The sequence below is a fragment of the Manis pentadactyla genome, chromosome 2 (genome assembly GCF_030020395.1).
Source record: "Manis pentadactyla isolate mManPen7 chromosome 2, mManPen7.hap1, whole genome shotgun sequence".
Classification (NCBI taxonomy): Eukaryota; Metazoa; Chordata; class Mammalia; order Pholidota; family Manidae; genus Manis; species Manis pentadactyla.
In genome coordinates this window covers 186,064,909-186,209,087 of record NC_080020.1, presented here as the reverse complement: position 1 = coordinate 186,209,087, position 144,179 = coordinate 186,064,909, and positions in this window count along the sequence as shown.

The following is a 144,179-nucleotide window of genomic DNA, read 5'->3' as shown; positions in this document are numbered from 1 at the left end:
CTGTCCATTTTCTCAGGTTCTGTAAGAAAAAAGGAAAGAAGAAAAAAAAACCTCTTGAACTTATGTTGCTATTGATGTGTAATATACAATAAAAAAACAGTTAAATTTCAATTACCCACAGGTAATTATAATTTTATTGTTTGACTATACTACAGGGATTTTTGTAATTCCCAAGACTAATAATTTTCTATAATTTTACAGGTTGTCAAATAAACTATTAAAGATTATCTTTGAAAAGGCGTCTGCAATTGTGAGGACATATCATACTGTTCATGTGCTGTATTAGTAATTAGAGATCCCTGGATAGTGAAATATCTGTGCTGGGAGCTAACCACCGGGTAGCACATTTCCTCACAGCCACGTCTAATCTCCCACAAATGCTTTCAAACTTCTCAGGTATTCTCTTCACTGCTCTAGGATGCCCGCTTACATTTTATTAATATTCCCTCACCAATTCCAAATGGTTTATCAAGATAAATATCTACTTTCTAGTGGAAAGATGTTAAACTCAGAAAGATGGGCCCCACCTATTATTAAAGGAAAAATCTCAGGACCAAATGCAAACCGAGAGAAGAAATCTGGAGGGGAGCACGTGGAGAGAGCTGGAGGGAGTGGTGGAGGGTGTGTGTGTGTGTGTGTGTGTGTGTGTGTGTGTGTGTGTGTGCGCGCGTGCGTGCTGGGTAGACCAGAAAAGTCCGGGGATAAACCTTACAGACGCATTTCTACAATAACTATCATAATCAGTGATAATAAATTAGCCCAATAGCAAGATTCTTTTTGAAATTTTCTCTCCTAAGGCAATTTCTTTCTGTCATTTCCATATACATGTTGTGGAGTCTATGAGATAAACCCTGCCTTTTTTGACTGGGGATCAAAGCTCTTCTCTTACAAAACAGACACAAATGACAGGTCAGGGAAGTGCAGACATGACTTCCTCTTGGCACCTTTATTCTTCTCCAAACATACCACACTTGGCATACCTCCTTGCTTTTATGCACACTGAACCCTCAGTCTAAATGCTTTGCTCTTTCCCCCTTAATAAACTCCAACTTACTCTTTCAGACCAGAGCAAATATGCCTCCTTGATGAAGAAGTTACTAACTCCTCTATTTTTTTCTAGTAAATATTTTCTCTTCTCAGTTCTCTGAGAATTTTTAGAAATGTTTATTAGCACAAGAGACACCATGTCCGGTAAACCAAAATGAAACGATGGACTAAAGAAGCAGCCAGAGAATACCTTTAGCTACCTGAGGGGTATAGGAAGAGCTAGGATGACTTTCAAGTCTAAAGCAGAGGTCAGGACCCTGGCTTCTGTGTTGAAGGAGATATCAGAACAATGGTAGGGACTTGACAGCAAGGACAAGAAATTCAAAGGCAGAGGAGAAAGATGACTTAGTGGGAGACAAAGGTAGGAGACACAGATGCTGCATAGTCTGACTAGAGTATTGTGGACAGTTAGTATCTGAAAAGGACTGGAAAACATTTTGGGGTCTACTGGCTTGTGCCAAATACCATCTTACCCAGCCCAGCCTAGACCTAGTCATACAAACATTGCATTGTCCTATAAATCTATGCTTCCATCTCTCTTCTCCATCAGCCTGTGAATTCCTTAAAGTACAGACACTGTGATATTCAATTCTGTGCCCCCAACACTTTGCTAGTAGGTAGTCATCCAATAAATGTTTGCTGTCCGTAGTATGAAATACGCAGAAGATTTGAGCTTTCTTCCTGGCCCTTTCACAATCTGTCTCTACGATCTGTAAAAGATTGAACCTCAGGTTTCCATACTGTGTGTACACCCCCATTTCATTTTAAATGTCCAGAGAGAGTATAAATCTTTCTTTACTAGCACCCTAAAACATTTTCCACTTACTTCTTGAGTTCCTATAACAGGAGAGTAAAGTCTTAACTATGGAACCAGAAATAGGTGTACATGCAACAAAGGACAGTAGCCGGTTAGCTCTTTCTCACTATGGGGTAAATTGATGATTGGAAATCTTGAGTGAGAACAAGTTTGATGAGAGTCAGTTTATTGATGTGACAGTCTCTTGTGGATGTGACTCAATCAGAGGAAGTAGGTTATGGAAGAGAAAAAAGAACCAGAAAGAAGGTATTGAGAGCTACAGAGACATATTTTGTCATCTTTACATTTTGCCTAGAGTTTTACTTGGTAGGAAGAATTCATCATAGTGTGATTTTTAGATAAAAAGTAAGACAAAGATGTGTCAAATTAAGAAGACAATAGACTTCAAAGAAGATGGAGACATGGAGAGCTTGAACTCACATCCCCCCACTTTCACACTGAATGTACACCTACACATAGAACAATTCACCTTGAGGAAGCACTGAGGCCTGAGTGAGCACCTTGTGTGCAGTGAGGGATAAAAAGATCATGTAAAAATGGCAGGAGAGATGGAGACCTGGTAACAGAGGGAAGCTCACCCCCAGCATACCACCTGCAGAGGGAGGAATGCTGCTGAGGGATCTGGACACACATTTTTTGCCCTGGGGCATAGAAAAAGGCTACAACTTTAAAGTGATTCTATTCTATTAAGTGAAAAAAACAACTTGTAGAACTAAAGCACCTGCCATTTGGTGGGGGAAAGGCTGGCTGGCCTCTCTCCTGATGGAGCACCACTGTCCACAGCCCTTCCCTACATTGACGATGAGGCAGTCATCATGGTTGGGTGCATACACCAATTTCAGAGCTGGTCTACGTAGTCTCCCAACCCCTGGCCATGCCCAGACATGTCAGCTGCAGAGCTCATTCAGGCTGCAGCCACACTGTAGATGCAGAGCCAGCAGGCATGGAGAATGCACCTGAGCCACCACTGCATCACAGGCATGGGGCCAGTAGCCGCAGAAGCAGGGCTTCCCTGGAGGCTGTGCCTGGGATGCAGGCTGCACCCCGGGTGTGGAACTGGTGGCTTCTCATCCCTGGAGAGTATGCCCAGGCTGCCACTGCATCATGGGGCAGAGCCAATATCTGCATCCCTGAGGCTGTGCCTGGGCCTGAGGGTATACCGTGGTTGCCTAGCCAGTGGAGAGTGCACCTGGGCTCGCTGCCTCTTTGCCAGCATGGACCCCATCAGTATCCACTCAGGAGCCTCTCCAACTGGGCCACTCTCCCATGTGCCCCTTCAACCACGTCCTGAGAGCCTGATAAGAGGACACCCTGTGTCATGCTTACTAGGACTCCAGTCATCCAGCTAAAATCACCAAGTACATGAAGTCTAGCCAGAGGACCTTCCTTCCACAAGGCTAATCCATTAGGGCTGAGAGAAGTGGCCCTTTTACTAATACATAGACTCAAGGACAGAGAGTTAAACAAAATGAGGAGACTGAGGAATATGCTTGAAACAAAAGAACATGACAAAAATTCAGAAAAAGAGATAAACCAGGAAGAGTTAAGAAATCTGTCAGTTAAAGAGTTCAAATTAATGATTATAAAGAAGCTCACCAGACTTGAGAGATGAGTGGAGTAACTCTCCTTGTAGAACTCTACAAAGAGATAGAAAATAAAAAACAGAATAAATCAGAGGTGAAGAATTTAATAAATGAAATGAAAAATACACTAGAAGGAATCAACAGCAGATTAAAGGATACAGAAGAATGGGTCAGCAATTACTGAAAGGCAAAGTAATGGAAAGCACTCAAGCTGAACAGCAGAAAGAAAAAAATACAGAGAAACAAGGCTAGATTAAATGAGCTCTGGGACAGTATCAAACTTTCAAACATTCATGTTATAGGGATCCCAAAAGGAAAAGAGAGACAGAAGGGAGTAGAAAACTTATTTGAGGAAATAATAACTGAAAACCTTCCTAACACAGGGAAGCAAACAATCAGGTCCAAGAAGCAGAGAAAACCCAAACAAGATAAACCAAGGAGGTCCACACCAAGACACATCATAATTAAATTGTTAACTATCAAAGACAAAGAGAGAATCTTAAAAGCAGCAGAAGAAAAGTGATGAGTAGCTACACGGAGAACCCCATAAGGCTATGAGTTGATTGTTCAGCAGAAACTCTATGAGCCAGAGGGAGTGGCATGATATATTCAAAGCACTGAAAGAGAAAAACCTCCAAAGAAGAAAATTCTACCCAGCAAGATTATCATTCAGAATGGAAAGAAAGACAAAGAGTTTCACAGATATTACATCCAAAAACAGTAGAATACACATTATTTTTAAGTGCACATGGAACACTTTTCAGAACAGACCATGTTAAGCCACAAAGCAGGTTTCAACAAACTTAAGCAGATTGAAATCACATCAAGCATCTTCTCCAACCCAATTGGTATTAAACCGGAAATGAATTATAAGAAAAAAATGTAAAAAGCACAAACACATGGAGGCTAAACAACATGCTATTAAACAACCAGTGGGTGATCAAAGAAATCAGAGAAGAAATCAAGAAATATCTGGAAAATAATGAAAATGAAAATACAATGGCTCAAAATTATTGAGATACAGTAAAAGCATTCCTAACAGGGAAGTTTATAGCAATATAGGCTACTGTAAGAAGCAAGAAACATCTCAAATAAACAATCTAACCTGACACCTAAAGGAACTGGAAGAACAAATACAAAGTTAGTAGAAGAAAGGAAATAAAGAACAGAGCAGAAATAAATGAAATAGAAATTTAAAAAATACAAAAGATCAATGAAACTAGGAGCTGGTTATTTGAAAATACAAAATTGACAAACCTTTAGCTAGACTCATCAAAAAAAAAAGAGAGAGGACTCAAATTAATAAAATCAGAAGTGAACATGGAAAAGTTAAAATCTCCACCACAGAAATGGAAATGATTATAAGAGAGTATTATGAAAAATCATATGCCAAAAAATTGGACAACCTAGAAGAAATGGATAAATTCCTAGATAAATACAATCTTCAAAGGAAGAAGAAATAGAACATTTGAATAGATCAATTACTAGTAATGAAATTGAATCAATAATCAAAACACTCCCAACAAACAAAATTCCAGGATGAGATGGCTTCACAGGTGAATTCTACCATATATTAGGCTGTTCCAAAAACTGAAGAGGAAGGAAAGCTTCCAAATTCATTCTATGAGGCCAGCATCACTCTGGTACCCAAACCAGATGAGGACACTAAAAAAAAAGAGAGAATCACAGACTAATATCCCTGATGAACATAGATACAAAAATCCTCAATAAATTATTAGCAAACCAAATTTAAAAATATATCGAAAAGATAATTTACCATGGTCAAGTGGGATTTATTCTAGGGATGCAAGGATGGTTTAATATCCACAAATCAATGTGATTATAACATTAAAAAAGGAAGGATAAAAACCATATGATCATCTCAATACACTGAAAAAGCATTTGACAAAGATCAACATCAATTCATGATAAAAACTCTCAGCAAAGTGGATATAGCGGGCACATATCTCAACATAATAAATGCCATAATGACAAACCCACAGTAACAAACTACTCAATGGTGAAAAAGCTGAAAGCTTTTACTCTAAGATCATGAGCAAAACAAGGATGCCAACTCTCACCACTTTTATTCAACACAGTCTTAGTATATAGGACGTTTATTTATTCAACACAGTCCTAGCCACAGCAACCAGACAAGAAAAGAAACAAAACACATGCGAATTGGTAAGGAAGAAGTAAAATTGTCACTATTTGCAGATGACATGATACTATATATAGAAGACCCTAAGGACTCCATCAAAAAACTACTAGAATTAATAAGTGAATTCAGTAAATTTACAGGATACAAAAATCAATGTAAAGAAATCTATTACATTTCTATATAAAAATAATGAATTAGCAGAAAGAAATTAAGAAAATAATCCCATTTACAATTGCACCAAAATTAATAAAATACCCAGGAATAAATCTAACCAAGTGAAAGACCTGTACTTTGAAAAGTATAAAATACTGATGAAAGAAATTGAAGGTGACACAAATTAATGGGAAGCAATTCCATGCTCATGGGTAGGAAGAATAATATTGTTAAAATGGCCATACTGCTCAAAGCATTCTACAGATCCAATGCAATCCCTATCAAAAAACAATGGCATTTTTCACTGAACTGGAGCAAATAATCCTAAAATTTATATGGAAACCACAAAAAACATATATAGCCAAAGCAATATTGAAAAAGAAAAACAAAGCTGGACATATTACATTCCTTTATTTCAAACTGTTTGACAAAGCTACAGTAATGAAAACAGTATGGTACTGGCACAAGAATAGATACATAGACCAATGGAACAGAAGAGACAGTGCAGAAATAAACCCATGCTTATATGGTCAATTAATATAGGACAAAGGAGTGGAGAGCAATGGGGAAAAGACAGTCTCTTCAATAAATGGTGTTGGGAAAACTTGACAGCTATATGCAAAAGAATGAAATCGGATCACCGTTTAACTCTACATAAAAATAAACTCAAAATGGATTAAATACCTAAAGGAAAGACCTGAAACCATGAAACTCCTAGAAGAAAACATAGGCAGTAAACCCTTAAACATCGGCCTTAGCAATTTTATTCTGGATCTGTCTCCCCAGGCAAGGGAAACATAAGCAAAAATTAAACAAGTGGGACTAGATCAAATTAAAACATCACACACAGCAAAAGAAACCATCAACAAAATGAAGAGACAACCTACTGTATGGGAGAATATATTTGCAAATGATATATCTGATAAGGAGCTAATATTCAAAATATATGAGGAACTCATACAACTCAATACCAAAAAACCCCCACAAATAATCTGATTAAAAAATGGGCAGAGGTCCTGAATTGCCATTTTTCCAAAGAAGACATTCAGATGGCCAAAAGACAGATGAAAAGATGCTCAACATCACTAATCAACAGGGAAATGCAAATCAAAATTATAATAAGATATCACCTCACACCAGTCAGAATGGCTAGTAACAACAAGACAAGAAATAACAGTGTTGGCAAGGACCTTGGAGAAACTTTACACTGCTGGTGGGATTACAAATTGGTGCAGCCACTATGAAAAGCAATATGGAGGTTCCTCAAAAAACTAGAAACAGAAATACCGTTTGACCCAGTAATCCCACTTCTAGGAGTTTACCCAAAGAACACAAAATCCCTGATTTGAAATGATACAGTCGTCCCTGTATTTACTGCCACATTATTTATAATAGCCAAGATATGGAAGCAACCAAAGTGCCCATCAGTAGAAGGATGGATAATAAAGATGTGGTACATATATACAATGGAATATTATTAAGCCACAAAAGAAATTTTGCCATTTGTGACAACATGGTTGGACCTAGAGGGTGTTAATGCTGAGTGAGATAAATTAGTCAGAGAAAGACAAATACCATATAGTTTCACTTCTACGTGGAATCTGAAACACAAAACAAATGAACAAACAAAACAAAAATAGACTCAAACACAGAGAATGGAAGGTTGGCCACCAGTGGTGGTGGTGGGGGATGGTGAAGTAGGTGAAAGGATTAAAGGTACAAGCTTCAAATTATAAAATAATTTAGTCACAGGGATAGAAGCACAGCATAGGGAATATAGCTCATAATATTATAATATTTTTGTATGGTGACAGATGATAACTACACTTATGGTGAACATTTTTAGTAATGTATATAATTATTGAATCATTAAGCTGTTCGTCTGAAACCAATGTATTTATATATATAAACTACATTTTAATTAAAAAAATTTAAAACAATTTCATCATTGTTTTTATTTTGAAGACAATTAGATTAAACTTATGAAGTAATAAAGCTTTAAGGAATGTAAATATGATCACATAAAAAAATTCTCAAAGGCCACACTGGATGAATATTGACAAAATGAGGAACAAGAATGGAACCACTTACCTTTTTGTCCAGTGTTTTTCTGTACTTTTTTTTCTCAGTCTTTATGCCACTGGTTAAAAAGATACCCTGTAACATACAGAAGAGACATTTTATAAACAAATAAGTATCTTAAGATACAAATGAAGATACAAGAAGTATAATAATAATGAGTGTATCATTTATCAATGTACAATCTCAACATAATTTTATTCCATTATAATGTATTATCCTTATTGGCTACTGCAAAGCTAGTATGTGTCATTGTGGTATAAGCATTCTAGGACCTTAAAATTAAAAAATGTAGAATTATTAAATAAATAGTACTTATTGTAGCGTGTCTTACTTCTCAATAAGTCATTTTTGGTAACAGCTTTGTGCCCTTAGCTGAAGGGCAATGTCAAGGCCAATTATTTCATTCAAGGCCCCTAATTAAGACTACTTTTTCAGGCCAGGATAATGTATTACTTTGCTTTAATAGGAAGGAGTTCAAAGCTCTACCTTAAATTCTCCTAATGCAAAGCAATGCAGCTGTAACCTGGGTTACATTAACAAGGGCAAAAAGCTGTTGGCTTACTTTGGAAACCCCTCCCCCTCAAACCCCAAAGATAGTGTTCAGCTCAATAGATATAAAGTGTATCTAGTGATAGAGACCACCCAACTTGTACTCTCAGGGAGTATCCTTACTCCTTTCTAAAAACTTTTTTAAAAATTGGATTTCTGTGGAATAAATGTGCATTAGCAAAACCACTTTGCTCCGAAATGCACAAATGAGTCCCTTTGTATACTTCTGAGAACCATGAGTTCCCATAGCCCCTGTACTATTCCTATTGCTGCTGAACAGAGACTGTAAGTGGGAGATAAGACACCCCTGGATGTATTTCCTTGGGGCCAAATTCAGCTTATGCAGTATTTAAAAGTCAAGATATTTTCAATAAAATTTGTATTTCTGGATGCTCTTGGAAAGAATCAAAAGCTCCAACAGTGTTCAGCCATTCCCAAATGGTAACAATTGGCTAGAGCTGAGGAATGGCAGCCTCCTTTAGACAGGACATGCATTCAAATTGGTCACTGTCTCAACTGCTTATTATTGCAAGGGTTACAAATTGATTGACATTACCTTCTGGCTGACATATTTTGTTTGGCTGGTATAGCCTCTAAATTATTCTAATATATATTTTTAATTGTAATGCTTTTGGGCAGGATTTAAACTGCAGTTTCAAAAGGTCAACATTGCTATGGTTTGATACCTGGCCGGATTCATGTATGTATCTTGCCAGCCTGGCATCTGTAGCAGCCCTTGCAGATGTCCTGTCCCATTTCCCCTCAGCCCACTGGAATTCCCCTGATACTGAGGGAGGCAGCTTCCAGCAGACTCACAGCTAGCACCTCCCAAAGCATATGTCTCTCTCCTTCATTGCCTGAGTATTATTCCCAGTGCATCTATGCTTATTCTGCAGCAAGGCACAGAGAGGGAGAGCTGGGCATTCGTGCTCCTGCCACAGCCCTTTCCCAGTGTGGGGTGAGTGGCAGTGGATACACACCTCCGCCTCCCCAGTACCCACGCAATGATTCTCAGGTGTGTTCCACATGGTTTCTCAGAGGGTTCCCGGTCCACCTGAGCTCCAGTGCCCACTGCAGGAATCAGTTCACTGGTACATCCCGCATGGCTGTTCTCCCCTCCCTCCCTCCCTCACTTCCTACTCTTCTTCACTTGAGCTTCCTGGATCACCTCCCAAAGCAGCTACAGGCACAAAGCCTTGGGCTCAGGTTGCTTTCAAAGGAAATTAACCTAAGACAACATATAAATGCATTCTACCACCAGGGCATCCTCATAGTTACAGCAGAAGAATGGTTGATCAGGATTGGGAGTATCCCAGAATCCACATCACAGAAGGGAAACTCGTAGGAACTGTGCAGAGAAGACTTAAAAATAAGTCTGATAAGTATGGTCAAATTTGGGGAAAGCATTCTTTGAAAAGAAATAAAACTGACAAGTTAGCTCCAGAGGGTGAGATTAAGACTACGAATTTGAACCAGGCGATGTAGGTTCAAAATAAGGACACATTTTTAATCTTTAGAGCACACTAAAATGGAATGGACTGTTTTGTATGGAGGCTCACATTTCCTTCAAGAGATTTAAAGTAACTAAATTTCCTCAATTTACACAGACCCTTGTGATCCATGTTGTCCACACACATTTATTTAATATCACAAATATGGGGTTCTATATAGGAAATCTTGCTGATTATCAGGTTGAGTAGCTTTTCAGATGTTTTTTCTGAGGTTGGGACAGGGGAACAGAAAGAGATAAAGCTGGCATTTGGTGACGGGAGAAGTAGTTCCCTCACCATTAAGGGGATATAATTTAGCACCCCTATAAAACCTAGGAATGCCTCAAATCAAAATGCATTTTTCTCTTCACACTGAGACTCTCTTAAGTGCACAGTAACGCATAAGATCGGGTGAATTATCTACTATCTGACAGATATTTATGATGCCTAAGGTGGGAGGGCACGATTCATATCTGCTCCTCACAGGAACTAAAACATGATGGTAAGGCAGCTGGGAGGAAATAGCTGAAATATTTGGAAGAACAGACCCTCCCTGCCAGAGGTTTACTGCAAATTCAAGTGTTTTCCACTTCTGCCCTTCTTCAAAGCTACAAAGCAATGAGGTAGTCAAATTAATGAAGTATTGTAATAGAAATGGAAAGATTAGAGTGTGCCAAAGAGTAGGGTACAGTTTTGTTCCTAAGAGGCATGATAGGGAAGAAGCACTTTGATGTAAGAGGCTGGCTGGAGGTGCTATCCAGCTTCAGTGTCACCAAAAAAAAAAAAAAAATGGAACAGGTTAGCATGATTTTACTATCATTACAGATAATAACACATGAGAAAACAGACATCACAAAGATGTAATTCACTAGAGAGTTTCCAGAGAAACAAAAGCTGTCAGAGTATGGCTCTGTCCAGTGTACACTTCAACAGAACCTCCTACAGACTGAATTACAGCTCCCGTGACGGTCAGCAGGCTCCCCCACCCCATTTTTATTTATGGACCAACAAAAGTAAATATTTAGTGGAAATTCATTACCAGAGAACAAAAGTGACTCAAAGTGATGGTGGTCAACTTTCAGAGGAGTATTAACTCCAGTGGCTCTTAACCCAATGTTACACAATGGAAGTTAAACAAGGTCAGAAGAAGATCAGCACTGACTCCAAACCTCAAGATCTTTAAACCTAAGAATCAAAGTGGTGGTTTTTTGAACATAGATACAACCAAGTGTAAAGTCCACTCACATCATTCCTCCAGCCTCTAAGGCTCCTTAACATAGCATAACCACTACAACTAGGAGACCCTTTATCTTGTTCTGTCCCCCAGCCTGCCCTGGCGACATCTCCAGCACAGGGTACTGGCTTTGATCCCTGAGCTCCTGTGCATGGACCACACATGAGACAACTTTCTCAGCGACATGCTGTTTCCTGTCCTACCTGATTTTGCTGGGATTTTCTTTCAATGATACTAATTCCACCAAAGATTTTTCAGGAACAAGGAAGTCTGCTTTTGCATTTGTGCCTTTGGGATGTATAGACATAGCATTTGAAGGAAAATGAATTTCACTGAATAAGGGAATAGAAGAAACTCTATTTTAAAAGAGAAATGAATGCAGTTGAGGTTTTGAAATCAGCTGCAGAGGAAACCTTTTTTATTACGGCCCCTCAGGTGGCACGGACCTGACATCGTTTCATCGGTGTGTCCCACCCAGACACAGGCAGCCAGCGAAATGGACTGGTATTTGTAAAAAGAAACTTATTTTTCAATGATCAAACTCTCCAAGCTGCTGGTGGTGGTGTTGACGGGTGTCACTGAATTAGTAGCACTGAAATGTTTCACATTTAACATATTTCCTCAGAAAAAGAAAAAATAATAATAATTCAACAGCCCACCCTGCTTTTTGGATAATGTCTTGCATGAAACTTTCTGATTAGAGCCAAATGTCTGTGGTTGTCATAAGACATTACATGTGGTAAGACTGACAGTTTGCTTAGAAGATTTTAGGATATGACACAGAGCAATGAAACATCACAAAAATGCAATGTTTTACTGGGGAGGAATATCACAACCCATTCCAGCAGCATTCCTACCATTAGTCACTGTGTACATCAGATTGAAAATTCCTTAAAACTAGTTACTATATCTACTCTGTGTATGTATGTGGTACATGAGGACTATAGTAGGGAATTAATACATATCTTTAGAATTTAAATTTTTTTAAAAAATTGCCTATTAGAGATCAGAAAATATGGTCCTTCGTTGCCAGCAACTTTGCCATGACTATTTGAATGTAGCTAAGATCTTACAGTAGCACTTAACCTTCAATGGTTAATGTGACTTGTAAAGTAGGAAAGAATCCATAAAGTATTAGAAGGCAGTTTGTTCAATGTTACACATTTATAGAACTGGGATAACATGAACAATTTCTGCCCAACAGACCAGATATGATAATGTTTGACAAACTTATTGATGATGCAACTCCTCTAAGTTTACACAGATAATACCAAGGAGTTGCACTGAGTATGTGGGTCTGAGAGAGTAGATGAAATTAATATGTAGACTGAGAGACTTCTAAGCAAAGTCAATTATCTTTTTGGTGACTAGGGTACTTTGCATACACAAATTAAATATTGTAAGTAACCAAGAATTAATTTTATGCTGGAATAAAATCTGAATATTGTACTCTCACATAGTTGTCACATTAGTGGGCTATTTTTCATAACAAAATTAATGAAATTGGCTATTTCCCTAATTTTAAAGTTTATTAAACATCAAGTTACATGGAAAGAAGAAAAAGGCAAAGGATGCAAAGGAAAAGGAGAAGAAAGTAACTGCAGTTAAAAAAATTGAAGGCTATATACTTGCATATGAGAGAAGAGCACTTTTTCCAGAAAAAGTTATTGTTCTCTTTTATGTAATATTTGATACCTGAAAACAATAGAGTGTTATCTATAAACAAGTTTAAAACATAATAATAAGAGAAATACTTATGAACTCATTGCCTGACTTAAAATCTAGAACGTTAACAATTCCATTGTTTCTACAGGAGGGTCTCCATCCTCTTCCTCAGTTTTTCCACTATCCTGAATTTTCTGTTCATTCTCCCTTGGCTTTAAAACAAATAGTCTTACCCCATATGCATATATCCCCAAATACTATGTTATTCATTATTTCTTCTCATTAAGCTTTATAAAAATGGCATAGTGTTGAATATAGTCTTTGATGACTTGATTTTATCAGTAAATATATTTTTTAAAATTCATCCCCTTGTAGGGTACAGCTGTTGTTTATTCCCCTTTATTGTTCATGTCCTGTTGTGTGTATACATCACAAATTGTGTATGTATTATATTGGTCTGCTAGGGCTATTATATAATATGAACAGTATAACAAAATACCACAGACTGGGTAGCTTAAACAATAGAAATTTCTCACTGTTTGAAGACTGCAAGTCCCAGGTCCATGTGCTAGCAGGGTTAGTTTACAGTGGGACCTTTCCTTCCAGCGTATAGACAGTGGCCTTCTCATTGTGTCCTCACATGACCTTTCTCCTGTGCATGTACACTCCTGGGATTTTTTCCTTTTCTCATGAGAATACCAGTCCTATTGGGTTAGGGACCCACCCTTGTGACCTCATCTAAACGTAGTAATTTCCTTAAAGGCACTATCTCTAAATACAGTCATATGGGGGTTTAAGCCTTCAACATATGGATGGGGTGGGGGAGGGTGCAATTCAGTCTATAACATATATTTATCCTATTGAAGGACACTAGAATTGTTCCCAAGTTTTGTTCTTATAATCAATGCTTCTATGAACATCTACACAAATACATAAATCTTGCAATCTTTCTATTTCCATATCTCCTGGGACTCAAGAGCAAGAGTTTGTTTAAATCACATAAATAGAAGTAGAATTGCTGGCCCGTATGGCACACAAATATTCAAATTCACAGACACCCAATCATTTCCCAACATGACTGTATGGAGTTTTACTCCCAACAGAAGCATCTTTGTATTCTACATCCTGACTCTCAGTAGTTGTTACCAAACATCTTAATTTTTGCCAATCTAGTGAGCATAAATGTTATCTTACTGAAGTTTTAATATTATTTCCTTAAGTCCATAGAATTATTGTTTTTATTTTACTCACAATTTGTATCCTATTACATAAAGTGTAATCCACAAATATTTGTCAAATAAATGAATTAAAGGAATGAATGATGACTGATGAGAAAATAAGTGCTGGGCATGAGGTGCATCAGAGGCTTTGTAGGCTGTGACATGAGCCCATATCATCATAAATGGTCCATGGCAGAGATGTAAACGATTAATAGGAGAGCCAGAATCAAGCAAGCAGGCAGGAGAGTTATGAGTTTTTCCAACAGTGGGGAGCCTAGTGTTTCACAGCTTCATTTCTGATGTCAGACTATCCGGGTTCAGGTCCCAGCACTAGGACATCCCAGCTGAGTAATCTTGGGCAGGTTGCTGAGACTTTCTGCCTTTGTCTGTAAAATGGGGATGATACTATCATCTGACTCAAGACTGTTGGAAGGTTTACATGAAATAATGCACTGATTAATGATTCATAACATGTAGTGGTCATTAACAGCAATAAGCACATAAGCTAGGGCAGCATTAGCAGGAATGAAAGGAGGAAATAAGTAAAGAGACATTGAGCAGGTAGGACAAGAAGGTCTAGGGTAATATAAAAAAGGAAATGCCTGAAAAAGACTCATATTTCTGTTCTGTCTGATTAAAGGGTGGCAATAACTTTAAGTAAGATCCAGCATACAGATAAGGGATTCAATTTTTCGTATGTCAGAAGGTAGGAAGAGGAAGTAGCAGGGACAGGAAGCCCTGTTTTGAGATGTTTGAGTTTGAGGTGCACCCAGGAATTTTACCTGGAGATGTCCAACAAAGATTGCCAATATTCATGATGGAGCGATGGCCAACTTTAAAAAAAATATTTTTATTCTCCAAGAAGATCTATAATAGAATTTTCTTAGTTTCCTCCCTTTGTATTTAAAATATGGTAAACTTAACCTGAGTATTACTCTCTAAGTCTTATTACTGTAACAAGTATTGCCCAGATCCTGCTGCATGCCATGAATAAGCCTAAAGCTTAATAGACCAAAGGAATGACCCAGACTCAGGTCCTAATCCTAGCCTCATGCCTGTTCCTAACCTTTCACTGTACTGAAGTACTAAGAAAGGATTCTCAAGCTCCATGTGGATCCTGGAGACTTGATTCAAATGTATTGTGCAGCTGAATAAAATGGGTGTTAAAGGACCCTTCAAGGGGATGTGACTAACCTTCCAATTTGCAAACCAGAAAGCTCTTGTTTCCCATCCTCAGTTTTAACCACACACATTCCTACTCAGAGGAAACAGTGAACTCATGGCCAAAGAGCAGAAAGGGGAAGTTAGAAATCTGTAATAAATGTATGCAAGTGAGATAGAAAATTAGAAAATGGCCACCTGCCAGCAGCCACATAAATTTTGGAGGAAATGCATTTTCTACTGGGATGCTTTATCATAGGAATTGCAAATATTTATTAAAAGTATTAAAATAGTCAGAATGTTAAATGTGTCCTCCAGTGGTGAAATTTCACATTGCCACATTAGAAGATGGGATATTCTGATACAGTGTTTATTAAAATGACTTCATTTTATTAGTCTGTCATCCACAATAAATGGGCAGGTACTCTTAAAACAAGATCTATTGAGGATAAAAGAGATTTGGGGAGGGGCAGCATTTCACTGTGTAGAATTGACTACACGAATATATAAATCTTGCAAACTTTCCCAAATGATACCAACAAGATTTTATTGTTTTGATATCAAGTTTTTTGGATTTTGTTATCACATGGAAACCAAAAGTAGTATTTACCACTGACTCCCTTACACAAGATTCACCTGATAACTATTTGAATGGTTAGTCCTTTGTGGGGTTTCAGGTAAAATTAACAAGCACACCCAAGTAAAGATGCTAAACTGGATTCCAAACAAACGGCAGATGGAAGGAAGTGGCCACTTTATTGCACCAGGATAATAGAGATGACAGCTAGAGCACATCATTACTGAGTGGCACTAAGTTGAAGAGTGACAGGATGAGCTGGTCAGATTACCTCCCTAAGAGGCTTGTGGTTTGTGTGAGGCACTGACCTAATAAAGATCTTATACTATCAGACAGCAAAGATAGAAAGAGCCTTTTCCCATCTTAAGATACTCTTTTGTGTGAGTCAGAACAGCTTCCTGAATCCATCCCGTGAATGTGCTGATGGTACTGAAGGGAACCTAGTAGGACATGAGGTAGGGTGAGGCTGAGGGAAAGAGGGACTGGGCTTGTTGAGAAGCCAAGGACTGCCTGTACAGAATAATTAGGAAGTCATTAGCCTTCAGCAGGTGGACAGAGTGGCCGTCTTTCTTACTGGAATGTAAGCATTGTGTTTACAGTATTTTTTTTCCCCCATTAATTCATTTATTCAATGGATATTTGGTGGGCATCTCTGAAAAGCTAACCACTAATCTGGGTGACAGAAGTCACAGGTGAACAGCAGTGACACAGGTCCTGCCTCACAGATCTGACATTCTAGCAGACAGGATATAAGTATTTACAAAATCCACATAAAATATTTCACAAGGTAATGAAGGCTTTAAATTAAAAAAAAAAAAACAGGGTCACAGGGAGAAAAGTGACAAAGAGGCTTCTTTCAAAAGGTTCGAGAAGTTTGTTGGATGAGGTGACATTTGAGCAGGTGTCTGAATGCAGTCAGACATCCATCCAGATCCTCTGCGCATCTGACAGAAGAGCCTTCCTGGTGGAGGGAACAGCAGAGGCCAAGGTGCCTCTGGTGTGAGCTGAATGTTTTCTTCAGCCTCCAGCCAGGCTTCCAGAAAGGAACATCAAAGATCCATGAGAAGGTCAGACGTCCTTGGTCACCGCTAACTCATTTAAGCATCTCTTTTGGTTTAGTTTCTGGCATGGTTTCACATTCCCTTGATCTCCTCAGAAGATGAGTATTTGCATCTCTCTGGTGGCAACAGCGCTTCTTGGCTACTCACAAGGGCTGTTGGGTCTGATAATTCTTGTGTGATGTGTGAGCACCTGATGGACAGAAATTCCAAGTCCTGCTGAAATCCCGGTGACTGGACAGATGATCTTAATGAGGTACTAAATTGTATGTGAGAACTTACACACTGGCCCTCTAGAAAGGCATTCATTCATTCATTCATTATCTCCCTTCCTCCCTTCCTCCTTCATTCCTTTTTCAAGAATTATCTATTGACAAGTGCCATGTAGGTGGCATGTGAGATGCTCTGGGGAATACAAGCCACGGGCAATACCTCAGGGTGATGCGCATGGACAGGGGGTTTACGTTACCCTGGTTTGGAATCTGTCGTCTAACTTCAACAGGTTCTGTATAGCCTATAGATTCCTAGCCATATAATCACAGTGTGATAGAATCTGCCTCACTGGACTTTTGTGGGGGTTAAATGAGATGATTTTAACAGCTTAATACAAAACCTAATACAGAGTAAGTGATTTTATAAATGTTATTGCAGAGGCATCAGAACTCCTTAAGGGTTCCTCAACTTTTATTTGTTTCTGTGATATAATTGGGTCATTTATTCAGAATCCAAATTGAATTTTAAAATCATTTTTGTTTTGGCAACATATTAAAATACTTTACAGGTATGAGCAGAGAATTAAGAATGAATTGTTCCATATGTTGCAGATATCAAAACACGGCACTTCCTTGTCATTAAATTATTTGTTCACTCCACAAATATGTATTCAGTCCACACTATCTATTCTACCTCTGTGCTAGAGCTGAAGATCTAATAGCCAACAGCAAAGGAACTCAGAGCTCCTAGAAAATAATAGGAAAATGAGTTAGGATGGAAGGGATGTGGACACAATCAGGATTAGAAGGCTAGTATTTCCAGGTGAGCAAAATCACACTGCAGGACACAGACATTGTACCTTAAGGAAACAGTAAGGTAACAAGCTCAACTAATAATGGGATGGTGAAAAGAATTCATTACATAGCACTTGCATACCTGGAAGCTGGCAGTGAAAGAGAACATTAAGCCAGGATCTTATCCTCAGGAAGGATGCGGTCCATGCCACCTGGCAGAGCCCAGGGTATTGGGACATGCTCTTAAAACGTACTGATTATATTCTCCTGACCTAATGTCTAAAAGCACGTCTTTTCCTTTAAGCAGTCATCCTTTTAATTTCAGTGTCACCACCTAGCCAGAATGCCCTGACCGTTTAACACACTGAACTCATTCGGCAGGGTCGGTCTGCACATGAGCACTGTAAGACCAGGGAAATGGCTCTTGTAAGCCAGGCTTGGTCCACAGCCCACCCCTACAGGGTGACAGATAAGGCATAGGCCACTCCAAAGTTGGAGGGAGGCAAGCCAAGTCCTAAGCAGTGCTTTGTCCATAACCTCTTGCTACTCAAAGTGTGGTCATAAGGACCAGTCACATCAATGTCACTTGGGAACTTACTAGACATACAGATTCTAAGGCCCCATACTCCACACCTACTAATCAGAATCTGATTTTAATGAGGCTCTAGAGGGCACTTTGAGGCTTGAAAAGCCCTACAGTAGAGTCCAGTCTGTTTTGGACTGGTATCTTGACTATTCTCTCCAATGCAGATAAGATGGAAATGGAGAAAGAGTAGGTGGGAATACATGGAGCTTGTTTCTCCCTCCAAGTCCCCCAGACCCTCAGCCCTCATGGTAAGAGTCCTGAGGAATTGTTTGTTTCATGACTATGAAGGGGGGAAAAAGCATATTTGCTGTTCAGCGTGGTATCATTTACATAATGTAACTCTTTCAGTGCTTGGAAAAGAATGAGTCCATGAGTTAAATAATAGTAAATTTAAAATACATAACATCATCCTATGAAAATAAAACAAATGCTTCATACTGATAGTAAATTATAAAAGCTGACTACTTACATTAAAGTGAAGTAATAAAAATCTTACAGTTACGTTTCATATATTGTATGTTCCCTGAAATGGTATTTTTTCTTCTTTTTTTGCAATTTGGTGTCTGTGCTTTGCAAAACTTTTGAATTTAAGCCCTGGCTTTACCTATTTACTAGCTGGGTGATTTGGCAATAAGTACCGTGACTTTTCTGAGATTCAGTCTGTCCACCAGTTTTTTTAAAAAAATGCTGAAAGCAGAGAGTGCTGTGACTAGTGCGCTCACAGCGTTGGGGCCACGGCGGCCTCCTTGTGGGGCCGCTCTGACGTCCCACTTCATGCACCCCAGTGGCCCTCCTGCATGATGCAGGTGGGAAGTGGGAAGGGCCAAGAGCTGGCCACCGTCTCACTGACTGTGGAAAAGGCGAGCTGGCAGACAGCTGATGAGGTTCCAGTCTGAGCACTGTGCTTGCTGTGTACACTTAAAAAAAACTGCCTTACCACTGATCACAGTGGTTTTCTTTCTGGTAGATGAAAGGGATTTAAATATGTAATCTTTTAGCTCTAAAATGCCAATCTCATTCTTTTTAAAAAAATTCTCATTTATTTACAAATTTTTTTGTTGCAGATACTACCAATAAACTAGTCTACCACTTGGCCCAACAATCTTCCTTTATGTCAGCCTCTGCCACAGTGGCTGGAGCCGGAGTACCTTATTCCCAACCTCTGGCGTAGCTAAGGGTGCCATTCTGGTCAATGTGTTACAAGCAGAAATCTGCCAGTGCTGTGCATTCCACTGCCGGTGTCTTCCTCCCTGGGTCACAGGGAGTTCTTGAAGATGCTGCAGCCATCACTAAAATGTCATTAAGTCACAGTACCAGTATTAGATCTGTCACCATACCTCTTGCTCTATGAGACTGACAAATCCCCTTCTATATGGTTAAGATGGTGTTGCTGAAATTCTATGTAACTCTCATTAGGGTCAGTATCTACTATTTTCCAGAATTATTCTAAGGACTGAGGATTCTGCAGTTGCATTTCAGTTTGGGACAAACTGTTGCCTAAATTCATTTCCATTTTCTGACCACAAAATGTAGGAAATCATGCTTTCTTATAGCCCAATAAAGTAATGGCTTCTACTTGGGCTAAATTTGCCTCAACACTGAAAAGCCTGTGTTAAATTTTCCCTATGACCAAAGCAATGGTAACATCTACCTGAATACACATGTAGGTTCTGATGTTTCATGCATCCCTGTAGCCTATGTGCTCTTAACATGGCATATAAGGATGCAGAGGAAAACAGTCCAAGCCAGGAATACCTCAAAAGGAGGATTCTCCAATGTGATTCTTAGATAGCTTGGAAAAGTTAAGGGACTGCTCAAAGTTTCTGCTCAGAAACAAGTGTCTGAGAAATAAAGGCAAACATGTTCATCAAGGTATGCTGGATAAATCGGATATGCGTCAATGCAAACCTTTGCAAATGTAAGGAATAGAAGCAGTGTGTGTGTGTGTGTGTGTGTGTGTGTGTGTGTGTGTGTGTGTGTGTGTGTGTACGAATGCTTTGAGAATGCTTGAGGCACATGGAGAAGGAGAGTCCTTGGGTTTTTCCCACAGTAGTACAGAGGGACAGCAGACAGGAAAAGAAGGGAAGGCAGGACACAAAGGATATTAAGGTAATGAAGAAGAAAAGGGAAGAGGATGATGGGAGAAAGAAAGTAGGAGCAGAGAGGAAGTGAGAAAGCAGTGTACCCACCTTGGCCGCCTGCCGAAGCAGGCAAGTGCTTTTCTGGTCCTCTCACATCTTATCCTCTCTTCCCCTCTAAAGAGTGAGATGCTTTTATCTCTTTTCTGAGGTTAAGGAAGCAGGCTTAAGGAGGGGAATCAACTTACTCACACTCTCCTGGCTGCTAAATGACCCACATGGGATCGACAGCCCAGGAATTCTTCAGAACTCTGTGCTTTATGCAATCACTGTAAGGCCACTGAAAGGATCTTTGAAAATTGGTTAGTTTATTAAATTAATATTTATTGAGCACCTACAAAATGCCCTGGAGGTACACAAGTGGGAGGAAAAAAAATAAATCTCCTGCTTTCATGACCTTAAATCTAGAAAGGGGAGAAAACTTGGTAGCTGTAATAGTGTTACTAGGTATGGAGAAAATTTAAGCAGGGTTCAGGATATTGGATATGTCCAGGTTTGGAGTGAGGGTTACTCTTTGTATAGGGAGACTGGGAGGAGCTCAATGATAAGGCAGAACTTCTATAGAAACCTAGTATAAATAAATGAAGTGAGCTATGAAGCCACCTGGGGAAGAACATTCTAGGGAAGCAGAGCAGTACGTGCAAAAACCCTGTGGCTTTTAACATCTTGTGATGAGAGTGTAGTGGGTAGATAGAGTCCTGCCTGAAATAGTCATTCACACTCAGGTGCAGTCAGTTCAATGACAGCTGGTCGGTGGCAGCAGCATTATCCAGGAAAAACTGTAAAATGTATAAAGTGTATAAAATACTCTAAGAACAATACATTGCAAAGAGACTAGGTCAGTGTATTGGGTATTACCAAAGATGTTTGCATGAGTGTTAAGGAATACCTGCTAGTGAACAAGGCTATGTTTTCTCCAGAAAATTATTAAGAACAAATTATAAGCAGAGTTATTGACTAGAACTTAAGGCAGGCAAAAAAGCTCTCTGGTATTGGGTCAGGTCATATTTTGTGTTTTTGTTCCATTTCCTGCTTGAAGGGTTTCCATATTGTAGTGAATCTGTGTGTGGCTGTAATGGGGGCTTCCATCTGTGATCCTGGAAGAGACAGGTCCCAGAACATAAGCCTGGTCACTCACTGTCTTGGGAGAAAAGTCAATTCAGACCTCGGGCAGAAGGACATCCATATAGCACAACAGATAATCTCTTCAAGACCAGCTGCTCCTTGCTTTTTGGACATAGAATAGGACCCAAATTTCAGAATCTGGGACCAGCTCTGTCCTGGGTGCCACATATTGTTTTCCCTCCTGGCAAGTACAATCGATGTAGCCTTTTCGGTAAGATGTATGCCAATGTGACACAGAAGAACAGGCCCGTCAAATGTGAACCAGTGTTTTTGGCAACTGCAAAAAAACTCTTGTCAAAATTAACTCTTGTTAATTAGAATCAAATTCCAAGAAGCTTACCTTCTGATTTCATGCATTTCCTGTTTTCCCTCACCACTTTCTCCCTGACATGTGACTCTCTAAGAGACCATTTCCCAGAAGTGAGCTCCTTGAGATAAGAGACCCCAACTGATTCTTCTCTGCATTCCCACTGCTTGTAGGAAGCTGGGAACATAGCAGGTACTCAATGTGTTCATGCAAGAGAATTGAAACACATCTTGAGGGTCAAAATCAGCCTGAATTCATTTGGCTTTGTCAAAAGATGAATGATAGACATTTCACAGGGCCCCAAGTGCTGCTCTGTTTTTTGGAATCAAATAAAAAAACATTAGGAAAAAGTGATGGGCATTTTGGGGGAAATTCAAAGAAGAATAAGACATGATTCTAGGAAGAGAACTTCATAATCTAAGGGGAGAGTCAAAACAGAAGCATATGAGGATGCAAATGGCAATGCTGAATTTGAATAACGGTTTCAGCACAACAGAAGAACATCACCAGACAGGTCACCTTCCACTGCCAAGTGAATGGAAAAACAATAAGAGCTATCAAAGTTCAGAGGAGGGAGAGATTTTTGCCTTCTTGGATGGTCAGAAAAAGATATAGGGGTTGGGGTTGGGAGAAATACCTGACCTAGATCTTGAAAGACTGGGTAAGATTTCTCTAGTTTGAACAGAGGGTAGAATAGAATTGGCTTGAACAAAAGTACAGAGGAGGAGCATTTATCTGCGGAAACTGCATCAGAGAACAAATCGGGGTGGTTAGAGCAGAGCAGCCATGCACAGAGGATTAGTGGGAGAGAATGGGGAACGGAGGTGGGAACCATATTGTACTGGAACTCCAGCGGAAATCTGAAACATTTTCCTTAAATAAACTTTGTGAAGGCCTTTGGTCTTTGTCTTGACACTGGAAGAAATAAAAAAAAGAAATGCATGCATGACATGATTTCACTTGCAGCCTGATTTAGCAATGTCTTTTCTAGTTTGCCTCTGCTGTTGGTTTCCCAATTTCCTCACTGCACAAAGAAAATAAATAAATAAGTGTACTAAAGTCTTATTTATCCTTCTTTGGACATTTCTTTACCAGGCAGATGGTCAATTAAGAGCACTAAACAATGACACTGTTTTCTCTGTAAACATTTTTTTCTAATAGCCTAACAAATGTAAGCCTGTACTGCCATACTGCTGAATACCATCTTGACTTTCTAATTACAAAGAACTGTGTCTTGATAGTTACAATTACCGCTGTAACAATGATGCCGGGCCCTGAACAATACCGTTAGAGGCAAAGTACTTATCCGAATATTCACAAATAAAGGCTGAAATTTATGCCAGAGATGTAGATGGAGGTTAAACAATTGGGAGAAAAAAAAAAGGTTGAAAACACTGGTTTAATGTTACAGATGTGAATTTGAATCCAATTACTCTGAAAGAAAAAAAAAACTTGAAAGGTGCTGTTTTCTTCTGTTTTAGTAATCAAGAGGTTAAGGGGTGGTTCAACTTAGCATGCTAAGACCTCTAATTTTGATATTTGGCTACAACTCTAGTATTTTCAAAGCATACTACCTTTTTAACCAAGTGGGTTTTGTTAAGATGCAAATGAGTATGTCGGCATTAAAAGGTAACCATTCTTCAATAACTTAACCCATAAATGAAATAATACAGGTTTCCCCCAGTATCTGAAAACAGTGTTCCTATGAAACCTTCTGTAAGCTGAAGTGATATAAAGCAAAGGAGCTATTACAGTTGACTTATATGGAGAAATGTTTGAGTAGTCTCAGACCCCCGAAGTGACCTCTTTCATATTTTTCCAATACCTTAGGACACATCTTGCTACCGGATGCACAAAATAAATCAAGAAATAAAGCCCAGATGCCACAGACATAGTTCAAAGCTGTGGGGCAGCTTGATGCTGAGAATAGCTCCTGGGAAGGAGCCTAGAGGCGCACTAGCTCAGGGCGCTGCGCCACCTCTGTGACGGCTCTCTGCGAAACAAACATGCAGAACACTGTTTTTGCTTTTCACCTTTTCTTCTAGAAATAAAAATCCTCTTTGGATTTCTTTCAGTTAGTGAAAGCAGGTACTGATTCAGGTCTTTTGTAAATGCTAAGTAATTTAACCCAAATGTTCAAAAAGTGGGGAATGCCTGTATATGATTTCTGAGCAGCTAGTATCTCTATCTAGTATTATTTTAATAAAGTAACTATAGCACAGGGATTAAGCTCCCTAGGGCTTTGAAGTCAGATAGCTAGGCATCAAAAACCCTGCTCTGCCCCAGTTTCCTCATCTGAAATAGGAATAATAACGGCACTCCCTATATAGCAATTACCACAGGATTGTAGTGAGGTTTAAACAAGTAGATAAAAAACATGCAACACAGCAAATATAGTAGGTATTTAAAACAGGGCAGCAAGTATTGTTGTTAGTAGAAAACAGGCTTCAGAATGAGTTTTTCATACCCTAGAATAGGAAAGCAAAGGCAAAATGTCCAGTAAGAAGGCACTACCTCAAGGACACTAGGGTCATTCGCTATCTCTGGGTGTGCCCGCATTCTCTCCATAACTCATGGCCAAAGAGCATGATTATTTCATTTAACGGTATGATTGGACAAATCCAGAATCGCACTTTGCCATTAACAGCATTTAAAAATTTTCCATTGGGAATTTCCTTTCCAGCTCAGGGCTGAGTGTTAGTATTGGGATTTAACAATGCTAATTATGGCTTTTTATTTCCTTCAAATTATCTACAATCTACTATAGTACTAAGACACCAAGTGGCCTGAAAAATATAAAGATGTCATGTTCCCAGGCTTGGATTGAGTAAAACATGTGCTTGTTTATAAGCCTTATTTTTTAGTTAAAGTAATATTCACAATATCTTGTACTTAATTGTGCATGGTATATAAGCTATGGATAAGCCTGTTACAAGTAAAAACTTATTTAGTCCTCCTGAAAACTTTACAAGAGAAGTAATATTATATTCCTCATTTTATAGATGAATAAATCAAAGCAGACAAATTAAGGAACTTGATCAAAGTCAACTCATAAATAAGTGGCCACAGATTTTTCAATCCTATGAGCAAATTAATCACATGAACACATATAAAGGCCCCAAAGCAAATAGACCGAGGCCTATCACATATGTCAAAATGGTGAACACATAGTTCCAGGTTTGGTTATGCTGTCACACTATGAGGAAGACTGCCCCTTACTAATCATGTCCAGTTCACCTGCACGCAGCTGTCACGGCGATCTGCAGAACTGCCCATTTGATTACATTACCTTTTCTGGGAAAGCTGTCGCTAGCTTCTCCATTTGTATAGGATAAAGGCCAAATCTTTTAGCTCGGCACACCAACCCCTGTGACCTAATTCTCATCTCACCTCTGAACATGCCTTCCCCACAGTGAACTTTCACGCAGAGAATCACAGTTCCATGAATAGGCCCTGCTGCTCCACACTCTCTTGCCCTCGCCTCTGCTTTCCTGCTTCCCAGAATGAAGGACAGACATCATGCTCTTTACAGACCTCCTGGAGCCCACCAGGTAGCACAGTCCCCAGTGCCAACGTGCGCCCCCATCTTCACTCAGTGCATCTGAGACCTGGGATTACACAATGTATTTCCTTGGTTTTCTCCCTTTTGATCAACTTTGAAGCCCTTAGAGAATTACAGTCTGTCCCAAAGGCTGTTTAATCTCAAGCATCTACATCTTTGCAAATAGATAATGAATGCTGAGTGAATGTAAAAGATAGAAAGTATTTATGAGTATCCCAGGCAAAGAACAGAGCAAACCCCACCCAGCCTCACTGACCTCAGTATCAGTCAGAAAAAGTAACTGAGCCACCACCCTCTCCCTGCATATCTAGAATAAGCACTTAAAGTACAAACCTCTGTCTTCTCTTCTCCCTGTTAATGAGAGCTGGGAAGATGGGCCCTCACAGGATATTTGGTTTAGAATCTGATAGGATAAGGGGTGGAGGCCAACCATTATCTTTGAGATATTATACCTTCAGAGATTTTATTGAGTTAGTAAGAGGATTCATGAGTTTTTCCAGCTCTTAGATTAGCAGGGCATGCATTTGTCTCTTCGGGTATGTAACTTTAAACTCCTTGAGACAGAGATCTGGGTCTAATCCATCTGGGTCTGAATCCACCATGTGTGTGCACCGTGCCCAATTGCTATGTGTCCAATGCGTGGTCAGAATATATGCTGTAGGGTGAGTGTGATGTTTCAGTTTCTCCTTATGCAAAGAATAATCTGAACTCCTCACTCTTCTCAAACTCAAAACAAAATCAGAACTCCCTGGGGAGAAAAACTAACTCTGAGGTTTTTAACCTGAATAACTGAGGGTAAGTAGTAGTGTATTGTGGAAAAACTAAGAGAAAAATAGTTTGGGTTCAGTCCAGTTTGGCAGGTTCATTCTGAGACATCTATTAGGGAGGAGTGACCAGAGAGATGGATATCCGAACTCCAGGGCTGAAGGGAGATGCCAAGGTTAGAGGTGCGAGCCAGGGTGTCGATGGCGTGGCATCTGCAGCCATGGGACTAGACGTGGTGACTTAGGCACTGCATGAAGACAGAGGAGATGAATAAGACAGAGCCGGAGGGCTCTGAAACTGAGCAATTGAGAAGAGAGAGAAGTCCAGCAGAGGACTCTAAGAAGTATTGCTCAATTAGGTAGAAGAGAGTGGTATCCAGAGGCCAAGAGTAGAAGGCTCCAAGGAGGGAGTGATCAGCTTTGTCAAATGCTTCTGAACTGTCAAAAGAGATGAGGTCTGACAATTAAATGCTAACTTGAGCAACGTGGAAAAATTCCAAATTTAGATTCCCATGGTTTACTTCTTAAAGAAAACATGGTGGTTGACTGTTTTTGTTTTTTTCCATTTGATGCCATGCATCTATGCCTTTGTGCTTGCTTTCTTGAGTACTACTCTTTCAGACTGTGCAGCAAAGAGACTTCTCCATGTATCTGGTGGGGGCTTAAACTTTAAGGATCTAACTAAGGGTCACACATCATTAAGGAAAGGTCAATTCCCAGGCAGAAACTGGCATTTTCTTTCTTCCCATTTCCATATTACAAAGATGCCTCAGGCTTCCTGGAGTTTCTATTAAGAATTCCAAATCTCCCAGTAATGATTTTTAAATACAAGTTTTCCCTGCAACAGTTCTCTTTAGCTTGACTCAGCCCCGTGATAGAGTCAAGGCCCTTCAATCACTGTGAAGTCTTTTATCACTCTGACTCACTCCATGCTGTACACCATCTCTAGACTAACCTTTCCAGAACAGTGCATTCACAATGATAATAGCTATAATTCATCTGCTCTATATTATCTTCCTCAACCTTGTGCACATAGTAGGCACACAACAAATATTTGTGGTGTGGCTTGAAATTAGATAATTTTTCTAAGTGAATTCTTCAATCTCTTCCTTCCATCTGATTAGTAAGATTCATTTTATTTTCGTTCTCCTCTGCCTAGCTATTTTTAAATATAATGAGAGAACAGTATCTCCAGATAGTGTATGAAAGCATTTTAATACTTTAATAATTCCATATAATTCCAAATGATCATTTCCCTCCCATACTTTACAGTAAGTAATAAGTACATACATGAAAAATATGTGTTTTGTATCCAAGGGAAGAGCTATTAGTATTACCAAAAGATAGAGAATATTTTTATCTTAAGTCAGCCACATAAATACCCATTAATTTTTTAAATGATTTTATTTGGTTGATGGAGTATTACATCTCCAAATTACATAGTTTAGATTTCCCATTACACACTCCTTATGGATCATATGCATATTCACAAAGTTATACAGAAGATTCTACGATGGGAAGGAGCCAATTTTCATTTTCTCTGTTCTTGTTTGAAGAACCAAAACTGTTAAAGGGATAAAGCACTCAGAAGTGCCTGTTCCAGGTTAATTGTCTCAAATTGCTCATTTAAAGCACCATTATAGTACAGCAAAGCCAGTTAATCTACTCTGAAGCTTCCTTTTTTATGACCGTAGCTACATTTGGTGAAATGGCACCTTTGGCAAACACCCAAATTGGATAAAATGGCCATTTTTCTTGGATCCTGGAAAGAATAACACATGTTTTGAAGTCACTTCATATCACATGACTCTAAACGGTAAACTGCACGTTAGTCTTGCTCTTGAATTCACTCTCTTTGGCATTTTCTGATTTGACCCTAAATTTCCTTTGCTTTACTGATGTGAGTAAACGACGTGCTTCTCACACAATACATAGGTAAGAGCTTGGGGAGGGTGCAGAGGAAACTGGCAAGAGGAATTGCAGCAATATTTTTAAATATCACAACTGTATAAGAAAATGATGTGTCCCTGCACTGACACTTGTGCACAACTTTCAGCTGATGGTACCTTTATTATTGGAAACACTGTAGTTTGAGAGCCTCTTCAATGTCGACATAACTAGCAGGTGCCGCTATCATAATGGTAAAAACATTCACTTATTAATCAGTGCACATAATTTCTCTCTTATGCTGTCAATTTAAGATGGCAACCTGATTTTTTTTTTTTTGGAGTGGGGAGGAGGGTCAACAATTTAATGAATCTCGTCTGCATTTTAATTCCAACCTAATAATCTGCCTCTGGCTCTTTTCCATTCCTCACTCTGAAAACATTTCTCTGGATCCTGCTTTTAAGCACAATGGGATATTTACCTTCCTACGTCAGTCATGCATTAGGATGGGAGAAACAGCCAGATAGCTGGACCCTCCAACCCAACCAGAACCTATGTTAACCTGTCACCAGCCCTCACTGACATCATCCTCTAATTCTCCTTTCTCCATTTGTTCAGATACACTCTCCTCCCACTCCGATTCTGACACTGTGGTGCTTTGCAGGTTTCTTTTATTAAACACCACTGGGACCCAGACTCAGAAATGTGCAGTATGTTGACATAGTTAAAATAAATAAATACAACCCATTGCCAGAAATATTAAAAAATTCATCTAAGTGTGCTCCTGTCAGAGATGATTTGTTTTCATCCAAACAGTGAAGACTGATGGCTTCAGGATGGACTGCATAGAGAGACTCCATCCACTCATTCACTCTTTCATTCATTCATGCCTTCATTCATTTCCTTATAAAAAAAAAACCAACCCACTACCCCTTGCTCACCATGTCAAATGTAAACAGAATAGACTTTGTTATTAGGAGAGATGTGATTCCAAGTGTCTGAGCTGCAGAGTGACAGCCGGTTCTTCTCTGAATTTCAGGCAGCCTCTGTCACTTGCCTTGACAATGAAGGAAGTTAATATATTCATGACATTACCACACATGCATTCGCAATTCACAGCATATTGTATTGTTTACCCCTGTTCTTTTGTACTACTGCATGTAGTAATTTGCCTTCTAGCAACAGAAAAATTCCTCAACTTAAAATTTTACCCTCATTTTATTTACCCTTAATAGAAAAACCACTGCTTCCTGGCCCATCCGTGGTTGGAAAGCCCACCTTTCTGCAGCATTGCAAACAGATAAATGTCAGATTTTACATTTTGATCAGATGTGTCTACAGTCATTTCCTGTACATATTCCTCATCTTCTGCCTCCCACACCTTCCTTCAATACTCATTGCCGCCCTTCCTGTGTATTCTTAGCACACATTTGGCACTAGGTGGCCAGCTCTTACAGGGGAGAGGATGGCGGCGAAAGTGAGAGAATTGTGGCATGGATTAGGCATCACATCCTGACAAATAAAGACAATGCTGGTGCATCGTGAAGCTCCATCTTTTACCACGTATGTTCCATATGCCCATGGTGCTCATTGTTTATACCTACAGTAATGTCTCCTTCGGTTTATTCATCACTCTCACCAGATCAGATACATTCCCCAACATGTATGAATCCTCACCATTCATTTAAAACCTGTCCATGGCATGTGGATTACTCAACATCTTCAGTCTAACTTTTTTATTCTGAAGGGGTGCAAACTTGTAATAATGTGAATACTTAGACAGATGGTTTTGCTATGATGAGTACTGGGTAGAGTGTATTGTTTTTAGATACTGCACTAACGTCCTTCAGAATTTTGCTGTTGGGGACCAGAGTTGAAACGTGCTTTGATGGCTTAGGGCAACTTTGTAGAAATGGCTGAAGAAAGCAAGCAGTCTGGGGGAGCAAGACACAATGGCTGTTTCATTTTCCTCAGAGTGATGAGCTGTCTGCATTCCAATGCATGTCATAAAATTCCTGGGCTCAGAGAGGCCTTGACGGGTCACTCAGTCCAATGCCCTGACTTTGAGTAGAATCATTTTAAGAAATACCCTATGTTAAGAGTTTTCAAGACAACCTATGCCACTCAGTCCAATTGAATGTTGAAACCCTTTCTTAGACTAGACATAATCTTGTCTGCAATTTAAAAACGTCTCCTGTTCTGTTAGAGAGAAAGCATTTGGTTGTTCTTTATATTCAAATCTTTTTCACACTTAAGAATTGTCATTGAGTTACAGTCTCTCAAATTCTGCTGTTCTTATACTATACAATATAATTCAGTGTTTACTTTTGTAACCTGGTTCCTTTGTACTAGTTATTTGTTTCATCTGTGTATGAAATCACCTTGTCCAGTTAACTTGTAAGCTCATATTCTGCAGGATCTGTCTTTTACAAATTTTTATGAAGAACAAAAATCTCTTATAAAAGCTCAGTGATTCTTAACCCTGGAGCATATTCAGATCACCTAAGAAGGTATGTTAATGTAGTGAAGCCTAGGCTACTACTCAAGAGGTTCTGAGTTAAATGGTCTAGGGGAAGACATGGACGTGGTAATTTATAAAAAGCCACTCAGGTGACTCTAATGTGCAACTGAGATTAAAGAATGTGATCTTGGGCAGATTACTTAACATCACTAAGTCTTGATTTCTTTATGTTAGAAATGAGGATAAAATAGCAACCACCTTTTTCTTGAAGGACTAAAAAGTTCGTGTATGTGAAAGCCTAAAGCACCTGGATCAGACTACATTATCAATACATTTCAGCTAGCATTACTATTGCTAAGGTTATTATTTGGCCCAAAGTACCTAACCTGTATTTGGAAGCCTAACAGATACTTAATAACTGCATATTAAATAACAGTTTAGGGTCATTTGGCCAATTAATCCACATCTACAAGAAAAAAGTTAAACAATTAAAATATGTATCCATGTAATTCAAGCCAAAATATACTTTCACTTTGCTAACCAAAATGCTTGAAGAATATGTGTTTTGGCACTTGATCTAGGTAACTGTACTTGTTTACAATTTCCTCATGCATAGAGCATAACTGGATTTACTGTGGATTGGAAGATATATAGTGAACAAATAAAAGGGTCATAATATCTAAGGAATGAAGTCAAAATATAAAGAATTACAAAATGCTTAAGACAACCAGATGTTGCAAATTAAGGATATTATAACATTATAAGGGTGATAAGATCATCATCATGATAATAATAATAACAATAAATTTTCACGCACAATATTATTTCATTATTTCAGTATATGAGACAAGATTTACAAGTTATTTGAGAAATCTAGCCACACTATCCCCTCATTTTTACAGATGAGTAAGCTAAGTTTAAGAAAGGTAAAATGATTTGGCTACAAATAGCTATAAAGCAAAATATGATGAATTAAGACAGACTCAAACCAAGAAACTTAGAAGCAGAGAAGAAATTATTTCTGATGTAGATGATCAATGAAAGCATCACAGAGTTGGTAACATATAATCTATGGGTGAAAAAAAGTTATAATTTAAATAGGCAGAGAAAAACAGTAGACCTTTTCAGTCAAAGGGAACAAATAATATAAGCAAAACAAGGGACCTGGTTGACTAGAACATAATATGAATTAAAAGAGCAATGGATGATATTAGACTGAAATGGAAGTTTGGGGTCAAATGCTGAAACATCTTGAATGATAAACATAGCAGAGAACTCAGAGAAGCCATGCCATAGACAAACGTTAAGTAAAAATCTCTTTAGAATGGCCACATTAGAGCTTGAAACCAAAGTTTTAAAGAATCAAGCTGATAAAAAAATAAATAGACTTTGGATTAAAGATGACGGCATGAGAGGAGAGATAGAGGCTTCCTCCTAAAACTGGATACAATTAGAAAATTTAATTGGCACAACTAATCCTGAGAGAGCAACAGGAAAGAGGACTGCATCAGACTGCACACACCTGAAGGGAAGAGCAGACCTCAGTGAATGGGATAACGAACCAGAGCTGTGGCTCTGCAGGACCCAAGCCCCTCCCCCACCCCAGCTCACCTGCGGGAGGAAGACAAACGGAGCAGGGAGGGAGTGGAAGGCTTGGGACTGCTGAATACCTAGCTCCGGAGATCTGCACTGGGAGCACAAACCTACATTTCATGGTGCTTTCATGAGACTCGCATGACTACCGGGTTGGAAAGTTAATACAGGCAGAGTTCCTGGGGAGACTGGGATTCTGGCTGCTTGTGGAAAGCAGGGATCCATATCCGGCTGCTCTGGGACAAAAGCTTATACCTGTGTGAATGGCCCACTGGCTCACGCAGTGGAGACAGGCACAGCAGCCGGGAGGGAGGGAACAGCTCCTTCCTCCCCCCAGGTACCAGTACCGCTCCCCTGCGACTGCTGACATTGCTTCAGGGACTGAGCAGCTCCAGAATAGAGCTTCTGGACACTAGAGGGCGCCATATACAAACATGAAACGCCAAAGGAACCTTGTCCAGAGTAAAATTGTTAAAACAACTCTCGAGAAAGATTTAAGTGATATGGACCTAGTGACTCTTCCTGAAAGGGAGTTCAAAATAAAAATCATCAATATTCTAATGGAGGTAGGGAAAGACATCCAAGAAATCAGGAATGAATTGAGGTCAGAGATCCAATCGTTGAAGAACACAATGGAGGGTATTAAAAGCAGGTTGGATACGGTAAAGGAGACAATAAAAGAAATAGAAACTAGAGAAGAGGAATACAAAGAAGCTGAGGCACAGAGAGAAAAAAGGATCTCTGAAAATGAAAGAATATTGAGAGAAATATGTGACCAATCCAAGCAGAACAATATTTGCATTATAGGGATACCAGAAGAAGAAGAAGAGAGAGAAAGAGATAGAAAGTGTCTTTGAGGAGATAGTTGCTGAAAACTTCCCCAATCTGGGGAAGGACATATTCTCTCAGGCCATGGAGATCCACAGATCCCCCAACACAAGGGAACCAAGGAAAACAACAGCAAGACACATAGTAATTAAAATGCAAAAGATGAAGGATAAGGACAGACTGTTAAAAGCAGCCAGAGGCAGAAATAAGATCACATACAAAGGAAATCCCATCAGGCTAACATCAGACTTCTCAGCAGAAACCTTACAGGCCAGAAGGGAGGGGCATGATGTATTTAATGCCATGAAGCAGAAGGGCCTGGAACAAACATTACTTTATCCAGCAAGATTATCATTTAAATTTGAAGGAGGGATTAAACAATTTCCAGATAAGCAAAAACTGAGAGAGTTTACCTCCCACAAACCATCTCTGCAGTCTATTTTGGAGGGACTGCTATAGATGGAAGTGTTCCTAGGGTTGGATAGGTGTCACCAGAGGTAGTAAAACCACGGTAGGGAGGGTGGAGCAAGGCAAATGCAAAATTAAATTGACTATCCCCAAAGTCAATCAATGGACAGACAAAAAGTACAGAATTTGATACCTAATATATAAAGAATGAAGGAGGAAGAAAAAGGAGTAGAAATAGAAAAGAACCTTTAGATTGTGTTTGTAACAGCATACTAAGTGAGTTAAGTTAGACTCTTAGATAGTAAGGAAAGTAAAATGGAAACTTTGGTAACCACAAATCTAAAGCCTGAAGTGGCAATGAGTACATACCTATCGATAATCACCCTAAATGTAAATGGACTGAATGTACCAATCAAAAGACATAGAGTCACTGAATGGATAAAAAAACAAGACCCATCTATATGCTGCTTACAAGAGACTCACCTCAAACCCAAAGACATGCATAGACTAAAAGTCAAGGGATGGAAAAAGATATTTCAGGCAAACAATAGGGAGAAAAAAGCAGGTGTTGCAGTACTAGTATCAGACAAAATAGACTTCAAAACAAAGAAAGTAACAAGAGATAAAGAAGGACACTACATAATGATAAAGGGCTCAGTCCAACAAGAGGATATAACCATTATAAATATATATGCACCCAAAACAGGAGCACCAGCATATGTGAAACAAATACTAACAGAACTAAAGGAGGAAATAGAATGCAATGCATTCATTTTAGGAGACTTCAACACACCATTCACTCCAAAGGACAGATTCACCAGACAGAAAATAAGTAAGGACACAGAGGCACTGAACAACACACTAGAACAGATGGACCTAATAGATATCTATAGAACTCTACACCCAAAAGCAACAGGATACACATTCTTCTCAAGTGCACATGGAACATTCTCCAGAATAGACCACATACTAGGCCACAAAAAGAGCCTCAGAAAATTCCAAAAGATTGAAATCCTACCAACCAACTTTTCAGACCACAAAGGTATAAAACTAGAAATAAATTGCACAAAGAAAGCAAAAAGGCTCACAAACACATGGAGGCTTAACAACACACTTCTAAATAGTCAATGGATCAACGACCAAATTAAAATGGAGATCCAGCAATATATGGAAACAAATGACAACAACAACACTAAGCCCCAACTTCTGTGGGACACAGCAAAAGCAGTCTTAAGAGGAAAGTATATAGCAATCCAGGCATATTTAAAGAAGGAAGAACAAACCCAAATGAATAGTCTAAAGTCACAATTATCAAAACTGGAAAAAGAAGAACAAATGAGACCTAAAGTCAGCAGAAGGAGGGACATAATAAAGATCAGAGAAGAAATAAACAAAATTGAGAAGAATTAAACAATAGAAAAAAATCAATGAAACCAAGAGCTGGTTCTTTGAGAAAATAAACAAAATAGATAAGCCTCTAGCTAGACTTATTAAGAGAAAAAGAGAATCAACTCACATCAACAGAATCAGAAATGAGAAAGGAAACATCATGACAGACCCAACAGAAATACAAAGTATTATTAGAGACTACTATGAAAACCTATATGCTAAGAAGCTGGAAAACCTAGAAGAAATGGACAACTTCCTAGAAAAATACAACCTTCCAAGACTGACGAAGGAAGAAACACAAAATCTGAATGAACCAATTACCAGCAAAGAAATTGAAAAACTACCCAAGGAAAAAACCCCCAGGCCAGATGGATTTACCTAGGAATTTTATCAGACATACAGAGAAGATATAATACCCATTCTCCTTAAAGTGTTCCAAAAAATAGAAGAGGAGGGAATACTCCCAAACTCATTCTATGAAGCCAACATTACGCTAATACCAAAACCAGGCAAATACCTCAGCAAAAAAGAAAACTACAGACCAATATCCCTGATGAACGTAGATGCAAAAATATTCAATAAAATATTAGGGAATCGAATTCAAAAATATATCAAAAGGATCATACACCACGACCAAGTGGGATTCATCCCAGTGATGCAAAGATGGTACAACATTCAAAAATCCATCAACATCATCCACCATATCAACAAAAAGAAAGACAAAAACTACATGATCATCTCCATAGATGCTGAAAAAGCATTTGACAAAATTGAACATCCATTCATGATAAAAACTCTCAGCAAAATGGGTATAGAGGGCAAGTACCTCAACATAATAAAGGCCATATATGATAAACCCACAGCCAACATCATACTGAACAGCGAGAAGCTGAAAGCTTTTCCTCTGAGATCAGGAACAAGACAGGGATGCCCACTCTCCCCACTGTTATTTAACATAGTACTGGAGGTCCTAGCCACGGTAATCAGACAAAACAAAGAAATACAAGGAATCCAGATTGGTAAAGAAGAAGTTAAACTGTCACTATTTGCAGAAGACATGATATTGTACATAAAGAACCCTAAAGACTCCACTCCAAAACTACTAGAACTGATATCGGAATACAGCAAAGTTGCAGGATACAAAATTAACACACAGAAATCTGTGGCTTTCTTATACACTAACAATGAACTAATAGAAAGAGAAATCAGGAAAACAATTCCATTCACAATTGCATCAAAAAGAATAAGATACCTAGGAATAAACCTAACTAAAGAAATGAAAGACCTATACCCTGAAAACTATAAGACACTCTTAAGAGAAATTAAAGAGGCCACTAACAAATGGAAACTCATCCCATGCTCTTGGCTAGGAAGAATTAATATAATCAAAATGGCCATTCTGCCCAAAGCAATATACAGATTTGATGCAATCCCTATCAAATTACCAACAACATTCTTCAATGAACTGGGACAAATAGTTCAAAAATTCATATGGAAACAACAAAGACCCCGAATAGCCAAAGCAATCCTGAGAAAGAAGAATAAAATAGGGGGGATCTCACTCCCCAACTTCAAGCTCTACTACAAAGCCACAGTAATCAAGACAATTTGGTACTGGCATAAGAACAGAGCCACAGACCAGTGGAACAGATTAGAGACTCCAGACATTAACCCAAACATATACGGTCAATTAATATTCGATAAAGGAGCCATGGACATACAATGGGGAAATGACAGTGTCTTCAACAGATGGTGCTGGAAAAACCAGACAGCTACATGTAAGAGAATGAAACTGGATCACTATCTACCCCATACACAAAAGTAAATTCAAAATGGATCAAAGACCTGAATGTAAGTCATGAAACCATAAAACTCTTAGTAAAAAACATTGGCAAAAATATCTTGGACATAAACATTAGCAACTTCTTCATGAACATATCTCCCCAGGCAAGGAAAACAAAAGCAAATATGAACAAGTGGGACTATATCAAGCTGAAAAGCTTCTGTACAGCAAAGGACACCATCAATAGAACAAAAAGGTACCCAAAAGTATGGGAGAATATATTCGTAAATGACAGATCCGATAAAGGGTTGACATCCAAAATATATAAAGAGCTCATGCACCTCAACAAACTAAAAGCAAATAATCCAATTAAAAAATGGGCAGAGGAGCTGAACAGACAGTTCTCCAAAGAAGAAATTCAGATGGCCAACAGACACATGAAAGGATGCTCCACATTGCTAGTTAACAGAGAAATGCAAATTAAAACCACAATGAAATATCACCTCACACCAGTAAGGATGGCTACCATCCAAAAGACAAACAACAACAAATGTTGGCGAGGTTGTGGAGAAAGGGGAACCCTCCTACACTGCTGGTGGGAATGTAAATTTGTTCAGACATTGTGGAAAGCAATATGGAGTTTCCTCAAAATGCTCAAAATAGACTTTCCATTTGACCCAGGAATTCCACTTCTAGGAATTTACCCTAAGGATGCAGCACTCCAGTTTGAAAAAGACAGATGTACCCCTATGTTTATTGCAGCACTATTTACAATAGCCAAGTAATGGAAGCAACCTAAGTGTCCATCAGTAGATGAATGGATAAAGAAGATGTGGTACATATACACAATGGAATATTATTCAGCCATAAGAAGAAAACAAAACCTACAATTTGCAACAACATAGATGGAGCTAGAGGGTATTATGCTCAGTGAAATAAGCCAAGCAGAGAAAGACAAATACCAAATGATTTCACTCATCTGTGGAGTATAAGAACAAAGAGAAACTGAAGGAACAAAACAGCAGCAGAATCACAGAACCCAAGAATGGACTAACAGTTACCAAAGGGAAAGGGACTGGGGAGGATGGGTGGGAAGGGAGGGATAAGTGTGGGGAAGAAGAAAGGGGGTATTATGATTAGCATGTATAATGTGGTGGGTGGGGGAAAGGGCAGGGCTGTGCAACACAGAGAAGACAAGTACTGATTCTACAACATCTTGTTATGTTGATGGACACTGACTATAATGGGGTTTTTGGGGGGGACTTAGGGTAGGGGGGAGCCTAGTAAACATAATGTTCTTTATGTAATTGTAGATTAATGATAAAATAATAAATAAATAAATAAATAAATAAATAAATATTAACCAAAAAAATTTCAATACCATTTAAAAGAATAAAACAGCAAAATCTATAAATAAAAACATAACAATAGCAATACTCAACATTCACTACAAAATCACTAAGTATGTGAAGAAGCAGGAAAATATAATCCATAATTAGGAGAAAAATAAAATTATATAAAAAGACCCAATAATTATAAAAATGATGGAATTATCAAATAATTTTAAAACTGTTTTCTGATTATACTTGTGCATTTAAGGAAAATATGAACATAGTAAAAAAAGTAAGAGATATAAAAATTAGAGTCCTAGGGCTATAAAATATAAATTGGGTATTAACAATTCACAAGATTAGTTTAATAGCATATCTATCACTGAGGAAGAAAAGATTAGTGATCTGGATGACAGCAATAGAAAAACTGAAAACAGAAGGAAAAACAGTTGAAAAGAACGTATGAAGTAGTATTAGTGATCTGAGTCATTTTAAAGTGTTCTAATGTAATTGGTATCAGAGTCCCAAAAGGAGGATCAGAAAAATATTAGAGAAATACTGACAGAAAATTGTCCAAAATGGATAAATAATATAAACTTAAATATGTGAGCACTTCAATCAACCCCAATAAACACAAAACCATATCTAGATACATTATAATCAAATATAAACAATGAAAATCAAACTTAACCAAATATAAACCAATGGAAAAAGAAAGTCTTTGAAACAGCTAGAATAAAAATACACAATAAATAAATGGCAACAAAGATAAAACTAAGGGCTAAATTTTCATCAGAAGCAATGAAAGATAGAAACAAAAAAGTTTAAGTATAAAAGGGAAAAAAATGTCCATGTAAATATATATCTTACAAAAATATCTTTTTGGAAAGAAAAAGTGAGAGAATTCTTCACCAGCAAACTTGTAACACAGTTATGTTAAAGGAAGTTTTTTAGGCAGAAAAAAAATAATACCAGACAGAAATTCAAATCCATACAAAGGAATGAGAAAGACTAGAAATGAAAATGAAAATAAAGAGTAACTAATTAAAGAATTTAGCTCTCACTATTTATTTAAAACATAACTTACTATTTAATGAAAAATTACTACAGTATTTTGGGAATTATAAATGTATAGACATTAATTTTATGACAATAAAAGACATAGCTGGCTACAGAGAATAGAAAAATATTGATTCTTATGTTATATGTAAATGGGTATATAATCTGAATGTAGACTGTGGCAACTTAAAAATGCCACCCCATAACACTCTTTACTTCAAAAAATAAAACAAAGAATACACTTAAAAAGCCAAAGAGAAGAGAAATCACCAAGATGGTTACATAGGTTTTTCCTGACTTTACTCTTCATCACAAGAACAACTAATATGAATTCAAGAACAAGCCACCACCGACAGAATCCTAGAACATGAGGTGAGGCTGAGGCACATCCCATGAGCACAGAGGCCAAGACAGACTACACTAGAAGGGTAAAAGAAGCAGCTACACATTGACCACATTGCCCCTCTCACAGGCCAGAAAACACCATGCAGAGGTCTCCCCTGAGCTTCTGGTTCCTTCAGTAGGAAAAGACAACCTGGGGGGATATCAGCCCCAAGCATTGTGGGTCACATTGCAGGAGCACCAACATTGATCTCATACCATGGGTATCACTTGGCAGGACCCAACCACTGGTCAGCTGACTGATATAGGAGGGAACAGGATTCCAAGAACCAGCACATGGATCTTGGGAGACTGGGTTCTCTTGACCTGCAGCACTCAAGTAGTAATCCCAACCACAGGATTTGCTCACCTGCAGAATCATGTTGTGGGTGCACTGACCAAGGAACTTTGCAGAGTACAGATCTGCCTGATTCAAATCCTTAAACAAGCTTTGACAGCTTTGTCAGTCTAGTCTGCCCATGCCAGACCAGGAACCGAATCACAGCCCCACCTGCTGTGGATAGTGTCGTTTGGCCCCAACTGACCAGATGGTATGGTGACAACTCCTGGAAGCTGTGCAGTCCAGTGGTGCTTAAGCTGAAAGATGGGCAAGTGGAGCTGATCACCCATAGTGCAACATTAATACTGGGCATGGAATGTTCCCTGTTATGTACAGACAGGGAGATTAATTCATAGCCAAGGCTAAGGGTAGCTTCTGGCCTCTTTCAACTAGACAGCTGTTTGGAAATTAAGAGTAGCCAGGAGTAGCCCCTCCCCTTCTTGCATAGGCAAAGGAGCTGATATATACCTCCACATACTGTGAAGAGTGTTTTCCAGCTCCATCTGACCAGAAAGGCTAGAGACAACTGCTGGAAGACAGCCCAGTGGCACTCAAGCCAAGGGTTTTCAGAGCCAATAGTTTGCAGAGCAAAGCCAGTGGCCCTGTTTAGTCAGATAGCTTGGGGTGGCTTGAGTTAAGATAACAGAGAACCTTACCAGCTTTAGATCTGCTTCTCTCACTGTGCCAGGCAGTGACTGTAATTCACAGCCTCACTCATCATTGAATACGGTCTTCAGCTTTTCTGAGCAGGGAATTCTAAACCAGAGTACATGGGAAGCTTCTGAAGTTATGCAACAGCCCTATGCACAGTGGCACTTGATAAAAGAACGCAGCCCATGTCTTCCCCCATCAGCAGAACAAAACAAGTGGCCTCACCTGATCAGGGAATTCAATGCACATTCTGGAATGATTTGGGCCCCCTAATAATGAGCCATACAGACCCTGGGTCACATCCTGCTGCCCTGCCAGGGCAGAGAAGCTAATGCATAGCTCTATCTATTACTGAATATAATACCCAGTCCTGACCATTTCTAAGCCTGAATAGAGAATACAGGAAATTGAAGAGCCTATCCTAAAGTTTCTCTTGATTAGGAAATGAAGTCAGCATTTCTATACAACTGTTCTTAGAACCAGTGGCAGGCCCTCACCCCAATCCTCTGAGCCCAAACAACTGCTTCCCACCCAAAATTGGTAATAATAGCTGGACTCATCTGCCCAAGGATATTATCAACAGACACACTCAGAAACCCAAATTGAGTTCACTGGTGAAAAACTGTCTCTGCTAAAGCAAACCTTAAAGTATGGAAGAGGTACCCAATTACTCAAATGTGCAGATACTAATTTAAGTAGTCAAGGATCATTTAAAAAATCAGATAAATATGATACCACCAACAGAATCTAATAAAGCTCAAATAAATGACCCTAAAGAAATGGAGATCAACCAACTATCAGACAAAAAATTCAGAACAGTCTTCTTAAGGAAGTTTAGTGAGTTACAAGAAAATATAGACAGACAACTAAATGAAATTAGAAAACAATGCATGAACAAAGTAAGAAAATCAATAAGAAAACAGCAACCCTCAAAAACAAAAAATCCTAGAGTTGGAAAACATAACTGAACTGAAGAATTCAATTGAGTTTCAATAGTAGACTCAACCATGAAAAGGAAAATATCAGTAGCCTCAAGGATAAGCATTGGAAATTACAGTCACAAGACTGGGAGTTATGGACTACAATGAAAAGAAACAATATTTGCATTTTGGGAATTCCAGAAGAAGACGAGAGAAAGGTACAGAAAGCATATTTAAGCCAATAAAAGCTGAAAAAACTTCCTGAACCTGGGGAGAGAAATGAACATCCAAATTCATGAGGTCCAAGGAATCCCAAATAGGTTGAACTCAGTTCGTTCAATTATCACTAAATTTTCAAAAGTCAAAGACAAATAAGGAATTTTAACAGCAGGAAGACTAAAGAGAAGACACATAAAAGGCAATCCATAAGACTCTGGGTGGATTTCTCAAAAGAAACTTTCCAAGCCAGGAAAGAATGGGATGACATATTCAAAATAGTGAAAGAAAAATAAACATCAACTAAAACTTCTATACCCAGTGGAGCTGTTCTTCAGAAAAAAAAAAGAAGCAAAAACTTTCCAGACAAACAAAAGCTGAGAGAATCTCCTTACAAAAATTAACCACCAGGCCTACCATCCAAAAAATGCTAAAGGGAGTTCTTTGAGTGGAATTAAAAGAATGCTAATTAACATCATAAAAACATAAAAAGTTAGTAAATAATACATATATATTATTGTAATATATATATATACAGTAATAGATCTGCATCATAGTAATGGCAATGTGTAATTCACTTACAACTCCAGTTAAAAGGTTAAAAAAAAAAAGCAGTAAAAATGACCACAACTATAATAATCTGTGACACAATATAAAAAAGAAACATTGAAATTATAAAAATAATAAACTGTGAGGGGGAAGAGAAGGTATAAAGTTTATGAATTCTATTGGAATTAAGTTGTTATTAGTTTACAACAGGGTGGTATAAGTTTAATGTATTTTTTGTAAGACTCATGGTAACCATAAGGGAAAGTCCTGTACTAAATACATAAAAGAACCTGAAAAAGAAGTCAAAGTATATTGGTACCAAAGGACATTAAAACATAAAAAGGACAGGGGGATATGAAACAAGGAACAGTGGATCTACAAAGCAACCAGAAAGCAATGAAAAAAATGGAAATAGTAAGTCCTTATCTGTCAATAATTTCTTTAATGTAAGTGGATTAAATTTACCAATGAAAAGAACACAGAATGGTTGAATGCATTAAAAACAAAACAAAACAAGATGCAACAATATACTGCCTACTGGAGACTCACCTTAACCCTAAAAACATGCATAGATTGAGAATGAAGAGATTGAAAAAAACATTAAAAACAAATGGTAACCAAAATAAAAGCAAAGTAGCTATATTTAGATAAAATAGACTAAACTAAAAATGCTAATAAAAGACAAAGAAGGTCATTATATAATGACAAAGTGAGCAATACACTAAGAAGACATAACAATTGTAAATATCAATGTACTCAAAACTGAAATACCTAAAAACATACAGCAAAAACTAGCAAAGCTAAAAGAAGAGATAAACATTAATATTATAATAGCTGAGAACTTTAATGTATCACTCTCAACAATGAATAGATCACCTAAGCATAGAATTTATAAGGAAAAGCAGATTTGAACAATATGATAGACTAAATGCACCTAACAGACATAAATAGAACATTGTATCAAACACAGCAGAATACATGTTCTTAAGTGCACATGGAACATTATTTTGGATAGAATATATATTAGGCCACAAAACAAGTCTTAACAAATTCAAGAAGACCAGTATTATCACGTATCTTTCCTGACCATAATGGAATGAAGCTAGAAATCAATAACAAGAGGAAATAAAAATTCACGAACACATTAAACAACACTTGCCTGAACACCAGTGGATCAAAGAAAAAACTTTCTTGAGACAAACAAAACTGGAAACACAACATACCAGAACTTGTGGGCTGCAGCAAAAGCAATCCTAAGAGAAAAGTTTATAGCAATAAATACCTACATTAAGAAGCAAGAATGATCCCAAATAAACAGCCTAGCTCTATACCTTAAGGAACTACAAAATAGGGAAAACTGAGCCCAAAGCTAGCAGAATAACAGAAATAATAAAGATTTGAACAGAAATAATATGAAACAGAGAACAGAAAAACCATAGAAAAGATTAATCAAACTAAGAGTTATTTCTTGGAAAAGATAAACAAAAATGACAAACTCTTAGCTAAACTAACAAAGGAAGAAACAGAAAGGACCCAAATCAACAAAACTATAACTGAAAAAGGAGACATTACAACTGACACAGAAGTACAAAGGAGGCTATAATGCCAACAAACTAAACAAACTGGACAACCTGGAAGAAATGAAAAAATTCTTAGAAACACACAGCTTACAAAGACTGAGTAAGGAAGAAATAGAAAATCTGAATAGATGAACTGCTAGTAAGAAGATTGAATTAGTAATAAAAATATCCAAAAAGAAAAAACTTCCAGGACCAGATGATTTCACTGGTGAATTTTACCAAGCATTTAAAGAAGAATTAACACTAATCCTTCTCAAACTCTTCCAAAAATATCAAAGAGAAGGAAACACTCATGAACTCATTTTACAAGGCCAGCATTATCATGATACCAAAACCAGAAAAGGACACTACCAGGAACAAAAACTATTAGACCATTATCTCTGATGAAAATTGATGCAAAAATTCTCAATACAGTACTAGCAAAGCAAAATCAGCAGCACATTAAGAGGATTACTGACCACAATCATGGGATCTATCCCTCTGATGCAAGGATGGTTCAACATATGCAAAGCAATTACATTAAGAGAATAAAAGAAAAATCATATAGTCAACTCAACAGATACAGAAAAATCATTAGACAAAATTATATATCCATTCATGACAAAAGCCTTACAAATTAGACACAGAAGGAACATATCTCAAATTATAAAGGTCATATATGACAAGCTAAGAGTTAATATAAACAGTATGAAGGTTAAAAGTGTTTCCTCTAAGACAAAGAACAAGACATGGGGTATGTACTCTTACTACTCCTATTCAACATAGTACTACAAGTCCTAGTTAGAGCAATCAGTCAAGAAAAATAAATAAAAGGTATCAGAATTGGAATGGAAAAAGTAAAATTTTCTCTCTTTGCAGATGACATGATTTCAAATACAGAAAATTCTAAAGGCTCCACCAAAAAACTGTGAGATCTAATTAATGAATTCAGTTAATTTGCAGGATACAAAATTAACATACAAAATCAGTAACATTTCTATACACTCAAATAATTTTTTTTAATGTAAACTGATTTCATTTAAAATAGTATCCAAAGCAATAAAATACCTAAGAACAAATTTAACTAAGGGTATGAAAGATCTCTACTCTGAAAACTACAAGACATTGATGAAAAAAAAGCAAAGAAAATACAAATAAATGGAAAGGTATCCCATGTTCATTGACTGGAGTAATTAATATTGTCGAAATGTCAGTACTGCCAAAAATCCATCTATAAATTCAATGCTATTCCAAAGGAATTTTTACATACGTAGAAAAAATACTCCTAAAACTTATATTGAACAACCACAGTAGACTCCAAAGAGCAAAGAAATACTGAGAAAGAAAGGCATAACAATTACTGATTTCATTTTGTATCAAAAAGCTATGGTCATTAAAACGGTACGGTACTGTCACAAAAACAAATAGACCAATGGAACAGAATTGAGAGCCTGGAAATAAACTCAAGCACATATGGTCAACTAATTGACAAGGGAGCCAAGAATACTCAATGGAGAAAAGATAGTCTCTTCAATACATGGTGCTGGGGTAATTGTATATTTATATGGAAAAGGATTAAACTGGATCCGTATCTTACACCACTCACAAAAATAAACTCAAAATGGATTAAAGACTTAAATGTAACACTGGAAACAAGAAAATCCTAAAAGAAAACACAGGACTAAAGCTCCTTGACATGGGTCTTGGTAATTATTTTTTGGATATGACACCTAAAGCTGAAGCAACAACAAAACCAAAAATAAACAAGTGGGACCACATAAAACCTAAAAGCTTCTGCACAGAAAAAGAAACCATAGGCAAAGTGAAAAGGCAATCTACAGAATCGTGAAAAATATTTGTAAACCATATATTTGATAAGGGATTAATATCAAAATACATAAAGAACTCATACAACTCAACAGCAAACAAGCCAAAATAACCTAATTAAAAAATGGGCAAAGGTTCTGAATAGACATTTCTCCATGAAGATATATGAAAAGCCAACAAGTGCATGAAAAGAGGCTCAACATCACTAGTCGTTAGGGAAATGCAAATTAAACCACCTCATGCCTGTAGGAATGTTCTTCATAAAAAAGACAAGTGATAACAGATGCTGGTATGGATGTGGAGGAAAGGGAACCCTTGTGCATTGTTGGTGGGACTGTAAATTGGTACAGCCACCATGGAAGACAATACAGAGGATCCTCAAAAAAATTAAAAGTAGAACTATCATACAATCCAAGATTCTGCTTTTTGAAATATATCCAAAGGAAACAAAACATCAACTTGAAAAGATAACTGCACCCCATGTTTACAGCAGCATTCATTAAAATAGACAAGATATGGAAACAATCTAATAATCCACTGATGGGTGAATGGATAAAGACATTGTGGTATATACACACAATGGAATATTTTCAACCATAAAAAAATGAGGAAATCCTACCATTTATGACAATGTGGATAGAACTTGAAAGTTAAGTAAGTTAGCAGAGAAATACAAATACTGTATAATCTCACTTATATATGGAATCTAAAAAATATTAAAAACAAGAAAACTTATAGAAAAAGAGATCACAGTGTGGTTACCAGAGATGGAGGGGAAAAGAAAGGGTACTTGGAGGAAGGTGGTGAAAAGGAACAACTTCCAGAGAAATAAATACTAGGGATGTACTGTACAATATGATGACTGTAGCTAACACTGCTGTATGATATATAGGAAAGTTGATAAGAGAGTAAATCCTAAAAGTTCTCATCACCAGGAGAAAACTTTCCCTCTCTTTCTTTTTATTCTTTTTATTGTATCTGTATGAGATGATGTTAGTTGAACCTACCATAATCATTTAAAAATATATGTAAATCAAACCATCATTAAACTTACACAGTGATATATGCCAATTAATTTTCAATAAAACAAAGAGAGATAAAATGGAATGCAAGAAACAGAGGGTTACATGCTGTAGAATTCCTATATTATTAAATTCTGGATTCAGAGAAAAATGACCTATAGTAACTGAAAGCAGATTATTGGTTGTTGGGGACTAGGTTGGTTGGTGGGCTGAGGACAGCATCAACTACAAATGGGCATAAGGGATCTTAATGAAGTAATGGGTATATTCTCTACCTGGATTGTGATGGAGGTTACACAAATGTATACATATAGTATTAAAAACGGGCACATTTTATTGTATATAAATTATACATCATTGACTGGGTTTTATTAATTTTAAAGACTGTAAACAACTTGTGATGAGCTCAGCTTAGGAAGATACTTTTGCTTATAAGAAGCACACTTTTTAGGAGGCTTTAAGAAAAGAAGAAGATTGCTGTAAAGATACATTGAGATTGGAAATTGAACTGGAACTTATTTGAAAATCTCTTTGCAAGAGGCAGCTCTCCTTTAAGATGAGGAAAGTATAGGGAAAGCAGGAAGACATTCAAACTCAAGCTCACTGAGTAGTTTTAGTGTGTCAGCCTCTGTGCCAAGGGTATTTCATATATTATTTTGCATGCTTATCAAAACATGCAAAAGATACAAAACATGCAAAACTATAGGATAAGCATTACTAAACCTTTTAAGTAACATACTCAATTAACAAAGCTAGAAGTAAAGGCATTGAGATGTGGACTTACACCTATGGTCTCCAAAGACACAGTAGCTCTTTTCACCTAAGTAAGAAAAAATAACAGCTGAGTCAGTCTTCATCAGAAACGCCAGGAAGGATTGTTTCTGGTCGAACTTCACAGTGATTTGCCTTTAAAAAAGAATGAGAACTTCTATCACTGAGCAAGATGTCAGAAGTTGAGTGTGAAGAAAGCACTTACATTTTTTGAAATGTAGGAAAGTTGAGGATACTTTTATGAAACTGACCCTGATTTCCAGTTTCTGGACTGACAGAACAGACAAAAAGAATTAAAAACTAGAAGAAGGCCTCGTAAAATGACCATGATAACTAAATTAATTAGTGTGGCAGGATACTCCTACATTAGTAATTTTTCGAAATAACTGGTTTCTTATGAGAGTCATCATTTCTGTTGGCTGTCTCCAGTGGTATTGTGCAAGAAACTGGAATGTTCACCATTTTTATAAGTCACTGAAACCCAGTTTTGTGAAGGCCTAGAAGTATGATTATCTTCTTTGAAAATGGTATACATAAAGTTGAGGAGAAGAGCATTATGGATACAATAATTTAAAAATTAAAAATTCTGAAGACAGAAAAACTATGGGAGATTGAAAGAAAATGCAACCTAGTACTAAATATGAAGTCTTATATATAAGGTGAAAACCCCAAAAGTACAATTAGGATTTTATATGAAGTCCATTTGAAAGAGCTTATATAGAACTGTTTGAAATAGAAGGATAACATGAACCAAACTGAACCAAATGTATATGAGACTAAAAAAATCTTCAAAATGTGCACAAAGTTTCTGTAATGTTCTATACTGATCACACTGAGTATAGAGTATTGTGTTCAATCTCAATAGCCACATATTAAGTTGCAATTGGACAAACTACAATTCATTTAGAGAAAGGCAATCAGAATAGAGGTACTCAGAAAACACATTCTATGAAGAAAATGTGAAGAAGTTGAAAATGAAAAGGTTTCATAGTTGGACAGAGGGCTGGATGGATGAAGGCTGATTTTGCATTTTTCCATGGGAATAGTAAGTATATGATGAAGGGTATCTACCAGTCATACTTGTCCACAAATGAAATGGGCTGCTTCACAGGTGCATGAACTTCCTACCACTAAAACTGATGGAGAAGATGGTATACGATGGTTTAAGAAGAGTGTAGATGGAGTTCGAAGATTCTATGCCTTTATTGCCATCAGCTATCTTGAATGTTATAGATTAAAGGGATTTGGCCACTGTTTAGTTGTGAAGGATGAAGAGGAGGAAGGAATTTAAAGATACCATTATACATTCTTAAGTATGGAGTGAGAAGACAGAAGGGGGAAAGACAACATGAGCAGATGTTTGGAGAAACTAATAAACTCTATTGTATGGTGGGTTCTAGTTTTATACTGAGATGCCAATGTTATAACCAGGTATACATATTTGGTTGACATTATTTGCAAATATAGGGCTGTGTTTCATGAAAATAAGGTAGGGAAGTTAAACATTTGAAACTTATTAGCCTATAAATAGTTGCTGCAGATGAGGTATGAATGACATCTCAAGGGAAGTGAGCATAAAGAGAGAAGAGAATAAGGATAGAATCTTGAGGATGATTATTGAACATTAAAAGGAAAAAAAATAGGATGTTTATTGAAGCCAAGAATATCAAGGAGGCAGGGGGCACTGAGATTTAAAATACTGCAGAGAGTTAAAGAAAACTTAGACAAAAAATTCCATTTAACTTGACCATCAGTATTTGGACATGGGAAATAATTTTCTTGAGTTAATGGATACAAATGTTAGTAAATAAATAGAAGCAGTGAGAGTACTTTATTTTTTTTCAATGAATTTAGTGGCAAAGGGAATAATAGTGAGATAGTATGTTGACTGTCAAACAAAATGAAAACAATTTGGTTTAGAAAATTAAATGCTTTTGTGTATGTCTATGTAAGCAAAACCAATTAGAGGAAAAAAACTGAAGGTGCCAAAGAAGGAAGAGGTATAATCTGCAGATCCTGGAGAAGAGCCCCACGGGACTTGGTGACCCTGGGGTTGCTGCTCACTCCTAAGTCTTAGTTTCCTAAGGTGCCTGGGAGAGCTACTTTTAAATGTTTCTAGAGGCCTACGCATGAAGTGCATAACAAGTCTAGCGCAGTACTTGATACAGTGTAGTTATTATTTTTAAAAGACCTAGGATTTCTTTTGGAAAGGAGATGGAAACAGGCGGGAAGAGAAGGAAAGATGAAGATACCAGAGAGAGTTTCAGAGAGCGAAGCACAATGACAGATGGAGAGGAGGGAAGACTATGGAGGTTGTACCAGATGGCCTCTGCTTTTTCAGTAAAGTAGGAAGGAAGGTCATCTGTTCAGAGTGAGGATGGCATAGTGGAGAATGAGACATGAAAAATGTAGAAAAATGTTACAGCATATTTTTTTTTCCCCATAGAGAAAAGGAATATACAGTTCAGAGAAGCATTAGATACTAAGATTCTGAAGAATATGATGCGAGTGAGGTTAGGGAGCCAAACAGTTCAGCAGCCCCAATGGCAACTTTCTCATAAATTGATCTGGCAAAGCTCAGCAGCTTGGGAGGGACAGAGTAGCCTACAAATGTCAAGAGAACTCATTTGGGGGATTTGGAATGATTTGGGGCACTGTAAAGAGTGATTCTAGTGTGTTAGGAAGGACTGCTTGGAAGTAACGATCATGAAGCCCTGGGGCCTGGGGAAGGCTCATGAAGCTGGAAGTAGGAGGAAGAACTGGGTGACCGAGAAGGAGCTGAGGACACAGGGGCCATGATCAAGGTGAGGGACAGATGCACGAGATGGGAAGGAATCCAACAGCTAGAAGTAAGGCGGTTGCAATAGTGAGAAAAACTCTTAAATATGGTTTTTGAAGCTGGTCAGTCCAAAGAGAAGATGAGTCTAAAGTGGTGTAAGTAGAAAGCTAGCAGTACATTAGTACCGAGGCTAGGAGACTTGAAGGGGTTAAGGAAATTTTGAAAAGGGCATGATTTTGGACATCAATGAAGATTTTCTAATTATTGGGCTGATAAAATAATTAAGGAAGAAAACTGTAATACAATAACAGCAATAGCTTCACTGAAGAGAGGTGAGAATGGTAGTTAGGTGATAGTTCCAAGGCTATGAAGAGGTCTTGAAAAGGCACCATACAATTTCATTTTACCAACAAGACATTTACTTGGGACCTAACAGATCTGAGTTCAAAGCGTGGTTTTGCCACCAATTGGCTACTAGTTTTCTTCAGCTACAAAGTAAGGGACCTGGACTCTGAGATTACTTCCAGTTAGGTGTAATAACTATGAACTCTAAGATGGGCAGTTTCAGTTTGCCAGAAGCATGGTCAAGTTAGAGCGATAAGCTACATACTCATCACACAAAAAGAATTAAAAACAGAAGAGAGGTTACCATATGAGGCAGTATTTGAAAGTTGAATGGCAAGGTAGTCATACTTCAGATGTATCTCCGGACAAGGGCTCTATTCTGAGGTCACCACCTTTCATTGGAGAGAAATGAAGAAGCTCCACAGGCTTGGCTTCTGAACCAGAATCAGGACCATCTAATGTCACTGCCATGAAAGCATGGCTTCCCAACCAGCCTGGTGTTTAGCTGGATGTCTTGCTCATTGGATGTCCAGGCTAAGTACACCCCTTTCCTCTGAAGAAGTTTCACTACAGAGAGAGGGGCACAGCTGTGGTGTCCAGCAAGTCTCCCACCCCAAGCCCCAACAACTTCAAGGGATTGTGAGCAAAGCTCTCTGGAATCTGCCTCTGCCTCAGCCGCCCACCCGCCATACCCCACACCAGTCTCTGCCTTAAACAGCCACGTCCACTTACTGCTGTCTCCCACATGACATTTTTTTCTCCACTCCAATAATGGGACAATAATAGTTCAGGTAATTCATTACTTTGTTGTTTTCTAGCTTTATTGAGGTATAATTGATACTCAAAAAGTTGCACACATTTAATGTACACATCTTCATGAGTTTGGACTCATTCGTTTCTGAACAGGTCTGAAACCAGCCCTTAGAGAGCCTAGAATCCTGCTGAGCGCAGCCTTTATTAGCAGAATTCTTATGACCAATAACACGACCATATCTAGGCCAGACCCATTTTGCTTCTGTGGTCCTTGTATAGACAGGACTGGCCTTCCCACTAGGCCTGGTGGTGGGGTCCCCCGTGAGGTTAGGGGTCCACCACCTAAGTGTTCTAATTTTAAAAAAAGAAGAAAAAGTGAATATGATAATAATGGATGTAATATAATGAATCCAGTCTAGATTATATTTGTCTTTATCTTAACACAATTGTAAAATGTAATGTTTATTTATTTATTTATTTGGGAGGAAGGGGACCATGGAGGCAAAAATGTCTAGAAGCCCATGAAAATCATAATACAGTCCTGGGTGTAATCAAGAATGGCTTTTTTTTTTTTTCCCCTTTCAAAACTGTCTTAGTCTCAATGATAAAATATATAGTGACCTTACAAATGAGAAAGAGAAAGAGAGAAGAGGGGGAGATGCCATGAGACAGAAACTCTAAAGCCTAAAGTAAATCACAGACAAGGCCCTGTTTCAGAACAATGGTTGTGATGAAAGCTTACAGTCATGTATGAACACCATGTGAGCTTGTCCAGCTCTGAAGTCTCCCTTCCATTCTTAGCATTATTCCAAGAGCAGCCAGTTCACTAGCCAGGACACCAAAAAGTATAAACGAGAAAAGGGGCTTGGAGAGTATGACTCTGCAAAACCCTCCCCCTGTAAGCCTCCTCTCCCCCATCTGTTTTTCCCACCCTCAACCCCTTTCTCACATTCTCTCTCTGTCTCCCAGGCTCCAGGTTTTGTTGGAGTTATTTTTAAAAACATGCTGATCGGCTCTGCCACAAATTCGTGTCCTCTAACCCCCTTGCTGTGGCTAGGCAGCCCTTCTCTTCCCCTTGTTGACTCTGTTCACGCCTCCTCTGATAGCCAGGCATAAAGCAGAATGAGGAACAGTTTGGCCTTTCAATCACTCAGCAAGTCTTGGTTGAGGACCTACCCCAGGCCAGCACCCAGGACAACTCCAGGGCCTGTCCTAGACATAACCTTAAGTTGCTTACAGCGTAGTAAGTAAAACAACGGAATTCAGCAATTTTTCGGGTACATACCTGCTGCTGGGGCAAGCAGGATGAACATCTCAGTATTAAAAAGATGAATTTAGCATGGCCGTTGCTCCTCCAAAAGAGTTTACTTTTCAAATATATATACATGGATCACCGACAAGCCAAATGTTGCCTCTTTTTAACTGGGGGTGGGAAGCTGATTATTCTAAGTTCACCTGAGGTCAATCACAACTGTGCAAAAATCTGAACCAATCTCCAGTATACATGCCTCTTGGCTCTTAATTTGGACCTCCTCTCATCTGCAGACATTTCTACATTAAAATCAAAGTGAATATGAGCTTATTGTTAAATCATTAAAACCCTTGGCCCAAACAGCTAGCCAGAGCATGTTGTTCCTTAGTTAGGAGCTGTCAGAATCACTTAAAAACAAAGCTGAGCAAAGTGTTAAGTAAACGTACATGAAGGCAGAAGGGGCAGTTCAAATATTGCCCAAATCCACTGTGGATTTGGGGAGAGCACATCTGCAGACCCTGCGAGCCCGCGATGCTGATTAGCTTTTTAATCTTACCCCTGTAAGGATGGAAATTTTTCCTGTTACTGAGAGACATGAGGAAACCATTATCTCTCTGTAAAGACAAATACCCATTTCAGTAAGTAATTTAAAGCACACACTGTAGAGAACATGTGTGGATATTTGGCATAGAGCTGGAAGTACTAATGAAATAACTTCTCTTTAGCTGGTCTTTTCTAGACTAAAAGAGAAAATTAATGGTGTCTTCTTCCAGGTATTTACCATATTATAGATGCTTACAGTTGATCAACTGTTAGAAATAAATAAGTCTTATGCATATGAAATAAGTGAAGGAGGACAAGAGAAATCCATCACCATTTTCTTCCTTACCAAGAATATCATCAGTATTTAACTAACGCTCTTGATGTCAGCCAGCTAATGACTCTGACTTCCATTATTTAGATATGTCTGTACCTGAAGAGCCTTGGGATTGTTTCAATTGTACATACTCGGTTTTCACACTGTTTGTCCTTTTAGGATTTGATGGTTTGTCCTAGGAAAATATGTGTTTATATTTTTTAATGGATATTGTTTCATGACATGTTTGTGAGACTTAAAGACTGGGGTTGATGATGTCATAGGGCATTAAGAATAATTTCTTTCAAGAAACCATACATCTTGCTACCTGTCCCTCATCCTGGCATCACACTAGACAAAAGGAAGATGCATTCAGTGTGTGTGTGTGTGTGTGTGTAGTCAAAGTAGGGGGCTGGCTGTGTGCAGGGAAAATTTTTATCTGTCCCCGCCATTATCCTCATGAAGCGTACTATAATTTTTGGGCTGTAGACAAATATGAAAAAGTTCAAATATTTAAGTAGTGGAACCAGAGTAAACAGAAAAATTAATGTGTTGTATCTCATGACATAAATGGTGTGCTTTCCACTCTGCCTGGTTCCTAGTAAGTGCTCAATAACTGTTCAATGAATGAATAAATATTTTCAATGCCCCTAATAATGGCTCTGAGCTGTATCATATTTTTGGATTTTCATTGGCTAGTATGAGGCTTTAAGATCCTCAATCACTTGTCCTCTTGGAAAATTGCCTTCTTAAGACACACTATTTAACAAATTAGTATCAAAATAATCAAGTCAGCTGACCCTATGTCCAAGGAGGTTTCTGAGACAAGAGGACCCTCCTGTGCCTTAGAGGGGGAGCCCTATTAGTGAAGACTTTTTAATGGGTCTTCATATGTCAGTGCTCTGCAGAGCTCCAGCCTCTCTTTAAGTCTTTGGTGTTCTTCAGGGACTCTTCATATTAGTTTTCTAACTACCAAAAATCATTTCACAAAATGTCCTTGTCTCTCATTTATACTGATGGCAAAGCATCATCTTCTGGATTGAGTTAAATAGTTCCTCTTTTTCCTTTGCTTTTCTACTTTTGAAATTTTTGTGGACTGTAATTACTCCCCATCTTGGCAATGGCTTCAATGAATTACCCATTTTCTTTAATCCACCCAGATAGCTGGATTCTTCTATGGGCTTAATCATCTTGTAGCCCTTGCCTGGAGTTCCTCTCATTGCTGTTCATTTGTTCTGAAAGGAGATGCCTCAAACTGAACCCTGCACTCCAGTGAGATTTTTAAGGAGCAGATGTTCTCTTGGTATCCCTATGATGAAATTTTATTGCTATGTGGCTTTTTATGGCATTATCAACAATTTGTACATTCTTCAAAACTGTGCCTAAAGCTTTGCAAAATTTTTCTTTCACTTGAGATCTCTCTATTTTCAATTTATGAAGAGGAAGAGGAGGGGGAGGGAGACTGAATGTACATGGGTGTGTAAGCTATAAGAAGAAGTACAAAATGCATTTACATTTTTTAACTAAAGAAATAGTTTCTTTGGACCCAACTCATCAGAGTTTACAACTGTCTAACTTTACAAACTTAAGAGCTCTATTCACTCACTAGTTTAAAAAATATTGCTTTATAGATAGATACGTAGATACATAAATATAGATATTTAATCCTGTGGGGCAGAATAATACCACTTTACAGATGATGAAACAAACCACCAGCAGAATCCAATAGCTGGCTTAATGAAGCCAGGCAGATCCAGGACACCACCCTTGGGTCCCCGAACTCCAAGGCCAGAGCCATTTCTGCTTCAAAACAGCTGCTTCCTCCATCACAGTTGCTTAGAGCAGCCAATTCCAGTTTCAGATACTGCATACATAATAAAACATTATGGTAAACTTTATACTCAGGCTCAAATGCTTATTGTATACTTCGTTTTATCAGATTATTGAAACTGTCAAAGGAAAGAGAATAAAGAATCTAGGCAAGTGAAGTGTTTCTGTGCAGAGACCCCCTGTGAAAGACTGGCGTCAGGAGCCAAGGACCAGCCCACCGTTCGGTGCTTTCTCTGGTGCAGTGAGAGAGACCAGATATCTCCGTGCTCTGCTGGTAATAAAACAGAACACCACACGGAGAATAAAATGATGGTTTACCAGGCTGAGTCTCCAAATTGTGAAGAGTTTGTCTTCCAGATGTTCTCCTGAAGGAAGTTTAGAATAATGAAGGCATGTTCTCATGGAAAAAAAAAAAATCTTATCAATGAGGTTAGGAGTGTAGGTCTTAGCCACAAAAGCTTGGCTGTGGATGCATGGAGTATAATATCAGGTGTCCCTGTGTCTGTACAGTATAAAATATGTCCTGCAATGTCTAGGACCCAGATCCAAACCACAGACCCCAACCACTGCAGTGAGTCAGGATCTCTCCAGGCTCCAAATCTTCAGAATCAGGGTGGGATCCCACAGTCCGGGGAAGAGACTCCAGAGAGGTGCAGACAGTGAGGACCAGGAGAGGAACCCTGCAGGGGAGAACAGGGCAGTTGACAGTAGAAGCTATTGTGAGGGTCAGAGATGCCTGCCAGGTAAGTCCTGGGAGAGGTTCCTCCTGTAGTTTTGCCAGCTTTGGGGCTGAGCTACCTCTTCTCCTTTCTGCTATTTGCCTCTTGTTACTCCAAGTTGCCCTTTGAACAGCAACATTCTGGGTCAGAAGAAAGGCCCAGGCCCTCTTCCTCATGCTCCATCCCTGAAGGAGCACACAGTGGTGCAGAAGGTTGGCTGAGCTGATCTTTCCCAGGTGCCCTGGCATGAAGGTCATACCAGAGGAAACAGATGCAACACCACGCTGTTCTCCCCTGTTGCTCTATCAGTGTCATTTTATAATTTCACAAGTACTTATTTCATATATAAATTTGCAAGATATAACTGGTCAGAATATCAGTGGCTTAGGTTGTGTCTATTCAGAGGACTTAGATCTGGTATCATTTAGTGTAAATTATCCAGATTAATATCCTTATGCTTAATTTTATCTATTTATATCTAAATTTCTAGTGCAAGTTATCAAGATTTTTCCCATGCAGTTACAACAATGATGAGCTCTGGAGTAGGACTACCTGGTTTACAAGCTCTTTGTCCTTTAATTATTTGTACAATGAAAGTAAAAATAATAACTACCTCAAAGAGTTGTTGAGAGGATTAATGGACTGGTCCTTGTAATGGACCTATCCTAGTCATTATCACAGAGTAAGCACTCAGTGCTTTCCCTTATTATTATTGCTGTCCTTGTCTTGTTATATGTTTCCGAGTGGATTCCAGTTTTCCTAAGAAATTTTATCCAAGGTCTTGGGAAGGACACTTGTTCTGCGGGATTCTCTGAGATTGGAGGATGTGAGGAGATGAGATGGCCTCTCTGAACTTGTAATGACCTCCCAAACCCTTCCAGTGGAAGATGGGAGGATGGGAAGAAGTGATCCCTATTCTCTGTTATCACCACTACAGAGACTGATCTACCCAAGACCAACCTCAGAATGTGAAGAAGTGGAGATGCCCTTAAGGCCAGTGGGTAGAAAAGAAGGTCACAGAGTGTATTAATGATGAACATGTATTCTGGGGTGCTGTTTAGATTTAAACCACATCATCTCCACCCCTTAATACCTGTATGACCTTGAGCATGTTACATGAACCCAGTGCCTTAGTTTCCCTACCTGTAAAAAGGGCATAATGATACCATCTACTCACAAGGTTGTAAGGTTCAGTGAGTTAATGTATTTAAATGACACAGACTAATACCCAACTTAGTGTAAGTACTATGAAATGAAGTGAAAAGAGGGGTGATAACCCAGAAACAGTAGTAACAAGCAGCCCCTTCTAGTAGCTTTTCTTGAATCTCATATGTATCTAAGGTATATTTATGTATCAAGAGTGTTTGTCAACCTGAATTTATTTTTAAATAATGACCCACCTACCTGCTTGTTTTGTATATGTTTGCATTTTTTTTCTACTATATCAACTTCAGAAAAAAGAAATGGGTGAACAAGTTTTGGCCCTCTCTTACATGAATAGATTCTTTGTCTGCACTGGAATGTATCCAGGTTTACTCTTTTAGTGTCTAGAATGATAGGTAAGAAGCAGTCGAATCCATGTCTGTCTCTTCAAGAGGTATGACCCAGGGATTCTTCCTGTCCAATTCCTGCTGTGAAATGATTCTGGAATCTTCTTTGATCAATCCCTTTATGTAAAGCTATGCAATTCCTCCCAAAAATGGCCTAAAATAATGAGAGAGAGCAGACAGGACAACAGAGCATGCGAGAATAAATCAGGCTTCTGCTTCTACAATTGTTACTTAGCTCAGCTTAACTTCAGTTTCCTTCTCTGTAAAATGGACATAATACCATATACTATTTGATGAACTACTTAGAGAGTCATTGGGATGGTAAATTATTGTCGCAATTCTCTATCTTACAACAATATTTGAATTTTTTTTCTTAGTTTCCTCAAAATCTGCATTCACCCAAAGGGAGTACATTTATGTAGGTGAGTACTGTCCTTCACGTATGGTGAGGCCAAAAAGGGTTCAGGACAGTTGACCTTAAGAACTGGATGCATTTCATGCCCCTCAGGAATTCTTCCATGGATACTGTTTTCCTCCCCTAAACTTCTGACACGTCCAGACAGAGTGAGCTCACAGCTGTGCTCCCTGGCGAGTGTGCACTATGCTGCCTTCTGGGCTTCCAGGTTGTGCTGAATCGTAACACCCCAACCGCCAACCAAACCAACATTCTCTTAAGAGTGTTACAGAGCCTCACAAGGACCTTGGCTGAACGGAAGGCCGTCTTTCCTTCCCAGGGAAGGAAGCAGTTCACAGGAGTCTCTGTAGTCAGGACAACCTTCTCCTGGAGTGGTTTAAGTCACCGTGGCACACAGACCTCCCAGTCAAGACCCTGGTGTTCTAGAACATAGGACATGACTATAATCATCTAAGTCTAGAAAGTTTGTGAAGCAGATATAACCAAATGTCTGCCTCAGTCAAAATAAAATAAATAAATAAAGGTCACAAAAGGGTAAGCAACCACAAAATGTGAAAGGTTTGGCATTTAAATTTAGTGTACTCTCACTAAATAAATACCTCTTGGTATTGAATGTGTTAATTTGCTGTGTCTACTCATCCATGCAGTCTGTGGTAGCATTATCAAAGGTCAGTGACATCTACAATGATGAGTTTTCTGTGTTTAATTTTATGTTTTCACATTGACTTTAATTTTTACAATACTGAAGGACAGAACATATTCTGAATCATCTAACAGACTACCATATAACCAGTTACTGCCACATGGATTCAGTGCTCAGGTTAACTATGTGAGTTTACAATCATATTGGTACCCAGTGATAACATTCAGTCAGAGCATTTCTGGCTTGTTTTAGGTGATCAAGTCCTAACGTTAATGAGACAGCGATCACCACGTGTCTGCTATTGTACTCTTGTTGCAGTCTTTCACTAATTAAAAAGACAAAACTTCTCTTTTATAGTGATCAGCTACAATTGAAAGATATTTTCACAGAATACGATTTTAGCTTCATAATTTACTTAATAAATCTAGAATGTTTTGACATCATGAAAATGACAATGTGGTGGAATAATGTTCTACATTAATTGCCACAAGTTAATGAGAAAAGAACAGAGGCAAACTTAATATATAAATGGGATTTTTGTACCAAATGAACAGTAAATGACATCACAGCACCTGGTATAAACTGCGAAAGGTTTTAGTTGTTCAAAGAGAGAATTCTGGTTGAATGATTAAATCGTCTCAAGGCACAAAGTAGTATGAACATACTGAACTCAAAGAAATCCATACAGAGCAATAGATTCCATCCATGTCACTCATGGATGTTCTGTGCAGGCCCATCTCTGTACATCACAACTTGCAACAGTTCTTGAGAACTAATCGGTACTAAACAGTGACGTATTTTCCATTCAATTCTATTTTAAAATTGTTTTTTACTATTAATTTTAGGGAGGAGTGCTAAATGGATGGGTCCATTAAATAAATGGAGTGTGGTCTAAATTAATTATTCTTCAAAAACGAAAAATGACCAGTGATGGCTATGGCTTAAGGAATGGTCCATCAGGCTCAACATTACAAATAGACATGCTGACTGAAAAAAAAATGAAATGCTTATTTGTATTTTTTTATAATGCAATCTACAGAGATTTAGTTCATCATCACAACATAGCACCTGCCACGTCAAATCATTCTGAATTGTTTGGCTACATATTTTTATTTGTATATGTTAAAATATAAACTGAGGCATGTTAAAAAATATGAGGGTTTATTTGAGTATTTACTGATTCCAGTTGGCAGCCCCAAAACAAAAGTGGCTTGGAGCTCTCTGCTGACAGGAGTCAGGGAAAGCCTGACATAGTATAGAGAAAGTGCAGAAGTGAGAAAAGGAAATTATTTTACTGGCCATAGCTTAAAGCCTCGTTGGCTGTTTGCACTTAGTGTTCTGATTTTGTAACCTTGAGGCAAGTGCAGGCTTTCGGTTTTTTCGGTTTGCTTACATAGACCTCCAGAGCATTAAGGACTCTTCAATCTAGTGGCTTCCTTGTTTAATTAATTTAACAAATATAATGTGAAGCTTTGTTTAGATTTTTCAGAACATATGAATTAGAAGCATATTTGCACATACTTAGGTAAAATTAAAAAAACAATTTTAAAACAATGATGAAAGCTTATAATTTTTTCCTCCAGAAGTTTTCTTTATTCAAATATGATATAGATTTAATGGATAGATTTTAGTTTTAAAATTTAATATTGATGGAATACCTATTATGCATACATAATTAGGTACTACTCCTCTCAAGGAAAATAGAAAAATATATTCCAAGAGAATACCTGACTTGTCCAAAGTCATACAGTTACTAAGTAGCAGAACAGGGATTTGAAGTAAGACGTGCATGGTTGCAATTTCTATTTGTTTCTTAAAGCAAGAAAACACCCCATGGTTTGAGCCAGGAAAATATAGAGGGACAGTTAATAAAAATGAAGAATGTTTTTTTTGGAAGAATTGATCAGTAGTCCTGATTCTTTGATAACTGCATGATAGGACCAGCAATCTGATGAAACTAATGTTAATCTTATGATAAACATCATTTGCTTAAGAATAAAAACATTTTATATTAGCTCAGATGTACTCATCAAAAGTGGAAAATTTTTAGCTACTGCTGCATGAATATCACTCATTCCCCGCTTTGACATGATTATCAATATTCAATATTAACAAATGTGATTTACAGGGAAACAATTGATTTTCTGCTCTTTTCTCTCTTCTTTCTTTTCCTCTTCCTTCTTTGCCCTGGTCTTTCTCCTTTTCCTCCTCCTCCTTCTTCTTTGTTTTTGTTTCTGTTTTGTTCCTTTCCATTTCTTCCCACCTCCTGATGTTACTGTCCACCTCCAGACATTCCGCCTGTGTTGATCTTCTAAGTAGGAAACTTTGCCTTCATAGAGTGACTTAGAGTGATACCATCTCCATTGCCCAGGGCAAGAGAAAAGACCTTCATTTATCTTATAGGTGGATTATAATGTTCCAACACCTGAGAATCCAAAATTGTTAACACTGAAAGACAGTATTTGCTGGAGGGAATGAATGTATCAGAAAGGCACAAGACCTTTTCAAATAAAAGCAAATCAAATATTTATTGAGCACCTACCATGTGCAAGGGCTAGAGTAGTAAGTAAAAAATGAAAACAAGGATAGGGCAGGCCTTGTCTTCAGAATGGGCATACAGAAATTAAAATTAAAATGCAAGCTAAACAATTTCCCAGGACAATGATAGAAAAAAGTTAAAAGGAGATATAAAAGTAATTTGTAAATAGTCAAGACAAATGCTATAAAGCTGAGAAAAGACAGAGGTAGAATTTGAATTACACCTGGAAATTTTACAAGGATTTGCATGCATAGTGGGAAGAGTGAAAGCATAGTAATCAGATTGTTATTGGATTAGAGTGGTGAGTCATTCTGATCAATTCTCTGTATAACTGGACAAATCAGTAAGAAAGTGTTTTAACAAAACCTGAAATCACTAATAAAGATCTCCACTTGGAGAAACTGTATGCTATTATCAGGAGTAGATGGGATAGGAGCAGTTACCTCTTACAGAAACCCAACTATATATCTATATGCAAGGACTGTAAACATTGCCGCAGACCCATCATGAATCCAGAAGATTAACTGTGGCAAGTCATGAGTGGTAATTATAAATTGTTTATTTATTCCTTAACTTTTGGAGTCCATCTTTTACATTTAAATCTGTATTAAGTCTTAGAAATTGTCAGAAATTTGAGATGTATAGGAGAGAAGGTATTTATTTCGGCACAAGGCAAAGTGAAAAAAGTTCTTTTTTGCACACATGTTTCTAGTTTTGCTGCTTAATTTTGGGAAGAGGTAATTCTATGTCAAAATTAGGCCGAGTGAAAAATGCACACACAGTAATCTTCATTTTCATTATCTGGAGTAGTTCAAAAGGCTCAAAAAATGGAACTGTTCTCAAAGAAAGGAAGGCATGTTCAGGTAATTACAAATAACAGACGCATCTGGTTATCTTAATTGTTTGGGAATGTCTCAATTAGCTGAGAACGTTTTCATGATGACTTGGACGCAGTGAAAATTTTTCACAGCAGATTGGATTCAATAGTGAGAGGAAATAAAGGCAGTTCACCCTTCAGTCTGTTTATGACTACAGAATCTGTTCAAAGATCCATATCTTTTAGATTTTATTTGCTTGTAAAGGGAACATAAATGCCATTTATTTATTTGTTTGTTTGTTTACTTTGCAGCTTCATGGTTGGTCTGAAGAAGAGGCAGGACTGTTGATGCTGTGGACAGTCCAGGTGAGGATAAAGGATGCCAGCTTCACCTTCTCAGGCTGACTCGGTAATCTGGGCTTGCTTCTCATTGAGGACTGATGGATACTTAAGAAAAAATTCATACTGGCATAGTTTTGATCAGTGACTCAGAAACACTGCTTATCTCAGACCTGCCACCAGGCGATTGCTACCATAATCTATTGTACTTCCAGTAGGTGAAATTCAAGCCAGATTCTGCCCTTTTTTTGAGCTTTTAGTTCTTTAATGATTTTATTTATTTTTTAAAGAAACCTAATTGTCAACTCTTGGATAGTACATAAGCAATTACTATAAGGTCCAACAAATCAAAGTCTTATACTCCCAAACTTCCTGCCAGAGTGAAAAAGTCCCTCTACCCAACTTCCTTGCTTGGTGGTTTATTAGTGTAGATTAAAAGAGGTGCCCTCCTCTTTTACAGGGGCGATTTCCAACGAAACGGTATAGAAATGCTTCAAGAGTGATTTTTTCCAACCTTGACAATCTATCAAGCCAGGGGAAATTTTTTATAATTCCTAGTGAAGAAGTTATGAATTCTTAGGTGTCACTTTTTTCTTAACAGCCAATTTACATAGAAAACATGGACTGGGTTAAATTTCATAGACAGAGGGAATGCATGCTTGGGATCAATCTAACCAGCAAGTAGTTGCCCCACTGCCCCAAACAAATTCAGATCAATATTATTTATCCAGCACCCCTAAAACAGACCATAGGCTCCTCCACCATATCTTTCTCACCTGTAGGGATTAGCAGGGGAAACTTACTTCTCTGGCAATTGCATACTCTTGAAAAAAAAGAGTCCTAATTTTTTGGTGACGCTCCACACAAATGCTTAGGAAGTAGTGAAGAGAGGGATACAAATTAAGTGGGGTAGGAAACAGAGAGATACTAGGGAAATGAATGCATGATTTCCTCTCATGTGGGGTAGGTGTAAGACTTTAGGGCTTCAGCCACCTTTCAACTTCTAGCCTGTAGATTCACCTATAAAAGTAGAACTTACTCCTTGCTGCTTAACAGAGATTTATTGAGTTCCAGGGTCCCTAATTAATTAGGCATCTTCACAGTAGTATTTCTCCTCGAATTCTGGACTCTTAGAAGCAAACATATCAGGACAATATGTTCTGGATTAATACATTCAATAATGAATTCCCCATCAACCACGGCTCTTTTAGGGCTTCTCTCCCACCACATATTTTCTCCCCCAATCCTTGCTTGCCTGCTGTGGGGATATTAGACGACATTGTTGGAATCTACACAAACCCTTCATGTTTTGGGAAATTGCATGTAATCCCTCTACATACATAGGCCGAAAAGCTTTTCCTTGTGAATGAAAGATTAAGTGGCCATAATGTAGACATATTAAATGTGCCCTCAGTGACCATCACTAGCTATTCTGTGTCTTTTTTCCAAGAAGTAAATTGTCTTTGGGCTCCTCCTTTTAATATACACCACTGTCATTCAGGGTTCCCAATTTTTGTCTTTCCTAAATCTGCCAGAATTATTATCCATGTCAGAAAATCTTTTACAATGGTCTTCCCTTCAACACCCATCCATCCTTCAGTACTCATTTAAGTCTTCCCCCTCCCAACTGCCTTGAAGCCTTTGATAACTATTCTAGATTCCAAACACATTCCATCTCAGAGGAGTTACAGTACTTAGTTAGACAGTGGGTCATGTAAACACTCAGTCAAACCCAGTTGCTACTTACATTACTGTATCTGTGGCAAGATTCATAATCTCTTTTAGGACAGGAAAGTGCTTTGTGTATTTAGCACTATGTTTGGTCAATGATTTTTTAGGTAGGATAGCCTGAGGGGAGACACATCTGCTAGGATGAAATCCTAGACAGTTTTCCATTGGTGGTTCTGGATGGATGGTTTAAACCTTATGGAAATGAAAGTTAAATATTAAGCATATGTTGGTAAGTGGTTGTTTTCATTACCAAAAGAAGAGTGAGAAACAATGTTTATAATGTAAAAACTGTAAGAAATGACCTTAAAGATGATGAAAATCAATACTCGTTACAGACTAGGAAGGAAAGTTTCAGGCCTTGTTCCTAATTCTGTTGCTATTATGTTTTGGCTATCAATATTAAAAATGTAGGTGAATTAATGCTACCTACACACACACGATACACATTAGTAAAGAGAACACAAGGAGTGACACTGGGTGAGTGACTCAGAATTGTGCAGAAATGCCCCCAAACAGAGGGAAGAAGCGTCTGTGGCTCTAGGGGGTAGCAGAGAATTCAGCCTCCAGAGGTACAGAAAACTGGCTTCAAGTCTTAATGCTGTGGCTTGGGCAAGTCTCCAAACCTTTCACTTGCAAAATGCAAGTAATGATACCTCACAGAATTAAGTGAGATTGAAATTCAGGTAATGCAAAAGTCTCAGGGTTTAAAAGCTGCAGAGTATAAATGCAGTCTCATGAACTTAAGCCTTGATGCTCCAATATCCACCCTGGTTTCTGCAGATAAACTAGACTTACGGAATTCTTCATCCTCAAATATTTCCCTGCTCCAGGGTGACTTTCCTATGTCTGACCTGCCCTAATTTTCTATCCCTGCTACAATGACCTCAGCTGAGACTCCGTAGAACTTAGACACAGAAAGTACCCTAAGAAGTCATGCTCTAAGTTAAAGCCTTGCCCCCTTCACTCACTCTACAGCTGAGGTAGAAACCATCTCAGTATCTTGCCAACTAAGAGACAGAGCCATGGCATGGTGCCAAGTTATCTGGCACTCAGGTGTGTGCGCCTCTAAAACCGGGGAAACTTAAGGGACCAGTGAATTCTATCTTCACACTCACAGTCAGGAGCAAACTGGCCCCTCCTTGTGAGTATCTTTGGATTCGGGGAGGGAGGGTAGGATATCACAGCAAGGTTGATTAAGGCCTCAAGTATTACATGTTTAAGTTTTGGAATATTATCCATTGGGAAATTATAACCTCCTTTTCCCTGTGCCCTCAGACAGACCACCAGAGTAGCTGGAGCAGACTCATTTTGACAACCACCAGCAGTTTATAACCAGAATAACTATTATTTCTGGCTCAAGCTCTGTTACTAGGCCTGCCTGGGTGCCAGACTGCCTTTGCTTATGCTGCAGGGTCTCACTGATCCCATTATCTCCCTCCGTGATCCAGCCTCCACGTGGACCTTTACCCAGGTCTGTCTGTCTATTGGTCTGACTATGTCTGTCTATCTACCTACCTACCTATATATCTACGTCAGCTTGCTCCCAGGAGTCTCTTCTGTGTGCATCAGTGGACATAAAAGACATGTGGATTCTTGTCCACTTGACTTAGTACATGAATTTGCTTATGACACATAATACACACAAAAAGAGAAAGCCAAGAGAAAGAGGTTTGGAGAAGCAAGGAGTAGGTAGGCAACACGAGCACTTCTCCAGATAAGTGCCCGGAAATGAAACAGATTTTTCAGTCCAAGGAAGCTAAAAGTTGGCTGGGCTTCATTCCTGAGTCTGAAACAGATGGGTTTGCATGTTAACTGGGAAATTGATGAGCTGCTGTCAGTTCAAATATGAAGACCCAGATTAAGCCAGTTTTAATAGTTAATGACCACTTTGAGGTCATTTATTTGTTTGTTTTAACCTGCCTAATACTCCCAGTCTGTGCTCTTCCACATACTACCTGGAGGAGGATGATTGATGGGCACAGAGAGGCCTAGAAAAAATCTAAAAGAGGACTGCTAATAGAAAAGCATCTCCATTTTTATAGGAAAATAATGGAATTTTAATGTAAGAGGGCTTAACTCCCTGAAATCACACAGTTAGATGCACTAATATTTATAGATGAGCACACCAGGGGAGAGGTTATATGTGAAGCCAAAATATTATTCCTTAGAGTTTTAAGTAGAAGCTTAATTAGCTTAAGAAAGTCTTAAGAAAGCTGAACTTGTGACATTTCCTAGACTTTCTGGATACAGCACCCAAAATAATTTCAACAGGTGATGCTTTGGTTTCTATCTAGTAAAGATGGGACCAAGATTCTGGTTAATAGTCACAGTATCCACTGGATCTTGTTTGGAGAACACTGATATCTACGATTTGTAGATGGTCCACTGGGATTCAGGGACATTTACATATTATTAATTTCAGAAGGGACAGAGCAAAGGGTGTGAGAAATGGTGACAGGTCAGAAGGCAAGAATTCTCACCCTGACTTCCACAAACTGTGAGCTGCAGTGAGCCATGTGTTACCTCCACCCCTCTCATCTCCACACCCTTTGTAATGTGACTTTGCCTTCTTCCCATCAAGGCATGGTGTCTACTTCCCCACCCCTTGAATCTGGGCTGGCTTTGTGACTTGATTTGACTAACAGAATATAGCAGGAGAAACAGCATGCAAGTTCAGAACCTAGGCCTCAGGAAACCCTGCCATCTCTCTCTCACTATAAAACAAGCCCAGTCTGGCCTGCTGGAGGAGGAGAGACCATTAGCAGCAGAGGAGGTGAGCCACCTTTTCCTAGCCAAGATCCCAGAGGTGTGACAGAACCAGCTAAGACTGGAAAGCCACCTAGCTGACCTGCTGCTGAACTTGGATGCATGAGTGAGTCCTACCAGACCAGCATGGCCCAGTGAAGCTCTAGCCTCATCAGCAAACAGAAATGGCTAGTGTATTAAATCACACCACTGGGGAGTTATAGTCATTATGCATCATTATTGTGACAAAGGACAACTGATACAGGGATATATGTGTCTGATAGGATTAGCTCCTTCTATAACATTAGCATGGCTCTGATTTCTGGAGGAGTGAATTACATGGCCCTAGTCTAACCAGAGAAAAATATGGGGATATGAATATGAAAAAAATTTTTTTCATCTAGGTATATGTGTAAATATATATAAATACACATATATATGCAATATATATATATAAACATATCTGTTGATATGTCCAACTTTACATACACACTTGCCTATATCTAGATTAATAGACACAAACTGTAAAATCAGACAAGATGCTTTACACAGAGCTCCTCAACCTCATAACATTCATCTTCATATAAAGGTAAATTACTCATTTCTGTCATCAAGGATTTACTAAAGGCTCTATTGATAGCATATTCTCTGCACTGACATAAACCGGCCCAGGGCAGATTTACTCAGTAGGTTGGGTAACTAACATATCTGTGACTTAGCCAAACACAGGTTTTATTTGCTCAACCATCCTTTCTTTCCTCTTATTATGGTTCGGGTGGCCCTGCATAAGATTTGCTCACATCAGTGATTAGTCCCTGTATCATTTTTATAGGTCTATTTTTAAAAGGTGCTTATTTAAGTGACTGGTAACTAATCATAGCTCCATTATTGACTGAAAAGTTGACTCAGTGTAAAACCCAAATTAAATTGGAAAAAAAAAAGCCCAAGCCTTCATTATAAATTATTCTTCCCAGCTCCACACTCATTTTACAAACAGTAAGAGCATGAAGAGACAAACTTTGCCTTCCTGCAAAAAATATGTTCAACAATTACAGATCAAAATTTATAGCAAAGGAAGAATGTTCCTCTTTCTTCGCAGTGACACTAATAAAAGAAAAGAAATATAAGTACTGCTTAGTGTAGGCTGGGAAATGCCTAAATTTTAAAATTAGAATAGTAGCATTTTATTTCTGGACAAGCTCGACTGATCTTTTTACACAGAGCGACAGACAGGCTTAGGGGGGCATGACCTCATCACAAAGATTTGGGCTTCAAAGGCCGTTCTTCAAACCTCTCGCTGATCACCTGCCCTTCTACCACCCCAAATTAAACATTTAAAAGTTCTGAAGCCTTCTTGCTTTACATTAAACATTTTCCTACCATCCTCCAGTGAATTACCCAGAGGCCAAAAATATCTCTTCTCCCATTCAGCCCATGGCATGTCCACTGTGAAGTGCTCTAAATCCATTAGCGGGGCCCTCTCTGCACGCTACATCATCAGAGGAACAAAGCTGTGATGATGGAGAACAACCCACGTTCATGCATATCACCAGAGTTCTAGCCTCCTGATCGGCAGGCAGGCTTGATAAACATTCCAGATGGCTTGCTCTGCCTGAAGGAAGAATGGATAATCACACTGCACTCCCCTCCAAACAATAATAAAATAAGGCCATGGTAGCACAGAAGCCTGAGCCTGCCAAAAACACTGAAAGGACTGCTTAGAACAATAGAATCAAGTGATTGGAAGGCACATCAGTGCCCTCACCCTTTATGAAGGAAGGTGGCCTGCTTTCCTATAAAGCCTGCAAAACCAATTGTGTTATGCAACAGCTCTGATGAAAAATAAAGCAAAAAAACCCCCACAAAACAACGACAAAAGTCCAACTAAAGACTTTCTTTAAAAATAATTTAGTGAAAAGGGAATTTAAATAAGTCTCAGAAATAAAATAACCTTTGCAAGCCAGAATGTTGAGCCATGTATATAGTCTAAGACATACAGCTGGGGTTTTTTCTTGTCAGTAGACAGCCCAAGAGGCTTGATCACTTTCTATTCCATTTTTAAGAATTTTGAGTGAGATGCCATAGTTTGGGTACACAGAGGTATTCTTGGAGTGGCTGTAGAGGCTTAGAAAGTGAAATCACAGAATGAACTGAGGTGGATTCCACTGGCACTCTGCAAGATATACACCACCAAGAGTGCATCAGAACATAAACTATGGACTGTGGATAATAATGACAGATCAATGTGGGTAAACAACTGCATCAAATGTACCCCTTGGTTGGGAGATGCTGGCAATGGGAAAGTCTATGCCTGTGTGGGGGCAGAGGGTATATGGGAAATCTCTGTACCTTTGTCATAATTCTGCAATGAACTTAAAACTTCTCTAAAAATAGAGTTTATTAAAAAAGAGAGAAAGATAGGTCTATGTAGACTTGGCATTTTCTTTATTTATTGATGGCCATTTAGGAGAATTATACCTAGAAGTCTGAGTAGCATTCTTAATACAAAGCTTTGACTTTGCCTATGATCCAAATGAAAATTTTCAAGTTCTGACTAGATGTATCTGCACATCGGAGTATACCAAGATTGCTTAAGAGTAAGCCAAAATCAGAAGACCATTCCCCCAAGGAAAAGCATCTGTAAATAAGAGGTACATGTTTCTGGCTCCCATCTCTCCTGGTAATGCCTTTCACTGCTCATTAGGAGTTGTGGGTTGTTACACTGATGACATGAGGGATGAGCCAACAGAGGTTGTTAATGATGCTGACATCTAAAGAGGAGCACGCCCACTTAGGGATCTATGAGGATTATACATGTGCCTATATGTAAGATTCATGAAAAGTTAGTCTTTTAAGTTGGGTTTGATATTTGGCATCTTTTCTTCCTGTATTAGCGTATTTTATGAGGCTCATAAATTAAACATTCTGCAAAACAAACAATCTTCTGTTTCCAATAAATAATTTAACATACCAAAGAGCTAGTGGTAAAAGCATGGTGACATAAAAACATTATTATATTATGGGTCTTGATAAGATATCCATTCTCTAATTTGCCTTTAAATACAGCACATTTCAAATCAAACTTCAATTAGTAATTTTTTAAAGCTCATTTGTCATAAAAATAGATAAGAAGCAAAACTATGTTGAAAAAAGAGGAAGAATATAAAAATATGTTATAAAACTAAAACAATTAAAACAGTGTGATCCTGCACCATGAACAGAGAAAGAAAACAGTGAAGCAAAGTCCATGTCAATTGATGACAAAATCAAAGTAGCTTTTCAAATCATTAGGGATACGATGGATTATTTAATTAGTTTGATTGACACAATTGCTCATTCTGGGAAAAAGAAAAAATAAGATTATATGCATAACTCCCAACAATGAAAAAAAATGTATATATATATATATTTAAGAAATAAAAGAATAAAACTGTTGGAAGAAAACATAGGAAGGAATTTTCATATGTATGATATGGATAAGACAATTTTTAATCTGATGCCAAGGTCATAAGCTATAAATAATAACATTGAAAGGGCTGAAAAGACAAAAAATAAAACATCTATTTACTTCCAAATAAACCACAATCAAAAGTTAAGCATAAAAATTAAACTGAAAGAAACTATCAATATTTATACAAGGCTAATAACATTAGGACATAGAATGTTCTTAAATGTCAAAGGAAAGGATCAAAATGACAAAAGAAAATGACATACAGGAATAATAAATTCATTCACATTAGATAAAAGCATGAAGTGTTCAACTGCTTTAATGATTCAAGAAATACAAGTTAAAATAAATAGTATAAATTCTAAGAAATATGACAGATAGATATACAGTGGAAGAACACTTCCAAACATAAAAATGATGGATAAACTACATACACAATCATATACACATATATACACACACACATACATACATATAAAACATTAAGAATAGTGTGGCCCTAGTCCCCTTCACCTGCTCGAAAGATTCTTCTCTGACAAAAGTGAATGTCTTATGAGAAAAAAGATCTATAGATAATGACGTTTTGTGGCCCCTGAATGAAATCACAGGTTTGTCACTTTTATCCAGAGTGAAACACAGAGGTTTTCTGTCACCATTTTAGAATTCTTGCCTTAAAATGAATGGGTGGTTTAAGATCAATTATAGATGTTTGAGGAAAGCCTTAATCGTGAATGAAAGAGACAAAAGAAACAAAATACTTAAAAACTTAGAGAAAACAATAGAAAACAAAGACAATATAGATTTAGAGGAAAAGCTTTAAACAAACATAATTATCTCTGACACAGGAGAAGACATGGAATCCTTGGAATAATAATAAATTGCTGTAAGAACAAATATCTCGAGAAGGAAAAAGGACTGTTGGAAACTAAAAACATGTTAGCTGAAAATTTTTTAAAAAAGAAAAGAGTTGGAAGAAAAGATAAACTTTTAGAAGAAGTTAAGCAAAGAAAAGAAGCCTAGGACATGAGAAAATCGGTTAAAAAAAAATCTAAGAGGGTCAATATCCAAACGATAGAGATCTCAGAGAGAAAAGAGAAATGTTGGAGGGGAAATTATCAAAGCAGTAACAAGAAAATCTTCCAGAGCTTATGGTCAGGAGGCTCCAGATTTAAGGTCTCCACAGAGTATCCAAAATATATGTCAATTAAAATCTCATCACACCAGGACTCATAACTATGATATTATAGATCAGTAAAGAATCTATATAATATGACGTTTTGTGGCCCCTGAATGAAATCACAGGTTTTTCACTTTTATCCAGAGTGAAACCCAGAGGTTTTCTATCACCATTTTAGAATTCTTGCCTTAAAATGAATGGGTGGTTTATAATTAAAATGTTATGTTTTAGGATATATAACAGAATATTCTAAAAACTTCCAGAAAGAAAATGTGTGACATAAGAAGATCAGGAATCAGAGTAACATCTGTCTTCTGGAAAGCAAACCTGGAAGCAAGAAAACTATGAAGAAATTAAGAGGAAAACACATTTCCTACCTATAAATCTCTATTGAAAAACAACTGTGAGGGTAAAATGAAGGCACTTCCAGACATCCAAAAGTCCACTCTTCCCCAAATACCAGATTACATATTATACATATATTATAATACATACATATATAATCACACATATAATAATATATATAATAATATTAAATATAGTGTGTATATACATATTTAAAAGAATTTCACAATTGCTGTTCTCAGGAAACTATTGTGGAATGTACTTTCTCAAATCAAGAGACTAAAGCAAAATAATAAGACATAGGATTCAGGAAAGAAGGAATCCAAAATAAGAGGAAGGCAAGGGGTAATACAAACATGATGGGGAAGAGAAGCTCTAAATGAAAGCTGTGCAGCATGCCTGCAGGGAGAAAAACCATAATTGGAATAGGGAAATTCAACTTCTGCTTATCATGGAGGAATTGGCATCGAACAACTCCCACTCAAAAGAACTACAGAATATGAAATTTAAAAAAAAAGACCTACTTAAGTGCAACAGAGAGCTGCTAATAGAACCAGGATTTGAGAAAATCCCAGAGAAGGTGATCTCTGAGAGATGAGCCCAAACGATCTGTACACGACTTTTTCCTTCAGAACATTTGCAAAGATTTGATTCTAGGCAAGAGACAGCAAAGTCTGCCTTCCATGGCCATTAAGCAGCAGAGAACCAGTGGGGACTATGGTGATCTTATAAGACCATGAAGACAAAAGTTGGAAGGCAGTCAGGACTTCAGGGACCAAGATCCTACTAAGAAGGCAGGTGCAGAGAAGTAAGCCAATGTTGATGCCAGATTCCCCTTCAAGGCACTTGCTTGTTCCTAAGTTGCCAAGGTCAAGAGCTAAGAAACCAAACAGAAAACAGCTGATAGGGAGAGTGGAGATGTCAGTAGTTCCCTGTTAAAAAATGGATTAGGATACTGAAGAGCCCTATTAGCGTGAGTCTACGTCCATCTTCAAAGTCAGAGTTCTCCGATCTGCTCTTTATAAGCTGGAGGCCCAGGAGAGCTGGTGGTACAGTTTCAATCTGAGTCTGTAGGCTTGAGAACCAGACAACTGCTGGTGTAAATTCTTGTCAAAGTCTGAAGACCTGAGGACCAGCAGTGCCAAGGGTGTTAGTCCCAATCAAGACTGATGTCCAGTTCCAGCAGTCAGAAAGTAAATTCTCCCTCAGCTTGCCTTTTGTTCTGTCAATACCTTCAATAGATGATGCCCGTTCACCTTGAAGAGAGCAATCTGCTTTATTCCATCTACGTGTTCAAATGTTAATCTCTTCCAGAAATACCCTCACAGATACAACCAGAATAACATCTAATCAAATATCTGGGCACCCTTTCCCAGTCAAGTTGACACATAAAATGAATCATCACAAGCTCTTGCCTATAGATCTTCTCAGAGTGCAAGGGAGTAGTATATCACATCTCACGCAGTGCATGATTGGTAAAAGAACTCCCACTGAGGTACATGGGGCCATTTTCTCAGGCCAGGAATCCTCCTGTTGATGACTGAGAACTGAAAGCAAAAAAAAAAAAAAACAAAAAACTCCCAGCAATCTGAAATCATAGCCTTCAGAAGGTAAAACAGAGAAAACTCCAAAGAAATGAAAAGCCGGCAGCTTGGCTGTAAAGTACAAATAGTTCTCTAGAATTGTACAAGAGCCTAGATTCCCAAGCTCTATTGAAGGGAATGTCCTTTTTTTGACTTCAATTACTAGGAAACAATAGTTAACAAAATCTAAGTAAGGCTGCAATAAAACTCAGATCCATATTAACTACAGATAAGATTGATCCAGCCTCCTGTAACTCCTTTGCTAGTAGTCTAAAAAAGAAAGGTGTTTCGTTTTTCTGGAGATAAATATTATTTATTTCAGGCTCTAATGTTCTGTTACACAGAATGTTTAGCATATAATGTGTACTTATGGGACTTCTGAAGAAGCATAATAATAAGACTCTGGTCAATAGTTGGAGTAGACAATAGAGGTTTGGTATTATCAGAGACAGATTCTGAACTAATAATGATAAAAAAGTGAAGGATTACAGTGGAAAGGTAAATAACTTGTGTGAATAGATAAACAACTTTGGCAGAGAAATAGAAATGATAAAACTAGCCACATGTAAACTCCAGAAATAAAAATCTATACATCAAACATATAGAATTTATATAATACAGTTACCTGCAGTCCAGCCAGAGAAGATGGCACAAAAGAGAATATATAAAATGTAAGAAAAGTAAACTTAAAGAAAACTTAGTAGAAATTATACACAATGGTGAAATCAATGGAACGGAGAATCTGAGATCTGTGGGACAATATTAAGAAGTCAAACAAACATGTAATGGAGTCCCAGAAATAGAGAACAGAACAGAGGAAATATTTGAAGAGAAAATAGCCCAGACTTTTTACAAAACTAATGAAAGACATCATTCTACAGGGCTAAATATTTCAACAAACACCAAGTAGGAAAACAACACAAACAACAACAACAAAAAAAACCCTAAGCAAAACAGAGACAAATTCTAAAAAGCAGTGAAGATAAAATCTGGAAAGCAGTCAGAAAAAACACACGTTATAAATAGGGAAACGGTGACAGGAATAAGGTTAACTTCTCTTCAGAAACACTGATAACAGAAAGCATAGAAAGACATCTTTAAAGGGCCAAAAGAAAATGTCTCTCAATCCAATACAGATATAACTTAAAATTGAGAGTGAATTAAGGGCATTTGCAGACAGATAAAAGCTAAGAAAATTGTCTCCACTGATCTGCACTTTAAGAAATACAATGAGAAGAGCTTCAGGCTGAAGGGAGGTAATCCAAGAAGGAAACTGAGATTAAAGGGAGCAATGAAGAGTACCCAGAAGGGTCAATATCTGAGTTAATGTAAAAGACCTTTTAAAATATAGATATATATTGTATGTATAAAATATATTTGTACATATAAAACTTTCCACACATAACTTGTTTAAAGAAGTATTTCCTAAGCAAAAATAGTAACAGTGTATTACGAGATTTTTAGTATATGGGAGAACAGTATGGGATAAAACATAATATTCATGTATACATTATATATACATAACATGTCTTTTGTAAGATATATGTATATATATGTATCTAGAATACATAAAGAGCTCCTATAAATACATTAGAAAAATACAAGCCATAAGAAATTGTTAAAGATTTGAATACAGTATTCACAAAAGTTGGTATCTTAATATCCAACAGATATATAAAAAGGTGCATCACCTCATTTGCCATTAGGAAAGTGAAATAAACCATTCGCCAGAATGAGGAAAATGAAAACTAATAATACCAAGTTTTATGAGGATTTGGAGTAACTGTACTTTTCATAAATTGCTGATGGGAGGATAAATTGTAAAACTGTCTTGGCATACTTTGGCAGTAGCTACTAAAGCTGAATATAGGCATACCCTAGGTGATTCCACTTTTATTTATCTAATCAACCAATAAGTGTACATATATACCAAAAAGATACATATATATATATATATATATGTATCTTTTTGGTATATATGTACACTTATTGGTTGATATATATATATATATATGCATGAATGTTCATACTAGTTTAATTACAATAGATAGAAAATGAAACAAACTGTTTTTTGATCAATGGTAAATAGTGGCATAGTCATATGATGGTATATTATATAGCAATGAGAATGAATTAATGAATTGCTTCATGCAACAATACAGATGAGTTTCACTAATACAATGTTGAATAAAAGACGACAAACACAAAAGAGTTCATACTATATGATTTCATTTCCTTAAATTAAAAATTAACCAAATTTACCATTTGTGATAAAAGTCAGTATAGTAGTTAATTTTAGAAGGGGAATGTCGATAGGCAAAGCCACAAGAGAGTATTCTGAAAGTCTCACTAGGGTTTATTTCTTGATCTGGGTGATGATTACACACATACATGTCCACTTTGTAAAAATTCACTTATGATTTGTACACTTTTCCAGATACCATACGTATCTTAAAGTTTAAAAATGAGAGAGTTTGGAATAGAAATATCAGAGGCTCAGACATAGATGTCTGCAGGATTAGAAAATGAATAGATCAGTTGCAAATTGCCATTATAGTGGAGTGTTTTCTATCTTTGGCAGGGAGTTTGGGAACTAAAACAATGACTTGATCAGGGTCTCAACAGGAAAGAAACAGTACCTTCAAGTTAGAATAACTAGAGGATGGTTTAGTAGAGGGACTATTTACAAAAGTGTGGCTGGGGAGTAGAACTTCAAGGGATTGAGTAATGGGGCAGGGTACAAATAGCAGAGCTATCTATCATCACCCCTAGTTTAAAAGGTGACAGGACAGAGAAGGACCAGTAGAATCTGGAAGGAGACAATCACACAGGGAAAAAGCTGCCTTGAGAAGAGCGGTAACCAAGGGACCAGCTAGCTCTAGACACAGGCCAACAAGGAGGGAGCCACAGGCCTAGTTCCTTGACCAACCCCTCTTTCCTCCCCCTTATATCTTGACTGTGCTCTATATCTTACGAATGCAATAGAAACACAAAAACAATGTTGTGATGTTTCCCACATACGTTAGCTTCTAAAGGCAGAAAGAAGGGTGGAAAGGCATACAGAATGTATCTAAAGGGGCACACAGAAAACTAAACAAATAAAAATAACATGCAATTCCTGATTTGGGGGGCCTACCTATGAAAACATATATATAATTGAATACCAGATGTCTTGGCTCTGAGCAATATTTATTTAGTCACAATTACATAAAAACTGCATATTGAGGTAATTTAAACATTGGGATGACTGAGTATAGTGGAAGGAGAGTTATGGTATAAAAGAGCTACATACTCACTGTAAACACTAGAAATTCAATAGGTTAGCTTTAAAATTTTTTTAATAAAGAAAGTAAATAAAGAAGTAAATAAGCACACCATTCAGTAAGATGGAGATAAAAAGCAGAAGGGACATCAAGTTTGTTGGATGTCATTGACTTGGGGGATGGAATAAGAACCGAGACAGACAAGGTAAAATAGGTAAAAGGCCTTTTTTCCTTTAGTTGTTGCTGTTAAACACCAGGCAGGGCTATTTGATATCGAAACTATGTGTATATATTATAGAAATAATATAAAATATTCAACAATATTGAACAAATAAATTAGTAAACATTATTTTAGCTCACATTTTTATGAGCTCTATGGGGATTTTTTTGATCTATAAAAAAGGTAATTTCATATGTTTCAATATAGTAAGTAAACACTGATTCTAAACATTCTAAAGATTATAATAGAGACATTTAAGAACCATGGAATATTAAAATATAAGACAATAATATGGACAAATGGATGAAGGACCTAAAAGTGAAAACATTCTAAGCCCTTTCATTGTTTAGGAAAACTGTGTCATACAAATTAACTTTCACCTTTGTTAAGTGAACAAATTAAAATTCAAGAGTAGGTGCTAAAAGATTACCAATAGAATATATACATTTCAATTAGTACATAGGGAGATTAATGAACATCAGTCTATCCAATGGGAGGCTAGAAAAGAAAAAACACAAAAAAGAAAAAAGAACTAAAAAATGTTAAAGGGAAAGACAAAATAAGATTGCAAAAATTAATCTAACTATATCCATAATAATAATAATTTGATGTAAATTAATCTTACCTATGGAAAGGCAGAGGTTATCAAACTAAATTTCAAAAAGTCCAGCTTTGTTATGTTACTCTTAAAGCAAAATAGTATAGAAAAATACTAAAATATGAAGATATACAAGAAGACATGCCAAATATAACCAACTGAAAGAAATATTAGGTATATAACCTATATTAAAAAAGCTAACATAGAAATTTAGACAATTTCAGACAAAATCAATTCCAGATAAAATAAAAATTAAGGCAAGACCCAACATTAATTGATATAAAAGAGGGATACTACATAATAAACAAATAATTAACCAAGAATATATAAAAATCACATCCTGAATGTACCAAAATATATAATCTCAATATATATAAAGCAAAAACAGAGTTACAAGTTCATACTCCAACAGAGCTGGAGATATTAATACAACTCAATTATCAATTGACAAATTGAATAGAAAAAATTATAGAAGTTTTTAACAAATAGAAAACCTCAAGATATTTCAAAAAAATATGTATAATACAGAATAACTTTTCTGATAATACCAGAAACTTAGAACCTGAAATAATAAAAATAAAGAGCAGCATGTAGTTGGATAGGTAACAATGTGGAGACACTTCCCTACATAATGTAGTAAAAAAATTATAATAGAAATACAAAATATTTATAATTAATGATAATTTTACTTTATAACAAACCTGTAGTGTCTAGAATAGTGATACTTTGAAAATTATAGTCTTAAAATGATTTATTTAAGAAACAAGAAATAGGAGGGGGGAAATGAGTTAAGGAAATAAGTTTATAACAACAATAATGTAAATTCAAAGTCAACCAATGATACTCATAATGATAAGTTAGGTTCTGAATTTTACAAGTTGGAGAGAAGAGAAGGTAAACTTTGTCTAATGTTGATGAAGATATGAAGAAATAATCATTCTCATTCACATGGCTGGTGGGAGTATATACTGACTTACTATTTCTGCAGGGCTGTTTGGCAATATGTTCAAGTATTTTGAATTGGGTACATCTTTGGACATATTTTGCTTGAGGAACTTTGTATTAAGAAAGGCAACTAAACAAAAACAAATCCCCTTCCCATTTGAAGGCAAAAAGAAAAACTTAATGTCTAGTAATAAAAAAAAATTGGTCATAGTCATTATACAAGACTGGTAAATATAATACTACACATTTAACCTAATGAGATATATTTATTGACATGGAACTATGTATAATATATACAATTATTGTAAAAGAATTAAAGTGGAAGAGTGTATTAGCAAAATTGTCTCTGTTGTTCCTGTTATTATAGAAAACCAAACCCGACTTCACAGACTGACAAAACCACTATCACTTGCAGGATTTTTCTTTTTTTGTTACTTTAGTCATAGACTGTTTATGTTTATCTACCTTGATGCCAACTGGCTGGATATCTTCATTTCATGTCCTGGATGATTAAAAACTGTTTACAGAGATTTATTCCTTAAGGCAATCAGATAACCTGGATATTTAAAATCTTAGGGCATGAGGAGGAATTCTTTTTTAACACTTACTACCAAACTCCCTGGGATGCTTGCTCTTTTATATTTCTGTATAGATGTCTGAGTGGTAGCATTATGGATCAGAGCTTGCTTGTAAGGTAACTGATTCCTCTAATTATAGATTAAAATTTGCTTTGTTTATTGAATGGATGCTCTATGTTGACAAATCTGTTCTTTGAAAGCAGAAATAAGAGCTCATACTTTACCTGGGCTCTGTACAAAATATAGCACAGTATTCATAGGCTGACTGAGAGAAGGATGGATGGGGCAACATTGATCCTGATACTGTGGTTCAACACATTCAAGGTCAAGAGAATGTTTTCAAAATGTAGATATATATTTACCTGATTGATTGTGGGAATCTAAATTCTGTCTGTGTACTTTACAAGAAGAATGCAGAAAGGTCCATTGAAATCTCTAAATCTGTCTACCTGTTTCATGCAGTTTTGATAGCAGAATTTGGGAAATATTTTTGAGGGGTGCCAAAAATACAAGATGCTGGGGGAAGGGTGAGTAGCAAGAGCAGTATGTCTACATTGGTGAGGTCAGCGACAAGAATAGTAAAATAGGGCTGAGAGATCTAAATAAATAGTATTGAAACTTTCTTAGTATTTTTAAAGCAGGTCTTCATTGTTTGCTCTTACTAGTTTTGTAGAAAAGATTCTTAACCTCTGTTGAAGTGTTAAAGGAAAAAAACATTTTCAAACTATGGAAATAATATTGTGGTTTATGCTCAGCCCATCCCTTCTATCAGTGCTAATAACTGAGAATTAATTGAATGTATGCTACTGTCCAGAAGGCTGTTATACATCTCTAGGTTATTTCAGTCATAGCTTTATCATAATTAGGTAAGATTTTTCTTTGTGTCTATTTTGACCCATATGGTGGTTGAATCCTCAAATTGAATGCAATTATTAGTCATCCAAATGTAGTTAAATATCAGTCAACACCACTGAAAATTTTCTCAAAGCACAGAGAAAAAGTGGGTAAAGCTGTCGAGCTGAGAGACTCTGCTTAAGGCAGTCCACAAATACTAATATTGTCTAGGTTTGCAGGTCAGGAAAGTCACCATTTTATTAAGAGTCCTTCTCTCAATTCTAATTCTTTTGCCTGGAATGAAATGATTAGCGTGAGGTTATTCCTGCTGTGGCTCAAATACATGAAATACCTGATTCCTGTATTTTTAAGGATTTTAAAACCTTATACCTAGTAAAATAATGACAATTTTTGTATATCCTGTTGCTGGTGATGCCTCCAAGATAACAAGGTGAACATAAAACTGTATCAAACTGGACGGAGGATGTAAGCAGAAGCAGTATATACAGCAGGAATCCTGGCCTCCTGCATACTTACCCATTGCTGGCCAGTCATCATAACGTCGGCACAGGATCTGATGCCTCAACAGAAAATTCAAGGCAAAAAAAGTCTCCTGAAATGATTAAGTAGTTTAGGGAGGCCAAGAACAGCACCTTCTTGATAAATACTGCCCAAAAGAATGAATGACAGGAAAAGTGGAAATTATGCATATCCAGATGGAAAACGAAACCTCAAATGTAGTTTGATCTTACAAGTTGCAAGGGAGTATTGAATCATGAACAGTGTATCAGTTTGTAAGTTAGGCTAAAACTATTAGACGAATCTATCAAACTTCTTTTCAAGCAGGCGATAAAAGAAGAGCATATGACCACCAACTATGAATGTAATATTGGGCTGGTCTCTTAACAAAGGATTTCAGACTTTTTGTTGGTCAGAACCTACTCGTTGGCTTGCTTGTTTTCATTTTTCTCTTTCACTTTTGACAATGTTAGATGATGTTCAAACAATGTCTTCTTTACGCTGTAGTATTTTCTATCTATGAGGATTTGTGGCTGAAACCTTATTTTTTATTTTTATTTTTTACCTTTAGTGACTCTGGTAACTAAAGGATACTCAAAGAAGAAAAACTATATAAAATCTCAGAAGAAATGAGACTCACTGGCAGTGTGTGTATGAGTGATTCTTAGAGGACAACAGAAACAGAGGGTTTCTAGGCTAAACTCAGGTGATGAAGCAAAGCTACCAATTGCTCCATGAGTTGTCAGCCATCAAACGGTGACTGTAACAGACAAAATTTGCATTTCATTGCAGTCAGGCATGTTAAAGATGTAATTTTTACTTTGTGGAATGTGAATCTGAAATTCTTCTGTTTCTTTTTATCCCAGTTTTCTTTTAGATAACTTCATTCCTTCCCTCAAGAAATCCACAATGATAGAAAAAAAAATGTATTAATAGGGAGGAAAAAAAAATTTTCGAAAGCAGTTGCTTCAGAAATTCTTTTCTTATGGTGGACTATGATTCTTTTCTTGAGTTTTTGTTTAATTAGGTTCTAAATCTTTCCTTTCTTAATTACTTTTTTTTTTTTGGTATGAACACCTAAATATACTTCTATTCGGAGCACAAACATACAGTGATAACAATTAGCAGAATAATTACACTCTTTCTGTCAGTGTAACCTCATGGCATAGAAAGTATTACAAATCCATTTTAAAACATATTAAATGTTCATATTAATGAGGATAATAGAGAACAAGTACCAGCAAACTAAATATTGTTAATGATTTTGAGCTATTAAATTCATTACCATTTTCTTTCATAATAAAGTGGTTACTTGCTAATTAGACCTTTTTTAACTCATCATTATTGAATTCATTACATTGTGTGCAGTTAACCCTTGGAGGTCTGTGGGTGTGTGCACACAATTAAAATCATTTTAATACCACATTAAGGAGATGCAGGGCGTTCTTATGGTTTGTCTCACAGTTGTTCCATATACTTTCCTTATGTACATTTTCTTGGCAAGATATGCCTGGCAGCTTCATAGCTGTCACTGCATTCTCACCAGCACATAATAGAGAAGCAGCCTGAATTCATTAGGGTTATTACCACTAGTTTGGAAGATAGAAGTGCATCCCTCTTGTTTCATTACAAAAATTAGATGTATAAAACTACACTAAAGCAACTAGGCATTAATTTAAAATAGTTTTAGTTAAGTCTCTGAGGCAAAACCATAAGGCAATTTTTCTACCAATCTAAAGTCAAGTAAAAATTAATATTGACCTAAGGGAGAATTTCAGCATTTATTTTTCTGTATAAAGATGATATTACTACTCTTTTGCAAACCACTACCCTCCTTGGACAGTTTGGAATACACACACACACACACCTATATATACATGTACATACATTCATATATATGATATGTATGATATACATACACACATGCACATCTTACACACACACACACACACACACACACACATGTACCTGAACACATACTGACTGGCTAATTCTTGGGTGTGGTCACATTGACATGGCTGCCTGTACTCTCTCCTGTAGCTTCTTTTATGATCAAACATGCATATTTTGTCATGGTTTCTAGCCTAAGGAGGACAAGTGTGACCAATAAACAGATTTTTGGTCTATGTATGTATTTAGTACTAAGATCTAAACTATTATCTTTAGGACCAATAAGCTCAATCTAAAAACAAAAGTTCAGGTAGTGGATAGGTATATGAATGGAAAAGATATTCACTAGCAGACAATGATCTCTGTGTGTATGTGTGTGTGTGTGTGTGTGTGTGTGTGTGTGTGACACGTATGGGCAAGGGGTGGTGCCGAATGTGATATTGGGGCAAGTGACAGGTAGGACATTGGTAGTGAGGCCACATACACACTTTGAGGCATTGGTCCACCAATAGACTAGAGGATAGGAGACAGATCTCCCTGTGGTAGACTGTCTCCAAGCTGACTGCCGTCAGTTCATTTGTTCCCTCCTGAACATACCCTCCATCCTGTAAGAAGGGGAGTCTCCTACCCTCTCCTTGAATCTGGGCTGGCATTTATGAATTGCTTGATGAATGGAATGCAGCAGAAACACTGTCCTGGGACTCCAAAACTAGGACAGAAGCAGCTTCATACTTTTGCCCTCAGCCTTTTGTAACTCTTACTCTGAGGGAAGCCATCCTCTCAGTAAGAAGTCGACCACCTTGAGACTACATCGTAAGAAAATCCAAGCGCTCTCCATATGAAGAGGCTACTAGAAGAGATCGTGATAGATCGACCTTAAACTGTTCCAGTGCCTCAGCAGCCCTGGTGCTGAGTGAAGCAGCCTTCGGGTGATTCCAACCTCAGCTACTCTCTGACTGAAGCCATATGGAAAGCCTCCAAGGGAGGTCCACCCACCCGTCTGCCAGTGGCCAGAACTGTGAGATACAGTAAGTGGTTGCTTTCAGCCACAAAATACTAGATGACACAGCGTAGGTAGCCAGGGCATCGCCCACTGGCCAGGCATGGACTTCAAACAACGTGTTCTGTGGCCATCTCCAATTTTCACTGCTCCCTTTGCAAATTTAAACAACAAACAATTTGCAGAACTCCAGGAATTGCAGAACTCCAGTGGGAAACCACTGAAATGCAGTATGATGTGATTCTGCCCTAGAGCACTTCTTTCTATGTGACTGGGGCATTCTGAAGTGAAACACAACAGTCCCATCATGACTAGCATTTTTACAGAACTGAACTTTTAACAGATAACTTTATCTTTGCATCTCATTTCCTTTCACGACCAACACTGGCAGTACCTGTGGATGAGTGATTTGCTGAAAGTCACACAGCTGGTGAGTTTCAGAGCCCAGATAGGAACCAAGATGCAAAACACTTAGCCTTGTATAGTCCTGAAGGCCTCCTCTGTTTTTAAATAAGAGTCCTCTATTATTACTTTTCACTTTCTATGACCCTATACTCAAGATGGGTTTGTAATACCTCCTCCCTTCATATCCAATGAGATTAAAGATGTGAAAACACAATGTAAGTTTAAAACATTATGCAAAGGTTGTATGTTATTGCTTCTTGCCACTACTACCCTTACCGGAAAACAGTTAATTCTACTGTTAAAACTAGATTCTAAGTGCTGAAGTAGATCAAAGAAGAGAGGCATTAGTATAAGGAAAAGTCAGAGGCTATTCTATGGAGGAGGGGAAGAAATTATAGGTAAATTTTGAAGAAAGCAAAAATCATTAGCATAGATTAACGAGGACTGAGAAGGAAAAGCCAAGAATATGGAGTAGTCATTGGGGAGGGAGGTCTCAGAGGAAGCATTGTAGTGGGATATCTTAGCAGATCTCTAGCAACAGAAGGACATCTGGTACTGAGAGGGTTGAGGAAATGTGCTTAAAAAGGGCACACAGAACATAGTCCGTGTCATTTAGCACGTGAAAAACCAGAATCCATTATAATAGTTCCTCTTCTATTTCCTCTCCTGTTCTCCTATTTCTTCTTACTCCACAACCCTTGCATATTCCTACAAGCCACCTCCCTGCCATGCATCTTCACATTGGGCTTTAGTGAGAAGTACTTAACCAAGACATGTTTTCAAATGAAGTCTTGCATAGGAGATAAACACATATATGTATGTGCACACATACACACAATCAGAACCACTGTCATCACTGTCAACTATGGAGACTAAAATGGGTAACATATTGTCTCATATTTTCATCTTTCAGAGTAGAAACTATGTCCATTTTGTGATTAGTTTTATTTATTAAACATTTTTATGACAGTAAGATATATGCATCTCATTTTAATAATATAACAATGCAAGGAAATCCCTGATTAGAGGAAAGCATAAGTTTTTACTCTGCATACTGTAAAGTTAGTAAGTTAAAATATATCTTAGTACTGTTTTACCTCCTCCTTCCAAGAATATGTAATTCTAATTGAAGCACAACCAAACAATATATACCTGCTGAGAAGAATATGTCCCTTTCAAGAATGTTCCTCTTCACTAAAGAAAAACAAAAATTGAACTGATGGGAATCCCAAGACAGATATATATTCTCTTGTTATTATCATTTGGAAAAAAAAATTTATGTCATACTCTTTCCATGTTTATGATGCTTGGTAAATTAAAAGTTGATACATTTAATAACCTCTTTTCTCTACTTGCTATATTTTTCTTCTTAAAGAACTGAAACAGAGAAAAAATGAAAGTAGAGAAACTTGGATTTTGCAAATCAATATACTGAAAGAATGTAGGTCAGGTTGCTAGTCTTCTGAACGTGCTAAATGTCTCTCAAAATTACTTTTAAAAGATCTGGGGCAGGAGTTCTGTCCCTCTGTGCCTGCCCTGCTAAAAGGTTATCAACTCTGAATCAAGATGGCTGACTGAACAAATGACTTTCTTCTCTGCCCTCCTCAAATCCCATAAAAATGACAGAAGAAATATAAAAATAAATCTATATCAGTTCTAGGAAGCCTACTGGGGGGTCCTAGACAAATGATCAGTTAGGAAATCTAGAAGGTACTTAGCATATGGGAACCGAAAGCCCCCTCGGATAGGGAATATACAACCTGCACAGGTAAAAGAAAAGACCTCCAGGAAAGAATTTTTCCAGTTTTTTCCCCAATAAAATTTGACATTAGAGGCTAGAAGGAGCATGTTTGGTAACTTATTATAAAGTAAACAGCTATCTTTAGAGCATCAGACTCTAGCATTTGTCCTCTGTTAACTTGCTGAAAATAACCTTTTAATGTTGGATTTTTTGCATGGGGAAAGGGTTATTTGGGGCCTCAGCCCAGTTAATTAATGGGTAGTGATATTAATGATAATCAAGACTTTGAGATGTGGCTCTGGTCTACTTGTATTTGTTTTCCATTCATTAAGCAATTTGGCATGTGCCAGATATTGTACATAAACCACAGGTACCAAAATATCTTCCTAGTCTGTAAGGATTGACCTAAATCATGTTTCACATTCCAGCTGCCACTTTCCATGTGTGACATTCATTACAGGAACGAGAGCAGTATGGCATAGGGTGGAATATGTGTGCCCCACTTCATCTTGGAAGAACAGTGTCATTAGGCGGAGCTTCTAAGGGGGTATCAGAAGGTGCAAATGGAACTCAAGTCCTAGACTTTTTTAAATCTGTGTGTCCCAAGAGTTAATAAATCAGTTTTAGAAATACAAATTTTGACAAACTCAAGATACTAGAGGCCACTGCAATGTTGAAGAGAACAATGTAGGAGAGTAGTGCACAGGATCTGCTGTCTATTTGATCAATATATAGTCAAGAATAAATTTAGCTAGTCAATAAATAAATAAATATACAGGCACAAAAAAATAACCAGGTGTCTTTATAAAATTAGTCAATATGCCTTAGATTAAATTTACTTTCGTTAAATGGGAAATTTCGATTGCATGTCATAGAAACAATAGGGCTCAATATATTATACATAAATAACAAAAAAAACAATAAAAAACATCTCTATCAAAAGTTATAATATAGGGAAGTTTTACAATTATTTCAAAAATAATAGTCCCTTTAACCCCCAAATATTTGAAATATATTACTAGATTTACCTTCATAGTTCAGGGCAGATTTATGTAATCATTCTCAACTATGACTATTTTTTTCCTTTTTAGAGTGAATTTGATTCCTGGATATAACCACAAATCATTTGGCTAATAATCTGGTGAAAAAGATGTTTAGTTAAGCTAGGAATAATATCGTTGGTCAAAAATGAGTTTGATTTCACATGGGACTTACAAATTGATCCTAAAGAAAAGGACTGTTGCTTAGTAGCCACCACTCCCCCATGACTACCATCACTTCGGCCCTTCCAACTGTCACTCAGCTTATGGTGGAGAGAACATTCAGATGGACCAGAGGACATGGTAATAAAGCTACCTTCACAACCAGGTGCTGGAAGGACTGCCCAGAATTATTATGTACATAAACCACAGGTACCAAATTACATGTACTATAGAGTTTTTTGAATCCTCTTTCAGAGCTGTGTGGTATTTGCACAGAATCATGGAACTTAAACCACCCTTTCTCCACCTCTAGTCTCCCAGTACTGACTGAGGAGGAATCCATCATCCAATATTCCCTCGGAAATTCAGGACCTAATGACTCTGTTCCTCTCTCTCTTCTGTCTCTGAAAGTTTCTCTCTCTCTGCCCCCTTCAACCACTTCCTCTTTCTCACACACACACACACACTCCTACCAGTTACCCTTTTGGCTTTTCATTTCTGACTTATGAAGGAAAAAAGCCCAGTCTTCTTGTATTCCTCATTGCCCATTTCAGTGTTAATTTACCTCTTTTAACTTTAATGTCCCTTTTAAAGATGTTTAATGTGGACCTTTTTTTTTACAATAGTCATTTTTGCCTTTGGTCTTTGCATCATAGAAGGTCTATTTGGGGAAGCAGATTATCCACCTTTACAAAATATAGGGATAGAAGCAGTGTTTTTCAATTTGGTTTTGTTGATTATAAATATCTTGATCAATAAGGACCTAGCACAAATTCAAGTTCTTTTGATGTTTTGGGTTTCCAAAGATACATCCAAATGCACGTGTTCCATTTGTTTGTGTTGCTGCATGATAAAATCTGTAGGCTCTACGTCACAGGCATCCTGGAAGATGATCCAGGACTTTGGTGCTCCTGCTTGGTGTTGTTAAAAGCCCTTCCAAACTTATAGAAATTCCTATATCCTTTTAAAAACTAAGACACTCCATTTGAAAATATTTGCCTGTATGAGATGGAAGATGTCTTTCTAAGTGATTCTCCTCAAGAAGGTTATCCCTTTCAGGCAAAATTCCTTCTGCATAGCAGTCAAAGATCAAGAGGGGAAATAAGGGGTGCAGGGTACATGATACCTGGCCACCAATACATAGCTCTCTGAGCTATTACTCAGGGTTTGTCTTTGTGACAAGAACATACCCAGCATGTGTGAATCCGGCTACACATCCTAGTGGGAGGGGATTTATGTGGGCAATTCCTTCTGTGCAATATTATAAACATAGCCTATTATCTCCTGACTTTTCAATTCCTAGTTCTTTCTGCCTAATGAATGATTCATGTATTAATAATGCTAAAAATAATACTTTGCAATTATAGTATGCTCTTTTTCTCTCCAGGGTGCTCAGTGGACATTAAGTACATAATCATTTTTTCATTCAGACTGTCCTGGGGGGTGGTTGGAAGGCTTACCACTAGGGATACCAGCTTTATATTATCCTTGTTCTGCAAACACACTTTTCTGTGCAAATGCCAATTTTCTGCATTCTTTAGGAGAAAAAAGCTAAGATGGTTCTTCTTTTCTTAGTACCAGAAAGCCATGGCAATGTGCATTGTTCAAAATCATGAGCTCATTGAATTTTTAAGTTGACAGGAACCCTGAGTTGCTGGTTTGATCCCTACTGCTAGCTGGTCCTCTTCCTAACATGTAAATGTTTGAGGACCTTGAACTTCAGTTTGGGGTCCTGTTTCTTCTCTATCTGCATTCTCTGTTCTGATGATGTCACCCAGAAACACAGCTTTATGCCACTGCTATCTGATTATTCCAAAATTTATATTCTATAGTTCAAACTTCTGCTCTGACTCATATATCTGCTCCCTAATTGATATCTGTTCTTGGATGTGCATTGGGTATCTCTGAATTCACACACTTGATTTCCTACCTCCATCCCTCAACCCCTATTACACACACCTAATCTGCTCCTCCCCGGTCTTCCTCACCTTAGGAAAAAATATTAATGTTTGCCTAAACTTAGGAGTCTCCTTCACCCTTCCTTTCTCTCAGTTCCCCTAATCTTCTCCATCAAGTCCTGTCCGGCCGATGCCCAGTGCCCCACTGTCTTTTATGCCATCGTCTTTCCCCTAGACTACTTCAGCCATCCTATAACTGGCCCTCTGGACCTATTTTCAGCACTGTATAATCCATGTCCTCAGAAGCCACCTTAAATACTCACAGTCTGAAACTTCCAAAGTGACTCCTCCTGTACGGCCCCTCTCGCCACGTGCTTGATGCCCATGGACACAGAAGAGCGTGAGCTCCAAGGCCTGCCAAGCTCCCCCTGGCCTCCCAGGTCTCACCTTGTGCCACCCTGCCCTTGTTCACTGTGCTCCCATCGGCGTGCCACCTTTCTATTCCTGGAACAGATCAGTCCCAGCATATGTACCTTCTCTTCCCTCTGCTTGGAACTCTCCACCTCCACATCCTCATGAGGATGGCTTCTTCCCATATTCTGATTTTTGATTTTTTTAAATCTCAAATATCATCTCAGACTTTCCTGACTTTCATCTAAAGTAGTCTATTTCCCCAACATTCTCCTTCGCATATCAATCTATTTATTTCCTTCATTTTGTTTGATTTTTCCTTTTCAAAATTAGCCATTTCTCTGCCTTCCCTCAAGGCCTGGGACCTTTTATGTCTTAATCTTCTATCTTCTCAAACAGTATATGGCTCATAGTAAGTGATCGACAAATATTAGCTAAATAATATTGAATGAATAAATGTAGGTGATAGTAAAAATACTTTATATTCCAATACAGGAATATAATACATCATTCAATTTGTGCTTTTAAAGTAACTGTCCGTGGATGTGACTGGGAAGTAAGGGGTAGGGCTAGAGGTTTGAAGAACAATTTGAAGTAAACTAATCTAGGTAAGGTAGTAAGTAGGGAGGACTTGGGTCCAGGCAACATCAATGAGCACGAAGCAGAGGAGGAAGAAAACGGAGGCAGAATCCACAAAATTTGAGGACAAGACAGAGAAAAAAGAGTCAGAGATAAGGTCCAGGTTTTTAATAACAGTAATATGAGTAAATGATGATATTATTGACTAAAGTTGAAAATCAGGAAAAGGATCAAATTTAAGATTTGTAGTTGATAAAATGTGAGCAAGTCTGACTAGAACATGATATCCTCCCTTTCCTTTGAATTGGCTTTCTTCTACAAGGATGGGATCCTAGTGACTCTTATTATTATTATTTTTAATAACCTGGTCGCTTAGCTCAGATACAGCCAAGTGGATCTGAAATGGTCACCTGATCCAATTTGAGCCAGTCAGACTCTCTTTCCATGGAAAAAGTAAGATATCTTGGGAAAAGAGGACTTGTCTATATTTCTGAAGACAGTTCAGTTTCTACCTAAAATATCCCAGAAGCCTAGCTACGTGTGATTCCTAGAGATATTCCAGAATCCAGCAATCTAGTATTCTTCCCATAAACTTCTCTCCTCTCTGATTGATACATTTTCTAAAATTTACATTCAAAGAAATAAGTATGATATATACATGTGATTTTATATCTACATATATCATAAAATATAACATCATAGACTTTATCATATTTTTTTCTTATAAGTAAGTGATATTATTTACTCCTCTTACCCTAGGGCTTTTTAAATCAAGAAATACTCACTGAGACAATAAGCCCCAAAGTCTGACTGGCACTGAAGAGAATTAAAAGGCTGCATGACATTTGATCCCTACTATGAGAAAAGATTTAGAAGCTGTTTGGCACCTGAAAATTTAAATTATAGGAATTTGATAACAGTGTAATATGGAAGGCAATGATATACACGATTTATTGACAAACAGTTCAGACAGTAATGCCGTGAGTTCAGAAGCTGAAGAGAGCTAAGGTTTGGGTGAAGGTAAATTTCAATAAGGAATGAGAACAAAGGCGAGAGCTTGAAGAAAAGTCAGGGCTTGCCCAGCTGGGCAGGAATGAGAAGGGAGTGCCATGGGCCAAAGCAGGTAGGTAGGGGAATTTTAGATTCCAGAAACCCAATAATCTTGATCTGAGAAGGATGCTTAATGGGCAGAAGTGACAACAAAGGAATGTTCTACTACGCAGAAAACAATTGAGCATTTTCTCCTAAATGGAAAATGCCCTTGGCTCCCCACAGAAAAGACCAGTTTCATATGAACCCTATCTACCTGACTGCCTTTAAATTCACCTTGGCTAAAGGAATCCTTATTCCAATACTGGTGACTGGTGGCAGCTTCCAGGCAAACAACCAGATCCCTGAAATTTTGCTTCTGTTGTTTCTGTGGAACTAACAGTCCAAGAAAACTCCCCAACAGAGGAGTGTGAACACTGGAAAATGAGCTACACTCTCTGCGTGCAGGGCTGAACAGCTTGGAGAACAGAAAGGACTGAGCCGGGGACTTGGCAGCTCGGCCCCTGCATGGGTAACTGGCCTGGGAATGTGAGCCATGTGGAGAACATCAGGGCCAAGAAGGCTAAATTTGTGCTGGCCGGTGTCTGACCCTGAAAGAAGGAAACCTTCCTAAGCCCAGACGCATGTGTAAGCAATACCACCCCCAACCTGCCCCTCGACACACAGGGTCAGTGTTCTCCCTAACAGAATGCAGATGGGGAGTCACCATTTGCCCAGCCAGGACGCACCAGCTTGGGCCTTAGCTTCCTCTTTTGAAACAGCAACACATTTCATAATGAATCTTTTAAGACACCAAATTGTAAATACAAACAAACCCCAAATCCTGATCTGCTGCTGGAAGCTAGCACAATTTAAAAAAAACAAAGAAGAAAAAGAAAAAAAAATCCCAATCCTTCAAGATGGATGTTCCAATTTCCACTTCCCATGGATAATATAATACTCATTTGTTTTTTGGGTTTTTTTTACCTACTTTCCAGAGAAGAAATTCCAGTCCTTAGTTGCACTTATTCAAACCAGCCTTTAGTATGAAAGATCTGATTTGTCAGCACTATTTTCTCTTTCAGACACTTGGGTCATATTTTATAGGCACTAACGCCACACAGTCACGAACTGTCCGTGTCTTGTCCAGCCATCAACATCACTATTGCCACATGGGCCTAGGTCAAGGCAATAGCACAATGTTTAAAAAAACTGGCATGCCAGGAGGAAAGGTACAGCAGCAGAGCTCAGACTCAGTCCCGGCATAGCTCACCAGGGTCACATCAAGAAAGTTAGAATTGAATCCATAAAGTCAGTCCTCACTATGATAAGGCCAGTATTTGAAAAACACACGGACAGCTGGAAAGTCCAAATTCAAATCAAATTCCACTCTTCCAAATGCCATAAGCCTGTTCCCTCTTCCCTTTATACCCTTTTACACGTGCAGGGAAAAAAAATGAGGAGAGAAAGAGACTCAGGCAAAGCTTGCTAGCACGTAAAAATCAATGAAGCTGCAAAGCCTGTTCTATACAATGAAAAATTAATATATCTAATTAATTTTGAACCTTAATTAATTACTGTTTATAGAGCACGATGAGATTCTCAGATGAAAGATGGCATATGTGTATTTGGGTATTGTTTTATGATGTCACTGGTGCTTGAGTGAAGGTGCCACATAGTAATACTATTATCAAAAATAATACAAGTACTCTTAATAAAAGAATCTCAGATACTGTAGAGTAGTTTGTACATTTCTAAATATCAGTTTACATTCTGTAGAACACAGTAGCTGTGGGGAGTAGCTGTGCCCAAATGGGAGAAAACTTGTACCTTTGCAATAATGGGAAAGTTCTTGGCCCATGAATCATTCCAAATTAATTACTAACTAATCCCATCATATATTTCTACTCCAGCTAAACAAAATTACTCATTCTTTCTCATAATATCCCACCCTTTCTTATCTGTTTAACTTTGTTCTGCTTCCCCCGACCCCTGCATCAGGTATGACCTCGTTCCCATGACCCCTATCTAAGTCCTAGTCATTCATCTGTGTCCATCTGAAACACACCACCCTTCCATGAAGCAGCCCCTAAGTCCCAGAAGTTAGAATTCTTTGGCTTTGAAGTCTCTTAACTCTATATCCAGACCATACTTAAGAGGTGTATTCTACTGGTCAGGACAGTCATGCTTATGCGGCAGTGACATCTCAAAATCTTTGTGGCTTAAAACAACATTTATTTTTCACTTATATTTCAAGGAGATGGAGGGTAACTTACTGAAGGCAGAAGTGATATGCTGATGCAAAGCTTGCCTCAATTAGCAATCGTTCTTTCAAGAATATTCTGTATTGACCAAATATAAAGAATGTAACTAAAATACAGATTCTATAGGTTTAATTTCTCTCAGCTTAGAACTGACAAGTTCCTTTTTTCTACCTTGAAGATTCTCCTCTTTTCTCCCTCCTTTTACCCCCGCACTGATTTTCAAAAAAATATATATATATATATACATAATGGTAATAATGAAAAAATAATTTCCCTCTTAAAAATTAAAAACAATAAAAGTAAGAATTGTTTTAACTACTGGAAAATCACGTTATTCCAATTCTTAACATTTGACATGAAAATTACTTTTTATCTCACTGAAACTTTTGTATGAAGAAATATGCCTTAGGAAGTGAACATGTAAAGCCATCTCACTTAATGGATTAAAAGACAACAGTGGAAAACCAATTTGCTTGCTTTGTATTTTTTTAGTTTACATTTCAGTTCTTTTAAAAATAATTATCAGTGAAATATTTGACCATTCAATATTGGCCTCATTTTAAGTTAATCACATCTTTGAAGACCCTCTGTCCAAATATGGTCACATTTTTAAGACTAGGATTTCAGGCTTCAATCAGTCAATTTTGGGGGAGGGAACACAATTCAGTCAATAACACCAATATGGACCACTTCCACAAATAATTGAATAATGCTTATATTTTACATAGCATGTCAGATATAAAATTTATCATTTCTCTTTTAATCCTCACAATTGTCTGATTTCAAAAACTCCTTTTAATGGAATTCCTTCTTTCTTTCGTTCGTTCCTTCCAACCATCTGTTCTCTCCTTCTCCTTCCCCTCCTTCTCCTCCTCCTCCCCTCTCCTTTTCTCAATCTCTGTAAAATCTAAATTAAAACAACAAATAGAAAGTACACAGAAAGACATTTTCCATTTTACAGGTGTTGAGAAATAGAGACAGAGATCACAGAGGTCTGCATTCCTTGCCCAAGCTGGCATGAGGGACCTCTAAGGGGGCCCCTGCTCAGGGATGGGGAGACAAACCACAGGGGCACATGCTGGCTCCTGGGACTCCTACATGGAAGCAGAGCCCTCACTTCGCAGAGCACAGCAGCCTCAATCACAGTAACAGAACTAGTAACTCTTCTGCAATCCAAGTCCACGCCTTTGAACTCGAGGAGCACCTGTTCTTCAATGCCATCCTTCTCATGCTCATCGCTTAGAACCCTTGTCTTGCACTGCCCTGAAGGCTCCTCTGAAAGGTGTCCAGGTCTCTTTGCTGACATCACTTTGCAAGGCTATCCACAATGTCCCTATTACTCAGGTATTAATTTTGGGGTGCTCAAAAGCTTATTAATATTGGGGAACTACTCTTTTCTGCTCAAATAGGCATCACAATGAAGTGAGAGAAAATACACTCTCCCTAACCATGCCCTGATAATAGACTACAAATGAGGTGTGAGAGGTCTTAGTTTCTTACAGATAAAAGTGGTCATTTGAATGGCTCTTGACAGCCACCACCACCCAAGATTAAAACAGGAGTCTGAGCCCAAAGACGAAAGGTTTATGTGACACGGCATGATACAAGAATCAAAATAAACTATCTTCTCTCTCCCAAGTCCAGGTTGTCTGATTTCTTCCCTTCATGTAGATTTCTTCCCCATCAGTAATGCTCAATGGGAGGTGGGAGGGGCATCAATTCCTAAATTTCCATCATCTGGGTCCCAAGATGAGTTGTGGCATCTATTTATTATTGCCTCTAGAGACTTTTAGGGGCTAAGTAAACAGAATTGTTTCCATCCCTGAAAATACACCTACATACAACAGAACTTGGAATGAGCATGAAGTGTAGGGAATTGCTGGAGTCTTCTTACATAAAGCCATTTTGGGTCACATGCACCTCCAGTACAGGGATAAGTACATTTAGTCTCAAAAGTAGCCACCTTCTATCATATTGGAGAAAAGTGGCAAAACCTCTCAAAACACTGGCCGTCAAAGCCTGGTTTCAGTCAAGGTGTCTATCCAGGGATCAACAAATAGAGAACTTGTGACATGTATGACACTGAAGAGTGCTTGGTCATCATGAATATATCAAAATGCCATCATAACATGGATTCCCTGTCTGTATTTTAACTGCATTCAAAACTCCACTCAACTACCTGTTCTCTTGTGTGATTGAGACTGAAGCCCCACCATCCATAAATGTGCCCTTTGGCAGGATGCAACCTATAATCTCTTCTCCATGTCTCTGCTCATCCTCTACAGTAAACCTGGCTGCTAGCTCAAGTGGCAGTTCATAGTAGGTGCTTAATTATATCTGAGGGAAAAATAAAAGTGAATGCAAGAGAAAAGTCAAGTCCAAAGTATATGACACCTTTCCATTTTTGAATACAATCAATGGAAAGATGTTACACCGGCCAGCTAGCAGTATGAAGTGAATGGGGTTTTCAATCTTCCCAACTCCCACTGGAGTTTGAAGGGAATCTTAGTTTCTAATTTTAACTTCCCTTAGAGGTTATGAATTGAGATGGACTGGACTCACCTAAGACTCACGTCCTTCACCTTGTTCTAAGGTACATCTGAGCTGTGGGTGGGGCTGAAGTCTGGAGGAGTAAGGCCGGGTGACAGAGGACAATACAGAGGCGGGTTTCCCCTGTCCTCCCCTTTCCATACGGAGCCCTAGAGAGAGGGTTGTCAGCCTAGGTGCTCTGAACCCTTTGATTCGTAGCTTTCTCATCTGGCTGCACAATACTTTGGTGCCTTAATAAGATTCAGCTGAAAAGAGACTGCCTTCTTTTCACAAATTGAAAGAAAATCTGTTTGGACATTTTTAAGGGAAAGGGGAAAAAAAACTTCTGGGTTTTCTTGCCTTCTTTTTTTTCCTCACCAACATTTTTTATGGCCAGTATTTATTATTAAGAATCCATTCCAAAATGTGAAAATCATATGCTGTTGTAGTTTTAGTTCATATTTTTCTAATGAATAACCAGTGATATTAGGCAACATTTTTATGTTAATCACTTGTGTATCTTCTGTAAAAGGATTGTTTACCCATTTTAAAAAATTAGGTAGTTTGTCTTTTTATTAGTTAATGATAGGAGTTTTATATATTCTGAATGAGGTCCCATTCGAGATACATGTACTGGGGATATCGTTCCAAGTTCTGTGGCTTAGGTTTTATTTTCTTAAAGGGTTGCGTATTGATTTAAAGAAAAGTTTTAACTTTAATAAATCCCCCCTTACAATTTTTCTCATAATGGCTGTCTGTTGTGCCATGCTTAAATATAATTTGCCTGACCCAAGATCATGAACATATTCTCCTATTGGCTTTTTGAGGCTCTATAGTCTTAACTTTACATTTAAAACCACTACATATCATAATTAACTTTTGTGTATGGGTGAAATAACAGTCTCAGTTCTATTTACATCTTTACAGATATGTAGCTGTTCCAGCACATTTCTTGTGATGGCTTCATTCCTATATTTAAGATTTTTATTTTGAGATAACTATAGATTCGCATAGGAAATAATGTAAAGAGATCCCATGTGCCCTTTGCCACATTTCCCCCAATTGTAATATCTTGCAAAGCTGTACTACAGTGTCACAACCAGAATACTGAAACGAATATAATCAAGATTCAGAACATTCGATTACCACAGGATCCCTCATGTTGCCCTTTTAGAACCACACTTACCTTCACCCAAAACCCTTAGCTCTTGGCAACCATTAGTCTGTTCATTTCTACAACTGTGTCATTTTGAGAATGACACAGAAATGAAGCCATACTGTATGCAGTCTTTGGTAAGTGGCTTTTTCACTTGGTGTAATTCTCTGCAGAGTCATACAAGTTGTCAAGTGTATCAGTTTTTGTTTTTTGTGTTGCTGTGCAGTATTCCATAGTATGGCTGCACTGCAGTGTATTTAACCATTTCCCAGATGGAAAACACTTGAGTTCTTTCTAGTTTTTATCTATTAGGAGTAGAACTGCCATAAACATTCATGTACAGGCTTTTTTATAAATACAGGTTTTTCTTCTCTGGGATAAATACTCAGGAAGGCAATTCCTAGGTTGTTTGGCAGTTGCATGCTTAGTTTTTTAAGAAACTACCAAACTGAGGATCCAGTTACTCTATATCCTTTCTAGCACTTGGTGTTATCACTATTTTTTAACTTTAGCTGTTTTTATAGGGGTATAGTGATATTTCACTGTAGTTTTGATTTACATTTCCATAATGGCTAATACCATTGTTGACCAACTTCTCGTGCATTTATTTATCATCTGTAAAATGTCTCTTGCCCATTTTCTAATTGCAGTGTTTGTTTTACTGTTGACTTATGAAAGTCCTTTATGTATTTTAGCTACTAATCCTTTGCTGGGTATGTGACTGGAAATTATTTTCTCCAGTCTGTAGCTATTATTTCATCTTCTTAACATGGCCTTTTCCAGAGCAAAAGTTTTTAATTTTGATGAAGCTCAGTTTATCAATTATTAGTTTTGTGGATGGCATTTTTGATGTCAAGTGTAAGATTTTTTTTTGCCTAGTCTTGGATCCCAAAGATTTTCTCCTATCTTTAAAAAAGTTTTTTACTTTTATATTTGAAGTCCATGAAATATTTTTGAGTTAATTTTCACATAATATGTGGGATTTAGGTCAAGGTTTGTTTATTTACTTATTTACTTATTTGCTATGAATGCCTATTCCTCTAGCACCTTTTGTTAAAATGATTACCTTTCCTCTATTAAATTGCTTTTGCTCCTTTGGCATAAATCAACCGGGGTTGAGGTCAGTTGAAATAAGGACATCCGAAGTTCCCTCTCCCATAAAAGCTACAAGAACACTAGCAAAAATATTATCAAAATCAACTTTTCCAGTACTCTGGAAATTAAACAAACACTGTTTGCAACAATGATGGCATTATTTCAATAAAATGTCTGAATCTTGATAAGAACAGTAAGCTCTGCTACAACCCAATCAGTAGCAATGGCTTAACACTGGAGGGGCTGGAGGCGATGATAACAGTGGGCAAACAGCAAGCTAACCAAAAATCCAGAGGAATGAAATATCCACTGGGGGCTTTTGGAAAGTTCTAACATATCCTGGGGACTCTAGAAGGCCATGTGCATGCACAGCGCTATATGCATATCCAGGAAAAACCTGCCAAAGCCACGACACTCAACTTCTCTCCACCTCAGCATATCAGACTCCAATAAGGGATGACTCATGTGCTTAATCAAGAGGAAGAATGGGAGTGGCACTACCTAACTGCATCATTTTTTTTTTTTTAGTAGTAGATTTCAAGGTGAATAGCCAACAAGCACTGCTATTAGAGTGTTATATCACCTCTAACCTCTGGGTAAAGGTTTTTGATTCTTAAAGGGAATGTATTTCTAAGAGCATCTGATAATCCCTGGGAAATTTTTAACTGTCAATATCTCAGATATGTCAGGGCCAAATAATACCTTTGTACTCAATTGCATCATTATACTGATCACCAGGAAATTATATCAGATATGTATTGTCTGAACTCCAATTTCCCCATTTGAGAAACACAGCTTTCAAAGGTAGCGCCTCTTCCACATTACTCTATAATACATAATTCCCACAATGGCCATAGAAAGCTTGATTTCCAACTGCAACCATCAGGCATCCGTTAGAATTCCAGGAATTCCTGTTGCATTTACTCTAGGGATCTCTTAAAAATAAAATAGTACTAAGAGTAAAGAAGGAAGCTTCAAATAATCCATACAGCCATTTCCTGCAAAGAAGGAAGAGGAGAAAGAGCAGCAAGAGAAGGAGGAACCCACTGAGATACTTAGCACTTGAAGGGTCATCTGCTTTTTGAGGGTTATGACCCTCTCTTTTCCTATCTTCTAAGATCAATAGAACTAAAGCCTAATATAAATGTCTCATTTTTCAAGTGTCCTTGCCTTCCTTCAAACTTACTAAATGTTTATATGGTCCCTTATACTGTTTATTATTAAACTTTTCTGTTATTTAACACTCATGCTTTTCTGTTTGGTTGCCACCACTAGGGAAATTTACACCATCTTTCCTCCAACAGCGTCTAACATGGTTCGGGGACGACTCAGTGTTCTCTGTAAAGGTTTTCCTGTTCAGTGTTGGATTAACTGACCATCTTTTACACTGCATATTAGCTTATTATGGCATGTAAAGCTGCTTTTGTTTCTTTGTGTCCCACTGCTGCCCCCGATCTCTTACCCTGGCCAAATCTACCGAACTTTGATTCCCATGTCTGAATTTTAGACATCGCAGGGAAGAGTACCAAAATTAAGATTCGTTTTTGATTCATCTTTGTATAGTTTTGATATATAGGAAAGTGTTCTCTAGAGACTTTTACCCAAAGAATCAAAATATCAGAAATTCCCTCATCACAGTAACTCTTAATCCCTCTCCATCATCTTAGCTTCAGTGCCAAAGCTCTGAGGAAGAAGTAAGCTGTCATACACCTTGAATGCTTTTGGGAGGCATCTCGGTGTTCTTGGGAGACCTATTCTAGAAACACATCTATAGCCAAGTAGATGGTTCCTCTGTTGTCACCACCATCAATAAAAGAATCAACTTCATTTCCTAAACAGATGCTCTGGCTCCAGTTTTTTGAGGCAAGAAAGGAGAAGAAAGACTTGGGGGAAAAAAATCTTGAAAAGTATACATGCTTTCTACAAGGGATTAAGTGCCTGACTCTAAAACTTGTCATGTCCCATAGCAGCTTCTCAAGACATGTTTTTGACTGAAATAAATTTTCATAACATTTGTTTTTGATGTAAGGGTCTTGGTACTTTTTAAGAGCAAAGACTTATGACTGCCTATACTATTGGCTGCATTGGTTATTTATTTTTTTGGCCAAAACATTGTTCAAAACACTATCTATGACATCATTTCAGTGATGTGAAATTGGCATCCTTGAGGATGTTCCATAGGTGCCACAATTTCAGTTTCCTTCACTAATCCTGCATGTTCCTATAGCCCTCAGCTTACAGAATTGCCCAGGAATGGTTTGGCTTGCTTACCACAGCTCTTGGAATGAAAGACCATGTGGGTATCCGATCTCTACCCTACTGAAGTTCATGAGGTGAAGCTCAGGTAAGGATGGCTTCAGAGGGCATGCTAGGGATTGACTTGCACTCCTAACACCAGTGTTACCCAAATGACCTACCTTCCTCCCCTGGGAAGCCTGCCTGCAGATCTTACATGATCGGGCTCTTCTGGGTCAGCTTATGGCAACTTCCAGCTCTTGGCAGAAAGAACTGAGGAGCCAGTCCGTAAATATTTCCCACATCTATAATTCTCAGTGCTTTTAGTGACCTACTCTTTCCACTTGTCCAATTCTTCACTTTCTCAGATATTTCTGCCTTAATGGACAAAAGCCTCTGTCCTTAACTTGCTACCAAAGCCCAAGATAGCTACCCTTCTCTCTTGGAGATCATCTCAAAGGATACTCTTAATTCTAGGATTATGAAACATCCTAGTCACATTCAGTTTTCCCAAAGCTCATAAGAGTGTATGCCATAGCTGTAAACAGTTGTAACATAAATTGGATGCTTTCCTCCATATATATGAAAAAGAAATTGCTCAATGTTAAGATAAGATGAGCTTACCTAGACATAGGAAAAATTATGAAGTGGATAACGTTTCTCTGGAACACCCCCTCCCATGTTTCTTCTCTGCTGTCTTCATTTCAGTATCTCCTACCTCAAAACTGGCCTAAAGACAATGAACCTGTTGCCCCTCCTGCCTTCACAGTCTATTATATGAAGGACATTATTATGTTACTCACTGCATTATCTTCAACTAAAATGCCTCCATTTGAAAACACAACGTAAATCTCACCTCTCCAAACTCTTTCAGAAAAGAAAAACTGAGGGAAAAAAAATCTCTCTCAGGTTTTCTTAAACTTTCAGTTTCCTCTCTAGAGTTTTGTCACCCTTATTCCTAATGGCCCCACCTCTCCTCCCTCATGAGGGTTCCTTGCTGCCCCTTCTCTCTGGCCCAAGTGTAAAGAAAGATTCCTGGATATTCTTAGCACAACAGAGGTAGCCTCAGACTTTCCACAGAACTAACCAAGATGTAAAATGAAAAACACAAAGAAAATGATGACAGAAAAAATAGATAACTTAAAAAATAGTCACATTTTCAACATGCTCTTTTTTTATTTTGAGGGTTCCCATAAAAGGCGAGCAGGGTCTTTCTTACTGAGCCCAAGAAAGGGCTCCTCCTCAGATAAGAACACTTAGTCTAGGAATTGTTGGTATAACTCCCCGGAATGTTTTCTTCCCCTCCCAGAATCCCGGGCCTATTGCCTGTAAGCTCTGTTTCATTTTGTTATATTTTAGGGTGACTCTACTTGAACTCTTAAAAATGGAATACTGTCCAGGTACAAGTCTTCTGACCATTAAGTTATATACACCATTTCCAGTTTCCAGTCTGAAATATAAATCACCTTTGAAATGAAATACGTTGTTATCACTGACAATACAAAGATGTAGGATGATGCGATGCAGGGCTTCAATCCCTAGCTATGCCGCATATTAACTGCGCAATCTTGGCCATATTACTTGACCTTTATTGCTCATTTTCCTTATTTATAAAGTGGGAAAAATAATAATATGGACTTAACAGCATTTTTTTTAAAGAATTAAATGAGTTGATTCAAGTGAAGCACTTAAAAAGGAGCTGGAATCTTGTTATTGTTGCCATTACTATCGACACTCCAGAGCACAAAAGCATGACTTTTTGGCTCATTTCTAGTCATCAAGGGAATATTTGACATAGCTTAATCATATTTAATTCAGGTCTATCTAGGTTTATTCACAGGAAAATTATCTTGTAAACACATGCATATGACTGTTCCATGATACAATGATCCCTTAGCCTTTTAACAACAGTTCATTACAAAAACATTGATGGGTCACCTACTATGTTGCAAATATAGTGTTAGATGCTGCAGATGTAACAGGGAGGAAAAAAGAAAGAAAATGCAGGCACAATCCTTGTTCTCCTGAGGAAATAAACATTGATGCAGATGTTCAGGAGCAATGTTATCTGCTTTGGAATCACACGGTATAGCAGTGAATCTCCAAGACGGTCCCCAGTAAATGATGCCCCAGGCATTCATGACCCTGTGCAGTTATCACCTCCCCTCCTGCAGGGTAACTGGGCCAGACTGTGACTCACTGTGATTAAGAGATTGTGGTAAAAGTAACCAGTTTCAGGTCTAAGCCTTAAGAAAGGCTGACAGGCTCTGTTTTTGTGCTTTTGGGGAGCCTTGAGCAGTCGTATAAGTGGTCCAGTGATCCTGCGAGAGCATCCCATGGAAAGGTCACATGGACAAGATGAGGTCTTGCAACTACATGGCCAGAGAGAGAAAGGGAGAGCCCTAGCCATCCTTGCATTCCAGCCAAACCCAGCATCCTGAATATTCTAGCTCAGTCTTAAATCCAGGTAAATGCACTCAGCCATTCCCACCTGGAGCAGCTTAGCTGAACTCAGGCAACCCACAGAATTATGAGAGTCAATAAAAATCTTTTTTTGTTTTAAGCCACAAAGTTTCAGGATAGTTCATTATGCATCAATAGTAAGATTAATCACATGAGAACATCTCTGCCATTTATAGATAATATGGTGAAATTATCTAACCTTCATGAGAGTTTCCTCAACTCAATTTCCTAAAATAGGGCAATAGTAATTAATAGAAATTAATTAATAGCAATGAGTAGTAATAGTACTTAAATAATAAATTTACAGAGCTGTTGTAAGCATCAGATAAAATATATATAAAATTCCTGGAAATTGGTATTAATAAATGGTAGCAATTTTAGGTGGTTAGAGGTTGTTAGCTTTCAGACACATTCCCAGGAGGATTTCTATTTCAAATCAGGACCCTGAAGACCATGAGCCTTACCTCAAGTTGCTAATTCACATTTGACCAAAGGCTGCTTCCTCCCTGTATGTATATAAAGTCAGGACTGAATGTAGACAGCTTTCTTCCCACACATAGAATTCAGGAGATAAGATCCTATAGCCTATCTGACACTGACAGCTTCTTTTTTTTTTTTAAACAACCCTCTCAGTTTACTTTGTAATAGCAAGATATGCATTCGGTTGTTATTTCCACATTAAGTGATTAAAATTGTTGTTAAACATGGCATCACAAAGTCCTCATCCTTGCTTCCAACTTGATGCTTCCTGAGAATATTTGGAGATTTGTAAAATAAATGATGTAGAACATGGGATGTTTTGGGTACGACAAATCTCATTTATTTTCACTGTCATCACCATGGTATAGAATACCTGCTCCATGCAGTCTGAAATACTGCAGATGTTTTCAAAATAATATTGGGCTATAGAGAAACCTCTTGAATTTCTCATCTGGTTAGTTTCAGTTTAAATCCTCATCCACAAAGTTTCTATGTATGTGTATTTTAAAATCTTGAGCCCCGTGTGCATTTTTTTCCTGGCACCAGTTGCCTACCCAATATCCAGCCACAGAGAACTTGAAAAGAGTCCCTGGCATTCCATGAGGCACGTAGGATTCAAGAACCAGGAGGCAAAGGATAAAAGTAGTTATAACTATTCATTAGTTTTTGGTACATCAGATAATTTGTGCAATGGCTTTGGGGCTTTAATTGAATCACTTTTCCCACCTTGTCTTAATTTTAATTATGCAGCAATCATTTATACCAACCTGTGCAAAGGAACCATATGAAAATGTGACATATGACAATATACATTTACCTAAGCTCCAGGACTACACCAACCTACAGGCAATTAGCTACTGCCTCTAGCATTGAAACGACCAATTAAGAGTTAACGAAATGCCCTCCAAATCACCTACGTGTTCAGGACTTTTGAACTGCCAGGAACACTGCATTTCAACTGATATAATTTTTGACTGACTGATTTAGTAAGTCTACATCTGCTAAAATTCCAGACTCATGCCTGTAAAACTGAGGAGTCAGGTTTTATGAGGTGCTTTCACTGTCATTAAAGACGGTCCCACCTTAGCCCTTCTTCTAACAAGACAATCTTGCAGCTGTCATTATGAGGCGTGATCCTTGCTTGTTGCCGCAGAAAAAAAAATGGCTTGCTAGGTCAGTGAGGATGGTACCAAGTTCATCTCAGGGATTTAAGATATTCATTCCAGTGGCCATAAGCCAGAACCTAAATATAAAGAAGGAAGGAAGGAATGGAAGGAAATAACAAAGGAAGGAAGGAAACCTACTATATTTTTAAGGTTTTGTAGTAGCTCTTCTGTAATTCAGAGGTGAAAAAAGCTAATCAGAAAGGGAAGCAGCAATCACTACCATGACTCTTTTGGAACTGTGTCAGGCTTTGCTTGAGATATTATCTCTCTAAAAGCAGAATTCGTACTAAGAGTTGTAGAAGTTGGATTCCCCTGGAGCTACAGCCTGAGATAAGGATTTATTTAATAAGTAATTCCACAAGACCTAGCAGTGGAGTGAGGAAGCAGACAGGAAAGGTAAGGAAGCCCACAAGGTATGTTCACGAGAAGATTACTGCTGTGGTCACCTGGAGCTCCAGCCGGCTGGAGACCCCTGGATCACTGGGTGCAGAGCTGTTCCAGTGGAGGACTCAAAAAAGCTGCTCCATTGGCCTGCTCCTGCTGGCCACTGGCCAAGAGTGCCTTCTGATAGTGGCTCCCCAGCATCAGCACTCTTGCTTACAAAGGTCGGGAATGCTCCAAAAGCTAGAGAAAGCCTTCTGACAGAGTGAGGGCACTTACTCTGAGAGAAGCTGAGAGACTTCAAATGCGCAGAATGGTGAGTATTCGGACAATCTAGGGCACCTAGTGTTTGCTATAAAAATGGACCCCAAATTAAGAGTGTCAGAGCAATACCAAGTTTTGTTGTGGGCTTGCTTCATCTAGTCCAGTTCTCATGGCTCATTCATTATACCTTGAATGTAAAAGTGATCTGTTTGTCTGTTGTTACACAAATCAATGTCCTTGGTGGAGAATATCTCAGAACTTCACCCTTGCCATTTGGGATGTCACAGAGTGGAGGGACCAGAGTGGGATAAGAACCATCTGATGCTCTTTGGGAGAGTTCATTAATTCTCTGTAAGTCACATATTTGATTTGTCTGAGTACCTGCCTGGGGTACGCTTACTAGAAGTATGTTTGTCAAATTAAAATAAATTGGGAGAGAAGATCTAATAACTAAATATTTTTTTGAGAAGTGAAGAACAGACAAATTTGAAGCTTATGAAAATCTAGATTAAATCAAATTAGTGACCAAAACCCTTCTCTAAACTACTTTTTCTGGAACTTAGACATGCATATTAAACACCAGGGAAAAAGACAGAAAAATCGAGAGACACACAGGCTATGTTGGATCTTGCTTTTGGATGAAAGCCCAAATCATGCAACCTAAAAGGAGCTCTCAACTTCTGTTTTTATTCTTAGCTGAAGAGTCAGTTCTAAAGAGAGGTCCAGATACCGCAAGAGAAAGTCCTTTTCCAGATGCCTTCTGCTCCGATTTCTTGGCAGCACTCCTGTGAAGCTGTCCATCAGTCAGTCAGTCAAAATATATGACACACTTGTGTCAAATTAACAAATATCTGTTCAGCACCTACTACATGAAATTACTAAGCTCCTCTGCAAGGCCCAGAGAAGCTGGATGAACTGCAGGGTTCTGATGCATCATCTTTGCTGGAGATTGGCTGATGGACAGATTGGTTGATTGATTAAGTGATTGAACTAAGTGAATGAATGGATTCCTATAGCTCAACTTCTCTGTGAAAGTAACCCTGTTTTCTCTACTCTGTAGAAAAAAAACTCTGATGCTTCATGAATGTTGTAGACATAAATGATTGTTGATGGCATGAAATCAAAACAGTGCAAAGATTTGTTCTGTATGAGTTGCCATGTAAGATCTGAAATTCTTAACATGTTGCAAGAGTTTTCACAGTTAAGGGTTAATGGAACACACACAGATGAGAAAAACTCTGAACAACCCCATAGCACCACTCTTTGGCCGGAGTCTGCAATCCTGGCTTCAAAAGCTTAAAGATTTTCAACTCACTTGGGAAGACTTTCAAGATTATGAAACAAATAGTTTTTCCCTTCACTTGTTTCTTTCTGTCACTTATTTCTTTCCTGTTGTGCCAGATAACCTTCCACTCACATGAGGAAGTTTTGGCTTCTTTCTACAAGTTGTCTTCAAGTTTATCTTCATATTTCCACATTCTGTTTATTATATTTTAGCTAATAAAGTCTTCCCACTGCACTTCTGCTGTCTGTACACATTCTCTTGGGAGTGTTCATTCATATCCAAATTGGTGCAATCAACAGGGAATACAAGTTAGGCATTTTACTCATCAGCTGTTTTTAGTCTGAAAGTTTGAAAACAACTTCTTGGAATTTTATTACATTCTTTGGGCTTAAACAAATACAAATAATTTTATGAATAGGTCCACTTCTATGTAGTTGTCTTTATCCTCTCTTTTGCTTTACTGAGCCATTGATGATAATTTTAGACTAAAAAGCAAGAAAGCAGGGATTGTGAACACAACCTTATTCACCCCGAGGCAGAGTAAAGACTTGTTACCATATCTCAAGGTTAGAAGTCTTTGAGGTTATGCTGTCTAAATTGCCCATCTGCTACTCCTGTTCTTTCTACAGCATTGCCATTTCTCCTCTCACTGATCAACAATGAGAAGAAATTGGTTTAAGATAATTAAAATCTTGCATTCCAGTCAGAGTATCTGCTTAAAATATCAATACCTTGCAATCTATTAAATTAACATTTATTTATGAGTGACTGAAATCAGAAACATTCTTGAGAGCAGATTTTGGAAAAGTGTGATTAATGGACTCTGAAGAGTAAAGAGAAAGCCAGGAGGGAAGTCAACTTAAAGACATCTGTATCAGTTACTTCTTGTCACAATAATGCAGCATACCAAACAACAGCAGTTTGGTGGCATACAAGAATAGATATTTATTTCTGCTGTAAGCCTATGCTTCGGGTGGGTAGCTTTCCTATCTGAGCTGGCCTTGCTCACGCCCCTGCGGTCAGCTGGAAGGGCAGCTGGGGGACTGGCTCATCAAGCAGGGACCTGGTTGGGGTGACCTGGCTCTGGCCCATGTGGTTTCCTTCCTCCAGCAGTCTAGTCGGGAAGTATTTTCAAGAGGCAGAAGTCCAGGACAGAGAACAAAGGAACACAAGTCCTTTTGGAGCCTAGGCTCAGAAGAGGCATACTTACACTGTCATGTACACCACATTCTACTGGCCCAAAGCAGTCACAAGACCAACATAAATTTAAGGGGTGAAGTAATAGACCCCCATCTCCTGTGAAGAGGAGGTATGAAGTCCTAGAGGAAATTTATAAAGCAGGACCATCAATATAATCTAACGCAACAACCCTTTACTTCTTGAACAAAATAGCACAGTATAAAATTTAAGATAAAAAAAAACCCCAATCAGCTTCAATACTGTAAACTAATGGGGGAAAGCAAAGGAACAATTGTGCATTCATTTACTCAACATACATTTACCAGCTCTCTGCTGTGTTTCAGACTTCATACTAGATGCCCATATGATGGAGGTACAGTCCTTCGTCTCACATAGCTCACAATCCCATGAGTTTACATACAGCGAGTGTCATTCAGACAGTGCTTTGCACATTGTGACAGGTACCTGATGAATGTCTGTTGGTCAGTGAGAGGATAAACACTAAGCAGAGCACGAAGTTGTCAGAGAACAAAGATTCTCTTAGACTCTGTAAGACTGTTTGGGGATGACAATCCTCCTGGGTTTACAGTGTGCTATAAAATGAAGAAAAATGTCCAAGAGAGATCAATATACACACTTAATTTCCCTGTATAACTCTTTCCTTTCTCTCTCTCTTTGATTTTTGTTGGTGGGGCAGGGGACCCACCTCAACTGGCAGTCAAAATACCAGTTAATGGACATTCCTACTTGTTAGGCAGCAACTATTAATTTAATGTGGGAGCCTCCCAGAGATGAACAAATGACCAGACAGCCCAGACCAGGACAGAAGCCCCGAGTCAGGCAGGCTCTGCAAGTGCCCTAACTCCCAGGTCAGGGAAGACAGGAAACAGCTAGGACCCGACTGTTGCATTCTCCAGGCCATATGTCAACAAGAAGAGACCTGAGAAGTAAGGAAACCGATGAGCCAAAGTTATCCATACATCATGTACATGCATATCACCTCATGCCTTATACACAGACATTGCACACACACATGCACACACAACCCGTCAGTCACAGTGAAAACATCTTTGGCCTTGGGTTTGTTCTTGGAGAAAGCTTTCTCAGACCTCTCTCTGAGGCCAAGGGAGCTGCATGAAAGGGGAGAGCCTTTGAGTTGGAGCTGAGGGTTCCCTGGATTTGAAAAGTGAATCACAAGATGAAAATAATCAGGGAGCACCAATGCACACGGTTGTTCATGTGTGTGTGTGATTGTGTGCATGTGAATGTATATGATTATGTCTCAGTGTGTGTGGGTAATGGGGCATTAACTTCAACTCACAGAAGCTGCTCTGCTTTATGAGTTGGGATTTTTTTTAAGAAAATCAAGCCGTATTTTTTTTTTCCCTTCCCGTTCTCAAAGACGAAGCAGTTTACAGATGCTGAGTCCTTTTTTTAGGAATAATTCTCAATGCATCATTCAAATATTCCTTTGAGCTGAGCACACGATATGCACATCATGAATACACATAATCACTGCACAGTCCTTTGTGAAGATTTTGAAAATAGCATCTGAAAGAGTCAACCATGGGTCTCCATCTAAGGATGTGCACTCGACGAGTGTGGCTGTGCCAATTTTGACCACTCATTTCCTCATTCATGGGCCCTGTTCCATTCCTTTGGTCCTTGAAGAATATTTCAGTGGGTCTGCTAGGTTAAAAAGTAAATCACAACTTCTGACCCCTTTATGAACTGTATGCTTAAGTCCGTCCAACGTAGATGGCACTTGAGAATTATCTACATTTGCCATACAAACAGGTATATATTTTTAAAAAGATCATCACCTTAAAACTAGTTAATTTCATCTCTTTTAGACTTCTTTGGGGAGAGTGGGACCCAAATGCCACAGCATGATGTTGGGGGATGTAGCACTACTATTTACCTACTAGAAACATTTGCAAAAGCTGTATGTGCAATTCAACATTATAGCAAAGTAATCAGAGGGCATCTTTCCTGCTATCACTGTCACTCATTGTTAACAATGTTGAGGACGTTTTCATCACGTTTTTCTTCAGAAATATGAAACAGATTTTTTAAAAATTAGTATTTGTTCTTTGATGCTCAGAAAATTTAGCTTAGAGGACTGTACATCCTTCCTTCTTTCCCCTTTTGAGATAAAGGAAGATCTGAAGTCATCTACTTTACTTTTTCCCCCTTTTAGTACATCTCCCCAACCTGGAAATCTAGGATAAAAATCAACATATTGATATGGTAGGAGTCTTACATTTTCCAGCTTAGGGTATGTAAGGTTTTCTGATTAGCATTTTCATGTGAATCTGAAGCTCATTTATGTAAGGTGGCACCCCAAATGACTTTAACTGCCCTGAACCCTTTTTCCAGATCCAATGACCTAGATATTTTTGATCTGTGAAGGAACAGATACTTGAAACATAAAGCAGAAACACAAAACATTTGCATCTCATTACCATTTTATAAAGACTGCCTTTGAGATTCAAAAGGTGTAGGAATTGTTAGCAGGGAAGTGGTTCATGCAACCCTCATCCCCACAAACCAGTATTAATGACATAAAAATAAATAAAATGATGTAGATCGTTTAGTGTCTATTCATTCAAAGACCTTCACATATATGTATATTCTGTGTGTTATGGACTATTCAGAAACAACATGCCTCATTACCTATCCCTTAAATTTCAAAATTTATTTCTCAATTTAGAATGCAATTTTTGAGTGTTCAGCACCATGCTCATATTTTAGGTTAGTGTGTTTTGAAATAAAGAGGAAAACAATTTTACTGGATAATAATGCTAGAATAGTTAAATGTTGAAATATATTAGAAAGCAACTTCAATTCATAACCAACTTTTCTGGATGCATGATAGTTAACAAACTAATGGGTATTTCTGGAGAACCTACAACATGTTAAACCATAAATGAAGTCTGTGATCTAATCCTTAACCTTGTGTATCATGTAATAAAGTTGGGGAGAGAAGAGCAAAGGTGTAGAGGGGAGATGATAAGCCAGTAGAGGTTTAAGAGGGCAAATGAGACCATCACTGAAACCAGCTAGAGAGAGTCAGGCTAGCATCTGCTGAATCATGTTTGGTTTTCCCTGTGGAGAAACCAATGGCAGCATGAAGACCAATGATGCCAGAACAGGGAGGGGGTGCTGATGAACCTCTGCCCTCAGCCTCTGAGAGCCCCTGGATATGCCCTGTGCACAACACATAGAGGAGGACCCCTGAGCACTTGTGAAGAGGGGGAGGAAAAACCCCAAATCTCTCCTCAATGTTCCATTTAGTCAAAGGGTTTCGTTACCTTTAGAGAATCGAAAATCTCTGCTTACTCTCTAGCTTCATGTTTCATCGCTGACCACCTCTGTTATCTGGTTCCAGCCACATTTAACTATCTTCAGGCCCAAATATATGTCATGCTCTTGGTCACCACAATACTGCTGTATGGATTCCTCTGCCTAGAATGCACTTCTCAACATTTTTGGGGGCCTGAGGACCTGCTACTCTAGACCTTAATGTTTAATGTGGCCCCTTCAGTGCCAATGCCTGGAGTAGCTGCTCCCCAGCCACGCACCTGTTTCAGCCTCCATTGGCCATGCCAAACATTTCTTACTTTTCCTTATGAAAATCAGATAAACCAGCACATGGTGATAAACACTTAGACTAATATCTAGCATATCATGCTCAAGAAATGTTAGCCATTATAATCCTCTCACTGTTTTTCTAGTTCTCTGATTCCTTGATATCCTCCCCCACCAAAACCTGAGCTAGTTTCTGTCTTGTTTGCCAGTATAACCCCTTAACTAACAATGCACCAGCACATGGTGGGTGGCAATGAATATTAGACAAAAGAGAACGTATTTTAGTTATTACACACATCCACTGGCATCCAGATTTCATGAAGTTTCCTTCTCCTCCCAGCAAGGCTTCCCATAAAACCTCCAGAAAAAATTGGTTTTTTAATTTTTTCAAAAATGAAGAAGGAATAGGAGGAGGGGGATAAGAGAAAACCTGGGACATACAGAAAAAAAAATCTGTCTGACTTCCCATGACCATAAAGATGGATTGCTGGTTTGGAGTTTGTTGGGCCTGTGACAGGGGTGTGTGTGTGTGTGTGTGTGTGTGTGTGTTTAAAAAAATTAGTTCTAAGCATATAGCTTGGATCTGAGTTCCTGTTTGTATTTCACAAAAGGGAATATCATACTTTAAGAACATATTTAAGTCTACAATTTAAATGGAATACTCTTCATTTTCCTTCAAAATTTGTGTTTCAAAGTTTTCTTTTCAAGGCTTTCCTGTGAATTCCAGAGACAACTGAATTAATTTGAGATCTGCTCCCAGTTTCTCATCTGTAAAAGTAGCAAATAGTAATAACTATTTCATGGAGTTCTTAAGGGGTGGTATGCCTAAAGTGGCCCCCAAAAGGTATCCACATCACCTTCCTGGAGCTGGTGAATGCTGTCTTATTGGGAAAAGGTTTTTGTAGGTGTGATTAACTTAAGGATCTTTAAATGAGATGATTCTAGGTTACCTGTCTAGATTGTCCCTAATCAATTGCAAATTCCCTTATAAGAGAAAGGCAGATGGAAAGCTGAAACCAACATGAATGGAGAAGACATGGACACACAGAGATGGCCATACCCAGACAGACACAGAGACTTGGAGGATTGCAGCCATGAGCTACAAGACCCCTGTAGCCACCAGCTGGGAAGAATAAAGAAGTGCTTTCTGCTGGAGCCTCTGGAGGGAGCCCAGCCCTGCCAACGCGTCATTCTTTTTTGAGAACACTGAAGTTCTACTCTCTTAGCAAATAACTTCAGTTATGCAATACAGTGCTATCAAGTATAGTCACCATGTTAAACATTAGATCCTCAGAACGTATTCATCCTATAGCTGAAAGTCTGTACCTTTTAACCTCTCCCTATTTCTCCCACTCTCCAGCCCCCTACAACCACTGTTTCTTTCTGAGTTTAACTTTTTTTTTAAAGATTCTATATTAAGCAATACCCTGAGGTATCTGTCTTTTTATGTCTGACTTATTTCACTTATTTCACCTAGCATGAACCTGTGGGTTCATCCACACTGTCTAAAATAACAGGATTTCATTTTTTATGGCTGAATAATATTCCATTGTAGATATGTACCACATCTTTTTATCCATTCATCTTCCACTTAGATTTCAGACACCTGGCACCCAGAGCTATAATAAAATACATTTCTATTGTTTTAAGCCACAGATTTTGTGATAATTTGTTCCAATAGTTACAGGGTCAAATGAGGTAACACATGTAGGGCATGCTACCAGTTTCTGGAATATTCTCATTCATTCATTCATTCAACAAATATAAGTATGTACCTTGGAGTATTATAAATACTAGGAATATTGGGGCAGAAAAAGAGTTAATTTTGAGGAAGTTAAACTTATGATTTTATATAGCATTCAGTTATAAGGCAAATTTCATTGCCACTGAATCTTCAGCTCTAGTTTGTGTTGTTATTGGAATGCTTTCCTTGTTCTGAAGAACACATGCACATACACATACCCACATTCTAAGGCATCTCCCTGTCATAGCCTCATAAACCACCACTTATAGTGCAATTCTGAATTTGTCCACATGGAAAACGAACACTTAAGCTGTGGCATATATAAAGAGGGTACTTTGTAAAGCATTTAGATTTCTCTCAACAGAAAAACAAGCTAGCTCTCCTTCTATTTTACCCAATCTCTCTACTTTCAAGAACATCATTCATAAACTGAATGTAGATATTGGGTCTTCATTCACATTAATCAGTTTTGTTTTTTGACTTCTGTAAACCATGCAAATGGTTCCTTCCTATGGGAAAGAGCAGAGGTTTTAGTAATTTAAGAGGCAAACACCCTTGTCAGCAAAAGAAACTAATTCTAATGATATCCAAACCATAGAAGAAAGATCATTTTCTGGTGGAAATCTTTCTCCTTAAATTTGGTTATGATAGAGATGAGGAAACAAACTTTGTAACACTTGTGGCACCTGAAACTTGAATGTAGTATCTTGCCCCAAACAGGACAGATATCATGATAATCCATAATATCTGTACATCTCCCTGTGTCACTGGGATATATGTATCCTGCTCTTTTGTTTTCTAAACAAATTCTTTACTTTTATAAAGTAAATTTTTCACCAGCAGTTTCTTCTTCTACTATATCTTGTAAAAGTCCCTAGAAGAGATATTTCTTTCAGGAAGTGACTGTTATGACAGAATTATAAACAGCCAAATATATCCAGATTCATATAAATGTCCTGTATGTGACAATTTGCCCCCACCAGAAGTGATTCTTTAATAAGATTGAGCAATTTACCTGAGAAAAGCACTTGACAGAGACAGAAACTGTCTCACTTGTCCAAAGGAGGCACACAGACAAATATTTTCATCTGGCTGTTGCTCAATGTCTGACTCTAAGCTACACATCACTCATGTTTTCATGCATTACACTTTAAGCATCACTGCTGTAGCCAACATGAGACACTGCAAAGCTCAAGAGCACGTGTCCCATCCACCTAGCACATAGTTGATGAGATGGCCTTCAAGGACATGGACAAATGGACTAAATCTGTTCAGGAAGAAAAGGAAGCCAGAAGAAACATAGTGCCATCAGCTCCCAGCAGTGCTAGGGTGGGTGGCTCTGTCTTTTTCTAAATCTTGGAATCATGCTGGGGTCAATGATTCTAATTAGCAACAGACCAGCTCCTTACTCCATCCAGATCCCATGGAGCTGTAGAGAACGAACCTGGTCTGCCAAGTCAGAGCTTGCATTTAATCTGGGGAGGGAATTGGGGAGACACACTTGGCCAAGGCCTCCTGGTGAGCTCTCTCATGAGCACCAAGCAGCCTGAGGAGGGTAAAGAATGGGTAGAAAGTAAACCATAATGTGGGAGAGGGGTATCAGTTATGATGAACACAGACAAAGCTGCAGGAAAGCAGAAGAGGCAAAAGGAGTAGGAGGTATGGGAGTGCTAGGAAACCCCAGGTGATAAAAATCAGAGACAATTTTCAAGGCACGTCAGTTTGTCCATCTCATCTTCCTGGGCTTCCTACTTTGACAGCAATCTACAAATCATCTCATCATTATCCATTTACTGAGCACCTCTGATGGACCAGGCACTGTATGAGGAACTCGGCTTGCGTGATTTTGTTTAATCGTTGCAGCAATCCTGTGTGATGACCTGTTTTCCACATAAGGCTTCTGAGGTACAGAAAAAAGCAAGTGTGTGGCAAAGCCATAATTCAGCCCCAAGTGATTTCAAAGCTCATGCACTTTCCACTATACCCACAGAGTGAAAATAGTAAGAGAGTGGCTCATTAATTCCTGCAAGGAGGAATTTTTTAAATCAATACTTTAATTTTAATAGAAAGGCCAGAGCTGGAACAATGTATTGCTTTAGGGAAAATCCCACAGAGAAGAAGGTCTGGGAAAAGAGACTGTTCTTTTTAATATTTCTTGCAAAATTTCCAACAGGGAAACTTTGAGGGCTATATTTCTCAAAAGTTTCATGTGATGAATCACCTGGAAATAGGAATTTTCATTGGGAGCTACCATGAAAAAAACAGAAAAAATGTAAAATACGTGTATAAAATGAATACTTTGTGTTAAAGACATCATTGCATGTCACATCCTAGCTAGCAAATATCATTTATAATAAACATTTGAAGAAAAAATTAAAATTGAAAAAGAATGTGTTGAATATAATTTTTCTGCAATGTCCTGTTTAATGAGTGCCTACTATATTCTTTGTTAGGATACCAGGTTTTCCTGGTATTTTCACCATAATTTTTCATGCAGAATTTGAGAAACCACACTTTAGAGAACGGTCTGTCCCACAATGGGCTTGAAGTTGTGAAATACAGAGGATATAGGTAATGACAAGATCAAATTTGCCAGGCCTCTCACCTCTCAGAAGTATCGAAATACAGTAAGTTTGAGATTCTCATAGGGAGGCTCCCATCCTCACTCAATTGGACAGTTAGTAACCTGAATTTAGAAAACTTTGTAGATAATTGACTAGAAGCAGAGTATATAGAACATGGGAAGAACGTAGCAATGCAACTAGAAAACTCATTTTGTTAATATCTTCTTAAATTCCCTACTTGTTTGGAGTTTCCTATATATTTCAGTGACTACCTAATTTTTTCCTCAGTCTTTTAAAACACATTCCTTTTGATGAGCCTAACTGTACTAATTCTAACCCTAGTCAAACCCACAACATTTGTGACTACATCATCCCCCACGGGGACATGCTCCCCAAATTGTGGTAAGTGGGAGTTTACCTTTTGGGTCTCTAGGTGAGAAATGAGAAATTATGAAGTTTTGACTTGGAGACTGAGTTATAAAGGAATACATATTGTATCACTGTTGTGCCCAATATTTTCTGTCTCTCCTCCAAATTTTTCTCTCTTTGTCCCACCCCCCAAAGCCTGAGCTCCTTGGACCACCTCACTAAGGCTCTCTGCCACTCCCAGTTTGGCCAACAAGAAGTCAGGGAGCAAAAAGGGCAGGTGACATGTTATTACGCTGTCCTGCTTCCTCCATGAGAGCTATGCTGGCAGCGGCTCCTGTCCGGATGCCCCGTCTAATGGTGTGTTCATTACCTAGAGCCGCCATAACAAATTGTCTCAACCTGGGAGCCTTACAGAGACAGAAATGTGTTTTCTCACAGCTCTGGGGACCAGAAGTCCAAATCAAGGTGTTAGCATGCCATTCTGCCTTGGAGGGCTCTAGGGGAGAATTCCTCTCTGCTTCCTCCAGCTTCCGGTGGCATCAGACATCCATTGGCCTGTGGCTATTTAGAAGTCCAATCTCTTCCTCTGTCTTCAGGCAGCCTTCCCTTCTTCTCCCCTCTGTGTCTCCTCTACTTCTAAGGACACTTTCCATGGGATGTGGGGCTCACCTGGATAATCTAGGATGATCTCATTTGAGATCCTTAACTTAATTATATCTGCTAAAACTTTTTCTAAGTAAGATCACATTCACAGCTGGGGGTGTGCATCTTTTGAGGGACCTCCTTTCAACCCAAAACAATTGGCTATGGCCCTGAGGAGGCCCGGTCCCTGTTTCCCCCTCTTCTCCCTCCGGCTTCCCCTATTGCTTGGTCTTCCATGCTTCACCGTCCCCTTGTCCCTGTCCGTGCTTTGAAAACAATCCCTGCATTAAACTTGCTTCTGTCACCCTTTTAAACATAACGTGGGCCCTGGCTAAGACAGTTTTATAAATTGTGTTACAGTGTTGAGAATGTCTTACAAAAAACTAAACACAACCTCATCAACCAAGATTCTGACATGAATTCCCAGTCTTAGCCAGAAACTCCCTGTCCTCAGTGGAAAATATTTTCCCAGCCTTCATCCAGCAGGATTCACCAATGAAAACTTGGAAACATGCTTACAACAAAGCCACAAGGGCAGAGGAACTAATTCTTCATGCTTCTGCTACGTTACAGCTAGAGTTTTTCTGATTTGGGCACTTTGTAAAAGGAAAGGGGTAATCTTTATAAAGAGGATCTCCTCTTTCTCCACTAAAACATAACCAACTTCTCTGAACATATAATGGAACAATTCAGTGAAGCAAACTATTGTAAAACTGATTGTTTGACATCATGTAAATCAATCACCTAATTTACTATAACCTACTGGCCTTTACAAGTCTTAAACAATTTCTCCTATATTGTGGGAACAGCAATCTGCATTCATTTGTGTGTTCATTCCTTTCTGATGTTTAAACATTATTCTCTCTCACTGCTAATCCAGCTCTATATGAACACATTCAAAGCACAACTTTATTTGCCAAATTAAAGAGAATTCTGCCAAGATACTTTATTTGGAGACAGATTTTTTTTAAATACCCATTTTCTCATTTGTAGAATAACTGGTTGGACTAGATGATTTGATCTTTGAGGCTGCTTTCTGGAGGGCCCTGGAATTTACATAAACTGGTGGGCGGAACTCAGCCACTTTATCATGTCATCACCGTGATGTCATAAGGAATCTAAAGGCCCAGAGGGCTCCCACTGAATACAGCAAAGATGTTTAACTTTCCAACTAAATTTGTAAAGTGTTCTATGTGTCTGGATTAAATTCTGTTCATGGAATCTGCCTCCTGCTGATAAAGGCCAAAACCAGTCTACAACTCCCTGCAGCCTCTGCTTCAGCGAGTTCAAATCAAACATCCGACCACACCAGCACAGAAAAACAAGCAAATGCACAGAAATAGGTCCTAGTGCTGCCCCTGGACTTCCCCTCTTCTGTGGGGCATTTAACCCTATCAAATTTCATTTGCTTCGATGGTCAGGACATGCATCTTCCTGCCAGGTGTGTGTACCTAGAGAAACTGGATGCAGGTAGAATATTTAAACCTCATTTTTAACAGAAGGTATATGTCATTGTTCATTCACTTGTTGATTCATTCATGCCAAATCTCCCAAGTGTGCAACTTATATTTTCAAAAATAATAGTTACTATTTGCTAGATGTACTTGAAATATAAGGTCATCTTTTAAAAATGCCCAAACTGAATCTTCCCTATATGGTGTTCATACAACAATTTAAGAGAATGAAAGAAAGGCGATATTTAGCAAATGAGGAAAATGCACATACAACTGTGCATATATGCATTTCCATATGCATATGTGAAATATGAGTGCATGTATTTAAAATTATGGTTCGAAAGGCTTTTGCCAAATTTCAGGACTTTGTATAAAAATAGCTCCATGTCTGTATCAGTTAGTTTCTCTTGGAAACTTTAAAAAAATATAATATTTTTTGATGGCTTTCCCCTGTACTGCCCAGCTACATTAAGATAACAGTAAACTACGTTCTTATGGCTGTCATAACATTTAGCTTGGTGCTGCTTGCAATGTGAGTAATCTATTAAGATATATAAGGTGCAAAATGCCGCCTTTGTGTCTTGGAGTTCCAGCTATGAGCTGTAACAACCAAGTGCAATTACTGCCAGTGTGGGGCCTGGCTGCTTCCCACCACAGCCCTCATCGGCCAGAGTCTGCAGCAGTGACCTCTGGCAGCCTCTGCCGCCACCACTGGGGCTGCCCAGAGTTCCTTCACCCTGTCTCGGTTCTCTCGACTCCCTCCCCTCTCCTCTTTCTTGCCTGTCATCAATCTTACTAAAATGACAGCAGACAGATGTTAGCCTTTGCAAAGATCAAATGAAATCTCTGGCTCGGGGGCTGTTCACCGAGGAGCAGATCAGTCTCCACCCAGGGCAGGCACACACCGGAAGCAACCCACCTAGAGTCACTCTGCCAGTGTTTGCAAGTGGCTCTCTGCAGGCCTGGGCTACTCAGACATGGATTTTGACAAAATTTAATTCTTCAGCTGCTTCAGAGAGGTTTGATGATGGAATGTTGGGAATCTCTGCCTATGCAAGTATGTGTTTGTGTGTGTGCATGTGCTTGCATTTGAAAACAATTACTAATGTTCAACTTAGACACTATTTACTTTGGCCACAAACTTATGGTTTTAACCCCTTCCTCCAAAAGCTGAACTATACCAAAGCCTCCCCTCCACCCCTACCACTTACCCTTGAGTTTTCAGATTTCTCTTACCAAGCAAACATTACTCCACAGCATAACTATGCCGAATGTGCCCTTGTCTCATGCACTTTCTTTACATCAATGTACAGGACTATTTATCCCGAATAGAAATGTTTACCTAATCTGGAAAATGTCAGGCCATATGGTGTACATTGTATGAATTTCATCCATCCTTTCTAACTCTTTCTGAAAGTCCTTTTTCCCTCTGCTGCCCATTTGTCGTGGACTAGGCAGCAATGATTAAAGGGGACGGAAATCAGAAGAAGGGGGGCAGGATGAGAAGGAAGCAGGGAGAAGCACAAATGGGGCATGGGAGAGCGCCTTCCTTTGCTGAACACGACATCTTACAAACCAAAGGCCAAAGAAGTCTCAGGTTCAAGGTGACCTCTGTGCAAAGCTGGAGCAAATCCAGAACAACAACAACAAAAAACACATCCACAGTGACCTACAGATGAATATGATGCATTATTAATAATAACATCCCCATGGGCTACTAAAATTCAGAAAAAACAAATCACCTTTAGGCTCTTATTTCCCTCATCACTTCCTAGAAATAATGAAGTCTTAACTGCATGAAGAAAAGAGCAGCCCTCTGGTACTTGGAGCCAGAGTGAATGTTTCTGTAATGTATCTTTCTACAGTATCTTAGTAAAAGATAGATAGCTATTTAAAATAAGTGATATCAAGGAAGAATAAACTATTATGTTTGTGCCAATGCTTATTCATGGTTTTATAACAAGACATATCTGTTTTCTTCATATAAATCTTGACTCTATATTTAGAGTTTGCAAACAATAATTCTAGTTTTTGGCTGCCTGCCACTTCCGATAGAAAGCTGGGATAGCCGCACTACATTACTATAACATTAAAAAAAAAATCCAAAAATTCCATGTGCAGGACTTTCTAACAGGCAAGAGAAAAATATAAAGTGTTCATATGTATACAGAAGAAAAAGAAGGGCAAAGGGTTAAAATTTCAGGGAGGGTCCTGAGTCAATATTACTTTTCTTTGTCAATCTTTCCATTTAGAAAGGGTATCTACAGGGGTTGTAGAAACTGAGTAGGGCTACTGTCTCGGGATGTTTCTTGCCTTCACTTTGCTGCTCATCCAAAGATCCTCACTCTGTCTTAGCCACTCAGTCAATTCTTGAACAGTGGGGGAGCACCCACCCAGTACTCAGGAAATAGTACCCGTTTTAGCAGGATCAGTAACAGTATCAAATAACCTGACATATTTTAAAAGTTCGAGCTCCTTAAAGAAAAGTTCTTGTCTCCTCCTATCTCTTGTTTAGATCTAATAATGCTGAAAACACTTAGTAAGTACCAGAAAATAGCCAATAGCTTCATTTTTTTTTCCAAGAGAACAGTAACTTCTAGGAGAGGCAATTTCATGGATTCTCAAACCTAGTAGTATTTTGGAGGCATGGCACTCACTAAGGAGAATTCATTCATTCAGTCGCAGTATGTTCATTCATATATTCACCTGACCAACAAAGAACATTGTTTCCAAGGACTCTGCTGAGTATTGAGAATATGAGGCTCTAAGACAGGATCTCTGTCTCAAAAGTCTTCCTCTCAGCTGTGAAAGGGAGTTAAATAAGCAGGTCTGTGTGGTACAGTGTGATAGGTTGTACATGGGGCTCTATGATCTCCACAAGGAAGGCACCATATCTCTGCCCTGACGTGTCAGAGGACGCAGGAGGTGACATCTTTTGAGCCACCTTAAAGAGAAAGAAGGGCAGTGTCACAATCCAGAACAAGGACAGAGGCTAGAGAGAGCCTGTGAGTAGCTTGGTGTGGTCACGGGAAGCTGGTGGCAGGTGTAGGTGGTGGGAACAGATAGGCCAGGGAAGTAGGAGGGAAGGCACAAAGAGCCTTGGCATTTAGAATACCATGGCCTGGGTGGCATGACTTTACCAGCTGTGAGGCTGCCACTAAAATCTGAGAAGGAAATTTTTAATGGAAAGGATAAGGAAGCCATCAAAAGATCCTTCTTAACCTGAAAAAGACATACGTAAATATAAGAACTAAATGCAATGGCTAAACTCGAGCAGAGTTCCAAGACTCAAAACTAAGCCTATAGTTCTGACATTATATAAAAGTGAAAGATTTGCCCAGTGGACTTCAATCCTGGGAAAAACTCAGGAAAACACAACTGACTCAGGCAAAATGAGAAAGAAGACTTCAGGAAAAAATTAATAAAAAAGATGGGAAGGGGAGTAAGATGTCATGGTGAACCAGACTCTAGGAAAACCTTATATTAGGCTGGTGAACTTTGGTCACTTAAGTTGAACATATTATAGCAAATTGTTCCTTGCTAAAAAAAGAGAAGAAAGAAGGCAAGGATAGCTGACATAGACACAGACACTCTCGAGTTTGAATAACCAATCTAGGTTATTTCAGACAGCACAATTTTTAATCACATCTAGAAAAGAAAAAAAAAATCAAATGCATTAGTTCCATTTACAACCAGTGTTGTTGAGCATATGAATTAAAAGCACAAAGTGCTTTCCCCACATTCCCTCTACCCAATTTTAAAATATTTATTGGTGCATTATACTGAACATTTCATCACAATTAGTGTGGAAGTGATACAAGGCCCACAGAACACACTGAGCTTTTCATTATGAAAGTGGATTGAGCAGGACAAAGACTGAATTGTTAATATCTTAAAAACAAGAGCATTAATTATTAAACAGAAGTAGTAATGTATGGAGTTATCTGTGAGAGAAGTGTAATGTGCCTTTTAGTCAGTTTTTTAAATCCCCCATTTATGTATTTCCAATAATAGCCTTATTAAGTTATACAGAAAGTTGAGAAATATACCACTAACTTGGATGTCATAAACATAGATACTGGCCATAGGCCCACAGAAATAGGAATTAGAACCCCACTTGGGTTATCTTGATCCATATTTTGAATGAGACAAGATGAGGCAAAATTGAAAAGAAAGAATATTTGTAAATGTAGGCTCATCTTTACAGACAGGTAAAGTCAAAAAGGAGCTGGCAGGGAGGGAGGAGGAAGGAGAGGAGAGAAGAGATGGAAGAAGGACAGGAGAAGAGGAGGCAGGGAGGGAAAGCCAGCCTCTGCTCCCTGGAGGCGCTCAGCTCACAAATCAGCTCGCCAGGAACATATCTGTTTATACAGCTATTAAAAGAGACAAGAAAGAGTCATGGGGGAGGGCGGTTGTTTCCAAAAACTTTAATGAATTTGTTCTTTGTCTCTTGGATGAATGTTTGAGGAACGAATATTAAGTAAGATAAGGCGCAAACTTCTAAGATCAGTGATTCACCCAGTAACTCAATAGGGTGCTTAAAAGTCTCTCAGGAAAAAATATGCAAGAGTGTAAGTTATGTCCTTTCATTTAAATGCTTCCTTGTGGATCTCCCTTCCTCTCCTGCCCATGTGCTGCGGCTGCTTGTTTCTTGTTAGAGCAAAGAACCAGAAGCAGAAGGGAAGAACTGGGAAAGAGAACCCCAATCGGAAGTGGTGGGGAATGCCTTCCTACCATGAATACACTCAAACTTTAAGAGTTTAGTCATTTGTATGATGGAAGAACACATAATGAAATCTTGATTTCAAATGCATCAGACTACCTCAGCCAATTTCTTTTTCTCCAACTTAAACTTAATTCTAGGCTCATTTTTTTCTAATATGCTGCCTATGAGAGTGAGCAAGTTACTTGACAGTGAATTAGCCTCCACGTACTATTCTAACTCTATGAGGTATTTTGAAACTGGAGAGTTCTTGTTTATCAATCTAATGTCCTGAAGGCTTGAAAAATAACTCAAAATTGTACACTGTAATAATGGACTAAACATTGCCACCCATAGCTGAGATTAGGTTTTCTAAAAGCAGTATGTAAAAGAAAACTCCTACCTTTAGGAAAATAGCAAAAATGTCCCCTTCAGCTCCCTGTTGCTCAACATGTGGACAAAATAATAAGTAGCAACAACTATGGGACACAGTATTTATTGAGACAGACACTTCACACCCATTATGTCATTTAATTCTGCTTCTTTATGAGACCAGTGTTACTCTCTGCTTTGTAAATAAGAAACAAAAGGTCAGATGCTTTAGTAACTTGCACACAGCTCTAAATGGAGGGGTTGCTATTCAGGTCCAGCTCTGTAAGACTCTGGAATTCAAACTCTTAATTAAAGGACTATATTCTCCTGCCTCTCCCAACTAACTGGCTTGCAAGTCCCTTTTCAAATGATCAGCATGAACACTTGCCCCACCTTTACTGCAGAATCAAATGAGAACTTCACCATAAATCCCAAACTTGAGCTTGCTTAGCAAAAGCCTGTAGGAAACGGCAAAAGCCTTTAGCTACTGGCTGCCCCTTCCTTCCCCAGGCCCTCGAAGACACAGGATCAGTAGCCAGTCTGTTGCTACAGGAACATCCCAACACTGCATGTCTTCTGGAGCGGAACAAGTGTCCTTTCTTGGGCTCTGGGCTTGGCACTGGAATCCCTTAAGGAGTTAATCCATGCCATTCCAAAGTTCAATGAAGGGACAGTCAGAACTGAACAGCAGGGATTTTCAGCATGTTAATCGCCGGCTCTCCTCTGATTGGCCCAGAACAAATGCAGGGTACAGTAAATTGTCCTTGTCAGCTCAGCTCACATGATGATATGCTTTATTTCTAGACATGCCTTGAATCTGTCCCCTGAATTTATGTTCAGAAAATAAACACTTCCAGACGGCAATAAAGCATTTGGTTGTGGCTGGTGATTGCACAGTCTCAGACCCAACGAAGCTCTTTTCTTGAGAGGTTTTAAGGGTTTGAGTAGATCCAAGTTCCAAAATCGTATTTCCTCCACTTGCCAGCCTGGCACACAAATGTGCTATTACAACCAGAACCCAAACTTCATGCTTGCTCCCCCTTTTGCTCTCCCAAGCCTATCCCTTTTCCCTGCTCTCACCTTCAGTATTTTCTGCTGCAGACCCTTTCATTTGGGATTCCATTCAGGCAAAACCTTCTTTTTTGCCAAGTTGCCAAGTGAGAAGTAAGTTGCTCAATCTATTCTGTCCCTGTTATTAACCAAGATAAATTACAACTGGGGAATATTACCATGCTTCCTGAAATTTAGGTAGTCACTTACCACATTCATAATTTTTGCCCAGATCTGAGTATTATTTGTATTACTATTTACTCTATCACAAACAAAAATTTAAAGCAACTCCCGTTTCATTACTTAATTTATTTTCTAGGGAATAAATCAGAGGTTTGAGCCCTAAACATATGTCTTCTATGTATACAATACTTAAAATATACCAAAAAGCAAACATACCACTATTACATTATTTAATATTCACCCAAGTATTCCCTAAAATCATTGTCTATACTACCAGTATGCATGGCATCCCTTTGATAAAACACAATTCTAGAACAAATGATCCCAAGGAAGATCAAACCACTGCAATATAAATAAATAAATTGCAATGGTAATAAGGATATCAAAGATTCAGGACATGAGTTTCTTTCATGAAGGCTAAATTAAACAGCTGTTTCATTTTCTCCTTAGGTGGCCAATGGGACAACTTGTATTTAGGTGATTTGCTGATTAGATTGTATGTGATGGTCTCTGGGTGTTGGTGATACACAGGCAGCCAGCCTGCAGTGTTCACACCTTGTATTTTTATGGTCATGCTCTAATTCCACCTTGGCATCCTTGGATGACATCCCCTGCAACATGAGACTTCTAAGACCTTGGCAAAATGAAATGGAAGTGGACTGACCTCTGAAAGAGGTGACAGGCAGGACAATGCCAGAGGGAAGAGAGGGAGGTCTCACCGCAGACTCAGGGCTTCCGGGACTGAGGTGGGCTTCGCAAGTGTCTTTTAACTTACATAAGGGAAACTCAGTGACTTCTTTCCATTTCTAGGTGAAACTCTATAGAAGATTAAAATGGTCATTATAATGGTTCAGCACCTAATAAACTGTGTGGTTTAAATTTTTAAATTAAATTAAAATAGTGTGGTTCAGCACCTAATCAACTGTACCAAGTGTTAGCAGGTCAGGTAGCACACGGTTTCACTGAAGCCGAGGAACTACTTCCCCTCATGGTTTCTCTCTCTTACTGTAGTGACGCCTCATGCTCTCGCTCCTTAGAGAGAGGACTATGGAAACCCATCAGGGAGCATTCTTAGGACCCTCTCATATTCTGTACCTGGAAACGAGGACATCATTCCAGCTCATACATGGAACAATTCTAGTGTAAATACCAAACTGAGCTCTTACCTCAAAGAAATGGTTGACACCCAAATACCTACCTTGCAGTTTTCTTTTTACTGTCTCTCTGCTTTTATTTAATATTCTAACATAATACGACTTATGTTAGGCTTGCCCTAAACGTCTCATCTCAGAAAGCTTAAGATTTTTTGTTTTATCAGGCTGACCTCCTTAGTCATTTTTTTGTTTACAAGCAAAGATCTTCTAATTAAAATAGGAGGAGAATTTGGGGTGACAGAAAATGAAGTTCAAGTTAGAAAGTTTAAGAAGAATGTTAATATAAGCTGCAAATTATGACAGTTGTCCAAATGAATTAGAACAGGAGCCATAAGAATTTTATTATTCTTTAGTTATTCAGTTAATTAATACTTACTGAATACCAACCATACATCAGGTACAGGGAATGTAATGGTACACAAGACAGATAAAATCCCTGCCCTCCTGGAGATTATGTCCCAATGGAGGAGGAGGACAAATTATAAAAAATGATGGAAAGAAACCCAAGAAATAATGGCAAAGTAATGTACAGTAGAAAATAAAAAGAATCTAAATAGTTCTAAGGAAGTCTACAACCTAAGGGAAAAGGAGCAAGCCATATAAAGAATATTCTAGAAAGACAATTTGCATAAAGATCATGAGTAGAAATGAGATTGGTAGATTGGAGGACTCAAGGTGAGACAAGTGTGGCTGGAGTGGGGGAGGTCGGGGTGATGCAAATAAAACCAGAGAGTCGGTAAAGATAAGACCCTGGAGGACTTTGCAGGTTTGGGGACTAGTTTAGATTTTTGTTTGGTCCAAACAGTGACAGTTATGAAGGTTTTAATCAAACTTCTTATAATCTGAAGAAAATCGCAGTGGCTGCCTTATAGAAGGTGGGTGAGAGGGGTGAGGGTAGAAGTGGGATGTGCCTGAGGCTACTGCGATTTGCCAGAAGAGCGATGATAGTGGCCAGGCTAGAGTGAAGGCATGGAAAAGACAAGTGATTCAATTTAAAGATGTATGTTAGAGGTGGACTTAATAAATTTGTTGAAGGGTTAGATTAAGAGGGTTATGAGGAAAAATGAGGAATCAGGATAACGCCTAGATTTCTAATGTGTACACCTGGAAGCATAGTTGTATTTACTGCTATGTGGAAGGTTGAGAAAAAGTTGTTGAGGGAAACAACAGGCTGAGTCAAAAGTTTAATTCTGAATAAGTCACTGGTGCATCAACTGTGTGCCAGATAAGTTGCCATCTAAGTAGAAAGTTGGATGAGTAAGACCACAGCCCACTGGAAAATTCGGGCCAAAGCCTGATTCCAAGTCCATGTTCTTTCCTCTCTACCATGAAACCAGTCAATTTTTTAAATTGATTTATTAAGTCTCACATTAATTTGACCATGAAACTTAAAATTGCTTGTAATTCATCTTTTGGAATCCCATCATATTGCTACATGTATTCTTACATAACTCTTTATAAGCTCATGTGATAAATCTTTGCCTATGTTTTAGTTCCCCTAGAAGAACTAAGAAATGAAGGCTTAACCTTCATCTGCCCTAGAGTATCTAGTACAGTGTATGCCACATCCAAATATTAAAAAAATTTATAGTGTGATAAGCCTCAACAGATTGGCAAACTGTATTTCATATTAAGTTATATCTCATAATGCCTTGCCTATAACCATTTATTAAATGTTTGTTTTTTTTAAAAAAAAAGAAGAAATAATTGTGAAATAATTTATTTTCCCTTTTGCAAAGTGGTGTCTGGGATGAGATACAATAGAGAATGTAGAACACTAAGGATAATACATAGGTTGTGTCTTCATAATAGCTTTGGCTATCTTAATTTTCATGGAGTAATATGAGTTTAACTAACTATTTTAGTATTTTTTTTTAAATCATTGAATTCTAGCAGCATTATATTGAAAACTGTTTAAAAGAAAGAATGCTAAGAGAAATCACTAGTTATCCCTTAGTAAATTAGCTGATAGCCTCTGGATCATAAGTGGCACTGGTGTACCATACCTTTATTAACAGTCTGAAAGATGAGGTGAATAGCAGGGCAGCAAATTTATCAAAAACCACATAATTATTCAGATACTAAACATAAATGTAGTCAAGAATGAGGGGTGGAAGAACTTCAGAAAGACCAAAGGCCATTAAGTAATCAAGCTCCACAATGGTGAATGGAATTGAGTGTAGCAAGTTCAAGGTAAGACCTAGTGGAAGAAGCAATTCAAACTACTCATACACAGCCCACTAATGGCTTCTGAATTACCCACAGCCTCTCAAGACAGAAAGTGAGACACCACCATCGACAGCTCAGAGAATATGTTGACTTCATGTACAGCAGAAGATTTGAAAAATAAATAGGATACTGAGTTGTATTAAGAAGGAAATCAAGGATAATGTGAAAAATTATACATCTTTGTTACATATTAAAACATTCAGGATATACAGAATTAAAAAGTCACCTTGAATATTGCCTTTGGTTAGGAAGACTTCATCTTTTTAGAAAGAATAAAAGGAAATGTAGGGGAAAAAATTAAGGAGAAGAGTAAAACTATCCAAAAAATTGTTAAAATTCCATACAGAATGCACGAGAGATTTCGTGTCTTCAGCAGAGGAAACAAAACAGTGAGAAAAGACTGTGAATGAGAATGGAAAGTCAATGTGGATTTTTGATTTTTAATTGTTTTCTAAGTGTATGTGGATGTGCATGTATGCTGGCATGAAAAGATGTGATACGGTGAACAGATTTTTTCAATGGGACTTATTTAAACACGCTGGAAGTTGAGCTGGCAATCAGAACACACACATAGCCTTATGTGACACTCCTGCTCCAAGCCTTGTAAACCATTGTAATGTCTTTGTTATGTATTCTAAAAAAAAAGGGAATTTTTAGTTACACGGTAACCATTAAGATCCTACTGGAATGCTTGATAGGAAATATCTTTGCATCCAGAAATGATGAAAAAAATCTATGAGCATATTTACAACAGAAGAAGGGTTAGTGTCGTAAGATTATTTTTATCAGTTGGACCACCACTACACCTATCTGAATCCAGTGAAGTCTAGAAAATTTGCAACTACTGACATTAATAGGTGCTCATTTAGAATTTATTCTTACCCACTGTTATCAATTCCTTGAAGGGAAGAAACATGGTATATTAATTAAGAGTCAGATAACCATGGTATATCAGTTAAGAAAGAAACAGAGTCCATTCTCAAACTCAGAATTAGAACAGTAAAAAAATAGAGGGGCTATTTTAAGTTTATCAGAGAAACCAAGAAAGACAGTGCAGTGTAATGGATCTAGTAGCAGCAGTTTCTCTACCATCACTTGGCCCAAGGGGTTAGGGAAAGGAGCAGGTGTCAAAACCTAGACAGGGGAGCTTTGGGAAAGCACACCCTGACAGGAGCCTGCCCTTAAGTAGTAGAACACAGCTGCACAGAGCAATGTGGCAGGAAGGGCTGGGGGCAAAAAGCACTCCAACCTTTCTTTCCTTCCAGTGCATCCCACAGACTCAGAGCTCAAAAGAGTCTGTTGATAATTCATAAGGATCAGGCTTCCATGATATAGAGCAAGGAGAAGAAAGGTAGAGGGTGAATCTGGGTGGGTAGCAAAGATGACCAGCATGTCTTTCTCAATCTTTCTATTTCTAAGTTCAAGAATATCTAGCACATAGCCAATAACTGATGACACCTGAATGAATGAATGAAAGATAAAAGCACCAAGTTGTCTAATAATGTACAATTCTCAGCTAGTTGGAAATGTGAGGACTGTATATTTTTCATGGTTACAACAGGAGGAAATTAATAAGGGTGTGAGATAGTTTTTTTCCCCAAGGGTGGGATTTAATATAGTTGAGATAAGCAATCAACAGTTACCAAGAATCTAGACAGACAAAATAAACAGAAAGCAAACACAAAATGTCTGGCTAAAGATCAGTCATTTGACTTCATTTTTAAATTAAATATTTTATACTAACTGAGCACCCTCTTCATTCCATTTCTTCATGTGACTTAAAGGCACAATAATTTGAAGTGAATTACTGGTTTGCAGTGATCACTCTGTGCAAGAAAACCTGGTGCTCATAAATGCCAATGGATTAAGTTGATGGTGTATCTCAAATGAAATGTATCTAGGTTGCTTCCTATCTTTAGAGAAGACTTTTTTTTTTAAGTTTTATTCAACAAGTTTGAGGATGTAAGTTTACTTGTAAAGATTTCTAAAGCTTGGAGGATGCAGAGAAAGGAGAACCCTCCTACACTGCTGGTGGGAATATAAATTAGTTCAACCATTGTAAAAAGCAATATGGAGCTTCCTCAAAAAACTAAAATAGAAATACCATTTGACCCAGGAATTCCACTCCTAGGAATTTACCCAAAGAAAGATCTCAGATTCAAAAAGATATATGCACCCCTGTGTTTATTGCAGCACTATTTACAATAGCCAAATATGGAAGCAACATAAGTGTCCATCAGTAGATGAATGGATAGAGAAGAGGTGGTACATGTACACAACAGAATACTATTCAGCTATGAGAAGAAAACAAATCCTACCATTTGCAACAACATGGATGGAGCTAGAGGGTATTATGCTCAGTGAAATAAGCCAGGTAGAGAAAGACAAGTACCAAATGATTTCCCTCATTTGTGGAGTATAACAACAAAGCAAAACTGAAGGAAGAAAACAGCAGCAGACTCACAGACTCCAAGAAGGGACAAGCGGTTACCAAAGGGGAGAGGTGGGGGAGGGCAGGTGGAGAGAGAGGGAGAAGGGGATTGAGGGGTATTATGATTGTGGGGTACACATAGTGTGGGGGTGTCACAGGGAAGACAGAGTAACAGAGAAGACAGGTAGTAACTCTGTGGCATCTTACTAAACTGATGGACAGTGAGTTCAATGGGGCATGGGGGGGACTTGATAACATGGGTGAATGTAGTAACCACAATGTTTTTCATGTGAAACCTTTATAAGAGTGTATACAAATGATACCTTAATAAAAAAAGAAATTTCCAAAGCACGAAACAACTGTAGTTATCATTAAGATTTCTATCAAGAAAATAAGCCTCTTCTTTCAAGCTATATTTCCCTCTGTCTAGTCTTCAATCCCAGTGCCTTTGAATCCATCTTTAGCACTCAGCATTGAGGATCTACATTACATAACAATGTTGGGTCTGAGTTTGTACCGCTTCACACCTTTGTTATACCTGAAATGTCTTACCTGAAACACTTGAAGAGAACTTCCCTCGGGCATAGGATGTACTTCCAGTGATTAACAAATAAGTACAACATACCAATAGGCAGTTTGGAACATAAATTTTTATAGCAAATAAATAACCTGTGCTATAAGAACACTGGAGAAAGGGGTGTCTCAGCATGAGTTCAACTCCTTCCTTCTTGGGCCCATCCCTGCTCCTGATGGTTTCAAAGACAAGTATCCCCTGTCTCATCTGATTGCCTTTCAGAGTTTGATTCTGTTTGCTTTACAGAGCTTCATGCTTCTCCCACACCTACTTTGTGTCTTCTTGTATGTGTACTTCCTTTGTCCCTATTAGCAGATAGCAAAGTCTTCCAGGACAGAGATGAAGCTCACTCATTTTTGTAGTCTTTGCAAAATCAACAGGAACAGTTTTTTTGCATTTATAAATTTTAAAACTTGTGTGATCATCTCTTGATCTCTCTCCCTACTTCCCTTCTTTGTTTCTTGCTGGAAGATTAGTCTCTATGACCATGGCAAACTTCATCAATTCAGAAACAAAACAAAACAATAAAAAGCATTAACACAAGCTGCTTATAGAGATTAAATTATTTGTCTGCTCCAAATCAGCTGCTACCTATAAATATTCCCAGGAGACATTTTGCCAAGCAGGCTCTGGCTTGGAGTCACAAAGGAATAAAGTTAATGAAGAATAAGGGGCTTGTGTAAGGCTTTCTCATGGAATCACCTAAATTTCCTGAAGCCACCAGCACAGGGAATGAAATCTTACATAGAAAAAACCAAATAGCAGAATGCTTTCTTGTTTTACATTCCGTGAAGGCAAGAATAACAGCAACAATGACCATAATGTAACAGTGAATATTTATTGATCATTTACTACTTGTCAAACCCTATCCCAAGTTCACACCTTATTAGCTCATTTATTCCTCACAGTCTCTGACTTCTGTTTGTTATTACTGGCTGTAATAACAGCACCTATCACAACACTCAATAAAAAGTTTTGAGAAAAAATAAACTAAATTCATGGTGTTCTGTAAGTTTATCTTTGCTAAGTAAATAGCTATGGAAGTAGCTTATTTAAATAGTTTGAAATAATTGATCACCTAGAGATTGGTTAATGACATTAAACACATGAGGTTTATGATCATTTCTGCTACAAATTGTATGTAATTTTGGCCAGGCCACTTTTTTTGAACTTTAAGTTTCTCTCCTATAAAATTAGGAAATTAGATTATTTCTAAGATACGTTCTAACTCAATAAATGTTATGATTATGAACTGATCCAAATTAAACTTTTCAAAGCAGGTTTTGAATTAATCTAGAGGGCCAAAAAGACATGATTTTCTTTGCAAAATCATTTATCTTGCAGGTATTAAGGTTCAATTACAGATAATACAACTATTAATAAATCTTTCTTTACTATATTTTCCAGATCCAAATGAAAGATTCAGAGCTCTGGGACATCATCTCTGTACTCTGTGCTAGAGTTAACACATTACTTCCTTTGAGAAACATCCTGGTGCTATCCCTCAGGCAGCCTGATCCACTCCCATGGGCTAAAAGCTGATCATGTGCCATGGAGAAAAAGCCAGGCTTCAGAACTTTCACACCAGCATGCCAGTCAGCATCCTGCCTGCCTAAACTTCAAACCATGTGTATTCTTTTTTCAATTCAAAGCACAGGATATCAGTATTTCAAATATTCATCAGACAATTGAACCATGAATTGAGTGTGAACTATTGCTGGTCCAAAACTGGTTTGGGACATCAGATACATAGGAGAGACTGCCAAATGGGTCGGGAACAACATTCCTTCCCAATTTCTAAGCTCTATATTCCTGTGCTAACCTAGAATAGTGCAAAGATCTACGTCTGAGCCACATGACCTCATCTTCCCTGCCTCCCCCTTCTCAAGTAAGATTTATATTGATTCTTCAGTGTTGTTATTAAGAGAAATACGATCTGTCAGAACATTTCTTCTACTTATATTTTAGCAGAAATGCTGTCTGCTCCATTACCAAGCATACCTTAAAGACAAATTTGCAGGTCCTAGAATGAGAAGAAATTTTGAGCATCTAGTCATCCTTCAAGTAGGTAAAAATGTGGCATAGAATACAGTCTCTGGACTGTGGAACCCTCATTCTGAAACATGTTATCAATTGATATTTGTGGTGAAAACGAACTAGCTGTTCCCAAGACACAGCTCCTTCTCCTTCTGGGCATAGGTGCATCTCCAGAGCTACTTACAGGAAGGGGCTAAAAAGGAAGCTGCTTTTGAACACTTAGCCACCTGAGCACTCTGTTTCTACTCAACATTAACTTTATTAAGATATGAGAGCCAGAGCAGGTAGGTGGCTGCAGGGAAAACTTTGAGTGGGCAAAAAGATGGGGGGAAGCAAGCACTTAATAAAAGATATTTCTTTTCCTTTTTTTTAAATCTAAGTCTGGCAGGAACACCGTTAAAGGGTGATTGAGCATTGGTGATTTTTTTTTTTAAAGAAAAAGCACTTTCTCCTTCTAAAGAGAAAGAAAGATGCCCCTTTTCCCCAATTCACTTAGTGCACAGAATGTTTTCCTCTAGGTATTCATCCAATTAACTGGTCAGACAGCTGGAATCTGATACAGGGAATAAACAATACTTCAAAGAGAAGCCACTCAGAGCTTTTCTTTGAGGAACTCTCTCCCCCCAAATACAATGCGTCCCCTCCCACTCCCCCTTTCCTTTTCTCCCCTTGTTCCCTATAATCCCAGGTCTGGCCTGGATGTCACAGCTTCAGAACTGAAAACTGTCATCTGCGGTCTGCCACTCTCCCCACCCTGCCAGGAATGACACTTTAGTTCTGTGTTAATTGCCCTACTGCAGCTTGGCTATCAGCCAGGGCCTGTCTCAGATTTACTGATTACAGACGTGAGTGGAGTGAGTGAGCAAGCACGCAGGGGTCAGGGCTCAGAGGGACCAAGTTCAAGGGCACCGAATGGTACAGACGCATAAACAAGGGAATGGTATGTAAGCAATAAAGACATAAAGGTTAGGATCAGGGCTAGCAGTACAATAAACAGCTGTGATAACCCAGTTTGTTTATAGACAAGGAATTTACAGTAAAATCCTCAGCTTGCAGTGTACATTTGTTAACACTTTAAGAAATGTATAATTTCTTTACATCTTGCTTGCTTCATCTTCTGTGCACTCTGCAAACATCTGTGGCCATCTCAGGGATTTTTCTCCCCTTTTCTTTCCAATATTAGAAGTGTACAGTCATCACAACAGCTAGAAATAGATGCTAAACCCAAAATCTCAGTGTTTGGAAGCAGCAGCTACAAATTCCAGAAGACAGCTACTTCTGGCTGCCACTGCTCTGGCGTCCCATTAAAAAACTCTATTTTTCAAGCTGCAAAATGTTCTTCTGCACTCCATTTTTCCTAATTTTATTTTAATGTACATAAGTAGAGTAAGTAAAATTTCATTAGAATGCCTATAAATTTGGCTCTATGCATATTGTGCTAACTTTCTTTTAAAAAATAGATTCCAGAGCATGACCAAACATTTGGTGAAATCACCATGGTGCTTCTTAACTGTCCTAGGAGGCCCCCATCAGAAGTACAATATATTGCACTGTAACTATTGATCCAAATGGCTACATTTCTAAAGCAGAAAATGATTGTGTAGTGAGAGCACTGCAAAGGTGCAGTAAAATGCCCTCCAGTATATAAAGACATAAAGATTAAAGTCACCCTGTAGATTCCCTTTAACTCCTCCAAATCCACTGTGTAATGTGTTCTTTTAGGATAAATCAGAAACGTGGTACAAATTAACATGACAGGGGTAGCGTTCATAAATAAAAATGCTTCACAGCATTGTCCAGACCAAATCAAGTTCATTTTGCTTTAAATACACAGAAAGACTGCTAATTACAACCCCAGATGTCAAAAAGGGACCATCTGAATATCTTGAAGGCAAAACAACACCCCCAAAATTTGTCAGACAGAACACGTACTCTGGATAAGGAACTGAGACATCATGACACACAACGTCCTACAGTGTTAATACCAACAATTTGGGGGGTTAGGCTTAGTCTTCTAGGAAGTTAGGATGCTTTCTGGAGGACAGGTGGAATCTGATGAATGAGATTTTTAAACTGTACTTTGCTGAAGGGTGTTTGTTGTTTAGACATTTCTTGTGTCTGCCTCCTGCTATAATAAGTTGCCACTTAAATTTTTTTTTAAATGTGTTTAAAGAATACACTGTAGAGTTTGATTTATAAGGGCTACTACCAAATTAGCATTTAAGTTACTTTGTGATAGGAAAGGATCTTTCTGACTTTGATTTGATTTCAAGCTAGAAAGAGCACAAAGAAGTCCACATTTTAAAGAAGCCTCCACAACACGGATGACTGAGCCAAGACTCCTTCCAAACATATTGAAGTTTAGGGGAATTATTTATTATCACTTTAATTAATAAACCAGCTTGTTTTCTCCAGTGTTCCCTTGTGTGTTAAAATGCCAGTTTGTGTCAAAAGGAATCCATACATTGATTGCACATACTGAAGAATTTTAATGACTCCATGGTACCTCCAAAGGTACCATTCTTGGCCTTAAAAATATCAAGTTTATTTGCCATTTATATTTCAAAAGACTCAGGGGCCTTGCAGAGGCCTGTGATCTGCAGAAGGAAATGTTACACCGAGCTGGAGGGCCGCCTGTACTCTCTCACCTCCTCATCCACCTCTGAGGAGATGCTCAGAGTGAAGCAGGTTGGGATAAGATGCCTAGGAGAACTCTCCCTCCACATCTGTGGCAGGAGAAAGCATTGCTGGAGGGAGCTTTCCGGGCCACAGGAGGATCATTAGTGCCTAGAGCTGGCCCTGAAACTATTTCAGCACTTGGAAGACATGAAGAATGCTAGGAGGGAACAAAAAAAGAGAGAGAAAGAGATGAGAGCTAGAGAGAAAGGAGGAAAGAAAAGAGAAAGAAAAATGGAAAAGAGGAAGGGGGAAGGCAGCATTTCCTATCTTCTTCCTCAAGTAGCTACATGAGAATACCATCCTGCTTTGAAATGGAGTGTACTACCTTATTACAAGATTACTTAGGAATTCATTAGGTTCTCTGATCAACAAAAATGACAAAAACATGTCTGCAAATTATGCATTTGAATATCAGATGGACCCTTCTCCAAAAGGCTCTTTGGGGGTGAACCAGAGAATTTGTGTTTAGTAGCAAACTGGTATCCCTCGTTCCTTCTTTTCTTGCATCAGTCAGAAGATTGAAGACTTGGGACCTGGAGGGTAGTCATACAGCTGGGAACTGTACAGCTGAGGTTTGGAAATAATGGTTGCCTGACCCATTGAGCAAATTACTACAGAAGTTTGTGTTTTATTAAGAGTTAATAAATGACCAAGATCTGGACTAATCCCCTGCCAGGTTCATTTTCATTACAGGTTCCTGTGATTTTTCCAGTGCCTTTGCTCTGCCCTTCTTGCTACATATGGAAAACCTATATCAAGATGGTTGTCATGGCAATGAAAAGATTTGCATGTGTCTTATCTATCTATTTAAATACCTTCTTATGGTTTATAACTACTATAATACATCCCTCCAGCTCTGCTCATCACTAATTTAGAGCTAGCCTGGTGTGTTTGAGGTCATCAATACCATCTGAAGCATGTTGTCTAGACAACTCTGAAGTCACTGACCATGGGGGTAATTGCTTTATGCAAATACAAAGGTATAGTGGTGATACATGCCATGGCCAGCCTTGAAATCTGAATGAATAGCTGTGACCAGGGCCCCTCTGAGGACATTTATTTGAGAACAGGCACAAAGCAAGAGAACCTTTATTTTTCCTTCTCATGCCCATGTCTTTCTTTGTCTTCTTCCTTGCCAAACTCTACTAATTTCAGAAGCTGAGATCATCATTGCAAGGTTTTGATTCTAAGTATACCCAATATAAACTTTTGTAGACAGCTGGCTTTGAAGTAAAAATTGTAAGTACAGTAAGATTTGGACTTATGTGTCCAGGATTCTCAAGGTTCTCTGGCCTTCCCACATTATAAGTTGCACTTCTTTTTCCTTAACACAATTTCTTGTCATTTGGCAAACTAAGTAAATACAATCTTTATTGTAAGAAGCATAGCTCACATTAGTAATAAATGACCATAAAATAATAATCTTCCAAAGGGACAATAAATAAACCAAAAGGAGACCAGATCCCTATGCTACCCTATAAGCAGCACAATGCACTGGATATAAGACCAACTTACTCACATTTGATCTGGTCACTTCAGGAATGTGGCTCTTTCAGGCCTCTTGTGATAAAACCTACTTTTAAAGGTCCCCTAAGACCTTTTTTAGTAACATTCCTATGGTAAATTGTGGTTTGGAGCTTGCAAAGATGAAAAAAAACTAAAGCTTATCAAGAATGTCTAGTAGTTTGGTAATGCAATGGTTTTCTATCTACTTTTGAATTCTGTGCCATACTCACAAGCAAAGAATTCTTAAAGATAATTTATATCATTATTTGCAGGCTTAGGTAATACTAACCTGCTCTTGGAGTAGCACATTAAGGACCATTTTCCCCTGACAATAAAGTGAGCTGTGTTTACATATTGGACTACAATCACTGTTTGACTAATCTGTAAAGGGTAGATTTTTCTATTGCATTTCAATAGCTCATCTACTTCAAACTGTTGCGAACTTTCTAAAGATGTGTTTTCATTTATAATAGCAGATCTTGCAGTGTGGTAATCTGGAATTGAAGTTTCAGTGACAGATTCATTCAACTAGCACTTTGTATGAGGCATTACTGCAAACATTATTTTTTTATAAAAAAAAATATAAAAGTGACAAAACCTTCCAAAGATAATTTCTGCAATTTAGTAAACTAAGGATTTCAAGTCAGGCATCAGTTTCCGGGTGTTTTTCATAATGGATTTCACAGCAGATGACCTGACAGGCAATCTCATGATCTGAGCCACGCTTCACGGAATATATACAAACTGCCGTCAGCAGCACCGGGAGTCACCCTGCCTTCCACATGACATGCCTGCAAGTTAAGCACTGCAAATGTCCAGAGGTCCAGACTGACCCCTTCACCTCCCGCCTGGGAAACATTCCTACCCTGAGCTGTTCATTCTTGACAACAAACAGAGCAGGGCCAGGGAGCTTGATTTGAAAGGCCAACAGGAACGGAGATGAATGGAGCGTGTCTGGTGCAACAATGGCTGGTAAGAGCTGTGGATCAAATTGCAAACCTGGTGCCCTAGCACAGAAGAGTGGAAGAGAGAAGAAAGAGGAAAAGGAAGGAGGAGAAACATAGTAGTGGCAGATGGAGTCACCCCTACTCTTTATTTCCTCTTCAACCACCTTTTTTATTGGCTTTGCTTTCTCCCCTCCAGCTTTACTGTCCCATCCATGTCTCCCCAACCGCATCACAAGTATATTATATCATATACAAATAGATGAGATATGCACCACCCTACTCAAGTGGGTAGTTTATTAAACACTAATTTCTGCAGAGGTCTCAGAGTATGGCTATCGCTACATGGTATCATAGTGATAAATTTGAATATCCAGTTCCTCCTCTAAGCTCAATTACTTCTTTGTTTAAGCTCCCTTACACTTTAGCATATATCCCATTATACTACAACCCTGAGATTTTATTCTTATAACTCTCATTACCCAGCAGCATCTGGCATCTCATAAAGACTGGACATTGTCATTTTTCCTAAACTAGGACTGTTCATATTTATCTATCTTTGAATGAATGACTCCATTTCTGTGTCGTGGGTAGACACAAGTCATTTCTGCCCATGCAAAGTGAAACGGAGAATTATTAAGCCAAAAAAATACTTTGACCTGCAAATATATGGTAGGATATAGTATCAGTAATCTTTTTTTCCCCAAAAACTTCCACTTCACTGTGAAATCTTTAGCCAATGAGTAATATTTTTTATCAAATATAAATCAGCTAATATGTTTTCAATCAGCTTCACTAGAATGGCTTGGAATGTTAGGAAAAAGTGTGCCAGTGAAGGATTCAGGAGAACAAGATTGTTGTTTTGGCCTTGGCACTACCTAACATCACTCTGATCTGTAACCTTTTATCAAATAGAAACAGCTGCTTTGCAGCTAAGCAAGTCACTTAAACTCTCTTGACCTCAGTTTCCTCACTTGTATATGGAAGTGAGGAAGCTTTGAAAATAGTAAAGTACCATATTAAATGCATGGGAATATTATCAGAACAGTTAATCACCTTCATCCACCCTTTTGGACCATTCAAGTATAAGGTTAACATTTACATGGCTGCAAAATACAAATGAATAAAATAAAAAATATGATTGATTCTATGACTTCATTTAGTCAAAACCGTTAAATGGAGTGATATTACAATTAATAGCAGTTATTTGAGAAATATAAAAATAAAAATGTTAATATGCTAGGGCAAAAAATAAGTAAAAATAGGTAACATTAAATTAAAAACCAAAGTAACTTAATGTTTTTCTTTTTAAGACATCATTCAGAATTGAGGGAAAGAGCCATAAATTCAGCATCATTGCACATAATTTTTTTCAAATAGTAATGCAGTTTATATTGGTTTACACTGTAAGTCTTCTTGAGAAGTAAATCTGACCACTGGCAGCATATTCCACTGAATCATTTTATATTACTTGGGAGTTTTAAGTCATATAGGCAACTTTCCTATCTGACTTAGGCCCTGGGCCAAAAGTTGTGCTTGTCAACTGTCTATTTATCCAACTGTTAAACATTTTTCTGATAGTTCTTCCAAAAGTTATGTTGTTTGGATTTGCATTATTAAGCTGTTTCCAATGACCTCTGAGAAAGGAATAGGAAACAAACAAAAATGTTGGCTATCTATTATAACTTTATCAATATACATGTGTCTTTAACTTTAACCAAGAATAATTTCACTTGTATAGGAATCATCAATAACAGTTTACTCTTATGAAAAGTATTTTGGAAGATTTAAGAAATTAGCTAGATATAGTCAACAGGACTTGAACCATATTCTAATCCCATTATTATGGATATCTCAGACAAACATATTAAATTGAATTAAATTGCCTGGATAATAGGCCTAATTTTGTATTTCATAAGTTGTCAGGGAAGGAATTGGCATCATTAGATTCCCTGTGAGTCCTATTTTCATCAGCAAGGTCAAAGTCTACAGGCATCATTTTTTTCTTATACAAGAGTCTGTGACTTGATTCAAAATATATTAGACTATAGATGGGAAAAGTTGTAGCACTGGACAATACCCAGGGTTACCGAGGGTATAGAACAAAATAAACTAATCCACTGATAGAAGGAGACTAACTAGACTCCGTGTACCTGGAAAAGGTTGGCATTACCTGGTAGAGCTGTATATTCTTCAGTCTTTGAACTGTACTCTTAAACAGACAAACTTCTTGTGTGCCTCGAGGTATGTGCCAGAACATTTATAGTAGTATTGTTCATTATAGCAAAAATACTAGAAAAAATAACTGTTAACCATAAGTGAGTAAACTGTCATACATTTATATAATGAAATAATAATGGTAAAAATGAGTGAAATAGAACTAGAAGAAGCATCAGCATGTATGACTCTTTAAAAACAATGTTAGATGAAAGAAACAAGTCACCAAAGAATATACACAGTATGTATGTTTCCATATATATATAAAGTTCAAACATAACCAAGATGCTATTTAGGGATATGCACAAATGTGGAAAAGCTACAAAGAAAAGTGAGAAAATAAATACACAAAATTAAAGTAGCAATTACCTCTTGGTGGGGAAGGGAATCATGGGTTAGAGGTGACTGAAAAGAATTCATACATTGAAGTTCTAGCGCCTCCCTCCCCCCATCAGAATGTGAGTGTATTTGGAGATAAGAACTTTAAAGAGGTAATTAAGTTCAAAGGAGGCCATTAATAGGCCCTAATCCAATCTGACTGTTGTCCTTATGAGAAGGGGTTGTCTGGACCCACACACAGGTATCAGGGATGTATATGTACAGAGGGAAGACCATGTAAGTACAGAATGGAACAGCAGCTATCTGCAAGCCAAGGACAGTGACATGAGGAGAAATCAAACCTACTGATACCTTGATCTTGGACTTCTGGCCTCCAGAACTAGGAGAAAGTAAACTTCTGTGGTTTGGGCCACTAAGTCTGTGCTACATTCTGCATGGCAGCTTTAGCAAATGAATACAGAGATATAAATAAAGGTGGGAAATTATAAAGAAGAAAATAATTATACAAAATTTAAGTAGTTGTTATCTCTTGGTGGGGAAGGGAGTCATTGGTAAAAATGTGATTGATAAGAACAGAATATATGAAAAAAAATCTCCAAAAGATCATGCAGCATGGACATGGAAGAGGACAGTCATGAGTCTATGGATAAGAGCATGGGGAAAGGAGGTAGGAAATTGTAAGGACAGGCATAAGAAGAAGAGTTGAAAGGCACTGACAAAAAGACTTAAAAAGATAGGAAAGCCAGGAAAGTGTGTTGTCTTTGAGAGAAGACAGAGTCAAGAAGCCTCAGTCAAGTGGTCAATGGTGTCAAAAGATGAAGACTGGTTGATGCTCATTAATAAGTGATCTGCATGGGGGCAAGTTTTAGAGCAGTTTCAGTTAATTAACAGTGGCTGAGTTTTATAAATGCAGGTTGCAAAGGATGTGAGAGGTAAGGAGAGATAAAGTTTTGTAGGCTTCTTGAAGAGCTTGACTATCAAGATAAGATGTGAGCCAGCACAGTAACTAGTTGGGAGCTTGGGACCATACAGGCTTTGTTTGCTTGCTTGTCTGTTTTAAGACTACAAGAGACTTGAACTTGCATTTAACAATAGGAAAATTAGCAGAGAAGTGAAAATACAGAAGGGAGAAAGCCTCATTGAAACAAAAATGAATTCCCTTTATGGTAAGTACAGTTAATATTTCAATAAATGAATTCTTACAGAAATTATAATGATGTACATTTGCCTTTCAAACAAATGTGAGATGTCAACACACATAATGAATAACAGTCTTGAAAGTCCAGAAGATTGTGATAGTCTAAGGTGATGTTTTGTACTTGCTATCATACTCCAGAAAACAACTTTGACCCCTATCTCCCCGCTTGTTTAGCCTGGATAAGAAAAATAATCTTCTATTTCTGAAGATGAAGCCAAGAGCAAGTTCATTTTCTCTAACTGAGTGGACCCTTAAACAGGGAATATGAATTCACCAGAAAGAAGTAAAAACAAAAACAAACTTGTAGCCAACTCCCATGACCTCTACATCTTGTGGAGAAAGAGAAGGCTCTCAATGAAGAAGACAGCAAGAGCTAGAGGCTGCACACTAGGTCTCATGCCGAAGTCAAGGCAAAGGTACAGTCAGGATGCCAAGATGTTGTAAGTGGGCAAGGGAAGGGAGGTTAATAGCTGAGCAGACTCTTAAGATATTAAATCTGGAGCTCCTCTCTGTGCACTGCTGCCTCAGCCTTTTCCAATCAGGATGGCAATTCTGTGAACAGGTCCCAGTATATGGAACAGTAACTGTGTAGAACAGAAGTTGACAGGACACTCAAGAAAGAGGGCTTTACTTCTGGGGAATACTGAACTGGATAGGGGACGGCACATTATTGTGAACAGACAGGCAATCACAGGTTAAGCTCCCCATGTACTAAAAACTCACAGAGCCTCTGAAATTCTAACCTGAAAATTAGTGACTCTCTGATAATCAAATCTTGCACAGGCCTACTCAATGTATAAGCCACATAACAACATTGTATCTTTTTTTAATAAACATCAGACCAAAAGCATCAGAGGACAGTTTATTGACTTATAAGGAAATCCTGCTTCAAGGTAGAATTTAATGGAGTGTCCCAATTTCTCAAGGAGAATTTCATTAGGAATCATAATCATCGCAGCTTCAGTTTGAAATGGTAAGTTCAGCTGCCCAAAGATGCATGTGTATGAACACAACTGTGGAATACAGAATTCTAAGATGACCCCTGAGACCCATACTCTTGTATAATCTTCTCCTTGTAAATGGACAGGGTGTGTCACTTCCTTCTAACCAACAGAATATAGCAAAAGTGATGGGATGTTACTCTCATGATAAAATTACCTTACATGGTAAAGATGGAAGGATTTTACCGTGTAATTAAAGCACCTAGAAAGCTGACTTTAAGTAACTCAGAAGAGAGATGATCCTGGGTGGGCCTGACAAAATCAGGTGAGCTGCTTAAAAGAATGTCTAAAGGTTAGATACTTTCTCTATTGGTGCACCATGAATCCCACTGCTGCAAGCTAATGAATTCTACCAACAACCTGATGGTGCACAGAAGGAAATCTCAGCTGAGCCTCTGATAAGAATGCAACTCAATCGACATCTTGATTACAAGTTTTTTGAGACCTTGAACAGAGGATCTAGTTATGCTGTGCTCTGACTTGCTGGCCCATGCAAAGGGTGAGATGCTCAATGTTTGCATTTTCAGCCACTAACACTAACTCGATGCTTGTGTTCATTTGTTAAGCAACAATAAAAACTAATGCAACAGCCAAATCACTCCTGAGTCTATCTTTCGTTCTGTATCAGCCAAGCTGTTAGTTATCAGCAAAAGGTGTCAACTCTGGTTAACTCATTATTAAAGGTTACATCATAGTTTTCACATAATCTCCAAAAGGTCTGTAGAAACCAGGGTTGAAGCCTATGCAAGTAGGAACAATTCTCCAAATGACACAATGGGAGTGGCCCCATGGAGATACCTTGGCTGCAGCCACTGGGCTGCATGGACCCCAGTTCACACTGTCACCATCACCCAAGCTGGACATGGGCACCCACTGCTAAGGCTACTACTGCTTCTGGAAACCACATGTAGCCACTGACTTCTGCCAGCCACATAACAATGGCATCTGCAAGATCTGTTTTTCCAAAGATAGCAGTTTAAAAATCAATGTCCAGAACCAGCATGTCTGGGGTGCAGTGCCAGGTCATATACCTAAGGTAGAAAGCCCTCTATTTAGCTGCAAGGGTACCTAAGGAAGCAAGTGTCTGGAATTTTGAGGTTGATTATTGGGAAATGGCCCTGTTGAATAAGATGGGTATTCCTACAAACAAAAGAAATGGCTTCACATGCTAGGGGCAAAAAAACAGTGTTTACTAAAGAAGTTACTCCCATACTTCCCAGTCTCCCAAAGTTCTCACATCACCTAATAATGTGAGACTTGAACTCAATTAGAGTAACTTCATAGGTTAGTTTTGGAAAATGGCTCTTTCTAAACTCCATCCCCAAATTATAGATTTCTGAAGATAGTCAAATGAATAAAGAAATTATAATTCAGGACAGGGCAAATATTGATCTCTTTTATCAGTCAAATTATTGTCTAGTTTAGTTTTCTGACACTGTAAAATCATTGCATAAGACCTGCAATGGTTTTCATGGAAAATATTTTATTAATCTGGTAATCATATTGAATATCTGTTGTCAGGAGCAGGGCTGCCAGATTCTAGGCTGGAGATACTTATCCAAGACAATTATCCCATCACTAATCATCGTCGATAAACATTGAAAACATTAATCAGCTTCCATCTGATCAGAGTCCCCCACTTAACCACAGCAAAATCTCTGCTGTTTATGTACTGGCTTCTTTCCTCCTTCATTTATTTTGCTCATTTAAAGCCTCTCTTCCTGGCCTCTTGGTTCTGATCAGATCCTGACAAATAACCACAGGCAGAGACATATCTCATGGTTCAAATTACACTGATGAAATACACCAGCATTCCAATCCCCCAACATAAAACATCATAGGGGAATGTGTATGGACTATTATTCTACTCCCAGAAAAGGTCAAGAGAGCAATGAGTTGATCCCATGATATAGATGAAGGATGAGTAAGTAAAATTCCTTATTGATGTGAACAGTGCTGGTAGATCAAAGTTTAGGATACTTTCTATAGACCAAAAAGTCTCTCTTCCAGAGAGGTGAGAAAAACAGGGGGGAGAAAAGCAGAGTGAGGGAGAAAGTGGGTAGAGGAGCAGAAGTGGTTGAGAAATGACATGTAGAGATAGAAAGTATGTGTGAAGACAATAATAGAACAAACACTGTCCACAGAAAGGAAATGTGGGATATTAAAATGATTGTTATGGCATTTGACTTTTTTTAGATGCAAAAAATATGCCCATATGAAATATATATTAAACAGAATTTGGTACTTAACAATCTCCAGGCTCCTTGGATTTCTCACACAACTGACCCCTAAAATACTAACAGAGATGTGGACAAAATAACAAAGCCTACAGAAAAGAACAGCTTGCCCCAGCAACTGCCCTCTACAGTCAGGTGCAAGACACCTCCAATCGCGGAATATTCCACAGACCTTGTTTCCCTCTCTGCTTCTGCTCTTCCAGTAGGTGGAGGAGGCTGGGTGCAG